The 142,003-nt window shown below is 32.5% G+C and overlaps 6 protein-coding genes and 1 long non-coding RNA gene across 11 annotated transcripts; 3 read left to right on the top strand and 4 right to left on the bottom strand.

Annotated features, from left to right (window-relative positions):
* Positions 1-8,597: 8,597 nt before the first annotated feature.
* Positions 8,598-18,969, bottom strand: LOC148598662 (uncharacterized). The gene is made up of 4 exons (XM_088560244.1): positions 18,956-18,969; positions 14,028-14,367; positions 11,881-12,057; positions 8,598-9,167 (listed from the first exon to the last, which is right to left on the bottom strand). Exons 1-4 carry the CDS (start codon positions 18,967-18,969, stop codon positions 8,598-8,600), a joined length of 1,101 nt encoding a protein of 366 aa, XP_088416370.1.
* A 20,850-nt stretch (positions 18,970-39,819) lies between these two features.
* On the bottom strand, positions 39,820-44,582 carry LOC148598661 (large ribosomal subunit protein mL53-like). The gene is made up of 3 exons (XM_088562225.1): positions 44,399-44,582; positions 40,521-40,633; positions 39,820-39,999 (listed from the first exon to the last, which is right to left on the bottom strand). Exons 1-3 carry the CDS (start codon positions 44,533-44,535, stop codon positions 39,854-39,856), a joined length of 396 nt encoding a protein of 131 aa, XP_088418351.1. The 5' UTR covers positions 44,536-44,582; the 3' UTR covers positions 39,820-39,853.
* A 57-nt stretch (positions 44,583-44,639) lies between these two features.
* LOC148598659 (uncharacterized) lies at positions 44,640-93,367 on the top strand. 5 transcript variants are annotated; one of them, XM_088562218.1, is made up of 15 exons: positions 44,640-44,793; positions 48,286-48,392; positions 57,382-57,622; positions 66,527-66,620; positions 67,077-67,146; positions 75,599-75,715; positions 76,062-76,152; positions 76,744-76,819; positions 77,662-77,756; positions 78,358-78,487; positions 79,374-79,456; positions 79,993-80,072; positions 82,587-82,677; positions 86,747-88,594; positions 90,735-93,367. In XM_088562218.1, exons 1-14 carry the CDS (start codon positions 44,701-44,703, stop codon positions 88,577-88,579), a joined length of 3,201 nt encoding a protein of 1,066 aa, XP_088418344.1. In that variant the 5' UTR covers positions 44,640-44,700; the 3' UTR covers positions 88,580-88,594; positions 90,735-93,367. The 5 variants fall into 5 exon arrangements, with proteins under 5 accessions (XP_088418344.1, XP_088418347.1, XP_088418343.1 ...); XM_088562221.1 differs by lacking the exon at positions 82,587-82,677 and adding an exon at positions 81,600-81,690 and having other exon boundaries at positions 86,747-87,992; XM_088562217.1 differs by lacking the exon at positions 82,587-82,677 and adding an exon at positions 81,600-81,690.
* Positions 50,352-55,494, bottom strand: LOC148598660 (uncharacterized). The gene is made up of 4 exons (XR_015918720.1): positions 55,367-55,494; positions 51,303-51,357; positions 50,864-50,907; positions 50,352-50,512 (listed from the first exon to the last, which is right to left on the bottom strand). It is a non-coding gene; the product is annotated as an uncharacterized LOC148598660 (long non-coding RNA).
* A 578-nt stretch (positions 93,368-93,945) lies between the features above and the next one.
* LOC148598658 (tetratricopeptide repeat protein 39C-like) lies at positions 93,946-118,841 on the bottom strand. The gene is made up of 14 exons (XM_088562224.1): positions 118,693-118,841; positions 116,483-116,531; positions 115,459-115,596; positions 113,545-114,100; positions 113,037-113,134; positions 107,638-107,731; positions 105,886-105,940; positions 105,042-105,094; positions 104,431-104,540; positions 103,645-103,768; positions 102,502-102,599; positions 101,220-101,324; positions 99,787-99,825; positions 93,946-98,695 (listed from the first exon to the last, which is right to left on the bottom strand). Exons 1-14 carry the CDS (start codon positions 118,839-118,841, stop codon positions 98,603-98,605), a joined length of 1,761 nt encoding a protein of 586 aa, XP_088418350.1. The 3' UTR covers positions 93,946-98,602.
* Positions 118,842-118,890: 49 nt separating this feature from the next.
* LOC148598657 (gem-associated protein 7-like) lies at positions 118,891-121,754 on the top strand. Its single transcript, XM_088562226.1, has 2 exons — positions 118,891-119,026; positions 121,220-121,754. Exon 2 carries the CDS (start codon positions 121,235-121,237, stop codon positions 121,502-121,504), a length of 270 nt encoding a protein of 89 aa, XP_088418352.1. The 5' UTR covers positions 118,891-119,026; positions 121,220-121,234; the 3' UTR covers positions 121,505-121,754.
* Positions 121,755-125,902: 4,148 nt separating this feature from the next.
* On the top strand, positions 125,903-136,713 carry LOC148598656 (uncharacterized). The gene is made up of 9 exons (XM_088562222.1): positions 125,903-126,033; positions 127,203-127,341; positions 127,853-128,008; positions 129,778-129,997; positions 130,568-130,772; positions 131,829-131,904; positions 132,280-133,078; positions 133,555-133,625; positions 134,481-136,713. The coding sequence occupies exons 1-9, from the start codon at positions 125,989-125,991 to the stop codon at positions 134,729-134,731; spliced, it is 1,962 nt and encodes a 653-aa protein (XP_088418348.1). The 5' UTR covers positions 125,903-125,988; the 3' UTR covers positions 134,732-136,713.
* The last annotated feature ends 5,290 nt before the right edge of the window (positions 136,714-142,003 follow it).

The following is a 142,003-nucleotide window of genomic DNA, read 5'->3' as shown; positions in this document are numbered from 1 at the left end:
ACATGCCTATAAAACTATACGAAAAAAATGCATTCAATTCTTGCTGATCAGAAAACAAGATAGCCATCACAGCCATACATAGTTTGAAATTGGCACCTATTGGGATATTTGTACAAAGTTCTTATTTTGTATAGAACCACTTTTGTCCAGTTTGAACAAAACATTGTCGAAGACTCAAACTTTGTCTGTAGAAATAATGCCGGGCTTTCCTGAGCGCTTACCAAAATTTCTACCACAGCCAAACTGTTTTACATAGGACCCTATATGAAATCCAGGTGAACGACTCAGGCTCCTGGGAGCCTCTGGTTTAAATTTTAAACTCTTGAAATTACGGAGTAGGCTTCATTTCTGGTATTGAACATGGTAGATGTACTTTCCCCTATTTGGCTACTTATTTCGGTTTGTATGAATATGAGTACCTCTGTTTACTATGTTTGGATCTCGGTCTTCCCTTGTATTGGTTGTAATGCTGCTGATGAGCGATTACTCCTTGAAACACGTGTACAGCATATCAAAATTCACAATATTTATACGACATTGGTAATCTTGTTTTTTGAAACAACTGGGTCGATGCCACTGCTGGTGGACCAGAAGTCCCCGAGGGTATTCTCAAGCCCAGTTATCAGACTCGTCTGACATTAATTTTACTACAAATTGTTTTATAAAAATGAGTAGGTTTATTAAGCCCTAAATTGGCCCAAAATTAAAATTATATTACAGTCATCAACTGTTCTGAAAACGTCTTTAAGTCAATGCCTTTTAATAAAGCACACATTAACCTAATATACATTTTACGATTTCGTAGTAACAACAGTGCAAAAATTTATCACTTTAAAGAAATTTGTGAAAAGTGCAATAAAATGACATATTTTCCATGGTTTTCGGAGAAAATGAATGTGTCCGCATGCAACTTACAATAAGATATTTTGAAGTGTACATTCGTGTGTATCTTTCATCATACAAAGTTTAGTTCTGTAATTTTAATGCGGACGATTTCAAATTTGAGAAAAATCTACAAAAATTTGTGTTTTTATGTAATTTCGGCGTTTTAAGAAAAGATAGTATCTTTATATGGTCATTTCAACATTACATTAACCACAAGTCTCAAGTTACTGATAAATCTCTATTATACAGATCTTTTTTGATAATTTATAACTATAAAACACATTGCATTTACAATTTAAAATTTTTAGCTGAAATACGGCCCTTAAATCAGTGCTTATGATACCTACCCCTTTGCAATATTTATTTAAATTCTAAACCCTCGAAATTATGGAGTAGGCTTCATTTTTTGTTTACACATGGCAGATATAATTTTTTCCGCTGTATTTAGCTACTTATTTCAGTTTGTTTGAATATGAATATTTTTCTTTAGTGTTTGGATACTCCTTGAAACACGTGTACAGCGTATCAAAATTCACAATATTTACACAACATTGGTATTCCCTATTTTTTAATTATTTGGCAGAAATTGCAGTTGTACTCCTTATTGCATTTGTATACACCCATCTTTTAGACAGGACGTATTATGGTAATGTTGTCCGTCAACTCAAAAAATGCTTCTAGCAATTTTCACGAAACTTTGGTGAATTGTTCATATCTATTGGAGTAAGCTCCCCTTTATATATATATATATAAATTTCAAAAACCCTGGACCTAATCCAGTGAATAAAGTCAGGACAGAGGTGACTTTTTAATAAAAATCCAGGAATGAAAAAATATTTCATTTTACTTCATGTTCAGGTTAGTTTTTTTTTTCGGTTTTATTTTTAAATTTTTGGTCGATGGAATTCCTTAGTATAATTGTTAGAGGATGAATGCTTAGCGAATGTTCCTGCTAATTTGTTAGCGATTTCATCTTCTAATGAAAGGGTTGTATTGCCGTGTTTAAGATGTTTTACTGAAGTTTTGGCCTTTTATTTTTGAATGAAATTCCAAACCTTGTTCATTGGAGTGGTGGATTTGATGTTTGACACAAATCTTTTCAAAGAAGTGCGTCTTGCCTGTTTGCATGTCCTGTGCGCTTTGGCTCGAAAACCTCGAAAAAAGTGTTCAGAGGTAGGATGTTTATCAAAGCGCCGGTGTGCCTTGTTCCGAGCGGCAATAGCCTTATCACAGTCATCAGTATAATATGGTTTATTTGGACGCATTGGGTTTGCCGAGGTTTTAGGAATGGCTCTCACAGCTATTTCTATGAGATATTCATTAAAATGTAAATGGATTTTCTTGATCAGTAAACTTTTAGGGTGACAGTTCTTCTGTGCAAAGGGATTGAAAAGAAGGCGAGTCAGCTTTTCTAATTTCCAACAAGGATGTCGCTCTTGAACTGAAGAAAAAAGTCTTGTATGTTTTTTACCTTTGTCATTGAGAGATTTACTGCCCCACATTGGATTATGAGCGTTGAAATCTCCCAATAACATAAAGGGTGTTCGTAACTGGTCTGTAATTATTTTTTCAAATCTGAGGTCTGAATCGGTGTGTTTGGAGGAATGTAAATTGATCATAGTGTTATTGTTTGATCAAGTGATAGAGGAACGGCAACTTCCTGCAGATTGGTGTCAAGGTCGACAGCACTGTGAAGCACGCCGTCTTTTACCAGAATGGTGGCTCCAACGGCAGTCCGCTCGTCTTCTTTAGCATATGTACTGTAAATATTGTAACCTTTTAGTGACATGTTGTCGGACTCCTTCAAATGAGTTTCTTGAAGAAAAAATGCGATAGGAAGGAATGATTGAATTAAAAGAGTTATCTCTAGAAAATTAATGTAAAAATCTCAGCAATTCCATTGTATAAGTTTGTTCATAGCGTGCATTTTCATGTAGAAGGTAAAGGAATGAGCTTTTTAGCACTTTTTGGTCCAGTAACCGGTGATTGTGATTTTGGACGACGAGAATGTAATGAACTAACTAATTCCATCTCACTGTCGCTATCACTTACACTTTCAAATCAGTTTTGAGTTTTTGTTGGACTGGGTCCTCTGTCGACCCCATTGGTAGGTCGGGTGGTGCTCGGTGGTTTCACTACCGACTTCGACCCTGATCCACTAGGGCCCCTGTTTCCCACTTCCTGCTTGTTTTTCTGAGAGGTAACAGTCGAGCTTCTATTAGGAGCTCCCACTCGGGACAGCTTATTGCATCCACGCCGCCAGATGTGTTGGTATTATTTTTTTTACGACCGCAAAAATTTGCTGTCGTATAATGGTATCACAATGTCCGTAGTCGTCGTTGTCGTCGTCCGTCTGTAGACACATGGTTTCCGGACACTTTGCTCTATTGTTATGAAATTTTAACATAAGGTTGAGAATCATGAAATACAGCTTGGGATTGTTTTTGGAGTTTCTGGCCTTTTCCGTTTCTGAACAAGGAGCCAAATTAGTGTTTTCCATTAAATTTGATGTAGAGAATATATTATTTGTCCAATTTTGATAGGATTTTTTTCAAAATGTTTCGTATAAAACTCTGCATCTGAATAACAACAGATTTTACACACTTTTTACCGTTTTTGAACTACATGTATAAGAGGTCAAAGTGGGGCCACGCCCAAAAAATGTTACTTTTTTGTTTCTGGTCCGATTGTGACGGGGTTTGTTTCTATGGATTCCTTATCAAATTCCCTACATCCAATTTTAATCGGATTTGAAATAGGTTTTATGGTTTCGATCCGAGCTATAAGGGGCCAAAATGGTCAATCTTTAATTACTCATATTTGTTAAATTTTTCATCCGATTTTGTTGTTTTTTTTTTCAAAGTGTTCCTTATGAAATTGTGCATCTGTTTGATTGCAGCATTTTTTTTTGTATTATTTACCATTTCTGAGCTATAAGGCGCCAAAGTGGGGTCAACGCCCAAAAATCTAACTTTCTTGTTTCTGGTCCGATTTTGATGGGGTTTGTTTCTATGGATTCCTTATGAAATTTCCATATTAATTATTACCATCAGGTTGTGCTATTTCTTGTGGATTCTGAACCTTAAAGACTAAAATTGTGTATTAAAGGATATTTCATAAGTGGTTATTTAATCAAGTACTTTAAAGTGTCCAGTACATCACTGTGTCAGGCATGTTACTATGTCTATCACATTATTGTATCCAGAATATCATTGTGTCCATGCTTTCTCAACCTTCACTTGTTCGACCACTACGGTTATATCATGCTGCGCCCACCGTAGCTCTTTATTGTTTTTATCACTTTTTTTTTGTTTTTTTTTTTTGGAAGACTAATCTTTTAGAAGATTGTGAAGAATTTTGCTTACGGTTTGTAATCATTTTTCCAGAAGGGACAACTAGAACAGACAATAGTTTTATCTGCATCCAAAGGCCAGGTATACATAGTTTGCGTTTCAGTACTGCAAAAAGAGCGTTTAGCGACACTGGCATAAGATTTTGGACCTGTCGAAGTATCATTCGAGACAATACGACCGGAGCTTAATAAAATTATCTTTTCTGAAACCAGTTAACCAATTTAAATCATGGATGGTCATGATGACTTTCAGAGCGCTGTGACCTGACCTGCATCCAAGATGGCCATAATCAGTGGATAATTCATTATGCAGACATTTCTAAAAGGGCTTATTTAAGTCAGGTGAGCGATACAGGCTCACCTGAGCCTCTAGTTATTATCTATACAGATAAAAGAATGATTTTCAATGTCCCCCAACTGACCCAGTTTTGATGGTCAAAGGGTCACGACTCCCACACAAATTATTAAATATCGCTGATTTTCGAAATTATACAAGGTTTTAGTGGTAGTAACCTTTGGTATAAATTTCATAGGAATCTGTTGAGAATTGTAGAAATGAGAGTGTGCGATTGATTGGAACATGGACGGACGCCGGGTATTTCTATGTCCGCAGTCACGTTGCGCAGGAGACAAAAATGACGATGATGTGTGAATGCAAAATTACACTAGAGACTCAGGTGAGACTGTATCGATCACCTGACTTAAACAGGCCTATTTAGATATCTCTGCATGATGAATTGAAAACTAATGATGGCCATCTTGGAAGCAGATTGGTTCACTTTGAAAGTCATCATGACCACCTAAGTGTCAAATTGGCTTACTAACACACCTATTTTCTGAGGAACAAAAATCTCAATATTTTTCCCATAGGGTCCTAGTTAAAACTATGTCTACTGATGGTGGCCAACTTGAAGTTGCTGCGTGGTTTCTGACCAGAATACCTTTAAACATTTTTCCATAGGGACCTATGTTAAAACTATGTCCATTGATGGACGCTCATGGGTAGCAAAACCACACATGACTTTGGGTCAGGGTGAGCTAAAAATGACAACCAGAACTGACGGACGCTCAGTGGTAGCAATAGACCTTTGGTCAGGTGGGCTGAAAACAGTATGTTCAGATGATATTTGTAACAAGAGGCTCCAAGGAGCCTGAACCGCCCACCTGGAATATAAGCCTTGTAAATATATTCGCTCTGAACATTTCTGCAATTAAAAGTTTCTTTCTATCTGCAACATTTGCCAAAAAAAAACAGTAAAATTTGTGAAAAATGGTTATTAAAGGACAACAACTCCTAGACATCATTGGACCATTTCGGTCTGATTATCTTTTTTTAGATCTAATATTGTTAAACATTTTGCAATTTAAAGTTTCTTTCTAAATATAATAGTTTTTGAAATAATAGCAAAAAAATGGAAAAAATTGTGAAAACTTGTCAATAAAGGGCAATAACTCCCATAAGAGATCATCAGACGATTTTGGCCATATTGACTTTTTTGTAGATCTAATATTGGTGAACATTTTAGCAATTTAAAGTTTCTTTCTTTCTATTATAGTTTCTGAAATAATAGCCAAAAAAAACCGAAAAATTTGTGAAAAATCATCTATTAAGGGCAATAACTCCAATAAGACATCGTCTGACGGCTTTGATCATAATTGACCAAAGGTAGATCTCATCATTCTGATCATTGTCCTTGTCAGATTTTCTCTATCTTTAATGGTTTTTGAGATACAAGTCAATTTTGTGTTTTAGCCCTGGCGGCCATGTTTTTTTCATCGGCGAAAATAATTGACACAATTTTGAAAATTGTATTTACAGTTTACGGACGGACGACGGACGGACGCCAAGTGATGACAATAGCTCACATGGACCTTTGGCCCAGGTGAGCTAAAATTAGAAATTGTGTCTGTAAGACACGAATGCCCCGCCATAAAATACACATGAACCCGAAACTTAACCAGAGTGGTTAAAGTGTAAAATGTAGGTCATGATGACCTAATTATTTTATGACTGCTCAGTACTATCCAAGACACATCTACTGATAAAGTTTCTATGCTTAGTTCTAAAGAAATGAAGTTTAACGCCGAACTTAACCACAATCCTTCAAACATAAAATGTAGGTCATAATGACCCAATTATTGTATGACTGCTTAGTACTATCCATGACACATCTGCTGATGAAGTTTCATTGATGCACTATGCATATTTCCAAAGAAATAGACTTCAATGCAAAACTTAACTTGATAGTTCAGATGTACATACGGACAGAAAAGGGTAACACTATATGCCCCTCCACATTCGTGAGCAGAGCAAAAAATTACATACAGGCAGACAATGGATGCAATGTGATAGCAATAGTTCCCCAACATTTAGGTCATTTGAGATAATATTATGTTATGGTACCAGATTGTTACTATGTCATGTGACCTTGACCTTTGACAGGATGGCCTTACACAAATCAGCTTCTAGCCATCAGACATAAAGCTATTTACCCAAGTTTATTTGAACTCTCTGAGTTGTTTGGAAACCATTTATTTTGGAAAATTATCAAGCCCAAAAGGAATAAGGGAATTTAACTTCCTTGTGAATAAGCTAAAATTCCATATGATTACTGTGCCCTATCAGAACAAATTGTCCTAATCATTAACTGTAGGGCAAGACATAAGCTATTTCAAGTTGAAAATAATATCATTATTAAACAAATACAAAGTCTTATGGTTGTTTCAGCAAAACATATATGGGACAGGGGGAGGAACTTTAATTTGCTATTAAGAATCTAGATTTGCCTTTTTGGTTGGTTACCTAAATTTTCAAGTACCTTTGCAATGTATGTTTTGCTAAAACAGCCCTTGCCATTACAGTGTTTAGAAAATTGTAAACTTGACCTTTTGCCACTGAGTGTCCATATATTTCTCTACAATATATTTATCAGAAGGTTCAATAGAGGCGTGCACATATTTTAAGTTTGCACAATATATTATCATTACCTTGATGTGCTTCAATTTAAATAAAATCTTAGAGGCATCAAAACTCTCTAGTTTGTCTGTATAACTTGAACAATAACATTTGGTGATACAAGAGTAAATGATATATACAAGTACTTGAGATTTTCTAAGAATTTGATGTTTTGAATCTGGTTACTTTTATTTGACATTTTTTATAAAAATGATAAATCATTTAAATGAGTTTCTGCCAACTGTAAGGTATTCGATACTGTTACATCTGATAATCTTGAGATCATCCAATTAAACTTATTTATTGGAATAATGACATTCTGAAAAGACAACTGCAGACATTTGATCCATCTTACATTTGTCAAGATAAGTTTAAGAACGGTTTCATCAATGTCGTAGCAGTCTTCAAATTCCACCACCCTATATAAGCACATGATTATCTTATAGAAGGACAAGTGAACTCTTGAGAAAACAGTCAATAATTCATCCACTGGAATATGTTTCATTATATGCACTAACACCTCCACTGGCAAATGCAAAAGATACCCTAAAAAGAAGTAATAAATGTCATGAAAGTTCAAACAACCCCTACATAAAAAGACTATCAAAATTTAACTGTTTGAAATTTTCAGCAATTGGATAAGACAACATGTGAACACCACTCCTTTATTTAAAATAAAGGATATGGCATAATATTATGTAGACAAAAACTTTTTTGATCACTTGGGGGCAACAAAAATTCAAAGCAACAACTATGTAAACTTGAATACAAATTGAATAAGACTTTCTCAAGTTATTACACAATGGACAAAGTGATATTTATAAAACAATAAACTGTCTTAAAAAGTTAATTGCATAAAATATAATAAAATCAGTAGTAACATTTTCCAAGCCATCAAAATTAATGACCTCCACTGATCATTTATGAAATAAAACATAGCTAAAATCCAAAACTACACATGCATAATCAATGGTTACTGACCATTAACTCCATGTCAATTAAACAAGTGAGGCTAAAAAGTAAAAGTACATTAATACACAGAATTCTTTAAATGGAGAATCTCTTCTAAGCATAACTTGCTTTTGTTCATGATAAAAAATGAATGTAAAATTCTTTCACACTTTATTTGTGCAATGTGATTGTCAAATGTGAGATAACATTTTGACTTGAACCAAATTACACATGCTTAATCAATGTCCCAATGGTTACTGACCATTAACTCAATGTCAATTAAAATCATAAACAGGTGAGCTTAAAAGTAAAATTATGTTAATACAAAGAATTCTTTAAATTGAGAATCTCTTCTCAGCATGACTTGCTTCTGTTAATGATCAAAAATGAATGTAACATTTCTACACATTATTTGTGCAATGTGATTGTAAATTGTAAGATAATCTTTGGACTTTAACCAAAGTAAACTTTTTTAACTTGGTCTCTTCTTGATCTACATCTTGGACAGTCAATTTTGTTCAACTCCAAATGCATACCACATGGCAAGCAGAAGGCGTGATAATAAGGATCCAGTACAGCATTGATTTCCCTGTTATAACAGACTGAACATAGATTATTACCACTTGAGTTCTGGGTGGTCGTTCCACTTGTTCCAGGGTTGTTCATACCAGTTGTGATAAGGTTGCTTGTTCCACTGATTTCAGGGTTGTTCATATCAGTTATGATGAGGTTGCTTGTTCCACTATTGTTTATACCAGTTGAGATTGGGTTGTTTATTCCACTAGTTCCAGGGTTGTTCATACCAGTTGTGATCAGGTTGCTTGTTCCACTTGTTCCAGTGTTGTTCAGACCAGTTGTGATCAGGTTGCTTGTTCCACTGATTTCAGGGTTGTTCATATCAGTTATGATGAATTTGCGTATTACATTTGTTTCAGGGTTGTTCATACCAGTTGAGATTGGATTGTTTATTCCACTTGTACAAGGGCTGTTTAAAAAGGTTCCAGGTGTGCTGGGATGGTGTACCTGAAAAATAATTTACCAGTATATGTGAGCTTACAAAAAGTTAAATCACATGAATTTTTTTTACCATGAATGCACTTGTCTAGTTGATAACTTTACAGAGGACAATACTAATATTATAGGGATATCAACTGTGAGCATGATTATTAGCCAGAGAAAACTTGAAACTTGCAGTCAGATTGGGTCACGCCCCCAAATAAGTATCCCAGTGATATGCACATCTAAATACTGTCATGAATGCTTTTGAAAATTAGTTAATGAAAAACTAGGGGTTGGTTGTTTTTCTTTTTTTGTGAATCGTCAAAAAAGAAATGAGATGCACATTTTCACATCATGATGATTAAGTGTGTCAAGTTTTATGTCAATCCAATGTAAGATGTGGAAGAATTTGCACTTGCAAACCATATACCCTATATTGAACTAAATTTTCTAAGTCATAAAGGACCATAACTCTTGGAAAAATTTGTGGATCGTTGAAAAAAATATGGAAATAAGATGCACATCTTCACATCATGATAATTAAGTGTGACAAGTTTTATTTCAATCCCATGGAAGGTGTGGAAGAATTTCCACTCGCAATTTTTTTGACCCACTATCACAACCTTAATGGTTCTTTTTACTCTCCATAATGGCCATGATATACCCAACTTCCGATCTTGACCCCAGACTTTCTGTCAGGTGAGCTAAAAATGAAATTTAAGTGATTTTTTTTACCTAGCGCTAATTTCAAGAAACCTTCTATTAGAAAAGACAATTCATGTCATTGTGAGGTAACTTTGTTTTATGGAAAGACAAAATTCTGATCTTGCAGGCCTTAAAAGTCCATCTAGATTTCTATTATCATTCCTCACTTTGCCTATAGACTGCTTACATTACAAGAGGGGTCTGTACTATAGGTTACAGACCACCAATTCAACCAATGAGCATTTGGAATGTACGCAAAAATAGTTCTACGCAGAAATTACCCCTGTTCCTCATAGTGCTGTGAAAAAAGTTCTCATCTTATTTAAAAAATGTAAACTGTTTCTGAAAGGAAAAACATTTCTGTACATTTTATAGGTGCATTTTGCTTCTGGTGATGTGAAGCCTAATCTCCATAATGATTTTTAAATATACCCCTATCTTGTGAAAACACTGGGATTTCCCATGCTATTTATAGACCCTTCTTTTCCGGTGACCAGTACTGCACTGCAAGTCTACTAACCCCACATGCCATTCTGAGGATTGTGACCTGACATATGTAGAATCATGCTGATATATAGTCCTCTGCAGGTTAAAATTAAGGTAAAGTCCAGAGAAGCCATTGAATATTGTGAAATTAGCATAGAAGCCTATGGGAAGTGGAATTAGTGGTTTTTAGCCTTAAGCTGAAGCCATGGCAAAATGAAAAGTTTCTTGAAATAGCTTTAAACTACTTGAAGATCTTGTTAACTTTGCCATGAGAGGAATACACTACAAAAATCCTTCAAAATATGCATTTTTTTAAGTTATAGGTCCAAATTATGGAAAATTGGTCTTTTTGGCTGAATATTTATGTCCTATCTTGTAAAAAGTGTAAAAAATTTAGTAAAAATATCAAGTATTAAACTTTGAGGGCTATATTTACCTCAATATGGTGGTAATAAGCACTTGAAATCAAGTTTTGTGTAGATTTGAGCAAAAATTAGGTTAGAAATGAGGAAAAACTCACTTTCATTACTGCGGTTAAGGCCATATAAGCATTCCCCCTATGGCAACATGGAAAATCCATTATTGAGCACTTTTTTTGCTTTAGGTGCCCTTTACTGGTCATGTTTTAATGTGAAAACACTGTATTTACAAATTTAAAGCCAAATATATCACCTTTTGTGAAAATTTAAAGATTTAGGATTTTTGACATGTGATAAAGAAAAAGGGGGAGGCATGTCAGAAATAAATTTTTAAAAATAGACCAATTTCTCAGAAAATGATTACTTTTAAAACTATCTCTTTATTAATATTGTTAAAAAACAAGTTGTGATTGATTTTTTTTAATTGAAAAGTCAGAAAATGTTTTTTGCAAATATTTAATGCATTTAAGTATGGTAGAATATTGTCACTTTTTTGCTCGCGCAACTTGGTTACCCTATATTAAAAATCAAATATTTAAAAAAGTGCTTGTCACATTTCACTGAAACTTTGCAAATGCATTCAGTATGTGTGTAGGAAGATACCTGTATAGTTATTTATTTTTTCTAAGACAAAAAGTGACCCTTTAGGTTACAGACCACCAATTCAACCAATGAGCATTTGGAATGTACGCAAAAATAGTCCTACGCAGAAATTAACCCTGTTCCTCATAGTGCTGTGAAAAAAGTTCTCATCTTATTTAAAAAATGTAAACTGTTTCTGAAAGGAAAAACATTTCTGTACATTTTATAGGTGCATTTTGCTTCTGGTGATGTGAAGCCTAATCTCCATAATGATTTTTAAATATACCCCTATCTTGTGAAAACACTGGGATTTCCCATGCTATTTATAGACCCTTCACTTCCGGTGACCAGTACTGCACTGCAAGTCTGCTAACCCCACATGCCATTCTGAGGATTGTGACCTGACATATGTAGAATCATGCTGATATATAGTCCTCTGCAGGTTAAAGTTAAGGTAAAGTCCAGAGAAGCCATTGAATATTGTGAAATTAGCATAGAAGCCTATGGGAAGTGGAATTAGTGGTTTTTAGCCTATAAGCTGATGCAAGGAAATCAATATTGATGGATGTTGTTGGTGTCCCTAGATTGATCCATTGTTTAGATTCTGGCCTGGATTTTGGAGTATCAGTCTGTGTAGCAGCTCTTGGAGCAGGTGATGATAATTTGGGTAGAAAATCACTTTGTTCACTATCAGAACTTGATTGACTTTCAATATAAGGTTCCTGAAATGATGAAATTACAACATTTAAATTCAGTAAACATGAAACATTAGACTCAATACCAGTTAAGATATAGAATTTATGGTAACACTTCTAATATCTTTATTTAAGAAGATTTTTCAAAGCCTTGTCCATTTCTATATATAAATAAAACCAGCAAAAATAATGAAATAACAGATACTTGAGATTTAAAAGAAAAAGTATGATTAACTAATCGTATTGGGATAATTGAATATCGATTAATCGGTAATGTCTGTATGAAACACGCCTGGAAAACTTGCAAGTCTCAATTTCAGCCTAACAGATAATTTAACATAAATTCTAACAATCCAAGAATGTCATGTAATGTTAAATATATATAAGGACCGGTACTTGGCTATATAGTCTAAATATAGCTTAGCATAATCAGGAAGAAATTTTTTTAACAATGCCTACTTCCCATTCCAGATGGTCTTCGAGTATTAAACTGTAGGCTCCTTGTGGAGCCCGTAATTTTCATCTGGTTAACAGTTAACAGTTCCCAAAACAAAGCTGGCATTTCAACAATCGATCAAAGTTTGGCATTTAATAAGCAATATTTTGAAATAAATTTCCAAAAGTGTATGGTGTTAAACTAAGTTTGGCAATGGCAACTTTCTAGGCTTTAAGGCAGGGCCATATGGTACATTTCTGCAGGGACCAAGTGATCATTCAACAAAAGTTTGGTTTGATTACAATCCTATATAAAACTAAGTATGGCTTTGGCCACCATCTTATCAGTTACCTTTCTGGAAGAGACCCAACCAGTGAAAATTCCCTTAATATTTGGTTACATCTGAGAAAGTGGTTCTAGACAAGAAGCTTTTTATGTAAATTTCCAAAGGGTCCTATGTTCAACTAAGTTCCGTAGTGGCAGCCATCTTGGTTTGCGAGCTGGGTTAATTGATATAATTCTGAAAGAGGATCACCCAAGGACCATTCTATCAAACTTTGGTTGCAACTGAGCAAGAGGTTCCAGACAATAAGATTTTTAAATGATTTCCCATAGAGTCCTGTTAGTTCGGCTGTGGCGGCCATCTTGGTTAGCAGCCAGGGTCATCGGATACAATTCTGAAAGAGGATCATAATCTACCAAAGTTTGTTTGAAATTGGCTCTGCGATTTCAGAGGAGAGGATTTTTTTTATTACCACCCCCTTTTTCTATTTTTAGTAACAGCAGCCATATTGGATGCCAATCAGGGCCCAGGATATATAAATTTGTAAGAGGACTACCCAAGGACCATTCTACCAATGTTTCATGAAAATTGACACACTGCGGTTTCAGAAGAAGATTAAAATGTGAATTGTGGACACACAGACAATCGATACTAGTTAAGTGATGACAATAGCTCACATGGCCTTTAGGCCAGGTGAGTTAATATTATTCACCTGGTTGTTTATACACCTTGCTATGTGTAATAAAAGTGTAATTTAAACCATTGTTTTCTTTAATTTTTAGTTGATATCATTGAAATAACAAACATTAGTTAACTAGAATCAAAAAAGTTTTTTGAATATGCAAAAATAATGCAAACAGGCAATATTTTCACAGTTGTACCAGTATTAAATAATTTTATGACCAACATTGTGCGATCTCCGATTCTTCTCAAAACTTTAGAAAATATGTGAATACAGTTATCCTTTATTTGACATTTTAGAATTCACAAGGCATGTCGAATGAACTCCAAACTAATTGTAAATGGGGAACTCTGCATATAAATAGATGTTTGTGTAGGGAGAATTTAATAATTTTCAATAAATAATTTTAAGACAAAAATTTGCGTCATCTTCAGATTTTGACAAAATCTTTTTAAAATAAACAATTGAACAATATTCTCTAAATTAAACAGGAGGAATCTATAGCCAAAATCGAAATCCGAATAAAGTATATAAAAACACCCTTTACAATGACAGTTTCTGAATAGTGCTGCTGCGAGACTAATACACAATTATATATACTTCACCTTTTCTTTTGTGAACAGATAAATGTGTGGCTTTTCTTTACCAATGTATTCCACGGTTGGAAAGTCTAATTGTTCCCCAGAATATGCACTAATGTATGCCTCCATCTTACTGATGCAGCCTTTGTAATTTCTTCCATTAGGGAAAAAGATTCTTTTAAGTTCATCTAATATCTGGTCTTGTCTTAGATCCTTGCTTAATTGAACAGGTCTAGGACCACTGGGGGGGGGGGGGCTTTTTAGTATTTTATTGTAGGATGTATTTGGATTGAGTATAAAAGTAGTGTTGCCAGCCAACGATGCAAGTCTTGGTAGGGTAGGTTCTCTTCTGTTTCTGAAAGTAAAAAGAGCAATTAACAATGTACCTGTGACCTACTACTCACTCAGTTTACCCCAAGTAAATTGCTCATATGTTAAAGAAATACAATGAGTCGCTAGACATGAAGTAGATATATGACAAACCATCAAGTTCTTCAGGGTCATTCAAGTGTAGCAGGTGCAATTACTGCTTAAGATTCGGCAGACTCAGATTCCAATTCATACCAGCTTTCGATTGACTATAAGAGGGACGACGAATGCAAAGCTTTGTAGCACAATGTTGGTCGAATGTAAAGGAATCAATACAATTAGCAATACATTTTATTTCCCAAGTACAAAATACTTCATTGCATACAGATGTCATCAAAATGGTGCAATCTCATTTCAAGTGGGGTAGGTATGTGGCAGTTGCACTAACCTTGTTGGAACAGCTAGGCTATTCGCAATGTCGGACTAGAAATTAGTCCACAGACAATTATGAAAAGTTGGCAAAGTTATCTTATTCAAATCTATAAATATTCATTGATAAGGTGCATAATAAATCATAATACTTCAATGTCTGAGAAAATCTGTTATAAAATATATCAATCTGGATAAAGTTTATTTTCATTTTCAGTATCTTTAGATTATCTAAATAAATTATCAATGACTTAAATCTCAAAACACAACAAAATTAATTAAACTGAAATAAGTTAATCAAGGGACATAAATCAAGCAGTTCTGCCACACAAGCATGAAAACTAGGTCAAGGATTAATGACACATGTCAGACTGACAAGTACTAGTATACATGAATTTCCTATTGGTGCATTTTCAAGGGAATTTATGTCATAAAACAAACTTTTTGAGGTCATGATGTAAACTGGCACAATTTATTAACGAACAAGAAAAGAAGTATGCCCCAACCTCCTTCTCCCCTGCAATTGATACTTATAGTTATGGACAAAGCTGTTTTGTTATGCCCAATTTTTTTTAATTAAGTGTATGTGCAAGACACAACTGATGCCCCCACCTGACCATAAGAAATCTTAACTAATCAAAAGGTATTCAGCTAGTACAACAAAGTTCACACCTGTCATTTTAAGAATATTTGTAAGAGTTTAAAATCCCATAAAAATTTACACCTCCATTATGTGTATAAACATCCTACAAAATATTAAGACTGTATCTCTTAAACTGTTAAAGGACAGACAAACCATTTTTCCTTAATATAGCTTGTATGGATAAACTACCAACTACCTGTAATTTTGAGAATTCTTGAGAAAAATCTTAATGCCAGACACAAATGTAAGCTAAAATTTGTTCCTATTAAAAAGATTCGTCTAGAACAAATTTAACGTGAAATATGTTCTTCTTGAACTTTTTCACAGCAGTATTGTTAATCAAGGGATATTTAAATACACTAAAAGTACTCATATCTGAGTTTTAAACTGTTGATAATTATGGATCCTGAAGAGTATAACATGTATCCTAAAGATACTATTTTAGCAGAGAAAACAGAGAATACGGAAACTTGTTTCCAAATTCATTGCAAATAATAATGAAATGCTTTATATTGAAAAGGACAAAATTAGTGGGCAAATGATGCAGAGACTTGTTACAAAAGAAAAAAATGAGTTGTATATTAAAAATTTAAACTATTTCATGATCTTGTTTTTTACGTCTCTAAAGATATCAACTGCTAATCCAAATATTTATACATTATTTAAACACATTTATTATGTGAATTTAAAAGAACACTTTCAAACTGATATAAAATTCGTGGAATATTCTATTCAAAATGATTAATTTTTTCATTGAAAAGTGGATTGCCTTGTCTTGTAAGAATATTCAGAAATCAGAAATACATGCACGTTCCTCCAGAACTTATGTCACAGTAAATTTGTTCCATTTTAAACATTTTACATGATTAAAAAAGTTCCAGGAACTAATTTCATTGTAAAATTTGTTCCACCAGTGAAATTAGTTCCTAGAACCTTTTTACCATGTGAAATGTTTCAAAAGAACAAATTTACTGTGACATAAGTTCTGGAGGAACATATTTCATGAGGGAACTTATTTTGTGTTACACATGCACACCTCAACAATGTATATAAGGCACGGACCATTCGATATTCTGGGTGGGGAGTGCGGGGGAGGGGGCTGGTATTTTACCTTGAGCCAGATAATTTTTCATCCGCTACAAACAATTCAATAAAATTGTCGGAATATTTCTTTTTATTTGATTGCCAAAACTGGTCAAATTAGGTGCTAGTCACAAATTTTGTTTTTACAAAAAATCTGGGCCAGGAAAGATTTTTAAAAAAAATCACAGCCCCCCCCCTCCCCCCCTCGAAAATCAAATCGTCCATGCCTAAGCACCATACAAAATATTAAAGCTGTACTTCTAAAGCTGTATGAGGAGTTCAACAGACAAACCATGTTCCCTTAATGCAATTTGTATGTCCAACTACCTGTCATTTTGAGAATTTTGGAGAAAAATCTTAATCCAAGACACACCTCCACAATGTGTACTAGAAACTGGTGTTCTGCCTGAATATATGCCCAACATGAAGACAAAGGAGAAAATGATTTCTAATAACTGCCACCACAAGGAGTTTTAAATTAGACTGTTGATCTTATTAATAGCAATTATGGACAATTTCCGAAAAATGTTGAAAAGTTAATATATTGTATAGAAATTGTGTGAAATTAAACTCCTGCCAATATGCAATATGTAATCTAAATTGTCCAAAAAGAAATTTTTCATCACAGTCACATCTCCATTATGTAATCTAGCAATCCATTCAATTTTATCAAAATCCTGCGAGTGGTTTAGAAGAAGTTGCGGACAATGCCATTGACCCATATATTGCCAAAAAATGACTAAGTTCAAACATCCATATCTTCCACATAAATTGTCAGTAATAAAATTCCTCACCACACGCACATCTGCATTATGTAATTTAACAATCTATGAAGTTTTATCAAAATCCTTCAAATTATTTAATTGGAGTTGCGGACAACGCATTGCCCAATATATTCATGATATTGGTGAAAAACAACTAAGTCCAAACACCATATCGTAGATATAAATTGTCGAAAATTAAATTCTTCACCATATGCACATCTCCTTTTTGTAATCTAACAATTGACAAAGTTTTATCAAAATCCCTCAGATCGTTTAGGAGGAGTTGCGGACAACTCAGTGATCCATATATTTGTAAAAAAAACAACCAAGTCGAAACATCCATATAAATTGTCCAAAATGAAATTCCTGACGACATGCACATCTCCATTTGTGTATTCTAACAAATCCAGTTTTATCAAAATCCTGCATGTCGTTTAGGAGGAGTTGTGGACAATCTATTATGGATAGACATGATGAAACCTATATACCCCCCAAACATCGTTTGTGGGGGTATAACAACCATCCTACAAAATATTACAGTTGTATCTCTAAACTAAAGCTGTATGTCAGGAGTTCGGCAGACAACCATGTATGCATATGTATTCGGATGAATGGACAGGAAAACGAACGAACGGACAGGGTTAAATTAATATGCCCTGACTAAATTCATGGAGGCATAAAAAGAATAGGGGTGCTTTCTTTTATGCAGGTTCAACTGTTTTGTGCCAAAACCCTGATACCCTTCGTCCGTTTGCTCATCATTGGAAGGGGACCAGTAACATACCAATTTTTGTAATTCCAACCAGATCATGGAAAAGACCCTGGGAAAGTCATGTACCAAGTATTGAAAGCCTATCACTTATACTTCACGAGATATGGACTTGAGCATAAAACTTGATGGCAACATTAACAGTGCCATTGGCGCCACTGGTAAAACGATACGTACAGGTGTATGTCTCGCTTTTGTTTCGCAGGTGAGACAAAAACTGGTAACAAAAATATCCAAGTCATCCATGAAAACAAGGTCAAGGTTTAGTGACTTGTCAGACTGGGCACATCCTAAGGGATCTATTAACCATACATGTACATCGTGACTTTTTCACTTTCTGAGAGAAACTGAACTACTGACAAAAACTAGCGGTAAAATTAGCAGTCTTCGAACAATGGAAATGAATTCAAGGTCAAAGCAATCAAAAATGCATTCAAATTCAAGAAGTTTTGCCATTGCTTAGTGTCAAGATTTTTATCTACCTTAATTCAGTGACAATATGTAAAGAAATTGTGTCTTTGGGCTTATTTAAAACATCAAGCGCAATAAACATAATCACTAAAATCTTCAGCCTTGCAGTGAAAGAATTTATGTTGTTTGTAATATAAATACAAGTTCTATGTCTATGTGGAGTAATTCATGCAATTATACAACCATAATGGATACTCAAGGTGGACAGTCTCTGATTGATTTGTCCAGATGTGATCAATGACAGATAAGGTACATTCATATTAGGCATGCAATACACAACATTTGAGCCAAATATTCTGTATCAATAAATGTATTGCTTGTTAACCTGCGGGGATCATTTTTAGGGGTTCAATTCTGAGAGTCTGCCACAAAATCAAAGAGCTTTAAATCGCAGGTATGAAAACTATGCAAGTAAAGAAAAATACACTGTATTACAATTGTTTGAATTTCATTTGCATGTTCTTATTTCTCTTACCTCTTCACCACCATTTTTTGCCCTTATATTTTTCAATCATTGCCATTACACGAGATGGTAAACCTGTCAAGAAAAAAAATATCTAAGAACATGTAAACTCTGCTTCCTAAAATGTACTAAACATATAGCAGAATTTTTGTTGCTTTTGGGACAAATTAGTAATCAACATGAATATATTGTCTTAGGAATTTAGACACTAAGGGGGCGACCATTTGATTCTGAGGGAGGGGGGATCCTGGCAGTTTTTTTAAATTAAATAATCTGGCCTGATCCCCCAAGAAAATAAATAATTTAGTGTTCCACCAGATTCAACATTGCTATAGCATAAGGTAAATAATATGTCCGGAAGTTTGATGAATGAAATATTTCTGGCCTGCAAAAAGTTAAAAAAGTTAAAAATAAATAGTCTTAGATCACAGAACTTAAATTAAAAATGTTTTTCTTTAAATTAGACCAAATTAAATTATACCTATGTTTCCTGTTACCTGACCGACTTACCCCCTCCCCCGCTGACTTATTTACAAATTCACTAACAAAAACAAGTACCATCAAACGACTCACCATTTTATAGTTGGTAGTCAATGTTTTGTTTCAACAAAAAGTACCTCCAAAGGACCAAACATTTTACAGATGGTAGTTATTCTCGGTTTCCACAAAGTCCGGGTGTATGTATATATGAAATTTGGGAAGAAATATGTAATAAAATATAAAATCTCGACCTACCGACCCATTTTCCCCTGACATGTAACAGGAAACATAGGTCTAATTCTTTTTGGCCTTACTTCAAATTTGATATTCAATGGTATTTTTGGGCCCATTTTGGCAGTTACAGCCCCACCTAATTGAATCGTGATGAATGTCTTTTATTTGCTTTTCACTTGATGACCACAAGTTAATTTTCAAGTCAGCAAATTAGACAACAATAGAAATTTTAGAAAAAAATAGCATTAGTTTGTAATGAAAAGGACCAAAAGAGGGAACAATTTACAGACACTTTGCAAAAGGTGCTAAGAGAAGTAGTGTTTTACTGGTTAATTAGTGTGTTGTAGATAGTTGTTTGATTCTGTAAGTAAATGATCGAGATTATGATATTCTTTTGTTATAATTTTCTGCCAGTCTTTAAATTATCAATGTGATTAATGAACATCCATCATCGGTCTTGTTTATCAGAAACACATATGAGTTTGGTGGGAGTCTTCCGTTATATCATTCAACAATCTCTTGCTTATGCGCCTGTGTCAAACCTGGAGATTTACTTAGAAATTTCTCCTGGCACTGGCGCCACAGAAGTTATAAAATACTTAAGTCTGAGAATATTCTCAACTTTCATGGTAACTACAATCATCAGTCTTTGAAATTTATGACGTCACAAACAGTTAAAATTTTCTCAGACTTAAGTATTTTTTCAAGTTTTGTGGCGCCAGACCTTTCTCATTTGAATTTTCGGCTAAAATTCTCGTAGTAAACTACTTCAATGGTTGATCCTGAACCTGTGATAAAGACAATAAACTTACTATCATTTTTATTATATGGAAACTGTTTGTGTAATTTTTAAGGGGACTGCATGGAATGTCACAAGAAATTGCCTCAGGAAAATTGGAGTTAAATTCAAATAATGTCTTTTGTAAAGCATAAAACATGTCCCAAAACAAAACATCGGCTAATATCCCGCTTTGAGAAAATTTTTAGAGGGATATCCACCGCTTAAGAGTTTTAGATGGTTATCATCCATAAAGTTACAAATACATGTGTATCAAGCACTTTTTGCAGTAGGGCTGGAGATGTGCTAATACACGCTATGTCGTCTACCAATGAAGGAACACAACAAGAAACATTAGAAATAACCGTATTTCTATTTTCATTTTCAACATTACATATTAACACATTTATGAACACTAGGTACAGTAAACCGGACAAGGCACCTCCTTGCCGGACACCTTCATTTACTAAAATAGTTTGATATGTTCTGGTTGACTACTACAATGCTTTTAGTATCGATATAACAATTATTAATTAACCTACATAAGGATCCGATTACATCTAATTCATCTAACATAATCATTAGCCCTTTTCTCCAAACAGTATCAAAAGCCTTACGGCTACCTAAAAAACCTACAAATACATTACTTAAACGCTCTATTATGGAATCGTATATTAGTCACGAGTTGCCGAATTGTTTTGTTATCAAGTGAACATAAACAAGTAGGAAAGATGCATTAAATTTCAACTGTCGACATAAATTTGTTCACTTGTTTACTTATTTTCTTTACTTTCCTATTTGTAAAATGTGAACATGACAACATCTTTGAACTAGTCTACATGTCGCAAGTATACTTGTGCTGTTGCATGTGTACTAACAATGAAGAAGTAAACTTCATGATGTTTACTTGTTCAGTTATTAAGTGGACATTTTGCCTTTTTTAAGTTGACTTGTTGCGTGAGAACAGGCCAAATCAACTTGTATAAAGTGCTCTTGTTCAGTTGAAATGAGAAGCGTATGGAACAAGTCGACTTGCATTTGTTGACTTGTCTGGTTAATTTCTTTTCTTTCCGACCTTTTCGAGTGCATTAGTCTTTATATCAAAATTATGATCGTGAGAAATTTGGAAATTAAATACTCATTCCCACGCTAGAATTTTTTGGCGAATGATGGAGGAAAAAATGGAGCTGGATTTAACTATCGATGTAAGAAATTTTACTAATTATTTAACCATTATAAAAAAGAGAAGATATGTGGTAAGTATCAAGGAGGCCATAATCAATCTAAGTAAAAAACGGAGAAAACTGATGCATCTAGAGTTCTCCTTAAGAAAAAGAAAATATTGGGAACCCATATGATAATCCAAGCCTAAATACAAGTGCTTTTAAGAAGAATGCTTACCAAATTAACGTTATCATTTACTGTTTTGGGTTTTTTCCCTACTGATCTAAATGTGCGTGCACTTGAACTTTTTAAAAATGAAATCAATCGTTTTACAAAATTAAAAATGTAGAAAAGACATCCAACATTTACAATTTGAAAATATCATTAGGAGGTAATGTATCATATGATATTTTAACCCCGGGGTCGATATTTCGCAGGGATCAAAATATCATATGACAGCGGACAGACGAATTAATTTTTTTTTTTATTAATTTAAATGAGAAAATGCTTCAATTTGAAAGAAATTAAATTGACCTTAATTGGAAAAATAGTCAAAATAAATTTTTCGGGGGAGGGTGAACAAATTGACGGAAATGCGAATCTAAGATATATATTTTTTATTTTCCCTTTTAAACATACAACATATCAAAGTAACATGATGGTGGCAGAATGTAGAGGTCACTGCATGATATGAAGTATTTTCTGAAGGCTATCCAGAAAGTCTCAGTCTTGTATTCTTTGCCCAATTGGCTTCTATAATAAACCTTAATTTTAAAAAAAAAAATAGACAAGGAGTATCAATATAACATTTGACCATGTTCTTCCACGAAGGAAATGTCAAAAATAATTTGGTAGACTTCTTCCACTTTCACTTTCATTTTAAGTTCAAAAAATAAACTTCTATCATGAAGCACTATTTTTTATGAAAAACAAGTTTTTTTGTCTCATAGCTTGATATTTACCCTGTACTTTTGATGAAAAATGATAATCATTTTTGAAATAGCAAAAACAGGAAAAGGAAAAAAAGAAAGTGGACTATATTTTTCAGCCTCCGTACACCCGCTCAGGAATATGCAATACAAGATTGATACCATGAAATATGTCTTTTGGGGGAATAGGGGGGGGGGAGAACGCAGTTGATCAACTAATGTGTAGGTGGGGATTAAAATAGAATATTTCTTATGCGACAAATATATTGCATTGTAATTTTAATGAATTGGTGGTACCCCTTTATATCAGGTTCATTTTTCATTCTATTTAATTGAAATACCCGATAGGATTTGCTCGATTTTTAACAAAAACTTTTTTACGTCTTTACCATAATGGCATCAAGTGTAAGAAAACAAATTTTCTAACATTTTGAAATTTAAGTTAAAAAAACAAAAATTTCATGTTGGAATAGGTGGAATTATTGTGTAAACATTGGACAAACAATCGGATTAGCTTGTAAAAACATTATTTAATTGGTGATATTAATTACAGGTAAAAAGGTGATTTTTTGTAAGAATGTTAGAATTAATATGTTTTGTAAATGTATCCTTTGCTTACTTCAGTACAGTTACTTTTGATTTTTTTAATGTTTATTGGGAAACTGTGCTATAAAAACTGATTTTGTCTGATGTTGTATTGTTGTATTCTGTTATATTTGTGATGACTTTGTCTGAATCATGCCTACTGGTATCTTCGTGGAATAAATGATTTGAACATGAGAAAAAGAAATTAAAACTAAATAAATTCATTTTGTCATTTTGTACATTTGATTATATATAAACAACATATTGAACAACTAAATTATTTAGCACTAACAAAATTCTTTCATCAGAAAGAAGCACAAATATAAACAAACTACTAAAATCATACTGCAATATTGCAAAAGTTAATTCAAGACAAAAAGCACAAATATACTGTTGAAACACAAATAAAACATAGTAAATTTCAGTCAATGTGTAACAAGTAAGATGCGGCATCAGCATACTGGACTGGTGTGAGTTCCTGGTTTTGAAGTCTGGTTTTCAGGTTGGCGAGTCTGTTGTCTATCTCTCTTTATTTTATTTTCTTTGGTACTCGTTTACCACCAGCTGAATACTGTATTAGAGTCAATGCGTGTATTGCTTCTTCTTGTTTGAGTAGTCGAATCATGTTGAAAATGTTCGGGTGTGGTGATTTTACAAGTTTCTTCAACTTCCCATGCCAACCTTCAAGGTGATTTGTAGTTCTGGGTCCCTCCGTGGCGTAGTGAATCCAGAGGTTGCGATGGCCTTCAACCCAGTAGCTGGTAACGTAGTCGGTGAAACCTAAAGTGTCAGTGTTGGTGTCAGCATCGTTGATGTCCTCAAGTGCATTAAACCATACGTCTTCAACAGTGTTTGGTGGTAGTAGTGGTAGTACAGCTGCTCTACGAACTAGTTGGTGGACATACTCATCATCTTTGTATGCAAAGCTTGATCAACCAAAACCAGCTTGGTATTGTAAATTATTGGCATGTTAAATGGTAGAAAGTTAAAACGGTTTTAAAAAGTTTAATATAATTTTTATTTTTATTTTAATAAAACATATTCCTCATTTCCTTATATTATTAGAATTTAATTCATTTTCACTCAAAATTTATTTTGTAGGAAAATTTATAAACAGTAATTTTTCATATTTAATTCTCAGGTAAATTTTACCTGTAAAACTAATTAATTACTAATTATTGTAACAACATATTAGGCTATAACAACATCTATTGTTCTCTGTATGTTGGAATAGGTAGAACATGTAATTTCAAAATGTTGGAATAGCTAGAAGACACCGTTCTGTTGTGACAACGATTCTGTAAAATTTGTTTTCTTACACTTGATGCTATTTTGGTAAAGACGTAAAAAAGTTTTTGTTAAAAATCGAGCAAATCCTATCGGGTATTTCAATTAAATAGAATGAAAAAAGAACCTGATATAAAGGGGTACCACCAATTCATTAAAATTACAATGCAATATATTTGTCGCATAAGGAATATTCTATTTTAATCCCCACCTACACATTAGTTGATCAACTGCGTTCTCCCCCCCCCCACCCTATTCCCCCAAAAGACATATTTCATGGTATCAATCTTGTATTGCATATTCCTGAGCGGGTGTACGGAGGCTGAAAAATATAGTCCACTTTCTTTTTTCCTTTTCCTGTTTTTGCTATTTCAAAAATGATTATCATTTTTCATCAAAAGTACAGGGTAAATATCAAGCTATGAGACAAAAAAAACTTGTTTTACATAAAAAATAGTGCTTCATGATAGAAGTTTATTTTTTGAACTTAAAATGAAAGTGAAAGTAGAAGAAGTCTTTTTTCGGCCTGTTCTGGTGTACTGTTCTTCTGAAATGGATCTACAAATTATTTTTGACATTTCCTTCGTGGAAGAATATGGTCAAATGTTAGATTGATACTCCTTGTCTATTTTTAAAAAAAATTAAGGTTTTTTATAGAAGCCAATTGGGCAAAGTATACAACACTGAGACTTTCTGGATAGCCCTTAGAAAATACTTCATATCATGCAGTGACCTCTACATTCTGCCACCATCATGTTACTTTGATATGTTGTATGTTTAAAAGGGAAAATAAAAAATATATATCTTAGATTCGCATTTCCGTCAATTTGTTCACCCTCCCCCGAAAAATTTATTTTGACTATTTTTCCAATTAAGGTCAATTTAATTTCTTTCAAATTGAAGCATTTTCTCATTTAAATTAATAAAAAAAAAAAATTAATTCGTCTGTCCGCTGTCATATGATATTTTGATCCCTGCGAAATATCGACCCCGGGGTTAAAATATCATATGATACATTACCTCCTGATGATATTTTCAAATTGTAAATGTTGGATGTCTTTTCTACATTTTTAATTTTGTAAAACGATTGATTTCATTTTTAAAAAGTTCAAGTGCACGCACACTTAGATCAGTAGGGAAAAAACTCAAAACAGTAAATGATAACGTTAATTTGGTAAGCATTCTTCTTAAAGCACTTGTATTTAGGCTTGGATTATCATATGGGTTCCCAATATTTTCTTTTTCAAAATCGCACCATAAAAAAAAGGTCATATTTTGATTGTGCTCCCCTTTGACCCCTTTACAACTTGAAAAACATTAAGACATCTGAAATCTGAAAATGAACACATGATTTTGTTTACATGAGGGATCTTTTAAAAATTTCAAAATTGAATCCAGTAATAAACAAGCTATCGCCAAGAAATCGAAAAAAACTTGTTTCTTGCCCCCTTTGTGTTCCCTTATTCTTACTCGGCTCTAGTCACAACCTCAAAAATCAATCCCAGACTTGGTTTTAGTGGTATGGCACCTAGTAATACAATTTCAGAACGAGTCATTCAATAATAGCCAAGTTATTGTCTGGGTTATCGCCAAGTGTCTGTGGACAATAACACAGACAAAAAAAAAACAGACATTGACAGCGGCATACCAATATATGACTGCAATTTTTTGCGGCAGTTTAAAAGTAATAATAAAAGTAATAAGGCCAAAGAAACAAAAGCATGTCTATTTAAGGTTGCCCTACCTACCCTATTTTTTGGTCTGCCAAAAGTAGCATATTTTAATGACTTTATCAATATTTTGTTGATGAAATCCCATTGAACTATCATTTTTAGTTGAGCACTATTAAAGTCCTCCCATAAGTATTTATATCAAATAATTCAAACATTTTTACCAATCTACATTGTACTTTTTTCATACAATGCAACTTTAAACAGACATGTTTTTATTCAGCCTAAGTCTGCAAGTAAATGCATTTTATTCAAATAAAAAAATGCAGTATATAAAGCAGTCCGATTCATATGGAAGGGGAAATCCGCCATAAATATGTTCACGCGTTTCTTTTAACTATGTTACTTGCTTATTCGTTCTCTGCATTTTCTTTCTTTGTTAATCGAAGATTGTTTAAATGTTAATTCGTGAAATGCATTTTTTAGCACTGTAACTTGCAGTTTGTATGTATCTTTCTTTGCTTAATGTCGTTTCTTTTTCAGTAACGTCTTTCTTTTACATTTCAACAATTATTAATTTATAAAATACTTCTTCTAACCCTGAAAGTCGTAGCTTTTCACTATCTTTCTTTGATGAAAGTCTTAAATCAGTGATTTATACAGGTTATACATAAACTAAACACGTTTCAATTAAAATCGACACGATCGAAACAGTTACAAAGAACGCACTAACATTTGACGAATGAAGAATGAACATGTTACTCATGAGTGACTTTTCACCGGAAGATTGAGGGTTTGGTATAAAAACTGGACGGGCATTTTCCGATACATTTTGGCTATAACTTTTGTTTTATTTCATGGCATTCAAAAATTTGAAATGATTTCTAAAGAAGAATAAAAGTGCCTTTTGGTATATTTTTAAGAGCAAAGTTAAATAAAATTGCAGGTAGCTTTTCAGATTTTCCAGTAACTAGTTTAAGCCAAACATTAATGACCATCGGTTTAATTTTTATTTCCAATGGATACCTGCCAAGTATATGGTTCGATTTGCATTTTCTACGTTTGCCTTTTTCGCTTTTGAAAAGCTACCTGTTCTTGATAACAATATTCCTAAATAATCGAAACTATCAACCGTATCAAGAGATGCATCATTGAACATTAAAACTTCAGACTTCTTGCCTATTGAAAAAACAACAATTTTATTTTGCTAACATTAACTTCAAGTTTCCACAATGTGCAGGAGTCATAAAGTGCATCAAATTGTTTTTGTAGATCGGATTCTGATTCTGATATTAACACCATGTCGTCGGAAAATAATACAGTGAAAAGATTTAAAAAATGAGAGAGTTCAGTTTCAATTTCTTCTGTTAAAAGATTCAGTCCATGAATGTTACGATTCCTGAAAAAGTCTTCTAAATCATTGGCATATATTGAAAATAGTACAGGTGACAAGTATTCTCCTTGTCTGACACCTATGATACAAGGAAAGAAATCGGAATATTCTTTCCCATTAATTAAATATTCTAGACTTTATATTATTGCTGCTGAACCTGAAAAAAGAACACGGTATAGCACTGAAGACAGCCTTACTTAAGTAGCAGTTCGCCTAAAAATCATGCAGTGGGTGGTTTATCGATGTTAGATGTTTTATCCAAATTGACTTTAAAACAGTTGGATATATTGGAAAAACAATAAATAAAATGAAAAAATGAAAAATATTTTAACCGTTACCATAGCAACGACCACTCCTTAGCAACCACCAATTAAGGGCCTAATTATCACAAAACATCACAATTTGAATGTTACTTTATGTATCTAATGGTGGAAGTTTGTCAAACTACATAATTATATTAATGAGGTGTGTCTTAAAGAAAACAATATACAATAAAGTACAACGCAATCTTATTGGTTTAGATCTGGTTACCATAGCAACCAAAATTCTTAATTTCTGACATTTTGAAATATACGAAAAAAAGGCTTTGTTCAGACCCGTTTGCCAACACTAGGAAGGAGATATTATCCAAATGTATACATGGATGTGTAGCAAGTCCTCTCCACTGAAACTTATCAAAAATAAAAATATGTAACCTATCTTTGTTTTTTGCCCATCTGGACCCGAATCACCAGCCATAAAGACTTTTCTTCTTCTTAACGCTTTTCATAATAACACTGTCCAGACCATACCTTTTTTGTCTTTTGACCTAGACTTCTGATATTTGGTCTGTTGGTATATCCTTTCAGGGCAGAGTGTTGCGTACTAGAGTATGTGAACTTTGACCTTGACCTTTAACCTCAAGGTCAAATCACATACAAATTTTGGCATAATACGATACACAATTTTCTCTGTGCCAATACTTTTTAGTCTTTTTGCTTTGATATCTGATCTTTGGCATTTAAGTATATCACTATATCACACCAAGGTAGAGAGTAATGTTTTAGGCAGTTGACCTTTGACCTTGACATCTGACCCAATGGTCAAATAACAAATAACATAAAAATTATGGCAAAATACCATACAAAAGTGTCTTGGCCATAACGTTTTTTTGTCCTTTTACCCAGATATATGATATTTAGTATGTAAGTAAATCACATTAAGGTAGAGTGTAATGTTCTAGATAGGAAGACCTTTGAGCTTGACATCTGACTCCAAGGTCAAATGACATACAAGAGTTTGGCCAAATACCATCCAAAATTTTGTCTGGACCATAATTATTTTGTCTTTTTACTTAGACATCTGATATTTGGTATAGGGCTATATTTCATTAAGGCGAGGCGACATGTACTAGAGTGGTTCACATTTGAACTTGACCTTTGACCTCATGGACAAATAACATACCAAATTTTGACTTAGTGTTAATGAGGACGAATGTCGCATGACTGATACTAATTTTTTTATATTAATTTATGTATGTTGAGAGAATTCCATTAGACCCCAGAATAATATTTCTTGATTTTGTTGATCTTCTCTTGACATATATCCCATTTCCATTTTTTTGAGATCATGTTTTACTGAAATGCACTTCTCCTTATCAAAATATCCCAGGATTACATTCTTTTGATTACCCCTAGAATCTTGATTTCCTTGATTCCTGTTAAAAAAACTGAACATGTAGATTCTTTTTTATAGAACATTTCAAAATATTTTATAATTGCTCAACATAGCATTTGGTGGAACGAACAATTTGAAATTCAATATTTATAACTATATTATAGAAATATTATAAATGGATAACAAGAGGCCCAAGAGAGACTGAATTGCTCACCTGGTTTCCATTAGAAAATATTGACAACGAGACCGGCTAAGTTAAAATTAACTGAATAGTCAAATGTAGGAAATGCTTTTAGTAGCCTTTTATGACCTGAACCAGAATTTTGCTGAATTATTTTCAAAAAACTGTCTTCCGATCCCTATGTTCCGTTTTTTTAGTATAAGCAGCCGTAAATATTCAAGGATTAAAAATCACAAGTCATTTCGATTACAAATACACGAAAGAACTAAATAAGCTTTATTTCCATGAAATGATGTTAAATGGTTTTAGAGAAGAAGATTTTCAAAGTTGTATATGTATATGTGAAAAAAAAATTGTTTCAGGAACCATAACTCTTATATTAATATACGAATCATTTCGAAAATTTTGGAAATGGTGTCTTATGGACAATATAACCCCTACAAATTTTATATTATTTGCAAAAACTGCTTTCTGACTCCTATGTTCTCATTTTAGTAACGGCGGCCATGTTTTCCTCACGGATTAAAAGTACCAACAGTCATATTGTGTGGGATATTCTAAGTAACAAATACAACAAATAATTAACGGGCACTGTTTATGTTCCGTTAATCTTTTATAACATGATGTCACTTTGATTAACTGGTAACACAAATGAGCTCAATAACAGAAAGGAACACATATCTGTATATTAATGTTATAGGTCTAATTATGTCGATAAATGAAGATGTTTCACCCCGAAAAAAGTTCGTCATGTCAAGATTTTGGATTTATCTCTAAATTAATTTCAAATATCTATACATTAAAATGACTAGCACAATTAAAAGCTTTAAGAATCCGATAAATAGTTTTGACAGACTTCAGTAAATTTCAAGTATTTTATGTTTTGTTACCATGCCCCCGTAAAAAACTGCACAAATTACGAAAGAGAAAGAGTTCGTCCTGTCAAGATATCTCCCCTTTAACTTTCTCAAAATTAAATATTTTTTATATCAAAATATACCGTTTAATACAGGCTTTACGAATATGTAAAACGTTTTTGACAGACATTTATCACTTAGAGAAAAAATAGCATTGCTCCTGCGTATGGAGTGTTCATATCACAACTCATACGTTATGCCAGAGCTTGCCGAAACTACGCAGACTTTTTGTATCGCACTAGAACTCTAACAAATAGGCTTCTGGAACAGGGTTATGTTGCTACAACTACAAGATTGCAGTCATCACTACAGAAGTTTTATGGTCGTCATCATGAACTCGTGGATCGTTATGGTGTATCCATCAGCACCGTGAAAACTGATGTATTCAACGGGTCATAGTTTTCCTTTCCTCATTTTTCTACCCCGGACTTGACTTTTTATGAGCAACTGGGCGGGTGTTTCTAGAAAAACAGAGGACGCTTACCCTACCGGTGCACCTGGTCCATGCTCCTAGTTTTTAGTGGAGTCCGAGTTGCTCATTTACTTTTGTTACTTTGTATGTATGATTTTAGTTACTTTATGTTCTTTGTTGTGTATGTCTGTTTTCCATGTCTGGTCTTTGTCCTTGGATTACATTCTTTTGATTACCGCTATAACCTTGGTTCCCTTGATTACTCTCCCACATCCGATACCAAATTGAAAATTTCCTGTTAGAAAAAGTTCGTCCTGTGAGATTTTGAAATGACTTCTGAACATGTTTCAAAAACATATACACCGTACAACAAAATATACCAAAAAGTTTAAGCTTTAAGAATATGTTAAGGATTTGTGACAGACATGAATTAAAATCCAAATATTTGATGTTTTCTTACCGTACCTCTGTAAAAAAACAACACAAATCATTTATCAGATCAAGTCCGTCCTGTCATGATTTTTCCACTTTAACTGGCTCAAAATGAAGTAATTTTATATCAAAATGTACCTATTAGTATAAGCTTGAAGAATAAGTAAACATTATGTGACTTAAATGACACATTTTATGAATAATGAACTTTATTCATCAACATGTCCCCATTTTCATCGCAATTTTTTTGTCAGCAAAAGTTCGTCCTTTCAAGATTTTCGCTTCATTATTCGATATTTTCCAAAAAAAAATATTTAAATCATTTAAAAGCACTTTTATTCTTTAGAAATCCTTTTAATTTTTTTAATGTCATTAAATAAAACAAAAGTTATAGCCTGAGTAACATGTTTATTCTTCATTCGTCAAATGTTAGTGCGTTCTTTGTAACTGTGTCGGTCGTGTCGATTTTAAAAGAAACGTGTTTTAATTTATATATAACCTGTATAAATCATTGATTTAAGACTTTCTACAAGGAAAGATATTGGAAAACTACGATTTTCAGGGTTAGAAGAAGTATTTTACAAATTAATAATTGTAGAAATGTAAAAGAAAGATATTACAGAAAAAGAAACGACATTAAGCAAAGAAAGATACGTACAAATTGCAAGCTACAGCGCTAAAAAATACATTTCACGAATTAACATTTAAACAATCTTACAATCTTCGATTAACAAAGAGAGAAAATACAGAGAACGAATAAGTAAGTAACGCGTGAACATATTTATGGCGGATATCCCCTTCCATAGATTCAAACTAAATTTTAGAAGTGGACTTACTATTAGAGAATGTTATTTCAGGATCACAGCGATCAGACTTGACATCTACTCTTGAAGTACACTTTAAATTAGTTCTTATAATTTTGGGTAATTTCATGTAGTATAATGAAATAATAAATCATAAACCAGATATGAATTTAATAATTAAATGAATGCATTTATCATAAAAAAACAACATAGTCATAGTAGTGCAAACTGATTTGTTTTACTCAGCCATGGACAGGAAAAAAGTATGATTCAATATTTCTCCAAATGTAGATATACAAATAATGGTATGTGACTTATATAGAAATGTATGGACGTTAATCTGCAATGTGCCTAAATGCTGGAAAAATGTTTTAATACCATAGCATTAAAAATTGAGCACAAATGCATCTTCTATAATTGTACATGCAAATAAACAATTATAAATATTGTCCTTATTTTCTTTGCATCTTTTGTTCATAACATAATTAAACCGTTTCTGCCATCTAAACTACACGTCCACGAAACAGGGTTGACATTCTTTTTCAATCCCACTTTCGGGGATTTCATACATCGCATCTACCCCAAAGAACTTGAGATAAAGATACTATACCTGGTCCATGCTCCCAGTTTTTAGTGGAGTCCGAGTTGCTCATTTACTTTTGTTACTTTGTATGTATGATTTTAGTTATTTTATGTTCTTTGTTGTGTATGTCTGTTTTCCACGTCTGGTCTTTGTCCCTGGATTACATTCTTTTGATTACCGCTATAATCTTGGTTCCCTTGATTACTCTCTCATAGACACTGTGAAGTCCACCTCATATCTTGATCTATACTTAGAAATCGATGGTAAAGGAAAACTATTTACCGAACTTTACGACAAACGTGATGACTTTTCATTCAGAATTGTCAACTTTCCTTTCATCTGTGGCAACATCCCTTCAACACCTGCGTATGGAGTGTTCATATCACAACTCGTTATGCCAGAGCTTGCCGAAACTACGCAGACTTTTTGTATTGCGCTAGAACCTTAACAAATAGGCTTCCGGAACAAGGTTATGTTGCTACAAGATTGAAGTCATCACTACAGAAGTTTTATTGTCGTCATCATGAACCAGCGTGGATCGTTATGGTGTATCCATCTGCACCATGAAAACTGATGTATTCAACGGGTCATGGTTTTCCTTTCCACGTTTATCTACCCCGGACGACTTTTTATTAGCAACTCGGCGAGTGTTTGTAGAAAAGCAGAGGACGCTTACCCTACCTGTGCACCTGGTCCATGCTTCCAGTTTTAAGTGGAGTCCGAGTTGCTCATTTGCTTTTGTTACTTTTTATGTATGATTTTAGTTACTTTATGTTCTTTGTTGTGTATGTCTGGTTTCCATGTCTGGTCTTTGTCCCTGGATTACATTCCTTTGATTACCGCTATAACCTTCGTTCCCTTGATTACTCTTTTCACATATGACATTCGAGGATCTTCAAGGGATTTTCCATGATTTTAGTAATTTTCAAGGATAAATACAAAAAAGAAATTGTACAATACCATTGTGTTAGTTACACAATTATTTACTAGTATTTATATATCAGGCCATCTTCTGGCATTTACTCTTCACTTATGTGGAGTCTACGATGCTTGTGCCTTTGCTTTTGGTTTCCCATGTGTGCATATTTTAAGTTGTTTTTGTCTCTTTTCCCTGATTTTTATACCCCCTGCAAACGATGTCTGTATGTCGAACTATTTTCGTAGCTGCTTGCAGCATTTTTATGAAATTTTGTGGATATAATATAACCACATGGTTATGTATTTTCCGTCAGAAATTTATTGTAGAATTGACGGCTGTTTGAATTTGAATATTTTTCAGCAAAAAACGGTCTAATGCGTTGTCTAGAAATTCTCAACGACTTTCAGGTTTGTTATGGAACTTAATGGGGTGTTAGATTGACATTTTAGGATGTGTATATTATCAGGAATTTATGTTTTGGCCAAAATTGTAGAAGTGGTAGAAGTGACATCAGTTTGAATTTGGCATTTTCAAGAAAAATTTGGTCTGATGCGTTGTTCACAACTCCTCAACGACTTGCAGGATTGTAATGAAACTCAATGGAGTGTTAGTTTACCATATTGGAAAGTGCTATTTGTCAGAAATCTATGTTTGGGCAGTATTGTAGAAATGACGGCTGGTAGACGGTGGCGTTTCTTTTTCAACAATATGTGATCTCATGTATTGTCCGTAACTCCTCCACAACAATTAGCAGGACTGTTATGAATCTTAATGGGGTGTAAAATTACAATATTGGGATGTGCATATTTTCAGGAATTTATGTTTAAAGTACATTTCCAGTCAAATTCTGCCGTTGTGTTGTCAACAACAAAAATAGTACTGATTGTGGTTTGGAGTTGGATTTTTTAGAAATTGCAGCAGAATTGTGTATCAAAAGTATTTATAAAAAGAGTGTCTAATATGAATCGTGTGTCCACATTGGTCCTCCAATGTTCAGATTTCAACAGGCTGCCGCGGGTATTAATCCGGTTAGCTAGAAGTAATGTCTAGTTCCTTGTTGTATTTCTAAGTGTGTATTATGAAAATATTTAAATATTTTCATATACATTTATTCATAGCGTCTTAAATGTGGTGAATCTTAAAATTAGCTGTCAAAGGGTACCCCTGGTTATCACATTATGTAATTTGGAGTTAACGGGCTTAAAGTTTCCCAATCGTCTTTTTTGGTTTGTTTTGAAGACAGTCCTCTTATTTTATTGATATTTGGTTAAAAACACTGATCTTGTTCAGTAAAATTCGCACTTTGAAATCTTTACTTGTGTACATATTTTAAATAATAAAGTGTTAAAATATTTCTGGTAATATGCAATCATTAAAATAAATTTAAGCTGAAGTGCATATACATGTACATAGTACTTTTAGATACTGGTCAAGATACTTTACGATCATAAAAAGATAGATTCAGTAGTTGATGTATTATATGTTCCTTATAAATATTGTAATTGGGTATTTTTTTTCAGTGAAAATGCGTGTAATTAAGTATAAGTCCATACAAAATTCAGACACTGCCAATGGTAGAGTAATTCATGGTGTAGAAAATACCCATTAAACAAACAATACTTTTGTAGTCTACATAGCCCCGTGCAGGTCCGGGTGTTAAAAGAATAGGCCTGCAGCAGCGCTAAGCTTGTCGTAAAAGGCGACTAAATAGCGCTCAGAACCCTAGCCGGGGACTAGGCGCTCTGCCCACAAAGCAACTGGGATGTGTGCCCCAGATGGTGGAATGGGGCACCCCTGGCGTGTTACATGCTGGGGTTGTCAGGCTACAATACAGAAACCTGACCGCAAACCATAGCGGTGCACCGTGTTGGGAAAGATCTCACGTTCAACCCTGCTGTGGTATTCGATAGGAGTAGGAACTTTGCGCTCCGCCACGGGAGGCTAAATTGCCCGACTTTATCCATCCTTCCCTTTTTCTAGTAGCAATCAAAGTTTGTCGACCCTATTATATTTGTGTCCCATCCCTTTTTTCATTTCATCATTTCATGTTCATTTTATCATCCATTTCATATTCATCGTCTGAATATAACTGAAATATTGCTGCTCGGACGTTAAACCCCAACAATCAATCAATCATGTAGTCTATATATGCTGTATTTTTACACAACGATAAGGATAATCATTTCCGTATTTATTTATTTTGAAAATCATACATTCATCTCCCACTACAAATCAAACCAAATCAAGCACGATACTTTTGCAAAGTGTCAATTTCATGTATTGTCTCTATATGTTTTTTTTCTCTATAACAAGTGCAACAACCAAATTTAAAAAAAAAAACTCTGATTATGTAATCAGTACCTGCTTCAGAACACGAAATTCAAGAGAACGCCATTTTTGTTGGCTTTTTTACATTAATGAATCAACTACTGTCTGATCTTTGTAAAGATTACTACTTAAGTGATTAATTGCAGAGAGTAACGGTGGGGCGTTAACTGAAAAGAATGCACGTGAGCCTACTATTTTGGCATGAACAAAAGTTCCACAAGTTTTACACAAAAATCTTCATCCACAGAAATGTCCTTACATGCACTCAAAATTTCATTTTTTTGACAATGTATATTTCCTGACTACATACAAGAGGAGATAACATCCAGTCTAATAAAGAAAACACGTCAATCTGTTTTAATGCTTTAAGACGTTTCTGTCACAGTGTCGAGCGAGAGAAATGATCGCGTACAGATCGCAAATATATAGCAAATAGTGGAACTTGATCGTGAATGGAGGATGTAATAAGGTTCGTGTACATCTACATATACATAAAGAGGTCAGTAACATTTTAGTAAAATTGCATTGTAAGTATTATACATGTATCAAAGCTATTTACAAGGACGAACAAAGTCGAGCTTGCCTATCTCCAAAGAATTATAGCTCTGGTTATCGCAACATCGAATTTTCAGTTGACAAGTTTTCAATTGCTTGAAATTTCTTAATTTTCCTTTTTGCAGGTGGTCCTATTACACAGTTAAAAACTCTACAGATCTTATGTTTTTGTTATGTGCCCGACAATAAATAAAAGTGCTATGGCTATGTCTATGTAAACTTAATGTTTGGTAAAAAACCCTTATTTTATTATTTTTTTTAGTAAACTTTGTAATCTGTATTCAGTCACTGTGCATATTCGAATACGGTTGAGGTAGACTACACCTAATATTTGTAGCAAAAATTCCTAGTTTTTCTAGATGATGACCTGGAAAACATGGGTCACCAGACTTAATTTCGTGATAATTAAGCCTTGATAAAGGCATTTTTTTATGGATATATGTTTATATAAAACTTTCCTGTCAATTATCTACCCTTTAAAGAGGCTATATACACTATTTACTATGCAATTTTTTGGTCAAAATTTCTTTAATAAAAATAATTTAAACGTAATTAAACGTTATCAGTTCATTGAAAAACAAAATACAACGGGCCAGTGTCGACTATGTGGAGATAAAAGATGCAAGACCTGTACCCAGATCCAACACACCAAATCGTTTAAAAGCTACTGCACTGGAAAGGAATTTGCCATTTTTGCGACGTGACTTGCAAAACCGAAAATACCATATACCTTCTCCAGTGCCGATGTGGTATGCAGTACGTTGGCGAAACAGAACAATCTTTCAACAGGCGTATGGATGCTCATCGCAGTGACTACAAATGCAAACCAGACCTCCCTCTAAGTCGCCATCTTAGATCCACCGGACACACCCAGGAGGATCTCCACAACATTGTTGTTACGGTCATAGAACATAATAAAAACTGGTCAAAATGTAAAAGAGTATCTCGGGAAAGCTTTGGATGAAGAAATTACAAACAACTTCTCCAGATGGAATAAACGAGAAAAAATAATTCATTTTTAGGTCTTGGTCTAAGGCTGGTACAGCACTACATGCTATACATCAATACGCCTTACTACTATATTTGGACTTTTTTTTTAAATTGTTTTCCACAGTTAATTTTTACTTTTAATTTTGATAAAAAGACCCCCTTTGTTATTTTCATTCAGGCTCCTTATCAGTTGCTTATGTGAGCCTTTGATAAGGGTACAATCACCCACAGTGTACGCGATTCAGCTTGTGAATCTGTTTTGATCTTGAACTTTGTGAGTTTTATGCTCGTGAAGTTTAGGCTCATATAGTTTTATAAGTTCTATGCTGAAGAAGGATATCATTTATCCGAAATATTCAATTTAAATTTTACCATCTTCTGGTGATGTTAAACATATTTAGACGTTATATATATATATATTTGTATGATTTTGTAAGATGACAGAAAAGAATGCTTAGTGTAATATTATTTTTATAACTATTCTTGATAATATGCTATAATATTAGTGAATTTTAGTTGCAATGTACTTTTAGATACTATAATCTGAAAGGGAAATCAACGACATTCAGAGTTGAATGGTAATCAGAAGAATATAATTCAGGAAAACGACATGCTAGACGGGGAAAACGGGAAAAAGCCCATACAAAGAGTAATCAAGGGAACCAAGATTCTAGCGGATATCAAAAGAATGTTATCCAGGGACAAAGACCAGACATGGAAAACAGACAAACACAACAAAGAACATAAAATAGCCAAAATAATACATACAAATAACTGAAGCAAATGAGCAACTCGGATTCCAATAAAAACTAGGAGCACGCACCGGTAGGGTAAGCGTCCTCTGCTTTTCTACAAACACCCACTGAGTTGCTCATAAAAAGTCAAGTCTGGGCTAGATGAAAAGGAAAGGAAAACTATGACAGGTTGAACAAGCCAGTTTTCATGGTGCAGATGGATACACCATAACGATCCACGAGTTCATGATGACGATCATAAAACTTCTGTAGTGATGACTTCAATCTTGTAGTTGTAGCAACATAATCCTGTTCCAGAAGCCTAATTGTAAGAAGTCTAGTGCGATACAAAAAGTCTGCGTAGTTCTGCAAGCTCTTGCATAATGTATGAGTTGTGATATGAAAACTCCATAAGCAGGTGCTGAAGGGATGTTGCCACAGATGAAAGGAAAGTTGACAATTCTGAATGAAAAGTCATCACATTTGTTGTAAAGTTTGGTCCATAGTTTTCCTTTAGAATCGATCTCTAAACATTTGTATAAAGATTGAAGTTATTTGAACAAGTGGTTCTTCGGTTAAGGCGCAACATGTTAACCAAATAGTCGGACACTTGTTTACCATAATACGACCCGTCTTTGACAGGTGTATGAATGCGGTTAAACTTTCAAATGCTTTTATTGAACACTTTTTCATTTTAAAATGCACAAATTTTAAAATCAATGGTACACTTTTGGGTTGCATATTTCAATTTGGTTTTATTCTGTGGCTTATCAACGATTAATGTTATAAAATAAAAAAAAAATGGGGTATTCAGTCCAACTTTGCCCCATGTAACTGCAAGTGATATCTCAAATCTAATTAAAAAAGGCAAGCAGGGATTTTTATGAGGAAAAACCAGTTTCAAAATAGGACAAAAAATAAAGAAAAACTGCTGAGTAACTTTGATTGTAGTATAACTTTACAACAATTCTGAATAAAAGTAGCTCCTTTCTTTTCCCCACATACCCCAACACGCAGCACAGTTGATGACTTGTGCTGACCCTTCCAGAGCACCCAAGTGAACCAGCGTTTTTTATGGTGTTGTATTTTTGTGTGTACCATTTTGGTATGATTTTTTGTTGTCTTTTTGTGTTTTTAGCATTGTTCTGTCCAAAATTTTCACCTCATTTGTACCTTCATTGTTTGTAACTTCTTTTATCATAGGTGTTAAACTTCTAAAACTCATAAGCAGTGGATCTCCCTCTGAAAATTTTCTCAAAGCGAGAGATTAGCTGAGGTTTTGTTTTTGGGACATGTTTTATATTTACAGCAGACCTTATTTGAAATTAACTCCAATTTCCCTCAGGCAATTTCTTGTAACATTCCCTACAGTCCACTAAAGATTACACACAGTACATTGTTTTTATCAAGTGTTCAAGATCAACCATTGAAGTAGTTTATTAAAGCTGAAAAATTACTTAAGTCTGAGAAAATTTTTAACTGTTTGTTAAATAAAAATTTAAATATAAATTTCAAAGACTTTGATGATTGGAGTTACCATGGAAGTTGAGAATATTCTAGGACTTAGGTATTTTATAACTTCTGTGGTGCCAGGGCCAGAAGAAATTTCTGAATGTGGGTAAATCTCCAGGTTTGACACAGGCACATAAGCAGCAGAATTTTGAATTTTTTAAAGAAATATCAGTAGACTCCAACCAAACTCCTATGTGTTTCTTATAAACAAGACCGATGATGGATGTTCACTAATCACACTGATAATTTAAAGACTCCAGAAAATTATAACAAAAGAATATCATAATCTCAATCATTTACTCACAGAATCAAACAACTATTTACAACACACTAATTATAACACTATATATTTATTAACCAGTAAAACACTATTTTTTCTTAGCACCTTTTGTAAACAAAGTGTCTGTAGATTCTTCTTTTTTTGGGTCCTTTTCATTACAAACTAATGCTATTTTTTCTAAAATTTCTAATGTGGTTAAGTTTGCCGTCTTGAAAATTAACTTGTGGTCATCAACTGAAAAATAATAAAAAATAACATTCATCATGATTCAATCTTGTACAAATTTAGTATTATTTTTTATATTAAGCCTCTTCTTTTCTTTTTTGATGCTTGTCACAAAAAAAACCCAAAAAAACAAAAATAAACAAATAGGAGGAACTATAATTGACAAATTGGGCCCCCCCCAAAAAACATTTGAAGTAAGGCCAAATAGACACCTGTTACATGTCAGGAAAAACAATAGGTCAGTAGGTCGAGGTTGTATATTTTGTTTTCTTAATTTCTTCCCAAATTTCATAGAAAAAAAAAAAAAACTTCAAAAACATCTTATTAACCACCAAGACTTTGAAGAAACCAAAAATTAACAACTGTCTGTAAAATACTGGACCATTTGAAGGTACTTTTTCTTGAAACAAAAAAAAATGACTATCACATGTTAAATGTAGGGTTACTTGGTAGTACTTTTTGTTATTTGTTACCTTGAAAATAAGTCAGCAGGGAGGGGTGTTAAGGCTAGATTTTAGGAGTAAACTTACGAAAAGAAACTTTTATTTCAGGATCACAGCGATCTGACTTGACATCTACTCTTGAAGTACAGTTTAAATTTGTCCTCATAATTTTGGGTAATTTCATGTAGTACAATGTTTCTCTGAAATGATAAATCATAAACCAGATGTGAATTTTAATAATTAAATAAATGCACTTATTATTTTAAAAAAAAACTAAGTCATAGTAATGCAAACTGATTTTTATACATATAGGGCCTGGGAATATTTTGAAAAAAAAAAAAAAAAAAATTATCCCGAATTTGAGAAAAAAAATTTGTTCACTCAACCATGAACAGAAAAAATATGATTCAATATTTCCCAAAATACCTACCAATGTAGATATTCAAATAAAATTTTTCAACTTCAGTTGCTGCCGTAAAAATAAAATTTCTAACTGACAACATAAAATCCCAGCCCCCTCCCCTTCCAGAAAATGGTATGTGCCTTATGTGCAAATGTATGTATCAGCAAGGAGCCCAAAAATGCTGGTAAAATGCTTTAATACATAGCATTAAAAATTTTGCACAAATGCATTTGCTATAATTGCGCATAAAAATAAACAATTATAAATATTATCCTTATTTTATTGTCATCCTTTGTTGACATTATGCATTTCTGCCATTTAGATGTAAACACCACATCTACAAATCAGGGTGGCTACTCTTTTTCAGACATGAAATTCAAGGATTTTTCAAGGGGTTTTCCATGATTTTAGTAATTTTCAAGGATAAATACAAACAAGAAATTGTACAATACCATTGTGTAAATCATACAATCATTTACTAGTATTTATACATCAGGCCATCTACTTGTATTTACTCTTTACTTATGTGGATTCTACGATGCTTGTGCCCTTGCTATTTGGTTTCCCACGTGTGAATATTTTACGCTGTTCTTGTTGCTTTTCCCTTTTCATAAAACTTCAATGCATTAAACAAGACAATCATGTTTTCTCGTGCAGTTCTTGTATTGTGGTAAAAATTTAGCCTGATTTAAAACATCATTTCTGACTTATCAAAGATTAGGATTCACCTCTATCTAGGTACCCTTTTTGTATTTTGTATATCCAAGGAAATGCAAACTTTTTCAAACTTTATATATAGTTTCATGATTTCTCCCACATATTGTTTTGTTCTTCTGCCATTACACAGCCCTCTCCAGACCTAAGTCCCATTTTCCTGGGCACATGTGAATCCTGAATTATCAGCCTGTTTGTCACCATAAATACATTATTAACAAAAAAGCATACAGGAGTATGGAGGGCAGTATCATGGTTAGCTCCAACAATGTAGCTCTTGTGACATATTCTGTTCTGGTGGGGGCTACAAAGAGATCCCATAACAGGCAACATAGCAGTTTGGAAGACCATTACAGCCAGGCAATTTCAAATGCAAAAACAACTTTTCATGTCATGAATAATACTGAATAGGTAAAATATCTTAGAAAAATAGAAAATAACTGCCAGAAAATCTCTAGCATTGGTAGATTACCTTTGAAGTTGACTATTCTAAATGCAGAACGTTGATCTTAAACATGATAATTAGAAATGGAAAAAAAAAACATTAATAAAGATTTTGAAATGGACAATGACATTTTGATCTTGTTTCAACACTAAAGGAAGGTCTTAATGCTATAAAAAGCATACAGTAAATATCGACAAAAAAATACCTCAGCAATGGGAAGCTTCAAATATGTCAAATTCCCAACACATGGCCTGGATGTGACCTGAACATGAACACATGAAAAAAAGATGAAATACACACACACAACCTGAATAAAATAGATTACACATAAAAACTGAAGATAAGGGAAACAAGATGTCACACAAAAAAAAAACAACAAAAAAACAAAAAACAAAAAACAAAAGCACTAGCAATATAAACTCAGGTGCTCTGGAAGGGTAAGCATGCCCCATCATATTACAAGTGAGTAAAATCTGGTATATTTAGTCTTATTAAGCAACAATTATGCAACTCCATGACATATGTCAAACACTTTTCACACTGCAGGGTGAAATCATTCATTTAAACTAAGTATCATGTATATACATGTATATACATTGTATGGTGGATTACTCCCTTTTAGGAATACAGTAACCCAAGTCATGACCAAGTTATTGTTACAAAAATGTACCTTACTTTCCCTGAAGTCACTGAATCAAAAATTATAAATCAGAGAATACTGGTACCCAGAGGTAATCCTGTTTTGAGGGAATCAGTGTATAAAGTTGTTTTCGGATTTGGTTGCTAACTGTAGGTGGCCAAATCAGAAAATTATTTAAATAGCTTCTGAGACTGAATAAAACAATATATAAGTCCAGTCCAGCAGTACTACAGAAATGCTTTTAAAAATGGTAACACATAACAATACCAATCTATCATATCAATACACTGGGATTGAATTTCAGAATTTTTTCCACTAGCTAAATTTAGCAAGTACTGAAAATTTACACTTGCTTAATTTAAGTCTTTTGGGCCATTTCTGGACTTCACCTTATATTACATACAGAATTCCACTAGCAAATTTTAACAAGTGGAAATAGTTTCTACTAGCAAAATTGAATGTCAACTTGCATTTAGCAAGTATTTCCCCTTAAATTCGATCACTGAATACACATCAACACTAGTGCAGCTGGTTTATTAGATGGCCTGGACTAAATCAAATGCTGTTAGCACTGGCCGTTTTTATTCTTGTGAAAATTGTAGCATGAACAAAATTTAAAAGATTACATGATGTAAAATAAAACTGTGATGATTCATTTGCATTTCTCATATTTCAAACTGGTTTTCCCAATAATATGTATAACCTGAATGTCAATCAATACTACCGATTTCTGAAGTACAAACTGTAATCAATTAAATCAGTATCCACATACATTTACAAATTTTGTTCTGTTTCACCTTTTCACCATTTTCTTTTTAACCTGTCCAAAATTAATTTGCAATCACATTCAAAACTATTTCCACAAAGTATTATCTTACATTGAAATTATACTCAAATGGAATGAATTCAGCTTGCAAAAATAATTTTCCTTGATCAATATAAGATTTTCAAAACTAGACATTTTCAATCAATTTGAATTTTCCTGCCAATTTTACTTGGTTAAAATCAACACTCTTCACTTCCTGTTTATTAATCATAAAATATTAATAATAGGATGGCGATTTTGACTGTTAATTGTGTCAACTGGAGCATGCTTAGCACATTCAATGCCTCTTGGCAAATTACTGCAAGAACTCAATTCCCTAAATGCAAATTTATTACCAAACATCTTTCAAGGCCAAAAAGGAGTCCCTCAAATCTTCAGTTCATTTGAAGACTAGATCTTAATTTTATTTACAGAAATAATAGAGTATTATTGAGCTGATTAATTGCCAGAAACATATTTACAGATTATAAAAGTATTGAATGATATGAAAGGAATTGCATTTGGACTGTATTTTTGTGTAATGTTCAGAAACAGTTGGGAAGTTCCAGACACGAACCAGTGACATAAGGTAATTTGATCCTAAAGGTTGAAAAACCAAAAAAGAACTTACTGTTTGATCGATTACATATGGTTGAACGTTTTATGGAAAATATTTCGAGCATTTCACGACGAAGATGATTTATCAATCACCCAGACACTGCTTCGCCTTCGGCTAGTCAGACACACTGACAGATTAGTTCACAGATAGGTCACTTTCAGTTTCAGAGTCAACAGCCCATGACACTGAGTCGAAGCCAACGGGTATTACTCTATCCCCTTAAATAATGGGTGCTTGTGGAGAAGCAGTGACTATCAATTTTACAGTATTTGGTATTACTTGGTCAAGCTACTCCGTACTCGGAGTCGGAAACCACCAAGCCCAAGAACTGTGCATTACCTCATCGATCTGACTTTTGGATGATATGGGTCAAACGTAAATCTTATATTTTTTACTGGCCTGAGCTGAATATCGCCCAAAACCTGCTTCAACGGGTCTATAAACCTGCTAAACCCAGGCGTGAGACGACTAGCCATGCTGAGAACTACAACTGCTACGTAGAATACAGAAATGTAACGAGTAAGTTGTGAATTTCAGGTCAAGGTCGTCTAGAGGCGTCAATCGGAGGAAAAATCAAAATTCGTTCAATATTTCCGAATGGATGCAATCCCAACAACCAATCAAAAGCTCGATGACAGCTAATGGATGCCATTGCATCTTTTGTGTCTAGGTGTGCGAGTACATTCAATTTAGATTTTTTGTGGGAAAATCGATCAGTAAATCCATCATCAGAAGTAAGTTTACTAGATCGTATATAAGTAAAAGCCCTTCCATTCAACATGTGTCTTTCTTTTTGATAAAAAGGCAGTATTCAGAAAAAAAACAAAATTGTAAATAATCGTGTCCGCCATTTTTCGTAATCGAAATGATTTAATTCACACCGCACCTTTCGTGGCCATTAACTCAATTAATGATCAACATATTTTCAAAACTAGAACCCAACCTTAATTGTATCCAAACAACAAATTCTGAGTGAAACTCGTGACAGTCCAATCCAGGACTGCAGATGAGATATAACAAAAGTTCGGGATCAAAGGAAAAAAAAACAATAAAGCTATAAAGAAAAATGCTGACTATTCAGTTTCAAATTGAGTGAGTCATATGTGGAAGGAGTGAGAGTATTAAATATATCAATGTTAAGCAGTAGACTGTGATAATGTTATCCCTATGGTGTTGATAATCAAGATATCTGCTGAGGCACATTTTTTGTTGGATGACAGTGCCTCACTGTTGACTTGATTTTGTTCTGCTTTTAAGCAGAATACCACTTTTGTCAAATCTGGAACTTGCCGTTATGGTTCATTTTTGCCGTATGTTTATTAAGTTATGATTTTGACGATTCCACTTTTTTGATTGGCTCTGTAATTTGTAAAACCTTGTATGCCCTGCTGCATGGAGGGGGCCTAAATATAAATTATCCTCCCAAGGTACACAAATTAATTGGATTAATTTATTGTAAAATGATAACACAATGTGCAGTCAACTGTCTGTAAAGCACCATGCAGGCTTCCAAATAATACTTCTTATCTTTGTTGAACCCATGGTCATTTACTCAGTTACCCTACTCACTGACTTAAAGAACTTTATGAACAGCTATCACACCTCTGTTCAGGGCTCAAGCTACTTGAGAAAAACAGGGAGAAGTGACATCTCTTTCAGAGATACTAGGGAAAGGTGAACGAGTACACACATCATTTACTAATGCTTTTTAAAATTATATGTGTTATATGTTACTTATATGCAAACAATATAAGCAAGCATTTTCATATAGTAATTTTCTTTTATTTAGATAAATGTTACTTTTTCTTTAAGCTACATAAAATTTGTAAGTAACCAAATATTTTTGACAAATCAGCCTGCTGACTGAATGATTGAATGCATCATATATTCATGAAACTGAATTTTGAACCTATACCTCTACCCCTTACTCCTTAGCTCTGGAGTCGCTCACTTCACCCTCAGACGTCATCAAAAGCGAAGTGAAGTCATTTTCAGATATCACCCATGATCGGGACTGTTCTACATCTTTTAGCTGTATTTTGACCAGAGTTATCTCTCTTTCAATAGCAATTCAAACAAAAATGGCGCCCGTTAGAGAAAATTAATTGTAAAACATTTTTAAGTCTATTGAATTATCAGTATAAGCAAGTATTTTAATCAACCTTTTGTTTCAAACATTTAAGACTGGATACGGATTGAACATTTTTCACTTCAGCTTACGATATTCATGTTTTACTGTTCAGATTTCGTTACGAAACATGCAAATTTGTTATGCGAATTCTTTAGACTTTTAGGTTAAATTTATCTCAATTGATAATTCGGTAGAAAACCCGAAGTGTTTCTTTTTATCTTCATGTTTCATAACTAACAGAACAGTAAATTCTCCGTTTCGACGGAACATTTCTTAAGCTTGAGATGAGTTCAATTTGACTGCTACAATAATATGTGACAATAAAGTGTCAGTCTTGATTTTGTCAGTAATAAATGATTAACATGACTATTGATACTCTTGATCAACTTCTGTCAAGTGACAGGATATTTTAAACAAGAAATCATTACGGATTAAGTGGTATTAGTGTAGGTACCATGAAATATTCCGCAAACTCACAGTACACACATTTGCACTTTGTCTATTACGTTTTGTTGCTACGGCATTCTTGTATATTGAGTTGAGTCAGCCATTATTAAAAGTACTACTGCAAATCCTGTATTTCCTACGATGTTTCAATCAGGAAAAAACAGAACAAAATGAAAATTCTGACAGTGTCATGTATACAAATCGCCAGAATCAAAGTCAACTCTAGTAGACCTCAAAGAAGAAGATTAGTTGGGAAATTACATATATTTTGAAATATTTTTATGGATAAGTTAGATGTACATGTTTTTTTTTCTTTTTTAAACAAATCTATATATTGCACATTGTTGTTACATGTATATGTTCTCCATGCATGCAATCACACGGGGAAATAAAAATATGTGAAATCTTTTTAGACCCTCATTTAATTAATTATTTTCAAGAAATCTGGAGTAGTGACAGACCAGTCATCAAACATTTTTTAGGTCCTGGGCTGAAATTATCTATTGGATATGAAATGCACACATTAATTTGCAAGTAGTCATTTCAGGAGTCAGTTAAACAGACTCCCAAAGTTGGAAATGTTCCGAGTTATCCAAGGTTAGAGTCATCCGAGGTTGAGTATAACCCGGAAATTGTTTGGTCGATGATTTTATCTGCATTTACATCATTTATTTTGTTTGTACATCCTCCTGTGTTCATAACTTTACAGAGTTCTTCGTGATGACTTGCATTTTGTATCGGAAGATATATTTGTGTGTTGTTTGTCAGGTTTTAAATACTGAATGGCATCACATGGTTAAGGAAAATTTCCTTTTTATTTTAATACGTCGAAAACGTCATACGTTCATAACATGCTGCTTTGCATGTCTCACAATCAGGAGATGCGCTACATTACTACGATAAAATTTCAGATTCACTAGCGAAACGAATGTAGTTGTGGAAATACACATTGTTGTTATTGTCTGTTTGATGTTTTATTGAATATTCAGATACATGTACATTTTAAAAAAAAAAATTATCAAAATATCCGATGTCACTGTTAGTATGAATACGCGAGATCAATTAAGTTCGTTCCTTTTTACTACACGCATTATTTTGGATTAATCAAGAAATAACGAGTGTCAACAAATAATTTTGAAAGCCACGCTAATCGTTGTAAAAACACACTTTGATCATGGTTTGTAATAAAGCAATCAGTTTTCCAACTAATTAGTTGACTTCGAGACATCAGGGTTAATTAACCTCGAAATCCTATCGAGGGGACTGATGGAAAACCTCGAGTTATCTGAGATTTCGATTCATCTGAGTTCGAGTCATTCGAGGTAAAATTGTATTGGAGTAAGGGGAGTTTTGCTGGGACTTTGAAATTAGTTTGAGTTATCCGAGATTTCGACTCTTCCGAGTTCGACACATCAAGGTTCGACTGTATTTCATTTGTTGAGGAAATGGATTTAATTTTTTTTTGTCTTAAGAGGAAGCACGTACAACTTACATGTCCATGCACATGTTGTATTTCTGTTGCCAATTATTTCCTCTACATGCACTATATGAACCCATATACATTGGGCTTGTATAGCACATGTAGAAACCATGAATATTTAGTTGATGATTTACTATTTTAACATTTACAAAAAAATGTATCTTGTAGATGCCAAGATCATACAGGCGTTCTCACAGTCGTTCATCTTCATATGAATCATCTCGAAGAAAAAGAAGACGTAATAACGAATACTATTCAGATAGAAGATCCAGAAGGTATAATTACTTTTCTAGATACATGTACATGTACATGTGTATTAACATACAGACTTTTCTGAAACTTGCTGACAAGTACGTGTACATATAAGTGACAGTCCTTCAGATTTGATTGGGTTTCGCACAAGATTGAAGCCCTTCTGTCACATGTCGGGTATCAAATCACTTTTCTTTTGACAGTTTAATCCAACTTGACCCGAATTTTCAGTCCGGGTTCGTTTCGCATTTTAGAATTGCCAGAATTTTTTGAATTCTCAGATGTTTATGAAAACTCAATATCTGGTTTACACATTACATGTACATGTATTGTGATTTGCCCAAGCAAATTTAAGGGAACATTAAGAAATATACATGTAGATGACATCTTTTCTAATTGTTAAAAAAAAAAACGATTAGATGTTTTGTGTAAGTTGGCATGCACCATACTGGTTCTTCCAAATAGCAATGCAGACTGTGAATGGGCCTTTAATATTGTCAAGAAAATACATATTGAGTTCAGGGCTAAACAATCAGACAATATGTTCTTCATTTGCTGGTAAATTGAGCCAGACATCTACTAATATTTATGAGTACAAACCATTTAACAGTGTTTTTAAAGCAGCAAAAGGTGCCACAATGGATTACAACAAAAACCTTTAAATGAATTTAAAATGTAATGATTTCAGAATGGAAAATACATGCAAATGTATTTTTTGGTTGATTTATTGTTTATGTTCACAAGTATGGTTTGAAAAAAGATTGTCTTGTGTTACATGTACATGTATGACCCACTTTTTTTGTTTTGAATAGTGGGCTATCATCACTCATTTTTCATTTTGAAGAGGTTGGCAATTATGCAAGTAAATATGACCTAAAAGATTTCCCTAATTCCAGTTACTTGATGGACTCTACCGTAAACTTTTTATAAAACCTCAATTACATCTACCATAAATGATGAAATAAAAAAACTGTCATGTTTTGTTAGTATTTGAAGAGGTACATGTAGTTCTTTGAAGAAGAAACATGTCAGTAAACGTAAATTGTAGCATGAAAGAAGTGTACAATGAAAACTGCAGGTATTGCTTCAAACAATGCTTTTGTCATTTCCAGTTTAAAAGACTTAATTTGGAAATCTTGACTAAAAAATCACATGAATTTTCTGGATCCAGATACAAAATGTACAACAAAAAAAATCAAATTTGACCTACCATATTTTTATAATAATGTATTTGTCTATAAGTCTGATTTTGGAGAATTTTAAGGGTTCTGACTTATAGATGAGATCAAGCTTATGAACTAAAATTTTCAGCCTGAAAATATCAAAAGTTTGATAATTGACACGAGTGTGACATCAACATTGAACAGCCCGACCCAGGCTGTTAACCCCAATGTTTTAAATTGTAAACATCAGTTTTAGGAAGACTGTCTTCACCTTCTACTTTTCACAGCTAAAATATGATGCAGTTAAGAAGATTTACTGTGTAGTCTTTATTTTGCCACAATACTGGCCTTCATCCTTTTTATGATTTTATTTGTATATCCCACTCATCCATTTTTTGTATTGATTTTTACCTATGTACACTTATATAGCCAAAAACCCAAAGGTGTAATAGAAACATGACTCAGCAATGCACCATAATTAATAACATACATTGTAAGTAATCAATATTTTAGTTGGTTATGGCAATTCTTTATGTGAATTGCCTTTTCCTTAAGCATAATTCTCTTTCATGTAACAAACTGAAGTATCTTCAAAAATGAGTTAAATTTATTTCAACATTTATTAAGTTATATAAACAAACTGGTATACTCACTGTAATTAAGGAATGTTAGTGATGCAGCTGTCAGATATCAGTCTGATTTACAAGGGACCAAAGCTAGGTTCCAAAATTTTGGACTGAAAAGGGGAGTCCGACTTATAGGCAGATCGACTTATACTCGAGTACATGTATATATGGTACTTACCCTAGAGATGTACATGTATGAACAGATGTGATCATTTAATCTCAGAGCATAATCTAGGATTCAATGAGTAGGAGAAGTGACGATAGGGAAAAGTGAGTCTTGAATGGGGAAAAATTGTACTTCACTGCTAGAATATTTATCAGATTGAAATGAAGTTGTACATGTATCTCCATTTTCTAAATAAGAAAATAAACAAACATAATGAGTTTAATACTATAATTCTATTCTCTATACTTGCATATAAATATTGAATATAGTAGTGATCAGATTGTCATTGAGAACTCGTTTCTAAGTAGCACGTACTTAAAGTCTTTTGGATGTAGGTACATGTACCTTCACAGTGTTCTCCCCAGGATTTTCAGATAGCGCTGTATTCAGCATGCGTGATATGACGTTAATATGTCGAAATGTTCCACTTTGTTTTAAATGTGTTATATAAAAATTGATCAGTGTATTAAAAATATACATTTGTACCTTGCTGTTTATGTTTACATAATACATGAATTATTTGTAGATAAGTATTTTACCTTTTTCTTTCTTTTGCAGTAATTATGGCTTCATGTGTTTACTTCTTGAAAAAGAAAAAAAGAAAATTTATGTAAATCATTCCTGCTATGTCATTATGATAAATGCACTGGTATTGCAGGGAATACACATCACAAATCAACCTGTAAAGACATACATGTACATTGTATCACCATGAGACAAATTAATTGCTGTCATCAAATTGAATAATTAATCAAGGAACACAAAAAGTACCTTACATTAAGTGTTTGTTTCATTTGATATCAAATTCATGAGTTCATTGTATCATTGAAATAGGTTCTGCTGGTTTTATCCATTATCTAAGTCACCAAAAAGAGTGAAATATTCCCTGGATTGCTTGGAACTGATGAAATTAAGCAAGCTTCTTCTAATTTAAGTTTTCTCTTTGCTGAAAAAATTGTCGCCATTTTGTTCGTTTACCTGGAATTGCCTGAGTTTTCTCTCTGTGGTCAAATTGCACAGCATCTTCTCTTCTCTTTAAATACAAAAGTTGGCAACTTTTAACCATTATTTGAATTTCTTGGCAACTTAAATCTTCATTTCGCCCCCTGGATTAAGCATTAAACCTATATGGTTAACATATGGACTTATATGAGTTAAGTTTATTTTGATATTCTCTTCTGACATCTACATGTACATCTCAAATTTATTTGCAAATTTTGTATTAGTTACATTTGTACTGTATATGATTACAACAATGTACATTTGTACATGTAAAATTTCACTGAGAAGATACACATACATGTATATACATTCTGGCGATAAGTTTAAAATCTTGGATTTATTTAAATGTATACAATTTTGAGCCAATTACATATTCTTACAGTATCGTTTGCACCACTGTCAAACTTTTTTTCTGATTGTTTGAATTGGGTCAGAATAGGTACATGTACATGTAACTAATTTGTGCCAGTCTACCTGTTCAGGTACAGGTACATGTATATGTACTTGTATTTTGCATAATATTGTATACATGTAGCAGTACCATGAATGTATGAAACGTGTATGATAAGCAGGAGTAGTACACACACCTCTGCAGTTAGGAACAGGCATAACTCAGAGAAAGAGAACTTTCCTGTTGTGAAATGTAATAAGTGTAAATATTAATACGCACAGTAAAATAAATCATAGAGAAAACTTATTTGTGTTGAGTTTAAAGTTTCAGATCTTTTTTGAACAATTTGTGTGTTTGACTATTGTTTTGGTTTGTTGGTATTTAATTTTACTTTTTATGAATTAGTTGAATATTTATCTTTAGCTTTTATAAAAGATGGAGATCAGTTATTTGTTAAAATGATTCACTCCACTTATTCATATACTGCCTGCTACCAGCCCGGATGAAGTGGGATCATGGGAGTCATACTAAATTGTCTTCAAAATGTTCAGAAGTTTACCATACTTCATTATAAATGTCACAATCAAATACAATAATTATTAGCCCAAATTAGTTCATGATTTTGTAAAAGTGGATGGGGCAAATGGAACACTGGCCAGAATAAGTTATGGCATATAATAAGAGGATACTAAACTGGTATTAACTGATATCTTACATTGTGATGGTGTAAAATGTCATAAATATGGGCTAACACAGCTTTGAATCCCAAGTAAGTACAAAGCAAATTCAGAAACATAAGATACAGGTAACACAAAAATAACTGCGAGTTTTGGCTTCCTGTTGGCTGGTTGTACAGTGTACATTCAAATGCTGTGCTAAGCAGCATGATGCAACACCATGATATATTGCTATTGTTGTAGGGAAACCGCTATTGTAAACGAAGATAAGAACCAGAATGGGTCTAAACAAGACAACCAGAAAGTAGATTTTGTGAAAAGCTTGTATAGAGCAGTAGAAATAATGAATAAAACATATTAGTGTTACTGTACTCTGAAGTACTAAATTGTTTAATTTTACATTTTTTTTCATTTGTTTGACATGATTGGCAGTTTGGTTTAGATTTCAAGGTCCATATATTTATTTTAAGAGATCTCATTGTGTCTGAAATGACTGTAACCATATGAAATATTCAAAGATTTACTGTGTCATTGATGGACCTAAGTAAGTATATATGTGGTATTCCTAGCTTTGACACCTTCCAAGTTCAACTTTACTTTTAATAGGTTTATTAACTTATAAGATACATTGTACTTGTATGTATGTCTTGTTTTGTTTTCACCTTTCGTTTAGTTTTATGTTACTTGAGTAAATCAAGGCAACTCTTTCGCTGTACATGTGTACTGGGGCTAGCTGCAGCCTGCCCTGTAGTGTGAGGGTTTCCTTGTCATTCATTGAAGACCAATGGGTGGCCTTGGGCTGACATTTCCATCCTTGTTGGGTTGTTGTCTCTTTGGCATGTACACCATACCTATTCTTGTTATATTGTGTAAATTTGAAAGTGCCTCATAAAATGTACATCTGTAGTTGGTTTTCTTATCAAAATTCACAGGCAGAGGTCAGGAGTGGTGTCCACCTAGTTTTTGGTTAGCTTGAAGTTGAAAGGATATTTAATTGGTTTTAAAAAAAACTTGTTTAATCATTGAAGGTGATAGATTTACAAGTATAAAGAATAATTTAAATGCAATGTTCAAGATTGTGTGAAAAAACATGTAGCTTTAATTTTTAACCAAAATGTACATTCTATCCAACTTTATTTCTATTACTCAATCTAAGTGATCTCCCTTTGATCATAACTCATATCTGACATTTGTTGCCAATTTGAACCTGTGCCAAAAATATTTACCCTACAGCTTCTGTAACATTCTAAATTAGTAAAATGGTTTCTTATCTTATATCAATGCCCAGACAAGGAAAGCTGACAAAATAGTTCTAGTAATGTCATTTAAGTACAGTAGCAGCATGTTATGTCTAATAGCAACCTGAAACATTAGCAATTGCAGTCTGTAACTATGGCCACTAGTCTGATATCCTAGACTAGTAGATTTTGATTTGGACTACATTATTTTTTTCTTTGCATTTGGTCCAATCAGACTACCGATAGTAGGAAAAATGTTTTATAGTTTTGATGGACAGATTGTAAATGGTGATTTGTTATTGTTAACAAACTTGTCTTGTCTCCACTTAACCCTCCAGTCTAGGGGCACTGCTGATTTATTATAGCAATTAGTTTATTTCAGGAAACCAGTATTCGAACCTTTGAAGGACACTAGTATTTTAGACTAGCTATTTAAAAGTTTATGGTGCACTGATATTGGTTTGTTTTGTTCATACATGTACATGTATATACTTTTCGTTTTGGGTTAGAAACTGCTGAAAATGGTAGAGTGCTTGATAAAAGGAAATGCAGTATGAGGGTATCAATTACTAAAAAAATGTATTTTTTTTTAGAAACCGTTGTGGACGTCCTGGATGGACTTTGTACTGTTCATGTTTTATGTAGTTGTGCTTGACTTTAGAGACTGCCTACATCTATAAATAATCTCACCCATTGATAAAAATAAATCCTGGCCAAATCAGTTTTAGTAGATTTTGTTTTTTAATGAATTAGATAAAACGTTAAAAGAAAAAGATAATTTACTTTTGTATACATTGCTCTAGAATTTCAGTAATTTTTTTTCTTTATGAAGGAAAATTCTGTCAAAAGAATTTAATAAACCAAACTTACTAAAAGCTTTTCTTGCTTCTGTTTTTACATAAAAGGCTTTACTAGAAATGACTATTTATTCTATACAACCTTGTTTTTATTCTGCAAACTTTTTGATCTTTCACATTAAAAGAAATACGTTTTAGACTTTCCTGAAAATTGCTGTTACTGTAACTTTAAAGTCATTTAGACTCATGCCATTGTAGGTTCTTATGAGAGAAACATTCTGTATAATCAATATCAGTATGGCTTTGTGACATACATGTAACTAAATTAAAAATATTGGAAGGATATTTATACCTCCAATGTTCCTGATCCAGATATTTTGACTAGGATAATGTACATGTATCTCCATGTATAAATCAGAAGAGGTCAAATCAAAGTAAAGGGTCATTTCACAAATCCCTCCATTTCTTTGTACTCTTTCCCTTACTCTTTTATTCAGGACTGACAGTCTGTATTTTTCATCTTAGGGTATTTCTGTAATATACATGTACATGTATATTCACTAAGAAGCAAATAGCCTTTAAACATTGTTCTGTTAAGTCTGGATTATCTGCCCTTTTTTATTAAAATGTAAAAACTGTAGACAGGATTCCAGATATATTTTTATACCTTACTCTGTAGTATAATACAGCTATTGTTTGAGCTTACCTACTGTAGTCATTTGCAATTTGGCTTTTTGTTCTCCACCTAGAAGTGACTGAGGGAAATGGTATGGTAATTGTAGATGTCTGTCTGTCTATAACGTTTTATAATACTGTATTTACACTATGATGTGTCTTTACTAGTCGGCTTGAACAAAACATCTTATTGATATAAATCTACCACAAAACACATGACTTTTGTTCTGATGCCAGGTAATTAACTAAGTTACACATTTACCGTCATAGATGAGCTCAGATGGGTGGTTTGATGACATCACCAGTACCAGTTGGCAAACAGTGTTTCATGATGGCAAGTTTTGATGTTTTTCTGGATTCTTCGTTGACAAGGACTTATGAAATATGGATGGCTAAATGTGTGATTGTGTAGGCTGTTTTCTGTGTTTTTATTTATCTTGTTTGTATAACTTGATGTATAAATGTCATTTTATACACATATACAATTACATGTAAAAAGTGCATTGAACTGACGTACATGTATAAAATGAAAGTTTTTATGATGTTATGTTTTTTCAGGTTGCAATGTACTGGTACATCATTTCATGTAAAAAAATAAATTCACACAGTTTTGTCCTCCTTCCCCCTCCCCAAATTCTGATTTACCACTAGAAGCTATTTGCAGAAGCTGACCGGAAAACAGATGTAGTTTAGAAAAAAATGTTAATTGATGCTTTTATATACAACATCTGTTTTTTTTTTGTTTTTTGTTTTTTCCTGTGCATATTAAATTTTTACCTAATTGTCCTATACAACAGATATTTTGAATGAAGGATTGTCTTTTAATTTTCGTAATCAAGTAATCAACATTGGTTCATTAACTGTGTAGCGGTTAATGAACATGTGTAAACTGCCCCAAAGTTGGTTATTGAGCATAACTTGGTAAAGTATTAAAGACAATATATTATCTTATTTCAAAATGTTCAAAGTCCAAATTAAGATTTGTCCCATCATTAAAGCCTTGTTTATTTTGGAATTATTTGAATTGTGGACTGTGGACCGATCAACATTAATGACGCCACAGTACCAACTTAGTTTATGGAATCTTGCCCAAATGAAAAATAAACAATCAAATAAATTATTGAAAAAATAAATTTGGGGTTTTATATGTTATTGTATTAGCTAACAGAACCAAGAAATACATATATGAAAATCTTTCTATGAACCATTCTTCCTGTGTTATCTTATCCATCAAATATAAGGTAGCAGTTTTTTTATTTGTAACAGTATTGGTGATAATTATAAAAAAAAATTAAAAATTAACTGAAAAAAATAACAGATGTAAAGAAAAAATACATGAACATGTAGGTGAATTTACTGAAAGAAAAATTTTGAAAAAAAAAATCAGTTTCTCTTCATGTATTCCTGTAATCATCTTTAAGGATGAGCATCAGATACATTCATTCATCTTACTCAACTTTTACAATGATCTGTTAGCTTGAACACAGTCCTAAAGGCTATATTCCAGCTGTTGTTACAGGTTCTTAAAATCTGGGATACTTTGGTCTGCCTTTTCACTCTATATATATTACCCTGCAGCTCCTTGGTAGGGGAAGTAGAAATAACAGTGTTTAGTCTGTGCATCTGATTACACTTGTAGATGCAACTCCTTGGAAACTGCTGGACTGATTTGTTCAAATTTTGTAGAATTGTTAGTTACCATTTGTAGTTGATCATATTGCACCGTCATTTTGATTCTATGGCAGTTATGGGACTTTTACATTTCTAACTTTTTTGCAGTGGCGGGGGACATACAGCTACGAGTTGTTTGTATATCCTGGATGTGCATGTTTTTTTGAGAAATATGCATATTAAGTGTAAGTGTTAGTAAGAATCAGGCAAAATAGAAAAAATCAGAAACATGCTTATCAAAACCCCATGGTTCTGATAATAAAATCTCACTCAAGGATGTTTTCTCTACTTGAAAAGACCATAATTTGATCTTAGAAAATGAGTATTTTGACAGAGTTATCTGCCCTTGAAATGTTCATTTTTCAGTGCATTTCAATGAAACTGTAACTCAACGGTCCTGGATAATACGGAAAATATTGTCTATTTTCCTTGATTCTGATTGTACAAATAAACAAATTGCACTATCAAAATGATGTTTTTTTTTCATACCATGTTTAACCTACTGCCTGATTCTTACAGGGACTCACACTTATAAATAAATAGTAATATAAATATATACAAATAGTAGTAAATTTAATTAAACAATTATATTTTATTTTATTACAGTAATGATAGACATAGGCCAAGACGCAGAGATGAGTCAGTAGAAGGCTACAGAGACAGGTCACACACGCCAGACCGTAATGGACGCAGACATAAATATGAGACTTCAAGAAGAAGATACAGAGACCAAAGTAGTCGAAGCAGCCATAGGGAGACTGCAAATCATCGCAGTAAACGTTATGGTAGACATCGGAGAAGTTATCGTCATAGGAGGCGGTCCTCTTATACCTCTGACTCGAGCAGGGTGAGTTTTTGTTCTTAGATTTTGGTCTGATATTTGAATTACACTGCTTAAGTCATGTCAAGGATCTATTGCCATGAGATGGAATTTTGATGTCTGTGAAATTTGTACCTCCAAATACAATAGACTAAAAGCATGAAGAACTAGACGATTCAGTTAAATGAATAAGCTTATTTACATGTAAGGGATTTAAACACTTTTATTTGTTTTTGTGCACAATTTTGAAATGTACCTTAAATTTGAAGCTTGTTCCATATCAAGTTTCTCCTTAGCATTCAAAGAAAAAAAAATGCTTTATTAATATGATCTCTTATTCATGTATATGTAATACCTGATCAATAAGTATAAACATTACTAAGGGCTTAGCAATAGATGGAGTTTTTGTACATGTATGTTGGAATACAAATTTAAAGTCTCCTAAAGAATTTCATAGGAAACAAAAAAGAATTTTAGTTATAGTAAATTAAAACAAATATTACAACAGTTTTAGTCAACTGAAATTTAAATTAGTTTAATATTTCATGTTGAATTTATAAGATCAGTGATTACATATTTTTTGGGGAAAAGGGGTCCATAAGAAAAAAAAATTCAAACCAGTAGTTCTTTTGGAGGTATATACTTACGTTTGTAAAATTAAATTCAGAGTATATCTAATGCCTTAACTCTTAGCACATTGAGAAAGAAAATGAAAATATATGAAAAAGAAATATTTTTTATCAAAAATTCCAACTCAATATACATTTGGTAAGGATTCCTTTACATGACATAGTTTCCAACCCAAACAAGATATAAACAATGTTTTCATCTTTTCCCAGCCACATTTGGAGCAGGTAAGATTTTAAGCAGTCTGAATGCGATATTAAACCACCCCATTATAAAGGGGAAGTAGCTCATTGAAAACATTTGTAACAAATAATTTACATATTTGACTTAAGTGGCCAAATTGTCTCCATTCATGACTAGGGGGTCATTTGGGCTTTATGATACATGTTACTTAGTATGGGTTATCAACTTCAGTGTTTGCTGGAAATAGATCACATGCATTTATATAATCTTGACTTTGGCTTGGGAAAATCCTTTGGTTTGTTTACAAACTACAATTAAATTGTCTAAAAAAGCTGCAACTTATCTGATTTTTAATAACATTTGTTAATTTTGAAATAACCTTCATCAGTAATGACAAACAGAGTTTATAACCTTGAGCTGGGTTATTCCCCTTTAAGAATATCAAGAGAAGTAACTCCTAGCCCAGAAATGGGAGTTAGTTTATCAGTTTAGTCTAGCTTTTTTAGCTGTATGCTTTTAAAGATGTATTGGTTTACATTTCATTGCTTTGATACCGTTAAATGAAATTGAAATATAGAGTGCAGTAAATTTTGATTTCAACTGTTTCATTATTTTTCATTCTAATTGGCAAAACAGTTGTTATAAAATTTACTGATTGTCTTAATTTATTAATTCACATGTACGTGTGTGGGGGAACTTTGTAACTTCACACATGTGTTGAAAGACTAAATAATTATTTTTATTGAATGTGTGAACATTTCAATTCATATCAATTTTGAAAAAAAAACAAGAAAAAAGAACAGAAAATTTTTTGAAATGGAATTAATCAATGCTTTTGACTATCATGTGATCATGTAATTTAGAGTGCTGAGAGAAAGATTCATCACGTTTTAAAAAACAAATAAAAACTAACTCAGAACTATTTGTAAATTTTCATTGTACTTTTCACTGTTAAAAGAAAGGTCTTAAACCTGTATAACATTCTTTTGAGAAAAACTTCATTATTTATTCTTTGACATAAATGAGCTCTAAAAGCTGCAAAAAGATTTTTTTCTTGAACTGATTTACATGTATTTGTAAAATTCACTATTTGAGAAAGTGCCATTTTCTAAACCAATAAGAATTTAAGTACACCATTTTTATGTAAGTAATATCATTTAAAAAAAATCTTTTCACATTGGGACATTTCATCTGTAAGATAGGGATCCCCTTCTGATCATTGTTATTGACATCATAAACAGAGGATCGCTAGAATTTATGCCATTACAGATGCTTAAGGTCAAAAGAAAGAAGGTTTTTAATTCATGAAACTTCAGTATCAGAAAATATCTCATTTTATTTAATTTTAAAATTAAAGCAATCTTGTTAAGGTTCCCTTGTTATGATGTTGCCATTTAATAACTTGAGTTGCTTTTTTTTTGCGATATTAAGTTTTCTCTCATTATTAAACCTAAGTTACATGTACATGAAAATAGTCTGCATAGTTTTATGTATTTTGAACAAAGATCATAAGTCTAGTCTTGACTCTCCTTGTTAGACCTATCAACGTCAGTTTATGGCTTAATTGGATGACTGGTTTCTTTTCCATGTAATAAAACAGATACTGATTTTTGTGACTCTTAACTAGGAAGTAAGTAGATAATTTAAATAAAAATATTGATCTTTCATCTAAAACCAAACCTTATATTTAATGTAAAAATCCATCTTGTACTGAAATGTACAAAGTAATTATTAAACTAATGCAATAAGGCAGATTAAAACTGCATAAAACCAGGAATTAGTAAAAATGACAATATCATTGATTATTGGTTCTGATTCTAGCTGCTTGGGTAGTGATCCCATATGAAGCCCATGGTATTGATTCAATTATCAGAAAACTTGAAAGTCTCTTTGTTCTTCTGGTTTCAACGAGATTGCTCGAATAATTCAAATTTGTCACTGGTATTTCTTTGTTCAGGAAAAAATGTCTTGACAGTAAATTTTCTTGCAGTAGGATGATGTCACCTTTTTTAAATTATATTCTGTAAACAGTGAAAATTATTGTCATGGTTGCCTTCGTTTGGATAATACTGTGATTCATGTTCTGATGTCTAATGGAATAAAAAGATTTCAATTTAGAAGTTTTAATTTAGAGAATGGGATGAAATTAACTTTGTGGGATGTTTTCTCTGAAGAATACAGAATTTCGGCAGTTTTTGTTCTCTACAATTATTATGTATTTGTTATGTAATGGATGTTTTCTTGGAATTTTTGTACTCTGTTTTAATCTCCAAGAGGAGAATTAAATTACTGATGGACAAGGATGTAATATGTTGAACTTTACTCCAGCTGTACAGTATATTGCTACAGTGAAATAATTATTTTTCTGGAGTGGAGGAAAATTATAGGCTATAATTGTGCTACTCTTTTGAAGTGGAGGAGAGATTATAAGCTATAGTTAAGTGGTGATTAAAAAAAAAGTTGTGATAAATTCATCAGTGTTTTCTGAATACTATATTGACTTTCTTTATTAGAGAGAACTGACAAATAACATTAATCTTCCCCAGAAGATGTATTCTAAAACTTAATTTATTTAGGAGAATAAAGTTTCAAAACTCAGCAGCACTGAATGTACATGTATCACTTGCTAAGACTATTGAAGCATGATACATGTAAATATGTGTAAGGAATTCACCTGGAGGAGGGAAAAAACTACCAATCAAACTATATGTTGATTGACAGAGTGTACACATGTAGGACTCATTACATGTATGAATGGTCAGTCCAGTGGTAATGGTGTAACCATGCTTCATTGGGGGTATTAGATTCAATAATATTGGGGGTTTATACCACAGGGTTTGAGTGATAATATCTTGAGTTCTATACTGCTTAGGATTATGATATCAAAATGTAATCAACTAAAGTGAAGCTTCCTCTTTAAAAATTCACTTCAGAAAAGATTAAAGGTGAAGGTCCTATAAGTTTAACTTGAAGGGTTGTAGCTGGAGTGATTTTGTTTTATTTACATATTTATGGGATAAACAATCAATCAATGAAAAAAATTGTGAAAAATGTACATGTATTTGTACCAGTGAATAGTAGCCTAAATTTGGCACAGCTGATGCAGTTTTTTTTATGACATTCTCTTTTCATCAAATATCAAAGTTCATTCATTGTTTTTTAGTCCATTACTCAAAAAAAGATGGCTGTTTATAGAAATGTCAACAGGAATACTAAATGACTGCTCTATTATCTTGATCATCCTGTTTCGTTGTGTAATTGTGGATCAACTACTGTAATCAAATTTCTGAATTTCCCTTGGGAGCCCCATTAATTAATGAATTTGACAATTGATCTACATTCATTATCAGTCACTTTTGCAATAAACTGAAGCCTTTGGGGAGCCCCTGAACAGAGGAACTAAATTTTTCCACATTCCAAGTGTTTTTGTGGATAATTTTGGAAAACATTGCCAAATTTTTATACATTTGATTAAACCAATTTGCTTAACTCAAGTTGTGGTAAATATGTGAAAACAATGAAGCATATAGTGAATACTCAAGTGATAAAAATAGAAAAATAACAGAACTTCCCTTAAGTGAACCCCATTACTATTACACAGAACACACTCATTAGAGCCAGAATTTTCTAAGTGTGTGTGATATAAAAGATCTGAAGTAAAGTGATACTACACAAAAACATTTGGGATGCTGATTACTGTTCTGAACACTCCTGCTGTTTTGGTTTGTTGATAAGTGCCAGACATTCAGAACACCTCTGAAGTTTTCTGTGATTTTGGAATTTTTTGGGTGCATTATGCGAGTGGATGGGATCTGTTCTGCTAGCAACAAAGAATGGGGAGCCATGCCTGCCACACATCACAATTACAATAATTATACAGGATCAAGTTCTTATCAATCTTCTTTCAGAAGTCGATTCCTTGTGAGTTATTTTTCCTCATTTTGTGGATCTTTTTTTTTTTTAAGTTTCAAAAGTTGTGAAAAGTTTGATTGAGATAGATATGTTATGGTGTCTAGACAGATTTCTATGGAAGAAGAAAAAAACTTTTGCTTAAATTGTGATTCTTTCATCATTTGGATTTAATCAGATCTTGCTTTAATATGACAATTTGAGGCCAGGTACTTTCCAGTCTTATATTTGGATGAAGATTTTTTTTAAGTAGAAAAGTCTAGCAATCCAGCAAAGTTTGTGTGCTATATTCTTACCTTTCTTTACAGGATTTTTTAATGGAAAATAAGTTTGAGAGATGAATTTTTATCATGAGATATAAGAGATATTATTTGGAACCCCACATAATGAGTAGTGATGGATTTATTGTGTTCTTGTTGTGATCTGACTCAGGAATTTAACAATTTGAGAAATTCTTCATTGATGAGCTGTTTTATATCTACCTCTGAAACTGTCTATCGATTTTTTGATAAGTTTACAAATTTCTAGGCACCTTTGTATCTTATCTTAAACTCAATCCCTAATCTTCTTTGATCTGTTTAAATTTGAGAATACTCTTGCCAAGATTTTACATGGACCTTAAAAGTTTATCTTTGAAAACTACAGAAGGTAGAAGAAAATTCAATTAATGCTAGTTTGAATGACTAAGATTTAGAAATTTGAAGGGGATGAAAATGTAAAAAGGAAGGGGATGCTAGATATTTTGAATTATAGAAGAAAAAGATTAAATTGACGTAACCATTGACTTGATAATTCGTAGATGGAAAGCAATCGAGTCATATTTTTCTAGATATTTATAAGGAAACTTATAGTATTGGTAAGTTCCGAAAGCTTTTAGCCAAAAATGTATTCATTTTCATTCACAAACTACATCACTTCTTCCAAGTAGAGATTTTATAAATTTTATAGATACAGGAGAAAAAACTGATGTCCATGTAATTTCATGTATATGTACATTTATATATCTTTATCCACTCATGTTTTAGGCATCATTAGCAAAGATTGGCAACAAAGGTCACTTCATTATATCATTTTAGGTCATGGTCTACTTCTTTTCACTTCCTGTCAATCTATTGCATAAAAAAGAAAATTACATAGGAAACAACATGACCTTTAGACCAACACATTGATATTCAAAATTCAAGCATCCTATGATTGCTAAAACTGGCAAAAATAAGTTAAGTCAAGACAAATGACCTAATTTTTTGGTTAAAAAAATTGTTATTTTGGATATCCAATTACTACATGTACATGCACTAAGTAAGCTAATTAGTGTGTTTTGGAAGATCATATGAATGTTTGGCAAACCCTGGTCCAAGTATTTATGTTAATTTCTTTGTCAGGAATATTCTTGAAAACAACATCTTTTCAAAGTGTTTCTTGTTTTTCTATGTATGGCTATTCCCCAGTTACAGTCCTGTCTGTCTACACATCGTTGTATGGCTACACCCCAGTTACAGGCCTGTCTGTCTACACATCGTTGTATGGCTACACCCCAGTTACAGTCCTGTCTGTCTACACATCGTTGTATGGCTATACCCCAGTTATAGGTCTGTCTGTCTACACATTGTTGTATGGCTATACCCCAGTTACAGCCCTGTCTGTCTACACATCGTTGTATGGCTATACCCCAGTTACAGTCCTGTCTGTCTACACATCGTTGTATGGCTATACCCCAGTTACAGTCCTGTCTGTCTACACATTGTTGTATGGCTATACCCCAGTTACAGGCCTGTCTGTCTACACATCGTTGTATGGCTACACCCCAGTTACAGTCCTGTCTGTCTACACATCGTTGTATGGCTATACCCCAGTTACAGTCCTGTCTGTCTACACATGGTTGTATGGCTATACCCCAGTTACAGGCCTGTCTGTCTACACATCGTTGTATAGCTATACCCCAGTTACAGTCCTGTCTGTCTACACATTGTTGTATGGCTATACCCCAGTTACAGTCCTGTCTGTCTACACATTGTTGTATGGCTACACCCCAGTTATAGTCCTGTCTGTCTACACATCGTTGTATGGCTATACCCCAGTTACAGTCCTGTCTGTCTACACATTGATGTATGGCTACACCCCAGTTACAGTCCTGTCTGTCTACACATCGTTGTATGGCTATACCCCAGTTACAGTCCTGTCTGTCTACACATTGATGTATGGCTACACCCCAGTTACAGTCCTGTCTGTCTACACATCGTTGTATGGCTACACCCCAGTTACAGTCCTGTCTGTCTACACATTGATGTATAGCTATACCCCAGTTACAGTCCTGTCTGTCTACACATCGTTGTATGGCTACACCCCAGTTACAGTCCTGTCTGTCTACACATTGTTGTATGGCTATACCCCAGTTATAGTCCTGTCTGTCTACACATTGTATGATAACAATAAGATGTATTGATGGATTTTAGTAATGTTTTGCTGCAGTGTTGGTCTGCATTGAAGGAATCTCTCTTAGCATGTTATTTATTCAAATACATATTTTTGAGTCATTTGACAAAGGAGGGTAGGGGTCAGGCATGTCCTGTACTTAAGTGCCCAATTTAAAGTTGTTTTGAAGTCTGTCTTTGACTCACTGAGTTGTTAGAAATTATATGTATTAAACAGTAAGAATTTTGTTAATGAGAATTTCAATTCAATTCATAAAGTTTGGAATTTAAGAGGGGTCATTTTCAGTTTCAAAGAGCAAATAACCTATGGTCCCTTGCCCACCCACTTCTTATTGACTATTATTGATGGAAGATAAAACAGTTGAACAGGATTTCTTAGTTTCTAAATATCAATAAAACCATGATATGTTTTTGTTGAATATTAATGCCGCTATTTAGATTAAAGAACTTTGACTTTTGGGAATATGTGGAATAGGATTTCATGATGTCTGTGGTCATTGACTTTTTATAGAAAACTGTTTTATAGCACAGATGCCTTATCTAGTGATATTAATCATGAACCTTTATGATGTTTAGTGATTTTATTGAGGTATGAATGATAAGGGGATATTAACCCTTACATGAAACCTACCAGTTGTCATAAATAGGGTTGCTTGGGATTTGGACTGTAATAATGGACAATTTTCAAATAATGTTGAAGCCTGGGTTCAAATAAGTAAAGGTCCCGGGTCCTGTATTTTTCATAATTCATTAAGGTCTTGAGTCTTAATACTTTACATTGAATCTCTGTCGGTTTTAGGTAGAAGAACTCGTGATTTTAAACATACATAAGTCAATGACCTTCCACCTCCAAAATCTAAGTTGGACCCTAGGATGACTGACTGGTCCATTTTGTATTATTTTTAGGAGCTAATTGGGATTTTCCAGTTTTGGACAATTAGGGAAGACTCCTCTACATCCTTGTTTCTTCTATAGAAATCTGTCTAGTTAACTATTAAAAATGTTCACTAAACATGAAGGCTTGTAAAACTTTCAAGTATTGAAATGTGATAATATACTGAGTATTAATAACTGGTTACTTTTTTTTAAAATGCATAATTTTTCCAGAAGACTTGAAGAATTACGTTCATAGAATTTTTAGTATTAAATAAGAAAATTCTGACTTGAAATGAAATGTTCACACATCTGATTTCCTTGGTTTTTACTCAGCTAAGAAGACGTTAGGTCTAACCCTTGAAAAATCAAATGATTAATTTCTCCTTTTTTGAATCAGGGAAGGTGTGGCTGCAAGCAAGAATTTTCAAATTATTGACTTATGCCTCTATGTACAATTTTCTTATATTTTGAGGTAAATTAAAAAAAAATAATTTTACTAAATTGTAGTTAAAGATCTAAGTTTGTGTACGGATAATATATAAAAAAAATTGTGTAAAAGGTACTGTTTTACTACCTGGTATAGGAGGGAAGTAAAAAGGCCTAATGTCTTTTGGCAGGGAGCCAAGGAAATCCTAAGTTAATATAATTCTATTGATGACCTGTACATGTATATATGATATGGTTTTTGTGACACAACCTTTACTTGGTTGTCTCCTTCTAAATTTTATCTCGGTACGCCTTGGTCCATCCTGAAAACTATAAAAATCTGTGGGCTGTCATGAAACATGAAAATGACGATTCTGCAATGGCGAATATGTGATCCTGAACTTGATGACTCTGACCCAATTGTGTATGTGTGGCGGACATGGTGACTGATGAATTATGGGAATGATTGTACTTACAGCAAGACAAAGATACCAGTGAACAGGGAACTTCCATTGTTGACGACGAGGATGGACATCTGATATATCAAGCTGGCGACTTGCTTCAAGCTAGATGTACATCTATTTTCGTAATGTTTTAGCCTAGAATTAATATTTCATGTTTTTGTGCCTGCTCTCTTTGGACCATTCTATCATGGAATTGTCTGCCCCTTGTTTTGCTTTTATCTTATGTTTTTGTAGCACGGTTTGAATACAAACTGTGCTTGTGTTGTTTTACTTATTTATTTATTGCTATATTTTATCCTCACAATTATTTTTCAATTGGGGAATTTACAGAAGAAAAAATATTTACTTCACTACAAAAAGTCAGCCTTCTAAGCACAGAAGAAAACTGTTTGTGGAGGAATGCAATGATATTGTGAAATCTTGTGTTTTATGCATGACTGGCTGACAATGCCTTGAAAGGTTCTTTTTGCACATCACAACACTTGAGGACAACATTTATAGCAAGGGGGGAAGTGTAACACTAGTTGTTCATGATTTTACCTGCTACATATTGACTTTTTTCAGATCAAGTTGTTTCAACTTTAGGAGAAGGGACATTTGGAAAATGTGTCGAAGTCAAGGATCTACACAACAGGTGAGTGAATTTGTATTTAAAAATTCCATTAACCTCAAAGCCTTTCACAAAATATGGTAGTTGAAGAAGCAAGTATTCTGATGTTGGTTATTATTTTACTGGTAGACTATTTCACTTTTATCTTATACAAATTACTTCAAGTTTGATCAAGTTAGATGTTTGTTTCTGGCTGGAAGATCTGTACTCTCAGTTACTTTTTGACTGGAAGATCTGTACTCTCAGTACCAAACTATTCTCAAGCTCTGTCCTACTTACTAGCTTTCATTCTTCGAGGTTGTGATTACTGCATTTTTACCAGAGCAAATGTTTTTGGCTTATTCTTTGTAGTAGCCAAGTAGAGACAGACCATCTGTGCTAAAGTTTACGTTATCTGATTGAGAATTTCTACCTGTGTACAGGTGTAGATGGATAATTAGTAAATATTTATAGCTTAATCAGCAAGTTCTTCTTCCCCTGTGTCTCTCTCAACTTCTGCTTCTATTATTAGAACAACCTATGTTGTTAGGGCTGTATTTCCTTGAAAAAAAAAAACATAAATCATATGTTCTTGTATTGGAAGGTCTTGTAATTTTTATCTGGCTTGTATGGATTTTTTTTTATCACAAAACATCTTGATGAAATCCATCATCTTTTGGAATCAGTGAAGTTAAATAAAATATGTGAACAGATTTTGACCTGATGGTAACCACTCAATGGGGAGATAACTCATGAACAATTAGGTAATCTTGGGATAGGGGATATCTTGTATGTGATAGGAGTGAGTATGGTAGAGTATTTTGTACAATTATATAATGGCATGAAACAATATCTATCCACTTGGGGAACCTTTGTTTTAGGATATGTATGAATAACTATATGTCCAGTTGGATTACCTTAGAAAATGGGTATGCAGACCCAGCTTGATAACTTTTGACTAGAGATATGCTGGAAATAATCCCTATCAAGTTGTATAACAAAAAGATACTGGATTTAAGCATTGAATATCATCATATATAGTTGGGTAACCATGTAACAGGGGAGTGTAATGGAAGAATATCATCTGTAAACTGGATAACCACTGTATTGTATGGTCATCAATCATAGATTTGTTTGTTCCTTTAATGAATGGCTGATTACAGTATAATTGTATTTTCTAAAGAACTAATCACTCAATGTTCAGCATGCTTAAGGGTATGTTACACTTGGATTGATCAGTGGTTTTATTTTAGTAGAACCATTAAGACAGATGAAGGCATATCAAATATCTTGATTTGTTTCATGAGTAGATTCATGGACAGGAATGATGATTGAAGTGTAAACATCCTAGCTCAAGTGGTGTAGTGACCTTTACATCTGTCTGGTAGTCTGTCTCCATCAGACTACTTTCTGGTTTCCAGGTGATGATTTATTAACTACCCCAATCCAATTTTTAAAACCTTGATACAATGGTATGAATCATTTGATACTAGTTCAGTTCAACCAAATATGGTTAAGATTTGATATCAGGAGTCATGGCTTCTTTGGAATACTTTCTTACTTAGTCCTCTTTATGCTGGTTTGCACATAAGGTTGTCAAGTAAGAATTTGGAATACAAGGTGTTATAACTTGTTACTTTCTCTTGCTTAGTTTGGGCAGAAGTTGAGGTTAAATACTGTGTGCTGATTTCTAGTTACTTTCTCTTGCTTAGTTTGGGCAGGAGTTGTTAGATTAAACACTGTGTTCTTATTTCTGTGATTTAAAATGCTATTTAATGACTTGGTAAGGAGATTTAAAAGCAACAGTATCTATTTTAGAAAGGATGAACTTTCAAACTATTTAAAAGAAACGATACTGTCTTCAAATTTTTAATATGCACCAAATTATTTTGTTCGTAGTAACACATAGAGTTTCTATAGAATTTAATTTTGAAAATAAATCATAGCAACAGACATCGTCATGACGACAATGTTGACATCTGTAATACATAATACTGGTAGACCGTGTAATTTTCTTATCTTCAGTATTGAATTTCATTATTTTTTTACATAGAAAATATTATCATACCATACTCAATGATTGGTCACCTTTTCTGTCAAAATTTTGCTGCAATTATCTCTGTTCCCAATGGATGGATTTTGATTTCCAAATTGTTGCTAAAATACATTTTTAACATTTTGCTTGCCTTATGAGCACCTAGCACCACAACATACACAACTTTGTGTTTACTTCTAGTGCTGCCTTTATATTTTTTATAAAAAATGAATCAATTTGATTTTTATTTTCCATGATTTTTAAACCCATGGAACATTTGATTATACATGTATGACAATTTGGAAATAAATGCTCGAGCATTGATTTCTGGGCTTTCTACAGGAAATACTTCAAGGTGAAGCACTAGTAAATTGAATTATTGTGCAGAGTTAAATTTACAGCAGTATATATTGATTATGGTGCTGTTGATACAATTGAAACAACAGCTGTTGGTAAAGAGGTTATAAGATACTTGGTAATTGGAAACAATGGGGAAAACAGGATAAGACTTGGCATCGTTCACAATCAATACTCAAATGTTCAGGTGAAGACTATTCACTCAGATACATGTGCAGATGAGGTGTGTGTATTTATGACATAACTGAGAATTGTTGTGTTTTTACTAGAGCTGTAAGTGGTCAATTTCTGACCTTCAGCTGTTTTCATTTTCCAGAGACTTGGACCTTTGACCCTTCATAATTGTTATTTAATTGGAGACTTAAAATTTTTACTTCGATAGTCCATTGGTTAGTCCAGGACCTTTCATTCTTGAAAGAGAATCACTTTCCTATTTGTTAGTGATAACTAACCCCAGTCTGTCCCAGAACTTTTTTGTTTTTAGCTACTAGCCTGAAACTTCAGTTTTGGTGCACCTGGTCCATGCACCCTGTTTTCAGTAGAGTCTGTGTTACTCTTTTACTTTTGCCACTTTGTATGTATTACTTCGGTCCCAGGATTACATTCTTTTGATTTCCACTGGAATCTTGGTTATCTTGATTACTCTTTCAGTGATTTCTTTTATATTCAAACTAGCTTTTACCCCTTTTCTTCATGCCCGGTCAATATTTACTGGTTTTAAGATTAGGGCTAGTACTTGACAGCACAGATTTTTATTAAGGCTAAAAATATTACCTGTGTTTCTGCTAACCCTACCAACCCTAGTCCCAAACCTTGAAGTTTTTTAACCCTTTTTTGGCAGTCACTATTAAAATCTGAATGTTGGACTGAAACAAACTGGAAAAAAAAAATAAATAAAAAGTTCTGCCTACAAATAAACCCTTAATAACCAACCCTGTTTTTTAGAGCATGTTAGCAGAAACATTATTTCTGTTTTTCTTTGTGATGTCAGCCTTTGTTTTACTTTATCCTCTTGTCTGTTTCATTTCCCGGCCATCAGTTGTACACATTCGACAAGGGAGGTAATTCTTCCTTGGTTCCAATATAATTCTTGATAATTGATATTGAATGATCCTGAAGAAGAAGTACTTATCAGGCCATCAGTCTTAATGCTTGATCAGTAGCCTTTTTTCTTGTATTGCTTTTAGAGTTTATTGGTCTGGAAATAAAATCGGTGTCAAAATAATGCTTAAATTACAAAGATAATAAATAAACAATAGATTTTCTCAATTGACAGCTTTCCTTCAGGAATTCATACCTATAGGTTTACAGGATAAAGAAATAATAAAATGCATGTTTTCCTAAGGTGATTCGAGTTCTGACAAGTTTCTCTGAGTCACTGCAGTTTGAAGAGGAATCAGTGTTGGCAATTGTATGATCAATTAAGTGATTCATCTTGTATTAATTATCTACAGTCTAGCAGATGGCTTAATCCTAGTGTTATTAATTATCATAATCACTTATACAAATGTACTATCTAATGCCATTGACTCTATGACTGCTCTTCCTGCTCTTCCTGTGGTGACCTATTAGCTGTATTTATACATACAATCTTTTGACTAATGTATTATAATATGTGATATTTCCATCTGTCCACACATCAATAAAAATGCTTGACCATTATTGAAGACTGTGTGGTGACCTGTAGAAAATTGTTTGTTGCTTGGTATTTAGTGGATGACTGTCTACTTGGCAATCAAACCACATCTCTTGTTTTATATTTAAGATCAGAAAAGTCTTAATATATTATCTCAATATATTAAGATCTTTAAATTTATGTTGACAGAGGGTTATGGCTGAAACACACGCTGTTTTAAGAAGTCAAAATATAAATTTACATGTCTCAAAGTGTTTCTGAATGACCTTTTGATGTAAGAGAAAAGATATTACTCTAAATTGTAACTTCCAATTTTTCAGTGGAATGAAAATTTAGAATGAACACAAAAACAGAAAATGTATGATCTTTAGTTGTGTTATACATTAGTATACTTGTAATGAACATATTGTGAAAAAAAAATCCTTGTGAAGTCTTAGAGCATTCATTGTATCGTCTATAAAGGGATCAAGACAGAGCTTACTGTTGTGCTGTAATTCATGAAGTTTAGAATGTTTTTTGACACAGCCAATTAATCAATTGATCAAACTGTTTCCATTCTTTCTATATATGCAATAGATAGAAATCCCAGAAAATTTTCTCAATAATTTTGCTTTATTGGTCAAGTACTCAGCATACTCAAGTATCTATCAATGGCCTACTTTCTTCTTTCTTAAAAAATTATACAGGCTCCAAATTTTAGGGTAAATTGAGAAATTGCTTTGTTGGTTAAGTTAAATTCTAATTCCAATTACAAACTTTCTTAGATGTATGGACTATATTCATTAGAAATCAATTTACTGTAGCCACAATCTGTATATTTATCAATTGATACAAATTAGTATACTCCAAAGGAAGTTTGTGGGGGATATTGGTTTCAGCCTGTCTGTCCGTTTGTTGGATCCATTTACAGGGATGATTTTTTTTCCTGCTTTTAAGCAGAATTCTGCTATTTCAAATGTGGGTTTTACCATTATGATTCTTTTTTTACTGTTTGTTTCCTTCCAATTTTGCCAGTTTATGCTTTGTTGTTTACCTCATAAAATCATCCATGTATTTTTTAATCAGTTTTCAAGATTGTTATGAATCTTTGTGTGATGTAATATATCTGCATGGAGATGTGCATCTGTCGGGTATTGTGTTTGGGGAAAAATTGTAGAAATGATGGCAGTTTTGTTTTACATTTTTTTCATCAAATCTTGGTCTGATGCTTTGTATGAAACTCGATGGAGTGTTAGATTACCATATGTGAAGAATTTATGTTTAAAGTAAATTTGCATTCATATTCTGATATTGTGTTGTCAACAACAAAAAATTGTAATTTTTAGGTTTTAGTTGGGTGTTTTAGAAATGACAGCAAAGTTGTGTGTTGTGCTTAGTCTGTCCCCCATAAAAATTGTATCCAGATTGTTTCTCAAATGGCATGGTTCTGCGGGCTGCAGAGATATTAGTCCCATTAGGGGCAATGTCTATGATATTTTTATTACATTTTAGATATCAGGTTTGTTGTCTGTCTCTCTGTGTATGTTTCTTGTTTACAATTAATTTTTGGGTTTAGATTTTCATATTCATTGGATTTTAATGAAAAGTTGCTTCTTGAAACATGTATACTTCATATCAAAATTTTCATTGTATATGATCGGTGTATTTACAGTGTATATGATTGGTGTATTTACAGTGTATATGATTGGTGTATTTTCAGTGTATATGATTGGTGTATTTTCAGTGGATATGATTGTTGTATTTGTATTTGCCCTGATTTGTCCTAAGCCTAACATTTACAAGGAATTTAGTAAGCTGTTCAGTTTAATGACATTATAAATAATGTCTTTTTATTACTAATAAGTTTCAGTTTACTTGAATTTACTTTACTTTAAACATATTTCATTCAATATTATATTGGGCAGGAGTGTAGGTCTATTCAAGCCCTCTCCATACAAGTTACATGGAAGATTGCATGCCCATTAAGACTAATTAATATCTTCAACAGGTTTTTTCATTTGCCAAGTGGTTTTTGCACTGTTTACAAACAAATTGTTCATTCTTTGAACTGAACTGGCAAAGGGTGTATGAACTAAATATAAACACCGATTCCACTTATATGATATCTGATAGATTTACAGTAGTGCCAATTAATTTCAGAGAAAATAACACTTGAAGTTGCTGATGTAAAAAAATTCTTTATGTCATAGAAACCTGTGTTTTTTGTTGAGGTGGTAGTTGCCATGGAAACCTATCTATTTCCTGCAACATTCCTATTTTATCTGAGAATGTTTCATCTACTGCCTTATCAATCTTGGTTATGAAAAAGGCATCAAGTTTTATGGGGCTCAGCACAGGGAATTTTTCCAGAGATTGGAATGTTTTATTGTTCTACTGGGACTTTGTTAATTGGATCTAAGTTATTTTATGGTATTAAATTAGAAAGACCCCACCTGTGATCAGGAAAAATGCCATTCAAATCCCCCTTTTTTAAAAATTCACTTAGATTTTTAGGTGCAACACACCTATTCCACTGTTCCAGTTTTATACCATAGCTAATTCTATCTTGTCTGTTCATGTACATGCACATACTAGATAAGCTGTGTTTATATTGATGCTCAGGGGTTTAATTATCTATTTTGCAGTGCAGGAACCTTTGGTTTTTGTAGGAGGTATTTTTCATCATTTTGTTTAATAAAAATGTATGAATTTTTAAAATTCTGCAGGTACCTTTCAGTAGTTTAGAAGGGTAAAAGTACCTGTTACTGCCTCTTAATGGAAGGCCTGAATGCTTAGGATGACAATCATGATTATCTAATTGGGTACTATTTTACTCGCTACAGAAACACAAGAAATTCTGTAGATAGTTAAGGAGATTGTCATAATATAAGTTGGCCAGAAAGAATATATTATTACTGTAGAATAATAGAGAATAATTAAGTAGCTTAGTCTTTATAAAAATCAGACAGAGGTTGATTCATGCATGTCAAAAACCCACCAAATTCAGTTTAATTTCTTGTTTAGAAACAGTAACTGTCTTAGTTTTTCATTTGGTTGTTGCACTAATGAGATAAAAATTATATAGATTGTACCTGATATTGGCACATTTTGCAAGAGTTATCGTTCTTGATTTTGTTTGATTTAGTTGGTTTTAGTGGGAGATAAATGCACTATTTTCTAAAAAGTGCAGATCTGAGTACAGAAATTATTATTGATTTGTCAAAATATAGCATGTGTAGACTGAAAAAGCATAATTTATTTGGAGTTTTTTTTTCTGCACTATGAATCACTTTACCAGTGTTCGAATTTTATATAGTCTGGTACTTAAATCAATCAATGTAGCCATATCCAGTCGTATGACAACTGGATGGTTCTGACTTTCTTCTCTGCTTACTGGTACAGATGTTCTAGCGGTAAGGATAAAAAGTATGTGCATGCCACTCCCACAACTTGCTTGTTATGCTTGTTTACTGTTGACTATAATCATAGTGCAGTAATGCATTTACATAACTCTTTTGTGTGTTGTTATTCTGAGAATTTCTTACTATAATTAGCAGGAGAAAATCAGACAGCAGTCAATGGCAATGATAATCTCTCTTGGTTTCCAAGGTGAAAATTTTACGAAGAAGAAATTGGTTAGCAAGTTCTTTTTATTGTTGATGTATTACTCAGTCTTAGAAACTGAAATATGAGGCTATCAAAAGTAGTATATGCTTAGTTTAAAATGGAAAAGTATGGTATATTATGGTTGTCAAGATGGGTTTCATATTGTTTTTGTCTCCAGAATGACCAGGAAAATCTATCTTGGGGTTTTTACTGAATAAAATGACAGGTTCATGTGGAAGTTTGAAAATTTCCTCTCTTTTCAACAGTCTAACATGGGAAGTCAGACTTTCTAGATTTTTTAATGGATCAATGCAAGCTTTGTACTAATTATAGTGGCACTCATGGTACTGTTCTTAGCTTGTGATAAATATCCTATAAACTACATGCTACCTTTTTCTGGTCTCTCCACTTTGGTCTCAAAACTTGTGTCACTGTGCTGAATTGCTTGAAATCCACTTTAACAATTTGTACTGATATGGACATGAATAATCAATAACCTCTACAAATCAGTTATTTTTTCATTGACCTATAATTGCTCTAAAATTTCTTTAAATTTTTGTTTACCTACAAGTAATGAAATGAACACTTGGTTCATAGTACAGGTAGCTAACTTCTGCATTATGATGTGAAAACTTTTCTCATAAGCTTTAACTGTATAGAAATTCGAAAATGAGTGGTAAATTGGAATCACCTTTTCCATGGTTCTATCTGTTTGAGTTTCATTTTTTATCTTTACTGAGAAGAGGCATAATGCAAGCAATTTGGTTGTTATCTGTTGTCAACTAACTGTTCAGTGGAATTGCATAATGTGTTAGGATATACCTAGCATGACAATGTGTACAACTTTATCTTTTGGTGACTTTACCTCTGATGTTTTGTTTCAGATCTGCAGATCATATTGCACTCAAGATAATCAAAAACATAGCCAAATACCGGGAGGCTGCAAAGTTAGAGATCAATGTCCTGGAAAAAATACGGGAGAAGGACCCGGAGGGTAGATAGTAAGTAGAACTGTTAATACTGAAAATATAACAAGGACCACAAAAACGTTACATTGTCACTTTCAATGTTGTCTTTGTCATGACACTAGAGGTTTTACCTGCAATAATTGAAGTGTATTTTAATGGGTCTTTATGAAATTGTACTACAATGTTCCATTCCATTATTTTTTTTAGCAGAAACATATAATAATGCTATTCTTTAGAAATTAGTACTTCTCAGGAGAGTTGTGAGAATATAACTCAGAAACAGTAAAAAAAAAATCATGCCCACAAGCATGCAATTGCAGATCCTGTAAAAGTTAACATGTTGTTATTATAACCTTTAAGATTTTTCCTTCTATTTCAGCCTATGTGTTCAGATGTTAGAATGGTTCGACTACCATGGTCACATGTGTATAGCATTTGATATGCTAGGTCTTAGTGTATTTGATTTCTTGGTAAGATTTATCATATATCAAACCAAAAACAGTGAAAATAATACATGTATCAGTAAACACATAACAGAATATTTATTGTTTTTGTCACGTCTTTAAACATTAATATTTTTAGCGCTTAGTGTAATATTTAATTGTGTTAGATAAGTGCTATATAAAAACTTTGTAATAATAATAATAATAATTTTTATTAACACTCAAGACTTTTATGGACTGTGCAAATTGGTGTTATTCCTTAAATTATCATCACCTAAATCTTGGTAAACTATCCAATTTTTGTTTTTGAATGGTCAAAATGGTGAGTTATCCCATCAGAATCATTGTTTATTAAAAAAATACGTTTTGGATTCTCCTTGTCTTTATCACAACTACAACTAATACAAAATATCATGTTACAATTGCAAGGAAACTGAGAGAAAACATGTTTGGTTTCAGCACTGGTAAATTGAGATACTTATTTCTTCATGATATTTTGCTATTTAAATTCAAATTCGATGATTTTTATTACACTTAAAAGGACAGAATTCCTAGTTCAATTATCTTAAAGCTAGCTGGGATAATGTTTAACCATTTTGTTGATTTGTTATTTTACAGAAAGACAACCATTACATACCATATCCACTAGACCAAGTACGACACATAGCATATCAACTGTGTTATGCAGTCAACTGTAAGTAAATTGCCTGTAAAAGTTCCAAACTAAGGAGGTAGACCTTGGGTAAGGGAAATAAGTCTTGAAATTAGTGATATATTTTTATCATATTCAATTTCACGGAAGCCTATCAAGCCTTCATTTGTAACAAAATGAAATCAATTTGTTACTGTGATGCTTACTTGAGATTGATGTAAAATGCTGAATACAAACATTCCAATGATTTGTAGGAGTTGTGTCCCTTACCCTAGGTCTACCTCTTAGGTCACCTGTGCAGTCCTGATTAATGCTTCCTGATTAACTACTTATTATTGCTATCCAGCAGTCCTTTTCACATCAGTGTAAAATTAGTCATAATCGTATATGTCATAATAGATCAAAGTATTGTGTCCTCACAACTTAAGACAATTTTTTACACGATATATTTTGTAAAAAGAATCACAGTGTGAGAATTATTTCACAACGCTTTGACAACTCTCATTACAAGCTGTTTCAGGTGTTCTGTATTTATTTGTGGGTAAAGAGGTAGGTTTAGTTCAGAGTGTGGAAGAGATGTAAAACTTAGAAATAGAAACATACCTCTTGGCACATGTTTCTTCAATATGAATTTAATTTAAATATGATTTACCATATCTATGGAAAGCACACACTTTATATCTACCACATTTACTTAAGAAATATTGAAATTTGCATACAGAGTTAATTGTCCATGGCATAGAAATGATTATTTTTGACTTGTGCAATGTTGATTGAAGTAGCCCTAATCCATATATGTTGAATACAAACTTCACAGTTATTTATAAATGTGAACACTTTTGTTCATTTTTATGTCACATGACTATTTTATTTTCTTCTTTCAGTTTTACATGAGAATCATCTAACACATACAGATCTGAAGCCAGAAAATATTTTATTTGTAAATTCAGATTTTACCTCTGTATTTAACCCTAAAAAGGTAAGTAACTGAAAAATTTCTTATTTTGTTCATGACTTAGACCTTTGGAATGAGATTATTGTTTGCTGGACTTCTAGTTTGGAGGTTGGCACTACTCAGAAAAATCACAGATAATAAAATAAATCCATTGAAGAAGCTAACCTGTCAGGAACTATTTTAATTTGCTTTTTGGCACTGTCACATTTTGAATCCATATTTAACCTTGATTCCTCTTCCTTTTTAATCCTTGTAAAAGCAACCCTGTAATGTTTAAAATGTGTTTCTTAAATTGGATTTATTTTTTTGTTATTTGAACTCTTTGAACAAAGACTCTAGTCAGTAAGGGTTTTTATACCTGTCGTTCAAAATTCATTGTGAGGTCATCAAATGATTAAAGTGTCACTGAGAGGTTGAACTACTGGAAACGTGATATGAATGACAGTTGTACTAACAGATCTTAACTTAAGCCAGTAGTTAGGAGATTACTGAGGAAGGGCACAGCTTTTAATATGAAAATTGAAATATCTTTCTTTAAAAAAAAAAAATTGCATTTTCTCTCAGGTAGCTGTGTTAGATTCTGTTTCTCTAAGAAGTTACATGTGATTCTCTATTTGTTGTGTAGAAAAGAGATGAAAGGACAGTGAAGTGTACAGACATTCGGTTGATAGATTTTGGTTCAGCGACATTTGATCATGAACATCACAGTACAATAGTATCAACGCGGCATTACAGAGCTCCAGAGGTTATTTTAGGTAGGATTTTCAACTAGGAATTGGTTAATTCTTTTAGTGCAATGGATAGGGTTGTCTCACCTTTGCCCATTCTTGAGGAGCAGTAAAAATGGTTTTGAATAGTTGAAATTTAAAAAGATTTGTAATTAACAAAGAAATTAAAATATATTAAAACATACTCTCAGTTTTCAACTAAATTTTTTTCAAGAATATTGCCTGGAAATATGATTTTTTGTGAGGAAAAATTTAAATAGGAAGTCAGAAACAAAAGCTTTTCTTCCCTTATTCAATCTCATAGGCTAGCAATATTTTACAACTTCACAATTAGCCATGCAGAAATTGTCAGGATTCTTGGGAAAATCCACTTATTGTGAACTCTTAGTATTTAGAAAATACAAAAAATACCAATCATATACTGTAAAAGTATTAATTTTTGCTTTTTTCACAGTGGACAGAAAAGCATGAAAAAGAATCCTCGAAAAATTGATATTTAACACTATAGAACGCTTATCATTTTTTGAAACTGCAAAAAATTGATTCCCATGATAACATTCACTCAATAGAATTTGCGAAAACTGTGAAAATTATTATGTTTACAGTACATTGTAAATTTTGATATGTTGTGCACATATTTCAAGAAGTTACCTCTCATCAGCAACTTGGAATTGATTGATTGATTGTTGGGGTTTAATGCCTGAGCAGCAATATATCATCTATATTCAGGCGATACTTGGAATTGAATATGTAGGAAGATCTTTGTCCCAAAGCAGTTGTATAGAAGATGTATTCAAATTCAAAACTATTGAAATAGGGAGAATTGTTTGAATAATTGAAATATTACAGTAGTTATAATGTTTTAATGACTGAAGGATAATAGAAGTAATTAGAATTTATATATACTTTTCAGAGCTTGGCTGGGCACAACCATGTGATGTGTGGAGTATAGGATGTATTATATTTGAATTGTACACTGGTTTCACATTATTCCAGGTAAAGTAAAATAAACAAGGAGAACATGATGTTTTCATAGCAGTTTTAAAAACACATTCTAAAATATGAGGTTGCATTATAATCAAAAAGCAAAATTCATGGTTCTCAACTGTTCAAATGTATAAAACAGAATTATATTAAAAAAATTGAATTGCATTGATAGAGTAGAACTTTAAGAATGAACCTAGAAAATAATTTTTTTGGTGCAACAAAATCACACACAGACCTGGCCATTGTAATCTTACTTAATAGGAGCAATGAACCATCAACCAAAGAAAAAAAAAAATAAAGTAAATTTAAGCATTGATTTTTTTCAGATATTTTACAATTCAAATTTAAAGGTTTAAAACTGTTTTTGGAGTTTTGTTCAGTAGTTTTAAAAATAATCCCTCGTTGCATTTTTATGCTCCTTTCTTTGAAAAGTGGTGTCTGACTGACTGTTAGTCCACACTTTTGAAGACACTTATTAGTGCAACAGTTTATTTCAGGGTGCTGTAGTTAAGTCTTCTTACAATGTTTTCATCTCTAATTTGTAGACCCATGATAACAAGGAACATTTAGCCATGATGGAGAGAATCCTGGGTACATTACCCTACAGAATGATCAAAAAGACAAAGTGAGTAGATATTGAAATTTGTTTATTGTTTTTATGCCCCAATTTTAACGCTAGTGTTTTATCTTTTCTCAACAAGAAGACCTTACTTAGTTACGAACATGTAGCTGAAATTTGATTCAAGGTCACTTAATCAATTTTTTTTAGAAAGACGTGTGAATTTTGTCAATTTTTTGTAAAAGTGAAGTAAGTTTTAACTTACTGATTTCAGTTTTTTCTGTATATTCTGGTATAAATAAAATTTAATTCTACACTGTGAATTCAGCTATTACTGTAATTGATATTTTTGAGTTAAACAAGATAGTAGTTTTTGTGATGATTTTAGTGATTTGAATTAAAGATTGCAAGTTTTAATTTAAGAAGTATTCTTTACTGCAAATTGAAAAAAAAAATATTTATAACTACATGTAGTTTTAAACATGATTTTAGAAATAATATGAATGTATGTGCAATTTATAGTGAAATGTAATTGTGCCTTCATGAAATAAATTTAGACTTAAGATTTCATGGATTGAAAGATGACACGTAAATGTTGCAGTAACTCCTGAATTTGCAGTATTTTATTATTTTATCTAAGCATGCTTCAGCTGGTTCTAAATTTTTCCTCCTTGTCCAGGGTTTTTCTCTGCTTTATCATCTTCCCTTTTCTCAAACCTTCCTGAAATGTCAAATTTTGTCTGCTTTGATGAAAGAATATTTAAAAAAATGAGATAAGATTAATAATAGTTACTGGAATCTTCATAATATTAGATTATGTTGTTAGTTGTCAAAGACATGATACATATATTGAAACCATTTTTCAAAATTTTCTTCAATGTGCATGTATTTTGCGAAGATACTTGAAAAAATGCTAGTAAGATATATGTGAAATCCTTAACATCCAACAGTCCCTGCCATTCTCAGATCTACTGAAGAGCCACTTAATGTGATATATGAACCATTGCCTTCAAGTTTTCTTTACAATATCTTATTCATCCCAGCCATTGACCCAAAACTCCCCAGTTTCCTCAGTTCATGAAAATTATAAATTTATGTTTGAACATACATGTATTTATAAAAAAAAAATAGTAAGGTCATAAACTAATCCAGTGGTAAGGTACCTGTAAAAGTTAATGGCAGTGTCCAATTATAAATTTACCATAAGGGCTGTTAAGTGTCAGTCTCTGTAAGAATCAGGCAAATGGTAAAACATGGAATGAAATAGCCCACTACTTCCTCAGTGTAACCATCAGAATCAAGAAATAAAGACAGGCCTTTCCATATCATTTTTGTGAAATTAGTTATAATTTCATTGGAATGCACTTCATATAAACAATTTAGGGGTTGATAACCCTGTTAAATACCTCACTGTTATAACCTTTTAATGAAAAATGTCCAAACCTATCCAGTGAGCAGAGCTCAATGTGTGGTCATTTCATAGAGAAGACTTCCTAGTGGTTTGTTAACAATCATGTTTCAGATTTTGCCTGATTCTTACAAAGAATAATATCATTAAACTTGAATAGTTGTTTTTCTGTTGAAATAAATTAGAACAACAGACCTTTTCTGGCATGGCCGCCTCGATTGGGATCCCACAACCAATGCTGGCCGATATGTTCGAGAAAATTGTAGGCCACTCTATGTAAGTATGTTTTGCCTGCCTGCTCAGGCCTTGCCTTGCCTGACTGCTTGTGGCCTAACAACAGTTGCCCAAATGCTTTTGAAGTACCGCATGAAAAATTTGATTTTTTTTATTTTTGTAATATTTGTTTCTCTGTGTTAAATGTTGTTTGTCACTTTTGTTTTTGGTGTTATATCTCTCTATAAAGTATATACTTTTTTCGATAAAAATTCAGCTAAATTTCTCAATAAAATACGAGTTAGTGAAAAATTGATAAAGCAATCTATAGATCAGCTATGAATTATGTTTCAAATGTACAGAATTGTAATTTTTTATAATGCTGGCACAGTTCATGATAAAACCAAAAATGGGCCGATACTACGTAAGAATTAATTTTAAAAAGATACTTGATATTGAATTAAAATTCCCCCCCCCAAAAAAATTTACTAGTGTATTCAGAATAAACAACAATATAAAAAAATTAAATTCATGAGATTTTATTACCAAAAAGTTGGAAAAAAATTGTTCAAAATTTGACAGTCTAAATACTATTTGTGTATATGAAACACTTTTACTAGAATTCTGAAAAATAAGAAAATGTCTACAGATATTCTTCATAATTTATAAATATGTAATAAAGCAAAATTGGATAATTTTACTCTAAAATAACTGGAAATTTAGGTATAATGAAGTGTTGAATAACAATTTTTTAAAAATTTGACTTGTAAGGAAAAAAAAAGCAGCAACAAAAAAAACCAAATGAATCCTAAAAGAATATATTTCACCAATATAAGTAAGGTGAAGGTTTGGCAAGTGGGTCTGCAGGCAGACAGACATACAATGACAGAGAGAAACAAATCTGTTTGATAGCATGCCAGTAGAAGCATGGTTGTCTATAATGCCTTTTGTTTAACCAGGAAAACCAAGTATTTCTACCATGGCAGACTAGATTGGGACTGTAAAAGTAAGAATGGTCGCTACGTCAGGGAAAACTGTAAACCATTACAGGTAGGTGAAATATTATATGTAAAGGGTAGAGCCATGAAAAATTAAATTGTATGGTTCTATGAATTAAATCTGTTATACTGAAGAACAGCGTATTAGAATTTTAGAAAATTTCTGCTACCTACAGGAAACTTTGGCATGAAAATTAACTTTTTCTTAATTAAAATCAACCAGAACTTATAGTTATACTGTACAAATTCCGCAGGCTAAATTTCACTTGCCATGGGTGATCTAGAGCCTTGTGAAGAATTATTTTCATGTATATTTTAGGGAGGAAAAGTGATTAAAAATTGTAATAAAGTTAGGGCATTCAAATTGTATTGCCCTAAATGAACTACCGGTAAATACCAAGATCAGTATGCCCAGTAATTACTGGATTTGGGTTGGGTCATTTACAGAAATATAGACTCAGTCAGATGGTCAGTAATGGTTAAGTATATATATTTTCTCTCAAGGGTACTAGGATCATGAAATAATTAAACCTTTTGGATTTAAATGAAATTCTAAAACTTGATATAGAAGGATTATATAAGAAAAGTACCGAACAGAATATTTGTTTGTGTTTTCCCCTTTTTACTGCTGTCCTTAATTTTTTTTGAGGGTTTTAGAACCTGTGAATTTAATTTTTCATGGCTTTGTTAAGGTATTTGTGAAATGCAAATTCTCATAGACAGTTATTATGTTAAGATAAATAACCCATCTAATTCTCTTTCAATAAAGAATTGATGCATTTCAATCTTTTTAGCAAAGTTGTATTTATTTCTATGAATAAACACTATTAGATTCTTAAATATGAAAAAAAGATTGATTTAACATTTCTATAGTAGTGAACAGAAAATTTTCACTTTAAAATTTTGTAAATTTGTATTTCCAATACACCTTTAGTATAGCACAACATGTATGCACACTTAGTATTTGTCTAGTCACAAAGACTGATCTATTCCGATAGTCTAAAATCCTTGACATTATGAAGGAGTTTATAATATACTGTATAATCTCCTGTTTGTGATGTAAACAAACATGTACAAAACTGACTTACTAAATAGGCAGCAGTGGCATTGTTCGAGAATTCTAATCTCATTTCTCTGGGCAAGTGCAGTATTGGTGTGGGAAATTTGTTTATGTACTGGTATGGGAAATTTGTTGATGTACTGGTGTGGGAATTTTGTTTATATATTGGTGTGGAAAATTTGTTTATGTACAACTCTCCAGCCAGCAAATAGAAAACTTCTATTTCTGAAAGGATTTGTTAAATTTTGGAAAGCAAACTTTAACTGTGGGAAAGTTTATTCTCATTTGGAGTTTCCCTGTGGAAACTTAAAATTTTCAAGAAACCTAGAACACTGCAAAATACTGAAAAAAGGCATAACAATATGTAAGAACTGTGGCATTAAGACTTTAATACGAATTTGAAGGGATACAAAAAAATGATACATTGTATAACAAAATCAATGAAGTTATCTTAAGTTTTCAAAACATACTGCAGTTATAATTAAAACCGAACCCCTGTTGGGCTTTACAAATTTGTCCAGTTAAACAGTTGTTTGTCTGATCAAGGTTACAAAGTCATTTAAACTAATATTGATAGAAATAGAACAGATATGGTGTAACCTAAAAAATGCACCAGTGTATTTATAACCTAGATACAAAATGGCAAATTCTTTTAATAGGAATTAAAAGAGTATCTGGTTTTGACAGGTTTTCAGACAATTCAGGGGCTGGTTTAGACAGGTTTTAAGATTATTCAGGGTTTGGTTTAGACATTGTAGTATTATGATATTTGCCATATTGCCAGATGGCAGTGTTAAACATGAAAAAAAAAATTAGAACATTGTCCTAGAGCCTTGTATATGTAAGTCTGTTAGTTGGACTTGAAGATATGAAGTAGGTTTTGCCATGGAGATATGTATAGCAATAGATAAATGAATATGTAAATAGATTATCTCCATTTTAGTTTTGCATTAAAATAGTGGTAATGTGTAGCAAATTGAAAATAAGTACATGTAGTTCTGCTAGTACAACTAAATCAGCATAAACTACATTGGTAGTGAATACTGTATCTTAAACTACAAATGATATGTCTTGAGACAAACTATAAGCTAATTCAGTTTTTTCTTACATTTGAAACATATTTAAAATGTTTTTGGCACCAATATTTGTTTGATTGTTTTTATTACTGAATAGGGTTGGTTTAGATTTCCCTGGTTTCTTTGTTAAAAATAAAGTTATGTTCTCAGCTCCTGATTTATAAATGTTATATTTATGGAAATATAAAATGATATTTAAAAAAGACTAGGAAACCACAAAAAAAAAAAACCCAACATATTCACACAAACAATTTCTCTCTTTGTATCCTTTTTGAAATATGTACATATATGTGACTAAGTTTACAGAGAAAAAACTCTTCTTGAACATGCATGTAGTCACTGATGATGCCTTTAAAAACTTCATTAGTATACATGTATATAAAAACCATAGCTTTTTATAGATGTAGATTTCAGAAATTGTTTTATAGCTGTTTTAACCAAACCTCATTTGGATTGTAGAACTTGTTTAGTCAAGTTTTTGGTTTATTCAGGTTCAAAATACACTGTAATTGTTAGAAAAAAGATTCAGAAAGTGTCTGGTTTAGACAGGTTTTCAGTTTAATCTATATTCAGGGTTTGGTTTAGACAGGTCTCACTATACTTGTACAATACCTGTTGCAAACCCATGATTGTACATTACACAACTGTTATAAGTGTTATTCATGCTATTTATAGCCATGTTTTGATGGAATGTTTGCATGGCAGTTTTTATGTTTTTTTGTGTGTTAATTTTGCATGATTGTACATTGGTGTAGCTGCCTTGTTCGCAAATCCCTGTGTTCATATAACTGTCTACATGTCACAGAAAGGTCTGGCTTTGTAGAACATTCCAAACTGAGATGTACTGTAATTTAATTATTTGTTTACATTATCATTGGTCAATAAACTTATGAAACAAGAAATAAAATTCAATTTGTGATGTACTGCAACCATGCTATGATCTATTTCTAGTTTTTTATTGTCAGCTTTAAACATTTTTTTTTTTTGTAAATTATTGTAGTTTGAGATGATTTTATCTTCTGAAGAGATTTATGGATTGTGTATGAAGATATATTTTATACATATGTTAAAATATAGCAAAAAATTATGTGTAAGGTCAACACTTGATTCCCATGACATGTATTCACTATGATTGTTATTGACAGAAATTATTTTCTTATAAAATCCTACAAATTGTGACATTGTCAAACTAACATGTGTGATTATCAATTATATTGCATGTATATAGTGAGTTTTATTTGAGAGAGATATATAACTATGTTGGAGTGTAAGGAGATGTATATTACACTGTCACTTACCATATTACCTTGCCATACTGGAAATTAGCTCAAATTTGATGAGATTTTCTAAAGGTCCAAGGCTGTAGAGAAACTAACTTTCTCATGAATTAATTTTGAATGAAATGTAACAGAAGTGCAGCAACAAAAATGACTGAACATTATGTTATTTTTAAAACTTCCCCATTATGAAAAGATGAAATGGTATAACTATCTGAACTGTATGGCTTTGGACAAAATGAGGACGTTTTTAAAAATTTACTTGACAATGTTTTTCTTAGACATACATGGAATCAATAAAGTGTTTCAGGCACTAATTTTTATGTAAATTTTTACATATCTGATGATGATTTATGAGATGCAAAGAATTGATAATAATATACAAATTTGATATTTTATATATTAAACATATTTTTAGAATTGCTGTGAAAGAATCTTTTGTAATAGATGTCAATTTAAATTTTGATGTTATATAACATGGTAAATCCTCCAAAAAAGGAGAATATTCTTTGTTCTTTACTTTGGATTTACTTAAGGAGACATTATTTGATAAAGGTAACAAATTCTGTAAAGATAAATCTAAAATTTACCTCCCTAAAAATATTTCTTAGAATAGAAAATGGTAAAACTTTTACTTTCACAGTTTTTCTAAAACCATTTTACACTTGGTCATAATGGAGGTCTGTTGACATGGTTTTGTTCTTACAGAGTTACATACGAGACAAGGGCAGTGAGCATCGACAGGTTTTGGAAGTTGTTGAGATGATGCTGGAATACATGCCGACAGACAGAATGAAATTAAAAGATGCCATGAAACATCCTTTCTTTCGAGCAGTCAAAAAGCAACATCCAAATCGTTATCCTGAATATACCCCTACACCTGACAGAGAGTCAAGGTCAAAGTCTCGAAGGTCATCTAGGATGGATGATATCAAGGAAAAGCCTGGTGCTGAGAAGGAAGAAGAAAACGATAAGACAGATTCTGCATGTGCAGTACAGTGTGAAAAGGGTGAACTTATTCCTGATCTTTCCATTGATGAAGCAGATGATGTTCGAATGGAACATATTTTGAAAGACGAGGAAGCTAGGACAAAGTTGGAAAAGGAACGAGAGCCATTACAGAAAGGAATTAATCTTCCTGCATTAGAGGAAGAAAAATCTCATTCTGAACCAAAGGCTAGCCTGAAACCTCCAAGAAAATATGATGACAGTGAAAAAGATAAGCCGAAATCAGAAGAATCCAGAGCTATGGATGTATTTGACACTGAAATGAATCTTTTGAATATGAAACTGAAACATCTTAGGGAAGAATTTCAGATGGAGTCTGCAACAGATAAAAATTTGTCACCACCAAAAAACGGGCAAGGAGTGCCTCCATCAAAAGGTGTGGAGGATGTCTCTGCCAATAAGGGTGAGGTTAATGATGAAGTGGAAGCAAAGAAAAAATATAAAAAGATGAGTGATGCTGCCCTGGCTGATATGAATATGACACCAACTCAATTAGTCCGACAATGGCTACAAACTCCATCAACAAAATCAGATAAGAGTCCTCAAGGATCAATTAGTCCTGCTCCTGCCAGGAAGGACTTGGGTAATGTCAAAAGCTCTTCAAGTCCTACAAGTTCTAAGGGTGATGGAGATGCAGCCAATAACACAGATGACACTGCTGCAGGAAGACGCCGGAGGAGAAGGCACAGACAGGAGGCTCAAGTGCAGGACTCATTTGATAATGAGGAAACAGGCACTGACCTTGATGCCAGACTTGAAGCTAGACGAGCTGCACGGATGAAAAAGATGAGTCAGGACAACTCTCAAACTTCAAGCATAGATGATTCCGAGGCCAGTTCTACAACTGGGGATCAGAATAGGGAACATAGAGCAGCAGCCAGACGACTCCGTAGAAATAAAGTTGTTGAGCCAGACCCCCCACCTGAACCCAAGAAGCAGGAAATTAGTATGAGAAGTATTTTTGACTTTTTTAATAATAAAGCTTCACCCGATGTTCTTAAAGTTTACCCTGAATTATTTACTGACAAAAATGTTAAAAGTGACTCAGTCCCAACTGACAATTTAAGTACAGGGGTTTCAGGTGGTGACACATCAGAAAAGCCTCAGTGTAATGATGCATCTATTGAGCCAAGTGATAGAACAGATGATGCACTAGAATCTCAACAAGGTGTGGATACAGCTTCTAAAGATGAGGTTGAAATGGAACAATCTCAAGAGGAGGAAGTAAATTACATTACAGCTAGTGTTGAAGTTGATGAGTCGCCAGCTGACCAGACACAGGAAGTAACCCTTCAGATTGTTGATGACGAACCTTCAGATGCTCAACAATCAGGTGTTGAAAAAGACCTAACAATAAGTCAAGACAGTGATTCAAGTGGAATTCAGGATAATTACTCCACTGCAGAGGAGGATCCAAGTTCACCTGCAATTACAAATGACAGTGTGTCTGCTTGTGCTTCGTTTATGTGTGTGCCAACGCAGAGTATTAAATTTCCTGGAGAAATACAGACAGAGGAAGCCACTAACAGTTAATAGCTGCCAATATAGGTGAAGTGTGTGTTTGATTTTCATGAATGAAAGAATTACTAAAAGCATGTTTTTATGAGTGACATATTCCAATTGTTTGATTTAAAAAGAATCTACTAAATAATGTTGGAGTGTGTTTTGCTTAAGATGGAATTGTCTGCTTTGATTTTATGCTTAATTTGCTGCTCTGGAGAACTATATCCATCCAGTCACAGCTGGACTTACGACCTGATCCAAGATATTAGAAGGGGAGTGTTGTGGACTTAAAGAAATAAATTTAGTTTTTGACATGGACATCATAAGATTGAAGCAGACAGTTCTATATATAAGAAAGCTGATTGAAGTGTATGCCTGAAGAAGTATAGTAGCAGTCAGCATGAAAGATCAGTAGTTACTTCACAACAATATAGAATTAAAGACCACATGCATGATCATAATAAGGAAAATAAATGGATTCTGACATAAGAATAATTCAGCATGGTGTGACAAACCTTCATTCCCTGCTATTATCATTCTGGCATGTATTCCACATCATTTCAACATCAAACATCTCCTTATTTGTCTCTTCATGTACTATATATTTCCGTACTGAAACAGTAAGCTATAACATCATGTTGTTAATCTCAATCTCTGAAAATAGTAGCCGATTGAGAAGTTACCTGATATTAGATTTTACTTGGTTTAAATTAACAATTTACATACATGGACATTACACAAATTTGATGTCTTAAAGAGGTAGACCTAGGATAAGGGACATAATTCATGAAATCAGTGATATGTTTGTCTCATATTCAATTTCGCCAAAGCCTCTCAAGCTTTCGTTTGAAGCAGAATTAAATGAATCCAAGTTAATTAGGTGCTCACAAAAGATTGATGTAAAATGCTGAATACAAATGTTCCAATGATTTTTAAGAGTTGTGTCTCTTACCCTAAGTCTACCTCCTTAGTAGTACTATTCATCCTGCCATTTGTACAACAAGTTCTGACACTTAAACATCTTAAAACACACAATCCCATTTGATGTACTTTTTCATCTAGGTGTTTGACTGTAGGTTTACACTTCATGCTGTTCACAATAACTTTGCATACATGTAATCTTATGTATAATGCTTGTTGTACATGTATATGTAGTTCACCATATATTAGAAATTCACAAATAAGTAGTGCTTTCATGTTGATGTTTAGCAAAGAAGTTAATTGCATTTGGAAAATAATGTAATTGATGATTAGCCATATACAACAATAAAACGCTGACAATTGAAAAAAAAAGAAAAAAATTTGATCAAGTATGATTTAAACTACTAGAATAAAATGTGTTTTCTCAAATATGATAAGCTGTAGAAATATTACATCATAAAATACAATTAAAAAGTAACGAAGAAACACAATATTTTATCATTAGAAAATGGCTTGATTTCTGATCATAGGCTGATTTTTGTATTTGCAAGATTGTATAGATATATGAATCAGCAATATGCATATTTGATGTTATTACCTAATAATTATAAGGTTTTATCTTGTTTATTAAATATACACATATTTTTCTCTATTTTCAAAATTTATTCAGGACAGGACGATCTATTGCACTGTCGATGTACTATTGCACGATGCAATAGTCTCCTTGAGGAGTCTATTGCACTGACCCCATAATGACCTTTATCTAAGCCTTTTGATTGGTTGAACTTTTGTTAGGCGCTTCATTGAATTGGAATTTACACACAAAAATCTTGTGTGTAAAAACGTAGATGTGACTCTCATCTGCCAATTCGTAAACATGGAGCGGTCAATTTCCTATTTCTGGTCGAATGGTTGTCTCTTTGACATATTCCCCATTTCCATTCTTTATTATATCTCATAGACAAATTAGGTAATAAAACAGTTATTAAATGGGTCGGATGCAATAGACCAGAACATTTGTCCTTTGGTACCGAGAATGATCAAGTGTTCTGGTCTGTTGCATCCAACCCATTTAATAACTGTATAATATTGTGATTTTAATTTTTAATATTCTTTTTATTCCTAGGGAATTAAATATATAAAACATATAATGCCCAAATATTATTGCCACAAATTTCCCACCTGATAAAAAATATATATATATATGATTCCTTCACTGTTTTTATATAGAATTGGTCGTAACTTTTCTATTTTCTCATTACAGCGCTACATGAGACAACCAGAGAATCCTGAACACCAAGAATTTTTTGACCTCATCAGTTCCATGTTAATGTATGATCCGACCGAGCGCTACACTCTTCGTGAAGTCTTCCAAGCCCCTTTCTTTGCACCCCTGTTTAAAACTGAGCAAACCTCAGATAGTAGTGATAGGGACAGATCACACAGTACCAGTAGATGACTAGAGGAAACCAATGAACTGTTACCCGAAGAACTGTAAAACAATTGTCACTTCCTATTTTAGGTTACCAGTTGTAAAGTGGTACAAAGGACAGAGACTGGCTTAGGCTTGCTCATGTTGAGTATAAATTTTGTCAGATTGTGCAATGCCTTAAAGTGATGGCTTTATAACAGTGGTTTGGTTGTGTTCCTTTGAATGGTGCTAAAAATTGACCCCAATGGTCAGTAGAATCAGCCCGTTGATCATAGTCGAGGCTGGAGACCCCATAGAGGTGTAGTATAGATAACCTGTTTCAATGTGATGTGACAGGAAATTTTTGCAGTGAACAAAAGTTGAGGTTTTGTATAAATTTTATACCAGCATCAATTTAAAAAATCTTCAGTGCTAAAATGTATATTATGAGCCTATGTGTATGAAATGTTAATGCCTGGAAAATTAAATTTCTAGATGAACAGCTCACAAATTTTGTTTCGCAAAAATTTCCAGATTGTACTACTGGAATAAGTGTAATGTAAAGTGTTCAGAACATATTCAGGTAACCCCATGATATTGTCTTTGCCTTATTCATTCACAACTATATTTTGTCTAAAAATTATCTATGATATAAATCTACTTACTTTATGCTTTGATAGAATCATGAATTTGGTCTGATTGATATAATGGGAGTATTGTACTTTGTGGTACATGGATTGTTGAAATATTCGTGATTTTTCAAGTGTATATGTGAGGTCAAAAGCAGTCACGTAATTAAATACTGTAATTTAGTTATTATTGTGACCGAGTCATTTTACATGTAGTAATGCAATTTTGATATTCCTGCTTTTGCTATTGCTATTTTAAGTCGGTGACATTTTTTTTGGCAATAATGTAAATATTGCAACAATATCTGAAGTTACGATAGCATTAATATTTTTCTATAGAAATAAAGTGATGATTTAGTCAATTGATATTAATTTTGGGGTAATACTTCATTCGTCTCCTAAATTCCCTGATTATTTTGGCTTAAGCCTGCTAAATGTTGTTTTGAAACTGGGCATTTTAACATTGTGTCAATTTAAATTGGAATGCTGCAATATGTTTAGTGTTTGTACAAAATGTAATATAAACTACTTGTAAAAATTGTAAATAACGGACTGTAAAAAGGTAACTTGATGTTCATGGGAAAAAAATTCACTTGGCATGATGCACAGCCTACAATAACATTTAATAATATACCTGAGCAATGGAATTAGAAAGAAAAATGAATGAATGAATGATTTGTGATACAAAATATATGTTTGCGTGGTTTTAATGTAAGTTTTATGATATTTATTGAAAAAAATATTTTATGTATTTGATGTGACATAATTGAGTTATTTTATGTAAATTTTAAAACAGGAGTGAAGATGAGCAAAGCTCACAGTCTTGAACAAAATTCTTAGTATTTTATAATTTTTTGGTTATCTTTCCAGTAAACCACAGATTCATGTTCCATTAACTAGACAAACAGGAAGTAGAATTAGTGAAAAGTCAGTTCCTATTAGTAATAGAAAAAAATTATGAAAATGTGATAAAAAATTCAACTGGATTTGATCACGTAGATTGAAAGTGGGCCTAATTTTAAATTTTAGAAGTGTTGAAAGTATTTTTAAGGCATTATCCATGAATCTCTATTCAAGTGTATGGTTACATTTTGTATTTTGACATTTTTTAAAACATATTTTCTCTAACCTTGCATCAAATTTAATTGAAAGTTCGTTAAAATACAGACATTATTTTCTTCTGCTTTTCCAAATCCAGAACTAACTGTTCCATTTTTTCTATAATTTTTATGTTAATTCCAATTTTGCTAATGTCCGTTTTTTGTTTTGTTGGTTTCATAAAATCATGGCTGAAAATAGAGAAAAATGTAGTTAATAGTTGGTCAGGATTCTTCTGGATTTCATTTTTCATCTAAACCATCAAATAGCAATGATATAATCTCTCATTCATTTATTTATTTATATGTATCATCAGTCCTTTTGCACTGGATGTTTTTTTAGAGCTTTGCATCCTTTCAACTCAGCTTTACTTGCAGGAAAATAGAAACATCTACTATTAAAACAAAAACACTCTAATGAAAAATACTGTCTTTTTATTTTTAGCATTTTTCAGCTGATGCACTGTTCTAATATAATTTTACAACCAAATTTTCATAATTAGCAGTTTCAAACTCATAAAAGATGGAATTCTTTCAATTTTCAATTCAGATAAGATTATGAAATCAGCCGCATTAAGAACATGCTTTTAAGTAATTAATTTCATTGTTACCATAGTTACAATTTGCAATGATTTCAGCAATTTAAAAAAAAAATACTGTGCTAATGTGTGTGTTTGTTGATCATGTGATAGTCACATGACTTATTGTATGTGCTGAATGCTGGTGTTAACCAGTTATTAAAAAAGTAAGAAATTCTAAAGCTTTTTTTTTAATGACCATTGATCAAATTATTAAGTTTATTATCTCAATATTGTGAGAGTAAATGATACACCAACTCCATAACACACACAATAAAAAAGTATTGGATGTATCACCAGTTAAGTTTCCGATACTGTACAAATCATCAAGTTGAGAGTTGCACATACAAAATGAAATCATTCATGACAATTTTCCACATTACCAAACAATATTCCAATAAAATACATACTGATGTCCCGTTAATAGGAAATGTCTTAGACATCATAGGCAGATCCAGACATTCAAGTTATGTGTGGTGTAAATTGAAAGTTGAGTGAAGTGTGGCAAGAAATTTTTTAGGGGATAGAATTTCAGGAGGGGCGATATACACCCTCACACCTTTTCTTGGATCCACACCTGGACATGGTACAAATTTCCCCATGCTGTAGCATCATACCAAATTGAAATCATTACATGAATCGTTCCCAAGTGTTTGATGACAAAAATTAATGGGACTGAGGTACATACTGTTTTATAATGAAAGTACTGAATCTTTATGTCCCAGTGGCTAAAGGCAGGGGTATAAAATTTACAATAATATATTTTCTCTACATTTTATTGTCAAACATCAAGTTGTGAAAAATACAAATAAATATTCTACAGATGAAAGTGACGTATTAAAGACATCAACACAACAATACATGAGTTCAGAAAAAAAAAACCAACTAAATTTGGTTATAAACGGCAAAATACCAACTGGTTGTTTTGGCAACAATAAAAGCTTGTGTAAACAAACATTAGCATTATTTAGGAGGGTTTGTTACTCTATATTACAAAACTACTATATTAGAATGGGGAAAAATTAGGACTTAATTGAAAATCAACTCAGTATGGAATCTGAAAAAAATAAATCCTACTAACAACTGAACACTTTGTAAAAGACTTTCAGGCATAAAAGATGGGTTAGTTCCCCTTCCATACAAGGGCTAGTAAAATGTGTTAAAACAAAATGAACACTTATTTGGAAGAGTTCCATAGAAAATCTGTGGGATCCTATATACATGTAACCCAATCTTATTTGCAAACATCCAGACAGTCAAAACAAACCTTAACATGTTAGTAACATGGAATACAGAACAATACATACATTGCTACATGGATATAAATTAATAAATACTGATCAACCATTTGATTGGAAGGGGTCTAGAAGTAAAACTTCAGAATGAACTTGGTGATGTCCCCACTATCCTTGCCCAGAAAACATACAAGAAACCCCATCTGTGATTTAATGTACCGGGTCTAATGGAATAACAAAATAGAAGGTGCACAATGGCATTGAGTAATAAAAAGATGTGAACATGTAATGTAGAATCATAAGATCCATTCATTGGTTTCAGAGTACTTGTGGATTAGAAGATGGTCCCCCCTTGATCGACCAACTATATTTTGCATCAGTAAATCCCCATTAATTATTCAGATGGAAAAACAAAATAGGAGGTACTCAAAATGCACAATGGCATCATGTACATTGTAATAAAGAATCTGAAAGTTTCGTCAAAATCCATTCAGTGGTTTCAGAAGAGTTGCCCATTAGAACTGGGGACGGATGAACAGACGAACACCGTGATCATTGTACAAGCAAGGGGTATAAAAAGCAATTCATGGGGAAAATTGTCTACCTGAAAAAAAGTCATAGATAAAGTCAGAAACAAACTTACAAAAAATAATATTCAGGGTAAAAAAATCGACTTTACATAAGTACCCCCTTAAAAATCAAATGGTTGCTTCCATATATAGACATCAATTTGGCACAGATTATTGGATATACTCATTTGACAAAGTTCATCAACTTACAGTTACCATTGAAGTATGTTCTTACATGGCAAGAATCATTTCAATTATAAACCTAATGTTTATTTATTTATTTACTTTTCCACAATGCTAGTTAAATTTCAGGTCCAATAACTCCTGTTAATTTTTTCAAATCAAAGTGGGGGTATGATGTCATAGGCATCTTAATATATTCAGGAAAGGTGGTCTGGGCCCTTGGGGAAAATCTGACAATTTTGTATAACTAAGTACAAAGTGTATTTCTTTTAAAGGCCAGTATCTATTTTGTTTTTAATTTGAAAATTACACCACAACAAGCAAACATGAAGTGTATAAAACCAGCTAATTTGATTGATTCACTTGAATCAGTTTGACCAATCATCTCACAGTTTAATATGGAAGAACTATTTTCTTTGAGGGTAACCGGCCCTAAAAGACTTTCATGAATTAATGTAAATTACCAGCAAATTTCTATTGAGGACTTAAATTCTATAAATATCAACAAATTGGAAACTAACAAAATATGGTCAAAACATGAAAAACTGATTCAGATTAAAATGCAAATTGAGCTTAATCTGTATTTTTATGATACAAACGGACAGACACATAGATGAAACAAAACTGTTCAAAGGGTATCCATAATACCTGGCCAACTTGTTTGGCATAGTATAAAATGCAATGTGATGTCATTACTTACAACTAAATTAGATAAAGCTTTTTTTGTAAAATTGACCAAAGAATCTTACCCATACTGATATTGAGAAGAAATTACCTAAACGAAACCAATATTGTAAATTCAAAAATTATCGCATGCCTTCATAATTGCATTTTTTTCTCTCCAAATCTGACCAAAGTATCATTAGAAGATTAAATTTTACAGTCAGACACATTTTCCTCAATTATAAGAAAATTGCAATTATTTCCAAAATTTACAGTAATTTTAAAATTGAAACATGAGCAGTTATGGAGATCTACATGTATCTGACAAAACTGTTTGCAATCAGAACAATGTTGAGTGAAAGTCTAATACAGAGCAGAAAATGAAGGCATTTTCACATTAAAATTCTTGACAAACCACAACATTTCAAAACTATGACATTAATATACATGTTACATAAAAACACCAAGAGTAACTTGATTAGACACTGATACTTAGAAATGATTTTTCTGCAAGAGGGAAAAAAAACATTTTCTTGTGTTGGTTTGAAAAAGAATGGAAATGATTCATGAAAACAACAATGGAATGTAGTAGACATCGTTTACTTAACAGATCAGTCTTGACTTCATTTATAACTTAAAAATCATACCATGATTTCCATTACAAAGGACGTTTAAAAAATGTATTTGGCAAATAAATAAATATCATAAAAATTTTCAGTCTACAAAGTCACAAAAATATTTATACACACAAACCTACATACAAAATAAATATCAATTTGAAACATAACCACTATAATTTGCCACCTGTCCCCTGTCGTTGGTAAAATTTGAAGAATGAAAAACCCATCTAAGTCCCATAACTCCTGCTATGTTTGTCCAATCACACAAGTAGTATGGTATGGGTGCAAGACAGATTGGCCCTCAGTTAACCAGGACCATACATTTTGAAAAAAGAGACAACTCAGAAAGTCAAAAAAGACAATATAGAACATCAAAAATGACAACTAGTATCATAAAAAACTTGTGATTTTAATTGAAAAACCGTAATTCTTTATGATCTTTCATTAATTTTAAAAATAATTAGCAATGCTTAAAAACAAAAAGAGTTTTAAATTAGATAATTAATCATTTGACAATTACTTTTTTATTTTTAAGAATGGGCCAAGTTTTCTTTTTTTAAAATTCATGAAGTACATGCATCAAGTTTCATTCTTTAGTATCTTGATTATTATTGTGACCCAAATTGTCCTTTTAGATGAGCCTAGTAACTTGTTTAGAAAGCCCGAGTTGTCCTGGGCCGATTTGCCCGCAGGCCCATATATCCCCTATTCCATGATATGGTGTTAATCAAATCACTTCGTTAAATTTCAAGGAAATCTGATATCAAGTCTAAAAAGATTTTCATCTACTAACTATCCATGACAAATGGACAGCAGACGACAATTAAATCAATAATTTTGGTTTACAAAAGAAGCATAATCAGTCTAATTGGAATGTGCTTTACTGATTTAAAAAAATTAACTTCATAATCTGTATTTGTGATAGGAGGTTGCCATGGTTATAAATGCTAATTGAAAACTACCGGTATATGTGGAAAAAATCCCATTAAAAAACAAGAAATTAGGCCATAAAAGTTTTGTTTCCATTTTTTATTGAAATATGGAAATAGCAAAATTCTAACTACTACTAACAAAAATACTGACAATATTAAAAAAATCCTTATTGCATCATTACTATATATAGATCTTCAAAAAAAAAAATCGTCTATCACAAAATATAGATCACAGTCTAAAAATATAAACTACAAAATGAGGTTCTACTTTCACTTTCCTTAGCCTCTTATCAAAATTCATAATAACAAATATCAATATACAAAACATGCTGTAAATCTGAAAGCTCAGATAAATGAGTTCATACATGTACCTGAGTTCAATACATGTATTTTTTTAAAATCCTTTTGTACAAAAACAAATATATTTTCTTTTGTAAATATCAGTTTTTAAAATAAATTATTGATGTTTTTTAAACCATAGACAACCTAAATGGTGAAGTAAAATTACATTTAAAGTGAATATTCAGAAATGTTTTCACAAATTGGCTTTGAATGTCTTTTAAATAGGAGACTGCTGTACCATCAAAAAACTTCTATCTCCTAATGAAATTTGTAATTTACAAAAAAACAAGCGTTACATATGTATCATCCAATTTAATTCAACAAATTTTAATTGTCATGGCTACCTATCTAAAAAAATAAAACATTAATGGAACATTAATTGATACCCCACCACATAATAGTGAAAAAGGGGGATGGCAAAATGTTTAAAATGGTTTACCTTGAAAACACTTTAACAGCATTTTGGATTATGCTGAAAATTTAATATAACCTATATTTCATGGCACAAAACAACTGTGCAAAGTATCAAAATAATTCGAAGATCTGTTCTCAAGTTATCACGGAAAACCACCAAAGGGAGGGACAATTCTGAGGGTTACACATTATACCTTGCCACTTCATGTAGGGGGATAAAGGAGAAAAATTAGAACTAAAATATGTACCTCCATATAAATGACAATATATATTGTTTCTCAGAAAAACCTAATTATACACAATTTAAAGTTAACCTCAAGGTGTAGTATGGTGAAATCTATTAACAACAAACAGACAGATAAATTAAACTAATCTCAGTATGACTTTGGTAATTGGCCATATCTGGAATACACTATAGAGTAATCATCTATGATTGATTTGAGCAATCAGGTTTGACCTTTAACCTACTGGTCCTTTGGCTTTTAGCTGTTTAAGGGCATTATTGACTCGGACTGTCAGTCTGTTCTCAAAATCATAATCTTTGTATGTATCCTGTGAATATCATAATAAATTAAAGGTTAAATGTATACTGTCTGTGAAAAAGTGTTGTATTAAAATAAAGATGCAGGAAAAATGCCAATGAAACTTTAAAAGACTTAAGCCAAAAAAATAAAGGTCTTGTTTCCTGCTATCAGCAAGAAGAAAATAGAGTAGGTAGGTAAGGATATTATTTAATTTTTCTAAAACATTTTATGTTAGTGGGGAAACAATCTAGACTTTAATAGTGCTTGAGCCAAAATGGCCATAAGATGTTTAGGATAGGCACAAAAAACTACGGTAAGTAAGGTATCAGGAAACAGACATTATTTTTTTTCCCTTATTATCAAATTTCAATTTACAGGTATGGCTAAAGCAAAATGTTCCTAAATCTAGATTTCAGGATGTTTTTGGCAAATAATTTGTCAGTAATTTAATTACAAAAGTAACACACTTTCTAATAGAATCAAAATTTTGTCTATCATCTCATAGACTTTATATTATATGACTGTGACATCCAAAAAAATTTTTTTTATGATTTACTTGTTAAATTTTAGTCCTAAAATTCAATTATAAGGAACAACTTCTATTTTTTCTGTCAATTTGAAATAACTTTGATGCCCTTGAATCATACTTGAAAATAGCATTATGCAGGCTATTAAGTGTGCACCATGGGACTGATACAGTTTCTTTATAGACAGAAAATAATATAACACTTCGTATGATAAATATATACAATTATATGATTAAAATTTACACCATCCAGTCTAGGAAGTATATTCTTCACTGAATACCAAATGTCAAGAAAATATTGCTTTACAGCAATAATACACCCCTTTTTTTTAAATATAAAATATGTTCACTTAACATCTTTTTTTTTTGTTTGATGAATAGTAAGCCTTGTACATTGAAAAACCTATAGGTGTGTAAAGTATGTAAATATCTTCATACCCATTCTCATCAAATTTGTAATTAATAGCTATTTCTTTTATTGTAATAGAGATATGTATTTTTTGAATTTTTTAAAACTTTTACTGAAAATCTTTTGGAGATGTAACCAATGAAGAACTGTTCATATTATTGTTCTTCCCCACAAAAATAACTACCTTAATTTTCTGTAAGAGATCCTTAGCCTTGCCTCTAGTCTGCAAAATAAGCAGAAAAAATGTCACAAAATACAAACATCAATTTTTTTTGTTTAACTCGTCATTTTAAGAAACTACACAGTCTACCTGATACTCATTTCTATTCATTTAAACAACGCTGTCACAAAGTCTATGCTGGAGCATTTAAACTTTTGACCTTTACCAGGCTTATGGCCACATAGGTAATAAATTATATCAATGAGTGTAGATTGTTTCTATCCTTTCCTCAGAGTCCGAGTGATATTTAGAATGCTTTAAATTTCATCCAATGTTCTAAGGGAGTACCAGTATTAACTTTTCGATGTACTTACACAAACCAATAATAAATGCATGGAAAAATTATCTCTTACATTCTTTTTAAATACCACTACAAAGATATTTTATTTATAAAAATGGTTTCAATAAATATACATTAATAAAATGATGAAATTTTAATATAGGTACACAGGTTATTTAAAAAATATATTTCGAAGCCTCATATCAATTAAGATTTTACAGAATTTTAAAGAATTAGTTTCTTTCAAGTGCTGGAAACTGTAAGAATCAGGCAAGATTGAAAAATAACAAATCATGCTCAGAAAAATAACAAATCATGCTCAGAAAATAACAAATCATGCTCAGAAAAAAATAACAAATCATGCTTAGAAAAAACATGAATCTGACAATGTAGGCACACATTTTATGGTCTATTTAGGACCATTTAACACTTTCTTCATCTAAAAATTGTCAGAGGATGCAGAACAGTGAGTTCAAATTCAAGTTGAATGATGGGGGAAAGTGAGTTATCATAATTGCAATGAATTTCATGTAATTTATACCTCGAATTACTATTAAACACTTAAAAAGGAAACTAATGCCATTTCAGCATTTAAGTAGGACTCCAGCTAAAAATCATGCAAAATGTGATTCATGGGTAAAAAGCCTACATATTTTTATTTTTGATATTTTGTTTGAAATGTCATATTAAACAGAAATTAGCATGTGGTTTTTCATATAACCTGTGCTCTTAGGAGATAAAAATCATATAGAATGCACTGTAGATTTCAAAATTAAGGGAGACAACTCTGTAAATGGCACTCAAATACAATAGAATCTATTGTATTTTCAATGTTGATTATCTCCTAAGAGCAGGCAGACATGAATGAATAAATACACATTTCACAATATAGACCCATAAACAACTTAATTACAAAAATATAAAATATGTAGCCTTTTCTGGGGTGTATCACATTTTTCAGATTTTGCATGATTCTTACAAAGACTGCTACTTAAAAAAGAAACTAATGCAATTTCAGCATTTAAGATAAAATTTTGAATAAAGACTTGTGAGGTTTTTTATCTTCACTATGATGATTCTTATAGAGAATAGCATTTTAAAAATGGCATACTCTTACCTTTTCAGATTTCATATGTATAGAAGCCATTTCATACAAAGTAAAAGCAGCTACATGACTGTCCTCTTTCATTCCTTGGTGTCTTGCTAGAGCCTCTTCTAAGCACTGAAAAGAGGGAGAGAATAAGTTGTCATCAATTCTTACTTAAAATTTTTTTAAATTCATAGTTTGTTGTAAATGTGTCCATAGGATATGTAAGTCTCATCATTTGACTTCAAGTTTTCATGAGTCCTAATCTACCATTCAAATGCATGGAAACTTTGTCATTTACAGAGCGTTGAGTTCAGTTTCATAAGTAAAACGTCTTTCTGTGAAAAATACTGATGAAAAAATGACAAATTATATTTCTACATGATAAAAGTGTTAATAAAAGCAATAAATAGAAGATTTCTCATTGTAATGCAGTGTTTGGAGATCTAAGAGGTAAACAATAAAATGGAAATCTAGGATTTTACAGAAATTGAGGTTTCCTCGGGAAAAATCCATATAGAATTAACTTTCCCACAGTCAATGACTGCTTTCCTAACAAAACAAATCCTTACAACATATGAAGTTTTCAACTGGCCACGGGAAAGTGTAATGAAGTACCTAACTTTCCCTGACCCAAATTTCGCTTGCCCCGGCTAATGGGAAATAGGAATCCAAGAACACTACAAATCACCTTCAGATTTCAGTACATTCTACATTGCAATTTCCAGTAATGAGAATGAAACAAGACTTACAAAGGGAAAGAACTTGTTGTAAGGTGGTCTTGTTTATTGTGGTGTTTATTATGTAAATAGTGAAACCTGCCTAAATCAAAACATGAAAACCCTGTCTAAGCCAAACCCTGAGAACCCTGTCTAAACCAAACCCTGAAAACTTTCTAGTTTAAATGTATTTTTGACCTTTTGAACCATAAACCTGTCTAAACCAAACCAATTTTGATGTCAAAAAGGAATTCAGTTTACACATCTTTCACTATAATTTCCAGGAAAAAAGGACATCTTTGTCTTTTTTAAGATTGCCCCATTACCTATTACCATATAGCTGAAACTTTTTGCAGAGTTCTAATTTTTGCTACATTCACAAGGTTTAGGGAATCATGAAAATAAAAGCTTGCCAAATTTAAGTCTGATATTTCACTGAATAATTCTTAAACTTTTAAATCTGAAGAGAAAAAAAATAAAGACAGCAAAAATTTAATACCCCTTATCACAGAGCAAATGGTGAAATTTGGCATCCACAAAAATGACTCTATACTGTATAATAAAACTTGAGGAAACGTCATCTTGTAACTTACCTGTAGTGAGTATTCTTCATTCCCAAGCTCCTTATAAATAGCTCCTTCCAGTAAACATTTAAGATGGAAAACTTTATTGTCTGTCTGCATGTCACAAACTGAAAATAATGTGTTTCTAAATCTAAATCATTTACTTAAGTGCATTAAAATATCTGATAGGAAATTTACATAGGGAGGGTAATTGTACAATAGTTACTTGTATAGATGGCATAACAATGGTAAATTGATGCCAAGTTTAGAGTGATATTTTCTGAATAATTGATAATGCCTTGAGCAGCAGGCGAAATCATCTTTAAAGGCCAGTCAATTTATTGATATTGCCTTCTACACAAGCAAATATTTTGTACATTTCGCTACAAAATCTGAAGCAAGTATCATAATATTGTTATGCCTTCCTGTCGTTTTAACACAAAATAATGAATATCTGATATTCATACAGAAAACAAGGTAGGATTAATGCTGGTTAAAACTAGAATAAAAAAAAAACTGACTGCAAACCTGACTAAAAAACAAAAGTACATCATGATCTCCAAATACCACATGCTTTCAATGCAGGGATTATAACAAAAGCTATGTCATCAGCTTAATGAGACATCTACAGTACATCAGGTCTTTTTTCATAGGATGTTTAATTTTGCATATTTTTCATGGTAAAAAAATCATGATTATAAAGTCATTGTGTATAAACTTATCAAAGTATTGCCACCATTCTCCTCTTTATTTTGACAAAAATGTAGCGCTATTAAGTACTTTTCTGTCTAAGAATCGGGCAATATGTATGTAGGGTGTGGCATATGAAGGGAAAAAACATAGAAATTTTATTGCATTAAGCAGTATTTGTACTTGAAAACCTCCAGAAATAACCATCAAAGTGGTTGTAAAGGTTGCCTCATTAAGATATTGATAGGTCAAATTAAGTTGAAATACATTATGGAAATAGCAGAAAAATTTTCCTGCACAATTATAAGAAGTAAAAAATATCTAAGTTGTGAATGCTTTTGGATAAGTTTAAATAGCTTTTCAATTGTTTTATAGATGTATTGAATATATTTGAGGCAAAAAAGACCAAATTGAGAAATTTGATATGCCAACCACTGCCTAATTCTTACACAGAATGGTACTTAAATAATATGAAAAACAAACCATCAAGAAAAGGTTTTAATTCTGCTTCTGTACATGTAGGAAGAGCATGCCATAAAAAGATGAGTTCTAAAGTCAGCAGTCTACAATACTCCTGTGTTGGTGGATTTTTCTTCATTTTCTCTGCCTACAATATTCAAATAGTTTTCCTGAAAACATATTAATTTTCAATTTTGCGAATATAAACAACTTTGTTACATGAATGTTCTTGTGGTGATTAATTTTCACAGATCTGAAAAAGTAGTTGATGTTTAACAGCGTAAAAAAATCAATTTGTTATTTTTTCCCGCTTTCTGTACGCTATAAAAGTCTATAAGTGTACTATAACCTATGTGCCTTTCACTTTGATTGTCAGTCCTTTTTTCAGCAAAACCTTTCAACCAAATCCTACTCTATTAATGATGGGGGCAACTTTATAACAGAGTATGTTTAATTATGGTGCCTATTGCATTAACCTTCCAGGAGTTAAGTTCCTCCAAATCCTAATAAGTTTTGAAATGTACATAGACAAATTTTCTTCATGCAAAATTCATGCAGAAAACTTCATACGAGTTTTACGTGAGAGCTCAATTCAGGTATCTGAATGTGAATTTGTACATAAGGTCAGAAAATTTCATGCGAAGAAAATTTTCCCATGTAGGAATAGCCATGACCATCAAACCTAATATTTTTTAGATATTATTTATTTCATTTGTTGCAATAACCTCTTTCAATAGTTATGTCTCATTTTCGCTCAATAAAGTTATAAATTTGCAATAATATCTGTGTGCTCCTTCATTTCTATCTTACCCTTCTGGCTACAAAAGCCTCTATTTGGTTGTTTTTCTTTTTCAGCAGTCCTGGCACATCTTTAAGTATTTCTTTGGCACCTTTAACATCCCCCATAGCACCAAGGGAAACTATAAATAAAAGTAACAAATTTTGTATATTAGACCAAATAAAAAAAAAAATTCTTTGATCTTAGACTCTCCTTCATATCAATTGAGGGTTCCTAAATGCTAATATTAATTGCCTAATCAAAAAATAAAAACAAAGAAAACCCCTTGTCATTTTTTATTCACAACTAATAAGTTAAGGAAAATTCCTCTGTCCTTCCTTTATTGTCTGAGAGCCAAAACCATAATTTTCGAATGGCCTTATTAACCATCTCCCACAAACACTATACATGTAAGTTTGCATAATTTTCATCTTTATGGACAAAATTTCACAAGAGCTATTATGCATACTACCTGTATGTATATACATGGATTTTCTATTTGACACATTTTATATGAACCTGTAACGAATACACATTAGCTTCACTGAAAGGCATAGGATCAAACAACTCAATGGGCAACCAATTCTGGCAGTCAACTTTGGTATGTTTCTAACATAAAACGTTTCTTGCTTCTGAGACTTACCTCCCATAAGATATGTGTAATAACATTTGGACCATTTCGTTTCATCTTTCAGTCTACAATGTATAAAAGAGGATTCATAAAATACCATCATACATACATCTGTACATCATACACATGCTCATCACAAAATTTCCTCCTAACTGATTGATTAAGATTTAACATGGCTGATATTTTATGCATGATTGATCAACAGACCCTACTTTGTACTAGTCCGTCATGCTGAGCCAGATCTTTATTATGCTAACTTACAGAAGCAACAGCACATACAATATTCTGAGTACAAGCCAACCAGTCGTCACTCTGTCTTCTTAAAAACAGTTTGCTTAGTGGAGATGGATGGAGAGACAGACGGACAAACAAAATCATTGCAATAGAGGGTATAATTAAATTAAAAGACTGTGAAAGTACTATTGTTCATGGAGTACTGATTTTCATGGTTTTAGTGGGAAGGCCAAACCACAAAATTTGGTTCCCAACGAAAAGAAAACTTCCGTAGATGTGTAAAATGGAAACCTCAAAACCATGAATTCAAGAATCCACAAACTTGTGTTTCTTCCCTTACCCATGAAAATCGGTATCCACCACTTAAAGTACTTTCACAGTACTTTAATCTTAATTTTTTCACACCTGCAACTAAATTTTTTTAAAGTGTGCATTTGTTTTCCTTAGTAGTCATTTGAAGTCATATCCATTTTTGATAGCCAGTTTCAAAGTTGTGTCCAAAAAATACCTGTGACAAACAGACATACAGACCCAGACACAGATACAGACCATTAGTTCCTTTGTTGTTTTGTAGCATTAAGTACAGTACAATATTACCAATTTTACCTGAAGGTTATCATACCTTGTGAAAGCACCGAGACTGTCTCTCCAATTCAGCTTCATTAGGTTACACCAGCCTGTAAAAAAGAATTGATTATTAAAGTGCAAATTGAATTCACATAATATTATTACAGGTGTACATATTCTAAATCTTCAGCCAGCCAAATAGGCTGATACACTGTAAATACCATGACCATGAAGAGTTATATCAACTAATAATCAAGTTAATGTTAGTTACTCTCGGCATATTTATACTGACAGTATTAACATAATGCATTCAAATCAAACTTTTACATGAAATGTATACATAGTGTCACTTGTATTTGTCAAAATTTATATCTGTATTATTCATGTTGTTCCTTTGACATCATTAGAAGAATACTCTAGGGTCATTTGGAGTAAAATACAACATGTTTTACTCAGTTTCCTATTGAATAAAAGAACAGTGTTCCAATGTCCCCCACGTAAAAAAAAGTGGAAAACATTAAATTTACAGAAATTTTCTAAGTCCAAGGGCCGTAACTTCTGTAAAAAACATTCAACCATAACTATAGTCAAACTTAATCAATAACTCTTCATAAGGCCACATAAAAGCATTACAACAAAAGTGCAGAAAACACATACGAACAGATGTATGGACAGACAGATGCCCAGCATTTCCATGTCCCCTCACAATGCGTCGTGGGGGAAAAAAGCAACATAGTTATAAGTAACTTTTAAATAAAGTAACTAAATTTAACACACGTATAATGATAAATTGTTTCCCAAAAACTCTGACTTATGACTACCTGTAATGATCTTGAACTTTATAATTCTCTACAAATCTTAAATAAAGCTTTCTATTCAGACTCACAACCATTAGTATCTTATTTCATTGCGATGAAAACCTGTGCATCAAAGATACAAATTAGCAGTGACCTGAGGTCCTGTGCATCAGGGAATCAAATTAGCAGTAGTATGAGGTCCTGAGCCATAAACTTCACAACCAGGACCTTGGCATTTTTTCTACATTAGTCCAGGACTAGCTAGTTAGAAGCCCTGGTGCTTTACAGAGAATCTATGAAGACAGGCACCGTTTTTATTAGTGCAAAAATTGACTTTACAGAGAGTAATTCTACAAAATTTTAGGATAACCTGTGCAAGAAAGGGATGTAGTAATAAGAATTGAACTTAAGAATTTGGAACTAGTAATCAGATACAACAATTATACCCTCACAAAGAAGAAAAATTACCATGACCTTTGCTTCATGGTTATTAATAAAGGAATGACAAAAGGAACTGACACAGAGATCACTATGCACTCTTGCCAAGTGGGAATATAAAAGTGTAAATGTGCACTACTTTTCCATTGTTTTCTAGTAACACTTTTCACGATCTGCTGGGTCCAACAAACATGTGAATGTAAATTTCACAATCTGAGGTCTTAATGCCACAAACAAATTAAACATGACTTTTTAATGTTGAGGTATTTTTGTGGATATCTTGTAACTGCAAATGTAGTAAAAATTACTCCTACATTGAAATTTCTAGATTTACAGTTGAACATTCTACATACACTATCTAAACCAAACCACTTTTGGAGTGTATAATTTGTCTGGTTTAGACAAGTGTTCTGTTTAAATAGGTTCAAAATACAATTTAAGTTTTGTATAGCAACTTCAACAAGTGTCTGGTGTAGACAGATTTTCGGTTTATTCAGGGTCTGGTTTCGACAGGTTTCACTGCATTAGAACACATATACTATAAATATAATTAACAATATTTATTCCAATACCTATTTCATACAAGTTCATTAGTTCTAATTCTTTCTGTCCTTTTCCAGCCTCTAATGCTCTTCTATACAGCTCAAGTGATTCATCTGTCTTTTTCTGTGTTCAACAAATATAAAACACTCATATTATACATTTTGTATCATAATCAAAATACCCCATAACTGGAAATTTACCATCTGGGGCTAAAAATAGTCACTTCAGTTTTTGTATAATTCATTTTTTTCACAGTCTTCAGAGAAAAAAACCTTCAATAACACAGAAACAATAAGGTTTAGAAATTCTGGGTTTTACTATATTAAAAAATCATTAAATTATTTTTTTGTTATGTTTGATGGTCATAATTGTTTAAAGAAACCTTTTAAAAATATCATAATAAAGAAAAAACAATAAGCATATAGTAAGTAAATAACTGCACTAAAGCACATCATAAACTGGCCTTCTTTTTTTAGGGGTGTTAAAAGTCACTAAAGCACATCATAAACTGACCCTCTTTTTTAGAGGTGTTCAAAGTCACTAAAGCACATCATAAACTGACCCTTTTTTAGGGGTGTTCAAAGTCACTAAAGCACATCATAAACTGGCCTTCTTTTTTAGGGGTGTTCAAAGTCCCTAAAGCACATCATAAACTGACCCCCTTTTTTAGAGGTGTTCAAAGTCACTAAAGCACATCATAAACTGACCCCCTTTTTTTAGGGGTGTTCAAAGTCATTAAAGCACATCATAAACTGACCCTCTTTTTTTTGGGGTGTTCAAAGTCACTTAAGCACATCATAAACTGACCCTCTTTTTTTAGGGGTGTTTAAAGTCACTTAAGCACATCATAAATTGACCCTCTTTTTTAGGGGTGTTTAAAGTCACTAAAACACATCATAAACTGACCCTCTTTTTTTAGGGGTGTTTAAAGTCACTAAAGCACTTCATAAACTGGCCCTCTTTTTTTAGGGGTGTTCAAAGTCCCTAAAGCACATCATAAACTGACCCCCTTTTTTAGAGGTGTTCAAAGTCACTAAAGCACATCATAAACTGACCCCCTTTTTTTAGGGGTGTTCAAAGTCATTAAAGCACATCATAAACTGACCCTCTTTTTTTCGGGGTGTTCAAAGTCACTAAAGCACATCATAAACTGACCCTCTTTTTTTAGGGGTGTTTAAAGTCACTTAAGCACATCATAAATTGACTCTCTTTTTTAGGGGTGTTTAAAGTCACTAAAACACATCATAAACTGACCCTCTTTTTTTAGGGGTGTTCAAAGTCATTAAAGCACATCATAAACTGACCCTCTTTTTTTCGGGGTGTTCAAAGTCACTAAAGCACATCATAAACTGACCCTCTTTTTTTAGGGGTGTTTAAAGTCACTTAAGCACATCATAAATTGACTCTCTTTTTTAGGGGTGTTTAAAGTCACTAAAACACATCATAAACTGACCCTCTTTTTTTAGGGGTGTTTAAAGTCACTAAAACACATCATAAACTGACCCTCTTTTTTTAGGGGTGTTTAAAGTCACTAAAGCACTTCATAAACTGGCCCTCTTTTTTTAGGGGTGTTTAAAGTCACTAAAGCACATCATAAACTGGCCCTCTTTTTTAGGGGTGTTTAAAGTCACTAAAGCACATCATAAACTGACCCTCTTTTTTAGAGATGCTTAAAGTCAACAATGAAACATAAGAAAAATAATGAAATCCAATGGGTTACTTTATTTTATAAGGTAACTAGAAAACTGTCTCTCCAATTCTAAGGCATATTTTGGTATTTCTAGAAAAGCAAAGGACGCTTACCCTACTGGTGCACTTGGTTCATGCTCCCAGTTTTTAGTGGAATCAGAGTTGCTCATTTGCTTTTGTTACTTAGTATGTATGATTTTAGTTACTTTATGTTCTTTGTTGTGTATGTCTGTTTTCTATGTCTGGTCTTTGTCCCTGGATTACATTCTTTTGATTACCACTATATCCTTGGTTCATTTGGTTGCTCTTTAACCCTACATGAAAATTTCCCACAGATTTGATGGGAAAAATTGATTCTTCTTCAGTAATGAGTGATTCAAATTATATGTCCACTCTTAATGGTAACATCAAGATTTTAACAAACTTAGTCAAGCTCACATGATGAAAATCTCCATTTTACCATTTGAGTGAAGAAATGATTTAAAATACTTGTTACTAAAGGGGACTTTTTACATATATCCCTCAAGGAGTTTGTAGCTATCAAAAACAGTTGTGACAAACAGTGGTATGCCATAATTAATGTTGAAAGACAAATTCATAAAAAAGTGTTATTCAAATAAAAAGCTAAAGATATAATAAACTATTTCCACTAATCAGTAATAGTTATCAAAAATAAAACATATATCCAAACAATAATTCTATTTCTAATGAATTTTAGGAAGGCATTTAGGAACTGGAAAACTGGATAGGATGTTGGTATCAGTTCTTTAGGATTTGAGGTTCAACAATATAAGCTCATGGTGTCTTAAATTACTGGATTATTACAAGTGGAACACAGGAAAATATTGCTAACATGAACTTCGCATGAAGTTAATGTGATTTTCACATGAAATTAAATTCATGTAGAAGTTTACTTTAAATTTATATGAAGGCTGGATCTACATGAATTTCACTATTACTGTCACAAATTTTTACGAAGGCTGGAATCACATGAATTTCACGATTACTGTCACAAATTTAGATGAAAATCTTGTGAAAAATCATGCGAAAATCGAGTGAGAATCAAGTGAGATCATTTTGCTTGTGCAACTTCGGAGAGTTTGCAAAAGAGCCCTGTCAAGGGAGGCTACTATTTTATTCTTAAGGAAAGGTAAAAAAAAACTAAAGACTTAATATTGTTATAATATGAAATTTTAATAATGAAAATAATATAAACCCCCTTAGTACATGTATCTACTTATGTATATATCATTTGTCAAATTGAAATTAATGCATGTACTTCTAATTGTGTCTAGAATGCTGCTAGAAAGGTACCCATAAAACAAAACTCTTTTCATGGTAATATACGGTAAGGGGATTTGTATAATGATATAACCACCACCAAATGCAAAGAATAAACTTACAGAGCAATGCATACCTTAACTTCATGATTATGTTAAAAATAATGATATATGTATTATATTAAATGCTTTTCTATCAAACAATTAAATCTCATTAAGTAAAATACTTTTACGATGCAGGATGATGTATTTTTTTAGGACAACTTGTAACAATATCATGGCTATTGGCAAGGAAAGAATATTTTTAAGAAAGAGACATACAACTGTATATGTACTTAATACCAATGTACATGTACTTTATACACAGTTTTCTGTCACCTTGCAAAATCATACAGAAGACTGTATTTTTAATGAGTAAATATATAGTGTATGAAATGATGTAAACAAAATCTTTAATAATTTTAAGTCCCCGTGGTTTTGTGATGTCGTATTTTATTTTTTCTTGTCTCTATTCTTTGACTAAACTCAGTTAAAATCCCGACTTAAAAACAATATACATCGTTGTTTTTCCAAAAAAGATGGTATACCTAGATACAAATATATAGTTCTTGGTAGAGATTCCTCATACTTTGTAAGAAATAATTCCAAATCATCTTCCAAATATACAGAGGAAGATGTTTACAAAATGCTGGAATTTTTAATCGACAAAATATTTGTCCTGTGTGGTGGATGTGTTTTTCAACAAACGGTCGGCATTCCAATGGGAACAAATTGTGCTCCTTTACTTGCTGACCTATTCCTTCAGTCTTATGAGGCTGACTTTATAGCTGATCTGATCAGAAAGAAAGAATATTGTTTGGCTAGATCCTTCAATCTCAGTTTCCGCTATATAGATGACGTATTATCTTTAAACAATCCTAATTTCGGGGATTTGATACATCGCATCTACCCAAAAGAACTTGAGATAAAGGATACTACAGACACTGTGAAGTCAGCCTCAAATCTTTACCTGCACTTAGAAATCGAAGGTAAAGGAAAACTATTGACCAAACTTTACGACAAACGTGATGACTTTTCATTCAGAATTGTCAACTTTCTTTCATCTGTGGCAACATCCCTTCGGCTCCTGCGTTTGGAGTGTTCATATCACATCTCATACGTTATGCCAGAGCTTGCCAAAACTACGCAGAATTTTTGTATTGCGCTAGAACTCTAACAAATAGGCTTCTGGAACAGGGTTATGTTGCTACAAGATTGAAGTCATCACTACAGAAGTTTTTTGGTCGTCATCATGAACTCGTGGATCGTTATGGTGTATCCATCAGCACCATGAAAACTGATTTATTCAACGGGTCATAGTTTTCCTTTCCTCGTTTGTCTACCCCGGACTTGACTTTTTATGGGCAACTCAGCCGGTGTTTCTAGAAAAGCAGAGGACGCTTACCCTACCGGTGCACCTGGTCCATGCTCCTAGTTTTTAGTGGAGTCCAAGTTGCTCATTTACTTTTGTTACTTTGTATGTATGATTTTAGTTACTTTATGTTCTTTGTTGTGTATGTCTGTTTTCCATGTCTGGTCTTTGTCCCTGGAATACATTCTTTTGATTACCACTATAACCTTGGTTCCCTTGATTACTCTTTAAAAGAATTTTTGTTAACCTTTTTGTTAAAAGCATCTATCAAGTTCAATGTAATTGGCAAGGAAATGTTCTATAGAAAGGAAATGGAAATTTTTTTTTTTAATTTAACAAGAACAAATTTTGGTGACCCAAGTTTGTTTTTGAAATATGAAAGAATGTCAGATAATTGCTCTTTATAAAAGTTTTTTTCAATAGTTTGTAAAATAGTGAAAAATTATAGCAGAATTGATACAAAATGTTGTGAAAAAATCACAGGTCTGCACTAAGGCTCTATTATCATGAAATCAATTTAGATGACCTATTTTTGAATAATAAAATTACAGTATGTTTATTCAATGTTATCTTTGAGAAAAAAAAATAGGAAACATAAAGACGAAACATATTACATATAATCTACCTTAAAAAAAACCTCAACACCAAAAAAAAAATCATACTAGTAATTGTTAATCATTTACATGTATGTGTTAATTTGTGCTTAAAATAAATTCTCTGAAGTACATGTAATTGATATAACTGTTGGTGTAGAAATATTTTATAAAAATTCTCACTCTTATATATTCATTTCATTCTAGATGGCAGTTACCATGCATAAGATATTCTTACAGTTGCTTATACATGCCATTCTGTAGAATTATCTTTTAGCTTATAACAATGTTCAGTAATAAAAATTCAGCAAAAGTATGTCAACAACATGAAGAAATACCATGAAATAGTCTAAATATAAGTTATTACAAAAAAAAAATCCTTTTCAAAAATAGATTAGCACATTGGTAAGAAATCTTTTTTTTTTTTCCTTTTTTCTTATGTACAATATACATACCCGAAGTCTTTGAATTCTGCCTCTAAAGAAGAGAAATAATGCTGAATTTTCAAATTCTGATTCCTTCTCAGTAATGATAGCCTCTGCTTCCTGAGTTCCTGCAATAACACAATAAAAGTCATACTAAGTATATTTTGGTTTCACAAGTTACATGGAGGAATAGTTCATTTGAAGCAAACCAAGAAGCGGTTCCTGTAAGATACTTAAAGATAAATTACAATATAGGTAAAAATATATGCTTGCTTTCTGAATTTATTATCATGTTTTACATGTACTTAAAAGCTAAATAAAATTATTCTTTTTTCAGCGAAGATTAAAGTCATGATAAAACTGAGGCATTTCACAATTAAAGAAAACGATAAATATTCAAAGAAAAAAACGTTACCATCATCCTGGTCAAATAACTTCCAAAAATTCACCATTGATTAAAAGAAATGAAACAACAGAAATTCACATATCAATAAAATATTCCAAAGATACTTTCACAATACAAAAACAATGTTCATACCAGCATCATAATCATTGGCCCCATCTAAAGCAAAGAATGGTCTAAGTACAGTGTGGTACCATAGAAGTCCGAGGGTGGCTAACGGTGCTTTCATATCTCGACTGTGACTAGTACAGTTTAAAGCCTCAAGTCCAATTTCTCTATCACCATCAAATCCTAAAAATTCTATCAATTTCAAAATCTTAGGTGGAACCATTGATATACACAACTGAAATGTTCCATAACCAAAATTCACAGCAGCTAAAAGACGAGACAAGACATCTTCTGTGAGTTCATTATCATTACTGTCGATTGGTCCATCTGAAACAGCCCCTGAATTAGAACTAGATATACTGGATTGTGATTTACTCTGTTTCAGTTTACTGCTTGCCATCAACTGGTTCATTTCTTTATGAAGTTTTTCATAGATTTTGTAGGCTTTACGTAAATACCATCCCCCTTTAATATAACTTGGAATGTCCTGATTAGTGAAGACTAAAATCCCCTGATATAAAATGGAATCTGCTACTATAACCTGTCGTTGTATACGATCTTCAATACTAATTGTCTGTTCTCCCTAAAATAAAATAATCCTCTTGATCATTACAGGTGATACCACAATTAAAACTTTGCCTGTAATAAACCAAAAAGAGAGGTTAAGCAAGCAAGCATATGTAAGTACCATACTTGTGACCTAACAATTCCTGGCAAATTATGTATATGATGTTATTTTACAAGTTGGTGTAAATATGTAGGAATTTAGATACACTTTAGTAAGAACTTATGAAATTAATTTCATCATCCATAAACATTCATCAATGATGGCCAAATATTTATCTTCTTTTAACTATAATCTGCACTCAGTGTTTTTGTATTTCCATTTCTGTTTCAAAACACATTTGGTAAAAATGTCTTGATTTGGAAAGAAACAGGTGCACTGCAGACACATGTGAAAAGGAAATTGTTTAATCAGAAAAATTCTTTACATGTACATGTATTCAATTTGTGTGGTTTTATTAGATTAATGTCCATGGATATTTTACACATTCACATATGTTTGATCGACACAAATTACATTACCATGATATGTATAGAGACTGCCAACCAGACCCTGAAGTGCATTTACACATCTGTTTTTCTTAACTTCTCTATTATCTAAAAATGACCCTTGTACATCAGAGGAAAAATGTAGTTTTTAACCAAGATGTTACTTATTATTTGTCCTTTTATCTTGATATTTCAGTATATTTTTGCTGATATTACAATTTCAATTGAGGGAGACTTCAGTAAATAAAAACAAGATGATCCTGTCTATTTATTTGAAATGGCTAACACAGGAGTTGAAACAACCACCCTCCCATGGGCTTGTGGCAAGCGAATTTCATGATGAGCAAGTCTGAGGCTGAGTCATCTAATTTTGATTTTTTTTTCTGTTCAAAAGACATGTATCATAAGAGCAAGGGTTTTTCAAAGATTTTAGGTATTCTCAATTTTAGTCATTTATCAAACTAAGTCCTGGTTTTACAAATGTAGAGAATGAAATCTATTTTCTTCTAAATTGTACTCACTTTGATCAAGAGAGACAACACTTATATCACAGCATATCTCTATCATGCAACAACTTTTTCTTCATTAAACCAATCAGACCAGTTTTCATGGCTTATGATTGGATGAGAAACTTTAATATTAAGAGATTCTAATACACTGTTAATAATGAGCAACTTATGTTATTTTGCATACTATTTCTTATAATAAAGTATCTTTCCTATCAAAATAATATGATTCTAATAATGATATATTTGTACAAGGCTGTACAACACCTCTTACTTATATTTGTATACATGTATGTATGTGTGTATTGAATCATGAATGTTTTTTATTGCCCTGTGGACCCTAATTAGCATAATAAAATATTTTGAACTTTGTAAGAATTACCCCTTTTTTCTTTTTTGACTTAAACTTTCTTTTAAGAGATCTGAACACCCCTGATTCTGTATCACACAGCTTCTCTGTCTCCTCTAACTTCTTCAAAGCTTCTCCTAACTTCTCCTCTTCAAAGGAGATAAGTGCTGTCTGAAAAGGGAGAACAAGACATCATGGTTAATGAATTTGGGAAAAAGGTCCAAGAGACAAGAATCCAAATAAGAAATGCCTGTCAGCATTGAATAAAATGCTAAAATATAACACCAAGCTAAGATTGCAACACTCATTAACTGGGGTGGACACTTTGAGATAATTTTTTTTTAATTATTTAATCTATTTGATACCCATTCATTTAGAATCAAAATCAGTTTTTTATATTTAAAGAACCATTTTACTATTACCCTAAAATGTGTCCAACTACCAGTATAATCATCCATACAGTCTCAAAATTAGGTTGGCAGTAAAACTGATTTTCAATTAATGGTAGGGTGCTGTGATCTTGGTAGATGCCCACATATTTGTAACAGGCACCATTAGTGTAGTACGAATACATTTTCTTTTCGTTTCTTTATTTAGAAAGTTCAGTAAAGCATAGGGTAAGTTTGTACATATATGGATGTCAATATTGCCTTATATATCTTTTCTCATAGATATGTGGATTGATTGGTTGTGTTCAAATGTCCTATGGCAGATACATTCATGTATTACAGGACCAGAATAGTTGATCTACTGAATTGAACCTGCTTTTTACTAGTGTGACAAGCATCAAGCTCAGTGGGGCTTTCATTATGCTACCTCACAGATGCATTAGTCAGCAGATAGGCAAGTCAACCCAGTCAGACAAACCATTCTGAACCAGTGGCAGCCACTTGTCACTCTACTCTTTTTATGCTGGGTGCTTGGTGTAGAATTATTGACTGCCAACTTCAAAGCCTCGGCCAGGGATTTAACCATAACTTCCCATACTCTTGATAGGTCAGAATCAAATTAAAATGATTTTAAGTACTGTATAATAAGTTATATCAAATAAACAAACCATAAAGTAGACGAAACTGTGTCCTGCATGCATTAAAGCACTGTCATTCCTGAAAAATGTAGAAATATTTTAATTAGAGGACTAAGTAGAATATACGACTCTGAAAACAAGGCTGGAATATTTTGGCAGGGATCAGATTTCTCCCGTTATATCTGGAATTCATTGAAAATTTTGTGGATTATGCATGTTTTTTTTTTTTTTTTAAATTGAGATTGAATGTAAAACAGCCTGTATTAGTAAACTGCATGTAATTATGGGTAAAGAAAACAGTGATCGAATTTAAAATCACTGTTTGGTTACCCATAATTACATGCAGTTTACTAATAAAGGCTGTTTTACATTCAAATTCAATTTTCAAAAACCATGCAAAATCTAAAAAAATTTCAATTAATTCCAGATATAATGGGAGAAATCTGATAGTAAAACACAAAACCTATTGTTGCTACAAATGTCTCTTCTTCTGAACAATTCTTTAAAAGCCTGTGCTGCCTATTGAAAAATATTCATTTGAATGCATGTAATAGTATATATTTATGCAGTGTTCTCCCTAAAATTTACAGATAGCATTCCGGTAACCCCTGAATTTCAATATAGCATCTTGTATCTAAAAATTATAGCATCACATTTGTATTGGACCCCATATTATGGGAAGTCCTTTTTGGATAGCATCCTGGTAAAAAATATAGCATCAAGGCAATGTGATGCTATATGGCCCTGGGGAGATCAATATTTACTGGTATGTTTGAAAAATAAGGATTCATCCATCTTGGCATATTATGGCATATAGGTTTGGCATTCCTGAATGGCTAATAGTTAATATGAAGTTACCCTAGTAATCAATCAAATTAAAAGTGTGAAGTCACACCAAAAAGAAGAATATTTACATGTACTATGCATGCTACAAAACGGAGCTACAAAAATATACATTGGAGAGTTCAAAACTGGAAAATGAAAATTATGGATCTGTTATTATGGTCCAAAAAATCCATGCAACTGCCAGATGGTGGGAAAGGGGTTACCTCATAGCCCATGATAGGTGTTAATCTTTTGAAAATTCATCAGCAAGAAATCTCCCTTCCAAAATTTTCTCGAAACAGGACGTTTGCAGTGTTTTTTTTCTGCTGTACTTGTTTTAAAAAAAAATTAAAGTTATTTATTTTAAGCTGAAATTTAAAATAAGTTGGTTGGAAATTCCACAAAAGCTGCTAAATCTCCCACTTTGACATAGACACAAGAGTGGAAATATGTTGAATTTTGCAGGAAATATGGGTGGGGAAGGTTCCCTCCCAAAGTGACAGACTTTTAAAACAATTATGAATGCCTGCATGAGAATTTACTCCAGATCTGAAAAAAATAGAAGAATAGTGTTGGATACAGAATCCCTATCAAAGAAGTTAATTGAACTTGACCATTCAAGATTGTATTCTATTGCACAATTTTTTAATCATTGTAATAATTGCAATAAATTTTTCTACCCTGGTAGATCCATGATCAATCGGAACTCCTCAGCCTTTCTAGTTTCACCGAAAAGAAAAACCTCGGAGGCACTAAGCGGAAGAATCTGTCCAGAATTTTGACCGATCCAATTCTAAAATTAGTTTTACTGGTTGAAATTTTTACCATTACTTTTTATCCTAGCTCCTCGTTTCAGTCCAAAAATCTTGACTGAGTTATAGTTCTATATTTCTAGTTATATCTAACAAAATTTTTTAGTGCCACCTCGTGGATAGAACTACTTTGAGTCATGTATGACTACAAATCCGGCAAATTTTTTATTTATAAATTCTCCTATCTGCATCTGAGGTTATTTTTTCGTGTTGCGGAAATGACAGAGTAGCTCCGATTGATCTATGATTGATAAATAAAACTAACACTTGATCAGTGGATGGGAAGGAAATTTTAACAAGGGGCCATGTTCAGTTTTTTGTAAAAGACTCTCATAATTTTCAGGGGCTATTTGTTAAAAATTATATAGATTTCTTTAATATGAAGGGCCATTCTCTGTCAGAAGGAGAAAATGGTCCATGGCTCGAGCTTTCTTCCTTATTTCCCAGAACACTATCACATTTGAATCTTATCTGGCTCATTATGTAAAACAAAAATATTTCTACAGTCAAGTAATCATATTCCAAATCTACGTTGCGCTCATCAATTATTCATTATCTAGGTGTCGAAGAGCAAATTCATTTTCATGTCAAAAAGGGGCGTACTTGTATTTGTCAAACAGAGCCTGGGCCTCTTCAAATCCATTATTGAGCAACATCTTGATGCCCGAGAGAGCTAATTCTGAGTCATCCTGGCCTTGAATGCTGTCTGATTCCATACTGTCACTCATATCGGACATTTCTTTCCCCGCCATCCTGTCTTGTCGGTGTTTTGTATGGATTATTTACACATCCATCTGGGGGTCATGTTCTGTAACGACAATCAACTTCCGGTAGCTAGGGGAGATAACCACGAGCACCTGTTCGCCTTTTTGAAATCAAGAATACCATGTACCATTCCAAATTATTATAAGCCAATCTCTGTTGAGCGTAGCTAAAAGTAAGTTTCACCCAAAAGCTGTTATAGGATAGTTCTTCGTGATGTCGTCACTTACCTGTGATTTGGTTTTGGTTGGCAAAAAATCCATTGAGTGGCAGGGGCATCAACTTTATATCATCATAACTTTTTCATTTTAAAGATAATTGAAAAATTATTTTGGTTCCCAACATTGCAAATAAAATTCTTTTTATCCATGGAAGTTTTAAATAAATATTCAGTAATTAGACTATATGTACATAAGATTTTAATTATAACTTTATACAAAAATAGAGGTTTACATATAAATATCACTTCAAATGTATTTTTGAAGTAAAAGAGTTATAAATTCACACATGTAATATGAATTATTTTATCTAAATGAAACATTTTACAGAACCAAAATTGGATATAAAATCAAAAAGTTATAAAGGTTTGAAAATTGGGATTCTAATCATGAAATTGTCAATTTTTTATTTAGCTGTTTATTTGCCAACCAATTTGAGACTTAATGATATGCAAATTAGTGAATATGACATCACTAATGAGATTGGCAAACTCTCCTATACTGTTGAAAATAATTTAGGGGACTTGGTACCAAAATACTGACTATAGTATAGCTGCTATAAACATGATGAAAATTAAAATGTAGTGATACTGTAATGGGAGAGCATGATTTGACCCAATGTTACACGCTGGGGTTGTCGGGCTATAACCGCAAACCATAGTGGTGCACCGTGTTGGGAAAGATGTCACGTTCCTTGCACGTTAAAGAACCCGACTGTGGTATTCTCCTGGAGTAGGAACCATAGGGCTCCGCCACGAGGCTAAATTGCCCGACCCTACCCACCTCTCCCTATTTTCCAGTGGCAATCAAAATTTGTCGACCCCATTATCCTTGTGGCCCATCCCATTTTGCATTTCATCATCATTTCATGTTCATTTTATCATCCACTTCATGTTCATCGCCTGAATATAGCTGAAATATTGCTGCTCGGGCATTAAACCCCAACAATCAATCAATCAATCAATCAACCCAATGTAATGTTGATATCATATCATTACATGTATGTACATCAAATAGTACAAAGATTTGTTTTTTAATTGACATCAAATGGATGGCTCAGAAAAGGATTTTAAAATTCCCTACAAAAACAACAAAATTTTACTCAAAATGAAAGAGTTAAATATATCTCCCCCTTTTCAATGAATTTCTTTCTATGTAACTTATTTCTCTTTTGCCATTGCAGTTAATTATAAACCAACATTCAACTTTGAGAGGGGATGCATTTGCGAAATGGTATGGAAGAAATTTTTTTTTAACACAATATTTGTCATGTGCCACCCACTGGTTTTTTTTGTGTTGGCCTTTTAATATCAGGGAGTGGTGACTGTGAATTGAATGTAAAAGTCAAATGTAAAATGTAAGGCTTTAAGTTCACCCAGTTTAAAGTGGGGGAGGCACAGTTATTTTTGTATATGTATAGAAACATTCCGTTTTTATGCAGTACAATTTCATTTCATTTTAATGAAGTTTTTTTTATCTTTTTTTTTCTGATTGACAGCTATCACTAGAGTATTTCTTTCTCAAGATGTGTATGCTGCTACATTAATTTAGTCATTCTTTTTAAATATCTCTAGCATTTTTAATAAAGTTGACCATTCATCGGAATTTTCTCTTTCATTGGATGTTACTTTCATTTTGAGTGCATGATACAATAGTTTTCATAAACATTGAAAGACAAATCAACTTTTGGTCATTGTCCCAGGATTACATTCTTTTGATTACCGCTATAACCTTGGTTTTAAAAATTAAAAATACCTGTCTTGTCTTTTAAAAAATCTTATCTTAAAAGTATTAATATTTCTTTTATTTTCAATATTGATGAATGACGATGCCATTCTCCATTCATCTTTTATTTTTAATTTGGTACATAATTCCTCAAATTCACTCAATGGTTTTACTTTAGCTCTTAGAAAAATTGTTCATTTTCAAATTACTGAAAATTGGCTATAAACAGCCATATAAAAACAACACAGTTCTATACAGATTATAAGTGACTTCCTCCTCGAATAAACACTCCCTGCCAAAAGTCGGGAGAAGGAGTGACAGACATTTAACAAAAAACAAAAAAACATGGGGGTGGACATAATAAATAATTGAAAGTTCATTCTAGTAACTCAACCGTGACTCATAAATGTTTTCTTTTTTTCCAGGGATATATTACAAACATGACAACGGACATAACAAAACAGGAACAGAGAACTTTTCTTCGTGAACGATTTCTGAGATTATTGTCACATTTATCTGGACAGGAAGCTGAAATTAAACTCCATGAGAGAAGAACTGTAAACTGTGTATTAGGACCAGTGGACATTGATGTTCACAATGTACAGGTCAGTGACCTGTCCACACCTATGGGAAACATTCCAAATGCTGTTTTAAGAATGTCTGATGTGATTACAATAAAAATCCCTGATTTTAAAGGTTCTAAAAATTGATACACGTACATGTAAACCAGGACAAATGACTTAAGAGTGATGGTTTTAACATGTGCCAGATCATTACAGTTGACAGATTCAGAAGTATTTGGTTAAAAGTTAAGGAGGAGACACTGATAAGATACATTTGTTTTGGACTGAGAGCAATTGGAATATGATTTAAATAGAGATGTCACAAAAATGTTGGTGAACGTGACAATTTTGTATTAATTTATTTGAATGTTTAACAAATAAAAATCTATTGATTTCAGTTATTTTAAAAATTAATAGCCATCAACATGACTATTTTCTCCTTCATCATAATGTTGTCGTATATTAGTATGTGTAGATTAAAATGTATACATTGTACAATGTTTTAATTAAAAATTAATGTCACCAAGACCATAGGTGTTTGCTGCCACTATCAAATGTGTAGCGTAACAATTACAATGTTTGTAACAAGTTTTTAATGTTTAAATACTTGTTTTGATTTAATTAGAAGTATTTCACATAGAAACCTATGTTTATCCTTTATGATTGCAGAGCAGTAAACAGTAATATGTTAGGTTTTATTTGAAAAAAAAAGCTTCATAGAGTGTAGCTAAATACACCCACAGAGGTCAAACGCTGAATAGATGAATATAATCAGGACATCCAAATGATGTTTTAAAAAGGGATAACAGACATTTTTGTTGTGTGGACATTATATTAACTGATATGGAAACTGCATCATGAGTTGCTGTACCTCAAAGAAAAACTTGGATTGATTTTGTGTGACTTGAACCATTTATGGATAAGGGGCCATAAAGAGGCCAGAAACAATCATTTCAGTATTATACAACTGCAAAATTGTATGTAGCATATAACAAAATTCTTCTAGAGTTAGTGGTAAAACCAGGTTAAGCAGGAAACCAGTCAAAAGCAGACATTTGCTCAAGTTCCTTTACACTGTCAATTCACAGAATGAACTTGTGTTTTCATGGTAAAGTGAACACTAAAGTTCTACACAAAATTCTTCAGTCCGAATGGGGTTCATTTTACATGTTTTACTATATTAAACCGGATGGAAGGTCCTAATCTTTTCCAAGTTTCAAACCAATGGTCCACTGGGAAAATCAAGCCCACAATTAAATGTCAACTACAAAGTGTCAAAGGTCAAGGACCCAGTAAATTACACTTCAATGGTTTTTACTTTTACATTGTGGGTCACTGACCTTTGAACACCATTAATACTTCAAGATACATGTTTTATTTATCATTTCTTTAAACTAAGACATGAAATGAATACTGACATGTGATGTCATGCTAGGTATATTTGTGTATGAAACATCAAGAGTTTTTATGAAATAAAATAGTAAGCATAGAGGATTTGTTTGAACAATTAACAAAATGACTTTGCTAAGGCTTCTCAAATTTAGACTGTAAACATACATATGTACAGTAACACTTGTCAAAACCCAATGGTGAATTAGGTGACTGTCTCTGTAAGAATCAGGCAGTGGGTGAAACATAGTATCAAAAAACCCATCATTTTGATAGTGAAAAAAGACAATATTTTCCATATCATTTTGGCAAATTGAGTTATAATTTCACTGAAAACCACTGAAAATGAACATTTAATGGGCAGATAACTCTGTCAAAAACCTCATTTTTATAAACATTTTATCAAAAAAATTTTGAGCAAAGCCAGTGATGCAGCGATCAAATAATGGTCTTTTCATATAGAGAAAGTACCCTTGAGTGATATTACATTGTCAGATCAGTGGGGATTTGACATGCACGTTTCTGATTTTTCCCATTTTGCCTGATTCTTACAAACACTTACACTTTTAATCCTGTCATATCAATCAAAAAGTATTTTGAACCTGGGCAAAGCAAACACCTGTCTAAATTCAACAATTCTACTACTAAATAGGTTTGTTTTGGACAGAATTTGTTGTACAAACACATATGTGTGTAAATTAATTTGAGATAAACACTAATCTGATTGGTTAAAGTAATTTTGTTATATCTCAATGGATAACAAAAATATTGACACGCCCCTATTTAGTTAAATTCAGAGCTACTTTTCTCATGTTTAAAGATAAAAATATGTTTTTAAATTAATTTACAAGAATTGGCTATGATAAAAATTTTGTCTATTGAAAAATAACATAAATTTTCCATGTGCATATTTTGTTTATTGCACTTTGCGCAATAAACAACATGCACATGGAAAATTTTTTATTTTGTTTTTATTAATAGACATAGCCAATTCTTAAGTAAAAAATGTAGAAGTAATAGAAAAAAAGAACAAAATTAGCAAGCAAAGTAAATAATTCTATCCAATAACTATATTTTATTCAATAACTATTACATGTAATTATATTACATTTGTACTAAATGCACAAGAAAGAACAAACTACATGTAACATGTACCAAAATATATATACAGCTGTGAGACAGAAAAACAACAAAATAATGATAGAATAACCAAACTGGTATACATAAATAATATATATGTACATGAATTGTAGTCAGAACAATTGACACAAAATTAACATATTACTGTAAAAGTATTATTGTATGAGGCAAACCATGAAACTTGGTTCCCAATGAAATTTCCCATTAAGATCATTTGTTTGCATGATAAGAGTTGTCAAATTCACGAAGTCAAGAATATGCAAACTAATAATTCTTCCCTTAACCAATAAAAACTGGTACCCACGAATAGAGTACTTTCACAGTATATCATTACTCATAAAGAAGAAAGTTTCTTCTTACATGTCAATCTTTTTGGCAAGAAGAAATGGATAATTTTCCTCCAATAATTTGTTTAAAATATTCACAAAACTTTCTAAATTAAGTCATACCCTACATTTGTAAAAACATGGACAGTATGCAGTAATAAAAAAAAGCCTATTAAAATTACAGATTTTTACTTAGAATGTTATTAAATGGTCTATAAACATCTTGAATACATGTACTTGTAATAAATACTGAAAAAATTGTTCTGACCACTGACTGAGCTTATAGTAAAAAAGAAAAATGTATGTTGCTGTAATGTAAAGTACTTCATGTACACAATGTACAAAAATGTACATATAAGAACACAAACCAAACTCCTATGATGATGACTTTTTGCACATTGCACTCATGTACAATTTACACAAAATCTTATTATGTACTTGCACATACTCTTACATTAACATTGTATTGAAATTGTAATCTATAAACTGTGTGTGATATCATCAGATGATAGTACTGGTACTCAAGTTGGATTGCCTCCCTGAGATTAGAAATCCAAGTTCCATATATTTTGTTTCTTGTACATGTACAAATGTACATGCATGATGCTCAAACTCCTTCATTGTTCATGTAATGTTTCATTGAAATCCCTGTTATGACTAAGATAAGGAAACAAACACAGATACTATGTAGGTCAAACCTTTTTTTCATGGGTGTACAATACATGTACATTAGTATAATGGCAAGCAATTTATTTCATACCATATATTCATATCAAGATGTTCCATATGAAACATTCAATCCATACACAACAGCACAAATTGAGCATAACAAGCTAGTGGAATTTACATATACAAGATAGTATTGCACTTATTTTCTGTTCTTCCTTATGACCTTAGTTCATGTAATTACATAAGGAAATCATTTCCACTATATATATAGTTCTTCCACATTTTTAAGTTTTGATTCAACATATAAATTAATGCTTGTCTACTAGAATTCAGCTCGCATTCCTAGCAACATGCACTAAGTTCAATAAAACGTCTATTATGGCCTTCCCAAGAAGCAACCAGAAAGGAATCATTACATATTTCAAGTCAATCTGGCGATAATATTGAAGTCTCATACACAGCAACACTTGAAATGATAGTTTAAGCAAAACTGCGCACATGTAAAACACCTTCCGCGAGACAGAAATGTTAAAATCAGATCTGTGATCAAATCCATTTTTGCAGTGTACTATCATTTTGAATGTAATATAGATGATTACAACTGCATCGAACACCCACATTGGAATAAATACCAAGAACCAGTTCCAGTTAACTTTTCTGTCCAGTCTTAACACCATTAAAATCAAGAATACTAACACAATAAACCATGTAAACAAAGCTCTGTGAATTATCGCCATTGCTGTCAAAAATGGGGGCAATGGCGTACTGGGGAGCGAAACTGCAACAAAATAGTACATTGTATTGTATTACATAATGAGATAATCTTTATTCATATTTTCTTTATTTTTGTATTGTATTTTATGTTTTTTTTTTTCATTTTAAATCATATAAATGAGTTATATAGATTCGAAAAAAACAAAGCTTTCCATAACTTATTTTTATCATTTAAATTTCTTTGGTACGACACTATAAGAAAGACGAACTGACATCAGTAATGGAGCTGGTTCCTTGCACGAAAGAGAACAGTTGAGATTTCCCGCGAAAAACGAAAATGTAAACATTGAACGAATCTTCTTAATTGACTTAAAAACTAAACCAGTTTACAAGATGCCACCAGTAAAAATCAAATATATAGTATCATTTACATCACAGGTAATTCAATCAAACGAATCGAACCGTGGTACCAATGCTATTGCTAATGATGTAGTGGTACGGTCTAAAAAAATGTGTAACCCGTACCTACTTTCCTCATACCCAAATACTATTTTGCCGATTTCTTCATTGTTACTAGCTATATCCAGCTGAAAGTTGGTACACATTTACAAAATGACATGATGTTTAGGCTAGAATTAATGATTTTAAAAGTGATTGTCGAAAAAAATTGATTTTCTGTTTTCAAAAGGTCTAAAATGTGTAACCCGAAATTCCCATACCCAAGAATCAAAGTCGAGTATTTTTGTTATCAATACTAATGTAATGCATGTTTGACATTAGAACATCATAATATTATCAAAATTTCATTGACGATATATTAAAATCACATCAGACTCTTTTTATGAGACTTTGTTTTTCATTCTGGATAAGATCATGTCCATTCTTTGCTGGTATGGGGATTGACGCTAGGTATGGTGAGGAATTCAAACACAATCATCTTTTTTCAAAACAATATCAAACATTTCAAAACTTAACCTAAAGTCTTAAGGTGAAATTTTAACATCTTAATAATTTTAATAAAAACGTAAAATTCGGACAGGACAATGAGAAATAGTCAATAAATTAACTTCCGGTTACACATTTTAGACCTTTTGACTTCAGACAACTGTTAAAACAGGAAATATCATTTTCTTGATGAGAATAGAGTTGAAACAGACTTTATACTTTTTTTTAAAAATATGACAGTATTAAGACCACTGATGAATTATTTTTGTCAATTCATCAAAATAACCTCTCCATTCATGACATACATGTACACAAGATTCACTCTTGATGCACGAATGAAACAGGTTTTTAGTTCTAGTCTGTCACTTTCATATGCATAAATTAACGAAGTACTACTCCAGAAACAGGTATTTTATTTCTGTCAAGGACTTTATTACTTTTCTCATATAGTCCCTGATTTTAAAGCATTTTCACCTTTGTCCTTCATGGTCTAATTTATCTTACAATATAATTTGATTTCTTTTTAATTTAACAAACTAGATTCATTTTTTTTTCATGATAAAATTTCTGACAAACTACATTTTGTACACTTGACACTTTACGTCAGTGATAACTGAATTAAGTATTATATAGAATTGCAGTTTTATAGTTTTTTTTTCTAGGATGAAAACTTTAAGGCTGTTAATTTGGTGTCTTCTGGTGGTTTTAAAAAGTGGCTATCCAACCCAAAAGAGAAGTCCACAGAGACGGCTGTCACTCTGCAATTGGAGAAAGAATGCAGTATTTCTTACATTGACATAGGTAACTCAGATGAGTTTATATTTGGAAGCCTGTCATTCATAAAGAACATAAAGCAACCAAATTGATACATACAAAATAACAGAAGTAAATGATTAACTCAAACTGCACTAAAAACTGGGAGCATGGACCAGGTGCACTGGTAGGGTAAGCATCCTCTACTTTTCTAGAAACACCTGCTGAGTTACTCCTAAAAATATCGTTAAAAGAGTGAAAGTTGAATATCAATAAATCATGTTAAATATCAAATCAAGTTATTCAATTTTATCAATCATAGAAAACAAGCCTTGGTGAGTCAGCTTTGATGTTGAAATTTAAAAAGTTGGTTGATGTCTTGTGATGTATTCAACTTTAATCATTAATTAAATTAATAAAATAAAGCGAGTTGAGATATCACATCAATCATCATGACATCACAATTACCTTATCTATCTATTTGAGAATTAGATAAAACAAGCAAATTAGAGACAAAAACAATAGACCTCTACATAAATTCTCCATCGTTTTAATTCAGGAACACATTGGTGTGCAAATATTGAGATTCTTGTTGGACGTTCTGACTGGCCCCAGGGTAGGGATTATGAAAGCCTGTCACCCACCTGTATAATGATGACACCTATGGATTGTAACCTCGGAAGAAACTTCGCCTGTACCAGAATGTTCTCCACAAGTAAGTGTTGACATTTTATTTGTTGGACACTAACTACCATGGATTTTGTTGTTTCTTTTATCGTTGTAAGTAGGGTATCTCAGTTATAGCTGTAAATGAATTCCAGTTATTCAGAGGTTCAAATTTACTTTGATGAGGGGAAAGTCCTGGACTTTTTTCAGTTTTAAACGAATGGTCCACTTGAAGGAATTTAAAATTCACTAAAGGTATAAATTACTAAAATGGTTGAAGGTCAAAGATACTCGTAAATTAAATTTTAAAAGTCCTAGGTTAGATATGGATGGTCCGTGACATTGGACCACCACTAATTTGTATCCCTGTTATATAAAATGTGTTTATACCGATTTCAGCACATCTCCAGTGCAAACCTGTTAACCAGTTTTATGTATAACTTATCATGGATGTGGCTAAGTAACTGTCTCAGCTACATGTATCATGGTTGTGATTAAATAACTATCTCAGGTATCATGGGTGTGAAAATTTTATCAAGGATCCAGTCTAATAGTGAAGCTCTTTCTATATGTACAGTACTTAACTAAGTAATTTGACATCAAAATTCATCAATTTTATGCTTCTGTTAATGATATCTGGTGATCCAATATATTTTAAAAGGAAAACATTTATGATCAAAAGCACGTCCAACCTACGTTTGATACTGTAAAGACTGGTACATCTATTTTTGGTGTGGATATCATTTTTCCATGGTTTGTCCAAATTTTGTTAGTTGGGAGTTTTCAATAACGGGTAATTTGACAAAATTTCTTAACTGTTTTATAAGTTTTTAGTTTTTAAATTGATATTTGACATTTTGTTAGAAATTTGAATTTGTCATTTATATGGACCATAAAAATTACAAAAGATGAAACTCCACAAGGAAATGTTTTCATGGTAATTCATAATCCATGCAGAGAACTAACGTTTTTCATAATACAGTATAACCTGTGTAAACTGGAACTTTTTGGTCTTTAAAATGTGTTCAGGTTAGACTGGTGTTTGGTTTACCAAGGTTAAAATTTCATTTAAATTGTTTTAAAGGGACTTTATAAAGTGTCTGGTTTAGACAGGTCTTACTATTCAGGTTTCAGTTTAGACAGATTGTCTTACTATTCAGGTTTTAGTTTAGACAGATTGTCTTACTGGTCAGGTTTCAGTTAAGACAGGTTGTCTTACTATTCAGGTTTCAGTTTAGACAGGTTATCTTACTATTCAGGTTTCAGTTTAGATAGGTTGTCTTACTGTTCAGGGTTCAGTTTAGACAGGTTGTCTTACTATTCAGGTTTCAGTTTAGACAGGTTTCACTGAAGTTAAGAAGCTTTATAAGGAATAATATAAAATCATTCAACTAGTGGATTGTACAAGTGTATATAAGAATCACCTTGTCTGTTAGTCAATCCATACTTTTGTATTTCAATTATACCTCTGTTCCCAGTAAAAGGATTGATTTAAAATTTGGTGTGGTGCTTCATATATATGAGGCATACATTGTTAGTGACTTTGGTTGCTGTTAGAATCACCTTTCTTTATGGGTATGGGTACACCTAGCCCGACAAGGCATGAAACTTTATGGTCAGGGATAAAAATTAGCAGTCACCTAGTAGCCCATGGCTACTAGATTTTGAGCTTGGCTACCAAACATTTGGGTAAAATTTAGTTGAACATATTGAAAATATTAAACAAAAATATGGTCTGGGCTTCCAGCTTCTATTTCCTAATTTTTAGCCCTGATAGTAATTAATATTATCTGTTTGTCTTTATTGTTTTTTTTTCAGAGGACTTCAATGAAACTGTAGCAGCCAAGTCATGGGACCGCTTGAGAATTATTTGTCGTCGGCCAATGAAAAAAGATGTTCAGTTTGGGTTGTCATTTCTCTGTGTCAAGACAACAGATTTCATAACCCCACAGAAGAATGGCAATCAAGGATCCCTTAGTGATGCTCAAAAATCTGTGAAATCTATCCAGAAACATTTCTTTGGGAAGAATAAAGCTAGGTAAAGGGTGTGCAATGAAGGATCACAGGTTTTATTAGAGAAGGATGCTTCCGACTGATGCCAAATCCCCATGTCAAATGTACTTTCAATTAAGACATCTTCTAGATAAGCTGGAGATAAGTGATTGGGATTAAAATTGTGAGAATGGCCCAATGATATTCAGAATTTTGATTGGCCATTCTTTAACACTCTGTAAAAAATTATTATTTGAATGAGACATTTTTTAAGTGGAATGTAATGAAAGGCACATGGCCCATCTAATTCCAATCACTTGGTAATTTGAAGTGATCCTCACATGTATGTATGCCCTTTACACTTATGGTTTTGTAATGAAAAACTGCTCAACCAAATCTTTTCAAACTTGAACACAATGTTTTGGAATATGAAAGTAGTAAGTTAATGGTATATGTTGTACATTATTCAGGGGAAATAACCTTATTCTTAATAAAAAAACAAAAAAACAAAAACAAATATGATTACTGGATCTATTTTTCCTTCTTATGCTTTAGCACTGCTGTTCATTATTAAACTGCTTTCAGACATTAAAATGATTGTGACATTTAATTTCAGTGAATCTACAAAGGATGAGGTTAAAGCAAAACTTCTAAAATTAGCAGGATCAGCTGAGAATGGTACGGAGGATGAAGGTGGACTGTCTCGCACAGCTAAACTGGTATTAGCTGCGAAGAAAGGAAGCGCTGGTAAATCAAAAGAAACTACGCCTAATAAATCAGCTTTTTATTCTGATATGGTGGCACAGAAATATGGTCCAGAGGTATACAATGTAATAATTGAAGGAAGAGCAAGACATTTTGTCTTTGGATGAAATTAAAAAAAAAATTGTAAACAATTTCTGTATCAACACAACAAACACACTTTATTTTATTTTATTTTGCAGCAAGTGTTTAATGTACTTTTAAACTTGAAGAACATATTTTAGAAATCCCTGCTTATCATAAGTAAAATACCAATCTGTCTAAAATATATACAATGCCATTGGCAAAGGTGATTCATGATACAGAAAAACCAACCTAACAAAAGATGCTTTTTCATCTCCATACACTATATTTGTACATAAATATAGTTTTTTGTAAATACAGATCTCTATTTTAGAGAAATCAATACATTTATCTCCCACTTAAATCAGCCAAAGCAAGTACTATAACTCTAAAACACTAATTTCATGAAAAATCTATTTAATTTTGTCTCAGAAGTGCAACAACAGAATGGAAAGTTAAGTCTGGTTATATGGTCTGTAACTGAATATGAAATAAAAGTGATTTTTGTGGGTTTGTGTCCTTTATTAATCAGCTGGTCCTCCTGTCTTATTTTACTTTAAGTATCAGTCAACATAAAATTCAGACACTACCAATGGTAAAGTGATTCATGGAGCAGAAAAACCCACAAAACAAACAATGCTTTTTCCAGTCTACATATGCTATATTTTCACTTAATGATTAATTATTTCTATATTCAGATCTGTACTTAAGAGAAAATCATATATTTATCTACAACTGAAACCAACCAAATCAAACAAAATCAAGAACGATAACTCTTGCAAAATGTGCCAATATCATGTACAATCTATATAATTTTTATCTCAAAAGTGCAACAACCAAATGAAAAACTAAGACTGCATATGTAATCTATAACAGTTTCTGAACAAGAAATAAAACTTAATTCAGTGGGTTTTTGACATGCATGAATGATTTGAGACTGGTACTTAATACTTTACCATGAATAAACACTAATTATTCTGAGTACTAACTGTATATGCATTTTATAATGTCAACAGAAATCCATTTGGAGTTAAATTTTTATATTATTTCAGTTTAAGGAAGAGGTCAAGATCTTCCTGGCCAGTTTGGAGATAAAAGAAGATGAGCTTGATAAAGTAACCATAGCAGGTTGACATTTTCAATTGTTTTTATAACCATTATATGGTGGTCAGGTTCCAGGACCCTAAATTTCTAACCCAGAACCTTGGAAATTTCATTTATCTAGGTCCTGGACCCTTCAACTCTTTTCATTGTCACTTTATTGAGGATTTAAGATTTTCCTCAAGTGGACTATCAATGTTTTTTCAAATATGGAAAGATCAAGGACCTTTCACTCTTGAAACAAAATGTTAACCCCTGCCAATCAACTTATAGGAATAATTTCACTGCATGATTGATTTTGTGTCTAGTAAACACTTGATGGTTGGCATATGGATCATTGAATTTGATTAAAGTTTTAATAGCGAATGATGAGTGTGGTACTGAATTGTATGAATATTTCAGATTTGCGACACAAATTGGAAAGAAAGAAAAAGAGAAAACTTGATAAAGATGAAAGGAAGACATTTGCAGAATTGGCAAGAAACTATATATGTGCTTTGTTTGGTGAAAGTGATGAAGACAAAAATGAGTACTCTTCAACTGGAAAGGAAGTGAATCATGGTAATTCAAAAGGGGACATAACTCAAGTAAAAAAGGACAATTTGGTCCTTTCAAGGAAACAAGAGACAAATGTTGATAAACAATTTACCAAAGTGAAGAGTGATCAAATTGATCAAAAGAATTCACATTCTGTTAAAATAAAAGACAATCTGAACAAAGATGACATTGCAGAGCAGTTAAGACAAGTCAGAGAAAATGCAAACAGATTGTTCAGAGAAAGAGCAGAGAAACAACAAAAGTCAAATACATGTACAGAAAATGAAATGAGGAAAACAGGCTCAAGTTCTGATCAAGAAAACAAAGACTTCAATATACTAAAGAATTCTGAAGACAACATGTACAAATCAATGACTTATCTGGAAAGGAAAGCATTTGCCCTAACTAATCCATACAAATTAAACAAGTTTGGAAATTCACTTCGATTTGGACCCGATACTTGTGAGTCTGATGATGAAAATATTGATATCCCAAGTACTAATGATAAATGGCTGTCTAAAGTAAATCCATCAAGAAATGATGTGATGTTTTCGCCTCCTACTCAAGGGAAAAGGAAAAGAGGTCTCAGTGGATCTGGTCATGGTAGAGCTCCAAAAGGTGCAAGAAATGAGGAAGGGCATAACCATAGGACACCAAAAAGAGGGTGAGAATTTGGAAATTCTGTTAGCTTATAAAGCCATTAGGTTGATATTTCAGGTATTTAAATGTACATTTGAGCTTTGATGTAAAGAAATTTACATACTTTCTTAACTCTGCTAATATTTCTTCTTCTTTTATGAACGTGTAATTCCTTGTAACTCTGGGTATGTTTTTTTCATTCAGAATTAATTTTCTGATTTATCACCTTGCCAATTATATTGTACAATGTTACAAAGGTTGTGAAAGGATAAAGTAGCGCTAAATATTGTCTATTGGTCCATAATGAACACTGAAGCTTCAACATCCTTCAATAAACTATGGCATTTCTCTGTACACAATAAGTCTGAAAATAAAAAACCCGATTGATTTTCTAGGTCAAAGGTTAAGGTCAACAAATCGACTTTATGTACAGAAAGGAGTGCTATACATTTATTCTCTAGTTAATTTGTAAAACACCTTTTTGTGCATGATATCTTTCAGGAGGGGAAAAGCATCAGTTGCGGCCAAAGAAGTTATGCCAACATCATTTGAGAGGTGTCCAATGTGTAAAGGTGATTTTAATGGGTTTTTTTTTTTTTAAGTTTTATATTAATGATGCTGTGACAGTACTTTTAATTCATTGTTATCAATTTTCCAGAACTGTTGAAAAATCTTCAGCTCATGGTTTATTTTATTTTTTTTTATTTTTTTTTTTTTTTCAAGGCATACAATACAATAATAGTAATTTTTGTCACCTCAAACATTATTCTTCACCAGTTTGTATGACAGTCATCTTGCAATACATTTCTATCAATGCCTATCATTATCTACTGATTTAGTTGAATTTAGGCATCCGGCAATAGATTTCTATCAATGCCTGGAATTAGCTTCTGGTTTAGTTGAAATGAAATGATGAGTGTTTGGTTATAGGCTTCCCCTAAATACCTAACAGTTGCTCTGAAATTTTAAGTATCTAATCATGAATATGGATAAAGGTTAATAATGAATTGTTAGTCTTCACAGAATAATCATAAAACACAAGTAGACTTCTTTACTTTGATTAATTTTCAAATCAAAGAAAAGGTTCAAAAACGCAATGCTTTGTAATGCAATTTCTCAGTTTATGTCTTTTTCTCAAACACAACAGAATTACGAAGTCAAAGAAGAACATAGACAGTCCTAATAAAAGTATTTTAAAGCTTGTCTGACCCAACTTAATTTTGACAACTTTCTCACACCACTAAATAGTCAAAATATCGCAGAGTTTCTCCTTTACCAAGATGACAAGCCAGTCAACAAAAGAAAATCTTTTAAGCATGAAAACAATGATTCAAATTTCAAACAATGTAATGTTTGTGATGTCATTTTAAAAAGTTATATCTCTTTGATATTATGGTACCATATCACTTCCTTGTTTTTGTTTTCAGCAACTTTTCCACCATGGCAATTATCAGACCATAAATTAACATGTGGTAGTCCATCAAATGTTATAGAAGTAGAAGGGGCCAGCAGAAGCCCCTCCCCATCACCTGACATTGTGGAAGTAGGTGTGTCTGGACCATCAGTTGTTGACAGTTTAAGATCACCAGAATATGTAGAATGTCCATTATGTAGTGAATTCTATTCATCTGATGTGATACAGTTCCATGCATCAGTCTGTGGAGATGTTGGATATTAGATGTATCCTGCTTCATTTAGGAAATACTTTCTTTGTACTTCCTCAAGGAAGAAGGGAGGAGCTATTATAGACCACACCTATCTCCAAACATTTGATGTCTAAAAGAAGTATTAGCTGTATCATTTGAAGTGTGCCAAAATGGAATACTATTATTACCAATTCTGGTTTATAGGCGAATTGTATTTTTATTAAATTAATCTTTTTACACTCCAGATTTTGTCAACATTTACTTTTATAATGTTAGACATGTCTGAATTTTGAAGGTTTGAAGGACAATGTAAAAAATTGAATGTACAGCAAAAGGAAATTATTTATGGTTGTGGCCATTTAAATGATGTAAATTGCATATATGTGTATTAATGCCAGTCATCATAGTCATTATGTATACATGTAGTGTTTTTGATACATGTAAGCACCAGGAGCACTAGAAATATTGACTATGGATATAAATGTAATTTATTTTTTACTCGGAAGTCATGTGACTTCAGATATCGATCAAAAGGACAAGTGTTTGACAACCGCCTTAAAAGTACTTCCCCTGCAAAAGAAATCAGGCGGATTATATTAAAATGTATCAAATTGATTATTTTGTATAAATACACTGCCGGCTTTTACATTATAGGATTGTAATTATATATTTTCTATTATTGATTGTCATAGAGAAATTCAAGTACATAAAAAGAAGTTTGAACTATACTCTATCAACGCCTTTGATTTCAATATATGGATTCCACTTGATTGACTAAGTTTAAACATAACAATAGGTTGTCAAGTTTAGACATTGAGAAATAAAATAAAAACGGAATGAACGGAACAAAAAAAATTGAAACAAATTTTAAATGAGATTTTGAATTCACCTATTTTGTGGATGGGTGGTTTTAGTAGCGGTGAAAGCACTGATCCTGTTGTAGATAATTAATCTTTTTTAGAAATACAGAAAGAACAATTTGCCATCATTATGATAACGTCTTTTAAAGTTTTTAAAACACCTATTAAAATCTCATAACTTTTGAGGTTCAGCGCAATCAGCACTTCGATTGTTTAATTGTCCTATGATTAAGAAAAAAATTTGCAGTAACCTTTAAATATGTAATAATTATTTGAGATTTTGAAAATACCATATGGTTCAGTTGAATAAAGTGTTTTTCTCAAAAGATAAAAATTTTAGGCAACATTTTTCATTATACTTTTTATGATTTATCCATCCTTTCTTCCTTTGTTTCATTACACAGAGTGGTATCCATCTCTTATCCTCCTATACCACAGAAACTGTCACAGAATCTTCATTACATAATACAGAATTTCCATTGTAGATCTCCTGTGTTAGATTTTGAAACAATTCAAATGGGGCTCTTTGACAGCTTTATTTACTCATCATCTAATAAGCCAAGCACTTATAGGGTTTGCATTTTCTGGTGTTTTAACAAGGATGATTTTTTTTTCTGCTTTTTAGTGGAATTCCACTGTTTCAAATCTGAATTTTACTGTTAGGATTCTTTTTTTACTGTATATTTACTTACGATTTTGTCAATTTCTGCTTTGTTTGTAGACCTCGTAAAATCTGTGTTTAATGCATTTAAAACAGAAGACAGATTTGTACTTATTTTGCTTATTTTTGGTAAATCAATTTGATGCCCAGTTTTTGGAAATTACATTTACAATTCATTTTTTTAACCAAATTAAATTTAGTGTGGAAAGAGTAAAATGATATATATATATTTAGCGAAATATGATATACACATACATGAAATGTTTTTCTTTTCTTCATAAGCATCCAATTCTCATGCTTTTTAATGAAAGTTATGGACCCATTCTTATTAATTCACAGATCATGTAACAAGACTTAAGACCAAGACATCATTGTTGACTGTTTTTAAGATATATAAATTTTATTGAATCTTTCCTTTATGTTAAAAATGTTTTAGTGCTTTGTTTTATACATGTCACATATTCAAATGTCAATATAATGGTGCTAAATTTTATGTTGTGTTTTCCTTACATATTCCTGTAGATAAGGTCACTGAAGAATCATGGTAATGAAATCATTCTTTCAGTTTGTAGACCTTCAATCACTAATCAATCCCTAAGTGTCAGTCTCTGTAAGAATCAGGCAATGTTTGAAACACAGTAGGAAAAACCCTAACATTTGACTATTTGCACCATCAGTCAAGGAAAAAAGATAAGGTTTTCCCCATCATTTGGATAAATTGAGTTGTACATGTAATTTCATTGGAATGCACTAAAAATAAACATTTTAAGGGCAGTTAATCTGTCAAGAAACTAATTTTTCTAACATTCTTTTGAGAAAAAATATCTGAACAATTCCAATGATGCAGAGATCATATTGTTTCTTTTCAAATAGAGGAGGCATCCTTGAGTAAAATTATTGGTGGGATTTTCATGCATGTTTCTGATTGTTCCCATTTTGCCTGATTCTTACAAAAACTTATGCTTAATCCAAGCTAGTTAGACCGGGAAATGATTCTGATAATTCACACAAGAATTGCTTTCTCATTTGCAGTAAAAGGTAATGGTACGTGGGGTAGATCTGTGCCTATTGGTTATGTAAAATTCAACGTTTTCCGTATTCAGTTTTATTGCTCAGGATAACTTCTACAGCAAATAGTATTTTAAATCTATCACGTTGGTGTGGATTTATTTGAGAAGATTCATGCCATTATATTTTTGTCAAATATCTCTTAATTAATACTTAAAGAGCTGATTTTTTTCTTCAGTAACATAACATCATAGTTTAACCATTATCAATTTTAGGAAAAAGACACTTGCATATAGAAAAGTTGAATACTGTATTGAACCTCTTGCTGTGACGTCATAGAAAGGCAGAACTGGTCCATGCTCACGAAGCTTTGTTTCTATGTGTGGGATTTGGTTATTTCATGTTTATTGATGTTAGGTGTTATCCCAATATTATATTCTTTTTGATTGTTGTATAAACCTTGCTTCCATTGAATTCCCATTTATAGAGATACATACAATGTAAACATTTATTAACACTTCACTTTGAAAATAAGAAAAAATGATTTTTTTTGCCACTTAGAAACCCATTATTCTTAAATCATTAGGGTCAGAACCCTTAATTATCCCTGATTGACATTTTCAGAATGGAAAAATACTTTTTTTTCCCCAACATTAACACCATTGGAGCAATGATTAAAAAAAACAATACCAACTTCCTGAATTGTTAAAGAGTAATGAAGGGTACCAAGATTCTAGCAGAGATCAAAAGAATTTAATCCAGGGACAAAAACTAAGCACATAAAATAACCAAAATAATACATAAAAAGTAACAAAAGCAAATGAACAACTCGGACTTAACTAAAAACTGGGAGTATGGACTAGGTGCGCAAGTAGGGCAAGTGTCTTCTGCCTTTCTAGAAATGACCACTGAGTTGCTCATTAAAAATGTCAAGTCCGGGTTAGACAAAAGAGGAAAGGAAAACTATGACACCTTTAAAGACTAAAAGATTTTGAAGAAAAATATCATTTTTTTTTTTTTGTAATGAAGAGGCAATTAGGGTCTATGAATTAAATGCTGCTGTCTGTTTCTGAGTAAAACAAAAAAAGGTATGGCTATTCAATTTATCAATGAAAAATAAAACATTCAATTAGGTGAATTGTTAAAAGGAAGTATTGATGCTATAAACAATTTGAAAGAAAAAAGCATCCAAGTTTGGCAAGTAACTGGAGATATGGCAGTTTGCAGTTTTATTAGGCCAAAATTGGAATTAAGTGTGGTTCCCCCATACCCTATCTTCCATAAAAATTGGCCCTACCTAAATCATTTTATTTTTTTTTATTTCAAAGCAACATTTTTCATTTCTTTGGTCATGGTTTTTCCAGAATCATATGAACTGTTGGGGGATATTTTCCTTACCTACCTACCTAAAGCCAGGAGCTAGATGCAGGTAAAGGGAAACCAAAAAAGTGTGACCTTACCTTACGTAAGTGTTGATCAATAATGGTTTGGGGATAATGCAAATACACAAATTTTGAATCCAACCAATACATCTAACATTCTCAATTTTTTTTTACTTTATAAAATTGTTACATTTATAATTTAATAGAAAATAAATAAAAATTGAAAGGTTAAAAAAAGACTAGAAAAAAAATTAAATAATAAATGGAGCCTATTGAAACGTAAAACCTATATAAACAGAACTACGGGTTAACCTATCAAAACCTGATTCTAATGTCCCTTCATTTCAATTTCGATACATTTTGACCATGTATTATCCAAACACCTCCCTAAACCAAACACGTCCTTTAGTGCCAAGGAGGTTCAGTTTAGACAGATTTCATTGTATTATAATCAATAGCCAGTCAAAACCCTGGAGAATGCAGAGTGGCGTGTTCTTGTTCTGATTGTTGTCCATCCTGGCATATGCTCCTTATCATTATTAGGCAATGCAGAAACATTTAAAGACAAGAGCCCTGTGGATCCACTTGAATAATCTGAACAATGAGCCAGCATTGAAACTGTTTAAATTGTTGCATTTCGTTGTGATAAGTAGTAATTCCTCCTGTGTGACAGATTGTTAGGTTCTCTTCGTTCTTATGGACCACCATCAACCGGCACTTGTGTGGATTGATCCAGAAACCAAAATGCAGGTTCTGGCGGTGGATATGAAAGTATTTGATGAAGACACTGCACAATGTCTCTGTCATCAGAATCACAAGTCTTTGTGGATGTTATGGGCAATAGAAACAGTGGCGACGTGGTTTTGGTAAAGAATTACTTTGGGCACTACATCAGCCCTCTTTCTACAGGGTAGTGATGTCCCATCATCCCCAATATCGTGTTCAACTTGCAGTACACGTAGAACAAGCAGTGAATTTGGAAGAGGTGATTCCACAAGGAGTCTCACAGAATCCACCATTTTAAATCACATGATTGCAGACACACAGTATCAATGATTTTATTTCACCAGTCTAAAAACCTGTTGTCGGTGCCAACCACAGGAAGCCCTAAATATCGTTTATGTGGCCCATGTCTGAAACAAAACAAATCCCATGATGCTTTAGTAACAACATCTGGGAACGTGGCAAGGCAGCTCTATTGTTTGAATTCGTTAACTCCTGTCTGAGAGACCACAATTCTTACAACTTGGCTACAATTACCGTCCATAGCTAGGGCCAATAGTAACCCAAAGCCAAAAAATACTAATCCTGTATTCAGGCCGTGCCTCCTGCCATTAGCCCTATGGCCAAGTCTAGTAAAATAGTGGTCAGGCTAGTGGAAATTTGTAAATATTTAGTTGGAGTAATACACAAGATTCTCTGAAATAGTCTTCAGAGCTAGCATATGTGCCCGTGGTATGTTCAAGTTTTTTGCCACAGACTTGCATACCAATGCTACATCTACTAGTATTAGGCACAGAATCAATAGTTACAGGATTAAGATAGCATTAAAGTTTTAATTTCATTAAAAAAAATAAACGTGAAGAAAAAAACCCACCAAATTCACTTCTATTTCTAATTCAGAATAGTTACAGACCACATAGCCAGTGATAGTTTGCCATTCTGTTACAGACCACATAACTAGTGATAGTTTGTTATTCAGCTGTTTCACTTCGAGATACAAATGACATAGACTGTGTATGAAAGACTAATCAAGGGAACCAAGGTTATAGCGGTAATCAAAAGAATGTAATCCAGGGACAAAGACCAGACATGGAAAACAGACATACACAACAAAGAACATAAAGTAACTAAAATCATACATACAAAGTAACCAAAGCAAATGAGCAACTCGGACTCCAGTTAAAACTGGAAGCATGGACCAGGTGCACCGGTAGGGTAAGCGTCCTCTGCTTTTCTAGAAACACCCGCCGAGTTGCTCATAAAAAGTCAAGTCCGGGGTAGACCAGCGAGGAAAGGAAAACTATGAACCGTTGAATAAATCAGTTTTCATGGTACAGATGGATACACCATAACGATCCACGAGTTCATGATGACGACCATAAAACTTCTGTAGTGATGACTTCAATCTTGTAGCAACATAACCCTGTTCCAGAAGCCTATTTGTTAGAGTTCTAGCGCGATACAAAAAGTCTGCGTAGTTTTGGCAAGCTCTGGCATAACGTATGAGTTGTGATATGAACACTCCATACGCAGGTGCTGAAGGGATGTTGCGACAGATGAAAGGAAAGTTGACAATTCTGAATGAAAAGTCATCACGTTTGTCGTAAAGTTTGGTCAGTAGATTTCCTTTACCATCGATTTCTAAGTGCAGGTCAAGATATGAAGCTGATTTCACAGTGTCTGTAGTATCCTTTATCTCAAGTTCTTTTGTGTAGATGCGATGTATCAAATCCCCGAAATTAGGATTGTTTAAAGATAATACGTCATCTATATAGCGGAAACTGAGATTGAAGGATCTAGCCAAACGATATTCTTTTTTTCTGATCAGATCAGCTATAAAATCAGCCTCATAAGAGTGAAGGAATAGGTCAGCAAGTAAAGGAGCACAATTTGTTCCCATTGGAATGCCGACCGTTTGTTGAAAAACACGTCCACCACACTGGACAAATATGTTGTAGATTAAAAATTCCAGCATTTTGTAAACATCTTCCTCTGTATATTTGGAAGATGATTGGGAATTATTTCTTACAAAGTATGAGGAATATCTACCAAGAACTATAAATTGAAGCTTTGGAGGATTTATCATTCTTGATTTGATTTATTCAAGTGGAAGATGGATATATATTTTCTAAAATACAGATCTGTATACAAAAAGGCTGTAGTTAGGTTAAAATATAGATCTGTATACAAAAAGGGCTGTAGTTAGGTTAAAATATAGATCTGTATACAGAAAGGGCTGTAGTTAGGTTAAAATATAGTAACTACATTTTAGGCTGACGCTGTTCGCGGAATATAGTTTAAACTGCCCCAAAGGTGGTTATTTTGTATAACAATGCTCGACTGTTGAAATCTTAATTTTACCATCTCGAGTGGAGAAATAATTAATTTAAACAACTCATTACTGAAGGAATATCTATATGCTATGTTCACAGTTTTTTTCTAGTTTTATTTTATAATTTCGTGGTGTTGTCATTTTACCGTGTCTGGTCTCTTCCCGTTGTAACTTTAAATTTACTAGGAAAAAGAACGAAATTAAAAAAAGGAACGAAGGGCATGCTGCGAACGGTATAACTGTGTTGTTGCTCTAAACAGAAAACAGAGATAGCATATACAAATTTGGACGCAATTATCTGAAAAAAGTGTATGGTGTACAGGCCCTCGCTAAGGAAG

The sequence above is a fragment of the Perna viridis genome, chromosome 14 (assembly GCF_037379345.1).
Source record: "Perna viridis isolate PV_CMFRI_1.1 ecotype Kerala chromosome 14, ASM3737934v1, whole genome shotgun sequence".
Lineage (NCBI taxonomy): Eukaryota > Metazoa > Mollusca > Bivalvia > Mytilida > Mytilidae > Perna > Perna viridis.
This window is presented reverse-complemented; position numbering and strand designations above follow the sequence as displayed.

Excerpts from the sequence above, each read along its gene's own strand:
- LOC148598658 (XM_088562224.1), bottom strand. The coding sequence starts at position 118,841 with ATGGCGGGGAAAGAAATGTCCGATATGAGTGACAGTATGGAATCAGAC. Across the intron at positions 105,941-107,637 it reads AATGAACTTGTATGAAATAG|GCTGGTGTAACCTAATGAAG; the intron begins GTATTGGAATAA and ends TCTTTTTTACAG. Across the intron at positions 102,600-103,644 it reads ATTAAAACCTTTTCTTGATG|TTTGTGACATGCAGACAGAC; the intron begins GTTTGTTTTTCA and ends CATTATTTTCAG.
- LOC148598661 (XM_088562225.1), bottom strand. The coding sequence starts at position 44,535 with ATGGCTAGTCGTCTCACGCCTGGGTTTAGCAGGTTTATAGACCCGTTG. Across the intron at positions 40,634-44,398 it reads CCAAAAGTCAGATCGATGAG|AGAAACATTGTACTACATGA; the intron begins GTAATGCACAGT and ends TTATCATTTCAG. Across the intron at positions 40,000-40,520 it reads TGAAATAAAAGTTTCTTTTC|TTGATGACCACAAGTTAATT; the intron begins GTAAGTTTACTC and ends ATTATTTTTCAG.
- LOC148598659 (XM_088562218.1), top strand. The coding sequence starts at position 44,701 with ATGGATGCCATTGCATCTTTTGTGTCTAGGTGTGCGAGTACATTCAAT. Across the intron at positions 57,623-66,526 it reads ATACCTCTGACTCGAGCAGG|CAAGACAAAGATACCAGTGA; the intron begins GTGAGTTTTTGT and ends TTGTACTTACAG. Across the intron at positions 79,457-79,992 it reads CTGGTTTCACATTATTCCAG|ACCCATGATAACAAGGAACA; the intron begins GTAAAGTAAAAT and ends TCTAATTTGTAG.
- LOC148598662 (XM_088560244.1), bottom strand. Across the intron at positions 12,058-14,027 it reads CAAAAGAAAAGGTGAAGTAT|GAACCTTATATTGAAAGTCA; the intron begins ATATAATTGTGT and ends TCATCATTTCAG. Across the intron at positions 9,168-11,880 it reads CCATCAATATTGATTTCCTT|GTACACCATCCCAGCACACC; the intron begins GCATCAGCTTAT and ends ATTATTTTTCAG.
- LOC148598656 (XM_088562222.1), top strand. The coding sequence starts at position 125,989 with ATGCCACCAGTAAAAATCAAATATATAGTATCATTTACATCACAG. Across the intron at positions 126,034-127,202 it reads TAGTATCATTTACATCACAG|GATGAAAACTTTAAGGCTGT; the intron begins GTAATTCAATCA and ends TTTTTTTTCTAG. Across the intron at positions 133,079-133,554 it reads CATAGGACACCAAAAAGAGG|GAGGGGAAAAGCATCAGTTG; the intron begins GTGAGAATTTGG and ends GATATCTTTCAG.
- LOC148598657 (XM_088562226.1), top strand. The coding sequence starts at position 121,235 with ATGACAACGGACATAACAAAACAGGAACAGAGAACTTTTCTTCGTGAA.